At 43.0% G+C, this 121,896-nt stretch overlaps 3 protein-coding genes across 9 annotated transcripts; all 3 read right to left on the bottom strand.

The window, feature by feature from the left end:
* Window positions 1-5,788: 5,788 nt before the first annotated feature.
* Window positions 5,789-49,486, bottom strand: LOC139410184 (ring finger protein 11b). 2 transcript variants are annotated; one of them, XR_011634461.1, is made up of 4 exons: window positions 48,981-49,479; window positions 10,920-11,089; window positions 7,765-8,799; window positions 5,789-7,559 (listed from the first exon to the last, which is right to left on the bottom strand). XR_011634461.1 is itself a non-coding variant. In XM_071155640.1 (3 exons), the coding sequence occupies exons 1-3, from the start codon at window positions 49,101-49,103 to the stop codon at window positions 8,628-8,630; spliced, it is 465 nt and encodes a 154-aa protein (XP_071011741.1). In that variant the 5' UTR covers window positions 49,104-49,486; the 3' UTR covers window positions 6,967-8,627. The 2 variants fall into 2 exon arrangements, 1 of the variants encoding a protein (XP_071011741.1); XM_071155640.1 differs by having other exon boundaries at window positions 6,967-8,799; window positions 48,981-49,486.
* A 584-nt stretch (window positions 49,487-50,070) lies between these two features.
* On the bottom strand, window positions 50,071-87,311 carry LOC139409269 (tetratricopeptide repeat protein 39A-like). The gene is made up of 18 exons (XM_071154166.1): window positions 86,965-87,311; window positions 80,472-80,576; window positions 68,497-68,628; window positions 67,166-67,209; window positions 66,749-66,816; window positions 66,537-66,601; window positions 66,344-66,443; window positions 66,081-66,146; window positions 65,851-65,959; window positions 65,582-65,649; window positions 58,979-59,038; window positions 58,494-58,655; window positions 58,178-58,269; window positions 53,445-53,565; window positions 52,402-52,513; window positions 52,183-52,297; window positions 51,913-52,029; window positions 50,071-51,746 (listed from the first exon to the last, which is right to left on the bottom strand). The coding sequence occupies exons 1-18, from the start codon at window positions 87,000-87,002 to the stop codon at window positions 51,629-51,631; spliced, it is 1,692 nt and encodes a 563-aa protein (XP_071010267.1). The 5' UTR covers window positions 87,003-87,311; the 3' UTR covers window positions 50,071-51,628.
* Window positions 87,312-97,174: 9,863 nt separating this feature from the next.
* Window positions 97,175-121,361, bottom strand: LOC139409270 (epidermal growth factor receptor pathway substrate 15). 6 transcript variants are annotated; one of them, XM_071154171.1, is made up of 25 exons: window positions 121,256-121,361; window positions 118,641-118,682; window positions 118,061-118,150; window positions 117,891-117,938; window positions 117,689-117,784; window positions 117,480-117,542; window positions 117,097-117,222; window positions 116,807-116,866; window positions 116,375-116,587; window positions 116,141-116,286; window positions 115,692-115,854; window positions 114,869-114,951; window positions 111,286-111,358; window positions 105,531-105,692; window positions 105,178-105,366; window positions 104,624-104,956; window positions 104,454-104,516; window positions 104,138-104,321; window positions 103,972-104,016; window positions 103,488-103,861; window positions 103,104-103,176; window positions 102,917-102,987; window positions 102,484-102,631; window positions 102,083-102,270; window positions 97,175-99,172 (listed from the first exon to the last, which is right to left on the bottom strand). In XM_071154171.1, the coding sequence occupies exons 1-25, from the start codon at window positions 121,280-121,282 to the stop codon at window positions 99,026-99,028; spliced, it is 3,207 nt and encodes a 1,068-aa protein (XP_071010272.1). In that variant the 5' UTR covers window positions 121,283-121,361; the 3' UTR covers window positions 97,175-99,025. The 6 variants fall into 6 exon arrangements, with proteins under 6 accessions (XP_071010272.1, XP_071010271.1, XP_071010269.1 ...); XM_071154172.1 differs by having other exon boundaries at window positions 97,183-99,172; window positions 103,104-103,173; XM_071154170.1 differs by lacking the exon at window positions 121,256-121,361 and having other exon boundaries at window positions 97,175-99,169; window positions 103,104-103,173; window positions 118,641-118,776.
* Between the last annotated feature and the right edge of the window lie 535 nt (window positions 121,362-121,896).

The following is a 121,896-nucleotide window of genomic DNA, read 5'->3' on the forward strand; positions in this document are numbered from 1 at the left end:
CATATGCAAATGTATACTTTACAAAGAAAATTCTCACAGGCACCCATACAAACACACATACTGTACAAAAACTCCTTACATACAGTACCAGTCAAAAGTTTGGACACACCTAGTCATTCATTAGGCTCCTGAGTGGCACAGAGTGGCACAGTGGTCTAAGGACCTACATCTCAGTAAAATAGGTGTCACTAGAGTCCCTGGTTCGAATCCAGGCTATCACATCCGGCTGTGATTGTGAGTCCCATAGGGGGGCACACAATTGGCCCAGCGTTGTCTGGGGTAGGATGTTTTAGTAAAAAATAAATTGTTCTTAACTGATTTGCCTAGTTAAATAAAGGTTAACTAAAAACATCAATGTTTTTTTTATTTGTACTATTTTCTATATTGTAGAATAATAGTGAAGACATCAAAACCATGAAATAACACATGGAATCATGTAATCATGTACAGTGCCTTGCGAAAGTATTCGGCCCCCTTGAACTTTGCGACCGTTTGCCACATTTCAGGCTTCAAACATAAAGATATAAAACTGTATTTTTTTGTGAAGAATCAACAACAAGTGGGACACAATCATGAAGTGGAACAACATTTATTGGATATTTCAAACTTTTTTAACAAATCAAAAACTGAAAAATTGGGCGTGCAAAATTATTCAGCCCCTTTACTTTCAGTGCAGCAAACTCTCTCCAGAAGTTCAGTGAGGATCTCTGAATGATCCAATGTTGACCTAAATGACTAATGATGATAAATACAATCCACCTGTGTGTAATCAAGTCTCCGTATAAATGCACTTGCACTGTGATAGTCTCAGAGGTCCGTTAAAAGCGCAGAGAGCATCATGAAGAACAAGGAACACACCAGGCAGGTCCGAGATACTGTTGTGAAGAAGTTTAAAGCCGGATTTGGATACAAAAAGATTTCCCAAGCTTTAAACATCCCAAGGAGCACTGTGCAAGCGATAATATTGAAATGGAAGGAGTATCAGACCACTGCAAATCTACCAAGACCTGGCCATCCCTCTAAACTTTCAGCTCATACAAGGAGAAGACTGATCAGAGATGCAGCCAAGAGGCCCATGATCACTCTGGATGAACTGCAGAGATCTACAGCTGAGGTGGGAGACTCTGTCCATAGGACAACAATCAGTCGTATATTGCACAAATCTGGCCTTTATGGAAGAGTGGCAAGAAGAAAGCCATTTCTTAAAGATATCCATAAAAAGTGTTGTTTAAAGTTTGCCACAAGCCACCTGGGAGACACACCAAACATGTGGAAGAAGGTGCTCTAGTCAGATGAAACCAAAATTGAACTTTTTGGCAACAATGCAAAACGTTATGTTTGGCGTAAAAGCAACACAGCTGAACACACCATCCCCACTGTCAAACATGGTGGTGGCAGCATCATGGTTTGGGCCTGCTTTTCTTCAGCAGGGACAGGGGAGATGGTTAAATAGATGGATGGAGCCAAATACAGGACCATTCTGGAAGAAAACCTGATGGAGTCTGCAAAAGACCTGAGACTGGGACGGAGATTTGTCTTCCAACAAGACAATGATCCAAAACATAAAGCAAAATCTACAATGGAATGGTTCAAAAATAAACATATCCAGGTGTTAGAATGGCCAAGTCAAAGTCCAGACCTGAATCCAATCGAGAATCTGTGGAAAGAACTGAAAACTGCTGTTCACAAATGCTCTCCATCCAACCTCACTGAGCTCGAGCTGTTTTGCAAGGAGGAATGGGAAAAAAATTCAGTCTCTCGATGTGCAAAACTGATAGAGACATACCCCAAGCGACTTACAGCTGTAATCACAGCAAAAGGTGGCGCTACAAAGTATTACCTTAAGGGGGCTGAATAATTTTGCACGCCCAATTTTTCAGTTTTTGATTTGTTAAAAAAGTTTGAAATATCCAAGAAATGTCGTTCCACTTCATGATTGTGTCCCACAAAAAATACAGTTTTATATCTTTATGTTTGAAGCCTGAAATGTGGCAAAAGGTCGCAAAGTTCAAGGGGGCCGAATACTTTCGCAAGGCACTGTAGTAACCAAAAAAGTTTAAACAAATCAAATTATATTTTATATTTGAGATTCTTCAAAGTATCTTGGTTTGGTTTCTCAAATGACTGCCTCGCCTGGTTCGCCAACTACTTCTCCAACAGAGTTCAGTGTGTCAAATCTGAGGGCCTGTTGTCCGGGCCTCTGGCAGTCTCTATCGGGGTGCCACAGGGTTCTATTCTTGGGCCGACTCTCTTCTCTGTATACATCAATGATGTCGCTCTTGCTGCTGGTGAGTCACTGATCCACCTCTACGCAGACGACACCATTCTGTATACTTCTGGCCCTTCTTTGGACACTGTGTTAACAACCCTACAGACGAGCTTCAATGCCATACAACTCTCCTTCCGTGGCCTCCAACTGCTCTTAAATACAAGTAAAACTAAATCTATGCTCTTCGACCGATCGCTGCCTGCACCTGCCCGCTCGTCCAGCATCATTACTCTGGATGGTTCTGACTTAGAACATGTGGACAACTACAAATACCTAGGTGTCTGGTTAGACTGTAAACTCTCCTTCCAGACTCATATAAAACATCTCCAATACAAAGTTAAATCTAGAATTGGCTTCCTATTTCGCAACAAGGCATCCTTCACTCATGCTGCCAAACATACCCTCTTAAACTGACCATCTTACCGATCCTTGACTTCGGCGATGTCATTTACAAAATAGCCTCCAACACCCTACTCAACAAATTGGATGCAGTCTATCACAGTGCCACCCATTTTGACTCCAAAGCCCCATATACTACCCACCACTGTGACCTGTACGCTCTCGTTGGCTGGCCCTCGCTTCATACTCGTCGCCAAACCCACTGGCTCCAGGTCATCTACAAGACCCTGCTAGGTAAAGTCCCGCCTTATCTCTGCTCGCTGGTCACAATAGCAGCACCCACCCGTAGCACACGTACCAGCAGGTATATCTCACTTGTCACCCCCAAAGCCAATTCCTCCTTTGGCCGCCTCTCCTTCCAGTTCTCTGCTAACAATGACTGGAACGAACTACAAAATCTCTGAAACTGGAAACACTTATCTCCCTCACTAGCTTTAAGCACCAGCTGTCAGAGCAGCTCACAGATCACTGAACCTGTACATAGCCCATCTATAAATAGCCCAAACAACTACCTCTTCCCCATACTGTATTTATTTATTTATTTATTTTACACCTTTGCACCCCAGTATTTCTACTTTGCACACTCATCTACTGTCAAATCTACCATTCCAGTGTTTTAATTGCTATATTGTATTTACTTCGCCACCCTGGCCTATTTATTGTCTTTACTTCCCTTATCTCACCTCATTTGCTCACATTGTATATAGACTTATTTTTCTACTGTATTATTGACTGTATGTTTGTTTTACTCCATGTGTAACTCTGTGTTGTAATATGTGTCGAACTGCTTTGCTTTATCTTGGCCAGGTCACAGTTATAAATGAGAACTTGATCTCAACTTGCCTACCTGGTTAAATAAAGTTTAAATAAAATAAATAAATCAAATCTACACACTCCTAACACTGTTGGTGCAACTCCTGGTCTCTTTTACACCCAGGGGAGAATGGGACTAAAATGACAGCTTTACACACACTTGGCATTCTCTTAACCAGCTTCACCTGGAATGCTTTTCCAACAGTCTTGAAGGATTTCCCACATATGCTGAGCACTTGTTGGCTGATTTCCCTTCACTCTGCGGTCCAACTCATCCCAATCCATCTCAATTGGGTTGAGGTTGGGTGATTGCGGAGGCCAGGTCATCTGATGCAGCACTCCATCACTCTCCTTCTTGGTCAAATAGCCCTTACACAGCCTGGAGGTGTGTTGGGTCATTGTCCTGTTTGAAAAACAAATGATAATCCAACTAATTGCAAGCCAGATGGGATGGCGTATTGCTGCAGAATGCTGTGGTAGCCATGCTGGTTAAGTGTGCCTTGAATTATAAATAAATCACAGACAGTGTCACCAGCTAAGCAACCCCACACCATCACACCATCTCCTTAATGCTTCACGGTGGGAACCACAAGTGAGATCCTCCGTTCACCTACTCTGCGCCTTTCAAAGACACAGCGGTTGGAACCAAAAATCAAAAATGTGGACTCATCAGACCAAAGGACAGATTTACACTGGTCTAATGGCCATTGCTCATGTTTCTTGGCCCAAGCAAGTCTTCTTACTGGTATAGTTTAGTAGTGGTTTCTTTGCAGCAATTTGACCATGAAGGCCTGATTCACGCAGTCTCCTCTGAACAGTTGATAATGAGATCCGTGTTACTTGAACACTGTGAAGCATTTTTTTATCGGCAGACTCAACAGCCTTGGTTTCTCAAATGACTGCCTCGCCTGGTTCACCAACTACTTCTCAGACAGAGTTCAGTGTGTCAAATCGGAGGGCCTGTTGTCCTGACCTCTGGCAGTCTCTATGTGGGTGCCACAGGGTTCAATTCTCGGGTCGACTCTTTTCTCTGTACACATCAATGATGTTGCTCTTGCTGCTGGTGATTCCCTGATCCACCTCTATGCAGACAACACCATTTTGTATACTTCTGGCCCGTCTTTGGACACTGTGTTAACTAACCTCCAGACGAGCTTCAATGCCATACACCTCTCCTTCCGTTGCCTCCAACCGTTCTTAAATGCAAATAAAACTAAATGCATGCTCTTCACCCGATCGCTACCTGCACCTGCACGCCCGTCCAGCATCACTACTCTGGATGGTTCTGACTTAGAATATGTGGACAACTACAAATACCTAGGTGTCTGGTTAGACTGTAAACTCTCCTTCCAGACTCACATAAAACATCTCCAATCCAAAGTTAAATCTAGAATTGGCTTCCTATTTCGCAACAAGGCATCCTTCACTCATGCTGCCAAACATACCCTCGTAAACTGACCATCTTACCGATCTTTGACTTGCGCCATGCCATTTACAAAATAGCCTCGAACACCCTACTCAACAAATTGGATGCAGTCTATCACAGTGCCATCCGTTTTGTCACTAAAGCCCCATATACTACCCACCACTGCGACCTGTATGCTCTCGTTGGCTGGCCCTCACTTCATGTTCATCGCCAAACCCACTGGCTCCAGGTCATCTATAAGTCTTTGCCCCGCCTTATCTCAGCTCACTGGTCACCATAGCAGCACCCACCCGTAGCACGCGCTCCAGCAAGTATATTTCACTGGTCACCCCCAAAGCCTTTTCCTCCTTTGGCTGCCTTTCCTTCCAGTTCTCTGCCGCCAATGACTGGAACGAATTGCAAAAATCACTGAAGCTGGAGACTCAAATCTCCCTCACTAACTTTAAGCATCAGCTGTCAGAGCAGCTCACAGATCACTGCACCTGTACATAGCACATCTGTAAATAGCCCATCCAACTACCTCATCCCCATATTGTTATTTATTTATTATTGCTCCTTTGCACCCCAGTATCTCTACTTGCACATTCATCTTCTGCACATCTATCACTCCAGGGTTTATTTGCTAAATTGTAATTACTTCGCCACTACAGCCTATTTACTGCCTTACCTCCCTAATCTTAATCTTATCTTTTGCTTTATCTTGGCCAGGTCGCAGTTGTAAATGTGAACTTGTTCTCAACTGGCCTACCTGGTTAAATAAAGGTGAAATAAAAAATAAAAATATTTTGGCTGGAATTTCTGAGGCTGATAACTCTAATGAACTTATCCTCTGCAGCAGAGGTAACTCTGGGTCTTCCTTTCCATGGCGGTCCTCATGAGAGCCAGTTTCAGTATAGCGTTTGATGGTTTTTGCAACTACACTTGAATAAACGTTCAAAGTTCTTGAAATTTTCCAGATTGACTGACCTTCATGTCTTAAAGTAATGATGGACTGTCGTTTCTCTTTGCTTATTTGAACTGTTCTTGCCATAATATGGACTTGGTCTTTTACCAAATAGGGCTATCTTCTGTATACCACCCCTACCTTGTCACAACACAACTGGTTGGCCCAAACGCATTGAGAAGGAAAGAAATTCCACAAATTAATTTTTAACAAGGCACACCTGTTAATTGAAATGCATTCCAGGTGATTACCTCATGAATCTGGTTGAGAGAATGCCAAGTGTGCAAAGCTGTCATCAAGGCAAAGGGTGGCTACTTTGAAGAATCTCAAATCTCAAATATATTTTGATTTGTTAAACACTTTTTTGGTTACTACATGATTCCATATGTGTTATTTCATAGTTTTCATCTCTTCACTATTATTCTACAATGTAGAAAATAGTATTAAAAATCCTAGATTGAGTTGGTGTTCTAAAACTTTTGACTGGTATTGTATATCTTCTAGTCTTGCAGTGCTTTCCTGTAATTTATGCTGTTGGGGGCTGTGGATAATTTGAAGTACACAATCTCATTGTTGCTTCATCTTTCAGTATTCCCACCATCTCTAGTGTCCATAAAACTTATCGGCAACGACCAGGCCATTCCTAAGCCATGTCTGGGATCCATGTTCACTCCCCTCATCTCTTTGAGATAATGTGGGTCCCATGCCAGACTGGGAGCTAATCAACCTCCATCTCACGACCTAAGGGAATGGAACTCCACATTGAATGGAGATCAAAATAACACTAAAAGATTTAAGGAAAAATCCATACAAACACTATCTTCTGGTGACTTCTGGTGAAGTCCAATATCTTGAAAACCTTTTGGGACTGTATCACCAGTGGACTAATGATCACTCAAGGCATGTTTTCTACCTCCACTGAGAAAATCAAAGATCTGTAAATTATTACGAATGTGACGAGCACTCTGAATGCCAAAGAGAGCTGGCGGTGGTGAATTCAATGTCTGGGATGAGGAGAAAACAGTGATAACAAGTTACTACATGACTTCCTTTGTAAAATAGATAATATACCGCTCTTCACATCCAAAAACTTCGAACTAACAAAATGGATCAACATTTTATGCTTTCATAGTCATTTATGGAACATTTGCATATTTTTCCCAACTCTGAGAGAACAGGTTTTCAATTAACAAAATACATCTAAAATACTTTTATTAAATGACGCAAAATGATCACTTAACATGAAAGATACCTTGCCCCCATTTAAAATAAACATTTGCATTTAATTCGAGCCAGTCAAAATACAGCAACATAACATGACCAAAACCACACCCATTATTTATTAACTATTGGTTACAGCGAACTGTGCTGATTGAATAGTTGTTAAAAGGTTCCAGCATGTTATACATTCGAGATTTTTTCTATGTTTAAGTATGAAAATCATGAAAGTCTTGGAAAAACAACATTATTTACAAGTAGGATGAGGAAACACGTGCTCAGACAGATGCAGACGAACACAAAAATCTAAAGGTTTGGGGTGGTTAGCACACTCATTTCCAAACCCCTTGCACAACAACCTGATGATTCATATGTTGAACTAATAAATAAACACTAGGGCATGTAACTTAATTCATTGAAATTAACTGAATGACTTGTGTGTATGCATTATGAACTAGGGCCCTGTGTTTTGGTTAATCATGTCACATGACCTGGATTTCAACCATTATTTAAAGCTTTTTCATCAAACTTTTTATGTCAGATGCATCAGCTCCATCCTTAGACAATTTGCTTTCATTTTTAATCTAAATTCTGGAAAAGGCTAAAAAGAAAAGGTTAAAATCCAGGTCATGTGACATGATTAACCAAAACACAGGGGCCTAATTGTGATAAATCATATGGTCTTGGTAATATGACTAATCACTTGTTCTGAATGGGGTGAATTGAAGGTTGAATATCTCTGGTATGAAACGTGATGTGCAGTCTAGAAAGACTGTGCTAAACAAGAGTATTTTGATCGAACACACCTTGCGACCAACCCCTAGCAGACCAATATGATCAGTTTTTGACTGATCATTAGTCTAAGAAACTCACCAAATAAGGATAGAGTGTCAACCTCAGGAAAACAAACCTTACCATTGGGTTGAAACAATCATGTTGCGGTTACTGAATATGAGAAAATTAAGTGTTTCTATTCAAATATTTTGTAAGCATATGCTGAACTCTTCCACTGGGGCTAGAAAATAAGTGGAAGTTCTTCTGATTTGTGTACATGTGCATTAATAGTTTGCTCCTCTGTATTAGTAAAACTAATCCAATGAGCCCTTAAGAGGACTGGTAGAACAGAGCTTCCGACTTGAACACAATGTTAAGGAGAGGAAAGCCAGTGAATCACCTCCTTGCAAGAGATCTTTGCATATATCTGTATTTCTAGAGAGTTTTAACGTGTTAAAAATGTTGGCTGTGGACAGAGGGTGATATATGACAGTAAGAGACAGTCTTGGTCACCAGTATCCACAGTCCTCCCCCAGCCTGTGCTTTCCTGTCCAGCAGGCCAGGCCAGAAGGTAGAGGCCCCCTCTCTGTGTTAGCCATCCATCGCCTCCACAGCACCCTTCAACACCACCACACAGCCCTCAACTGCTCCCAGAGGCTGTGACCCTCCCCCATGTTGGAGGTGCTGTCTGTGGGTCATGGGGATGCTGGAGGGGGCCGCATAGGTGGAATGCGGGAGTAAGTCAAAACAGTGTGCAGGGGTGGTAGCGGTGGTGCTGTTGTGTCTCAGTTGGTCTCGTAGGAGGAGAGCAGCGCAGCATCCACTGGCTCCATGCAGGAGGGGCAGGTGAAGGAGCGCATCAGCCAGTCATCTATACAGTCCATGTGGTAGATGTGCATGCAGGGCAGGAACCGGATGGGGTCTCCATACACAAAGTCCATCATGCAAATCACACACCTGCACAGATGGGGAGACAACGTTTGTATCATATGGGATTTAGAAAGAGGTTGTATCTACCTACTTATCCTATGCAGTATTTTCATTTATTACAAATTGACATTCAGCACCAGTAGTGTATCGGGGCAATTCCACCGTAACAGAATTACATGACCAGTTTTTTCACTTTAAAATGTATGACAAACAAACAAAAAATATTTCAAAGTTTAACAAACCATACAACTACTTTGATCAATTTCCGTAGAATATTTTACAAAAACACATTTTGTGGAAGAAATGTACAGGTGCCAACTTTGGTAACAGAATTACGGTAAAATCTCCCTCAGGTTTTTAAGTGACCATGTTTTTACAAAAACTCTTAAATATATGCCCGAATTAAGATTCAAATATGTCTGCAGAAAGAATGGGGTGTCAGCTATGACATGACACCTTGAGTTAGAAAAAATATATTTTGGGCTTTCAACTACATTAAGTGAAGTGGATTAACACCCGATAACATATTTACGGTAACGTAATTATATCATGGGTCCCGTATCTGTATTACACAGCAATGCATAATTATGGATATGAATGTCATTCTCCTCATGTTTCACATGTTTGGACATCACAGTGCAGCACAGGTGAATAGACTGCAGTACAGTACAGCACAACACAGCAGAATAAAGTAGAGTAGGGTAGAGTTCAGTACGGCAGAGTTCCGTATATTACAGTAAAGTACAGTATAGTTCAGTGTACATAGTGTACACTATAGTAGTGTGCTCTACTGTACAGTATTGTACTGCACTTTACTCTACTGTAGTGCACTATCTTGTACTCTACTGTGCTCTACTCACTGTAGTGTACTGTACTGTGCTCTACTCACTGTAGTGTACTGTACTGTACTCTACTCACTGTAGTGTACTGTACTGTACTCTACTCACTGTAGTGTACTGTACTGTGCTCTACTCACTGTAGTGTACTGTACTGTACTCTACTCACTGTAGTGTACTGTACTGTGCTCTACTCACTGTAGTGTACTGTACTGTGCTCTACTCACTGTAGTGTACTGTACTGTGCTCTACTCACTGTAGTGTACTGTACTGTGCTCTACTCACTGTAGTATACTGTACTGTGCTCTCCAAACTTGTGAAACATACACCTATGGTAGGTTCAGATTGGGTCCAGTCTAGTCTGTCTGTGGACGTTGAAATCAAGGCCAGGGTGGACTGACCAAATTGCAACTACTTTTTAACATCCATGGGCATCCGGTGACGGTCACTGCTCAGTGTGAGGATGCTGGTTACGTTCGATGGAAAGAGAGGGAGATCATGGGTAAGTGTCAGTAAGAGCTAGGAAAGGTGACAAATGGAGAGTGAGAGAGAGAAGCAGAGAGAGAGCGAGAGGGAGGGATGAGTTGTCTAGACTCAGACCGTTATAACACTCTTGGTTTGAGCACCAGATGACAGAAAGAGAAAGAAAAAACAGATATGAGCTGAACATGGAAGGGAAGAAAGTAGCAGGGGACCCACCTGTGATTTGTGACTATTATGATTTCCCATTGAAGCCGATTCAGTTGCAGTAATTACATTACAGATTTGTTTGTAATTCTGTTACCGATTTGGTAACAAAATTATGAATTTTAATCATTAAAGGGATACTTAGAAATTTTGGCAACGAGGCCCTTTATCTAATTCCCCAGAGTCAGATGAACTTGTGGATGCCATCTTTATGTCTCGGTGTCCAGTATGAAGGAGGTTCGAGGTAGTTGCCAACGGTCTTTACATCAACATTGTGTTTTGATGTATTTCTAATTCCTTATTTGACTTTTTCTGGAAGATGTTTATCCAGAAATTACTTTTGCCAAATATTTAAGATGGAAAATGGTTGAAAAATGTATCTATGGCTTCATTTCCCCAAAATATAAACTCTTAGCTTTCATTTGATAGGCTCCCATGAACTTCACGTGTTGGTTCTCATGGGGTCTTTTACATGGAAATACCCGATGTGCATGTGCATGCAGAGGTAATGCAGATTCTCATTTCCATTCAGTACGAGGCACATTAATGCAACACAATTACAACATAAGTGTTTTAATGCTTGGAGATGTGTTGCGTTTGAGTGCTGTTGCCGGTGGTACTCACTCTCTGATTTTCTTCTCGGAGCCGTCCCTGCTAGCGTCGTACACTCCCTTGGGGAGGTGGTGTATGAGGCCAATGCGTTGGGCAATGCGGACCTGCTCCTCCTCTGTTAGCTGGCTGGCCAGGCGGGCCTGACTGGGCGTGGGGTGGTACACTGGCACATAGGGCTGCTCCTGCATGGGCACAACAACACATAGGAACTTGCACTTAGAGGCCTGAGAATAGGCCTAGGTAACACAGAGGGGATTAGTGAAAACACCCACGTTGAAAAACCCTTGTTTATTGTGAATATAACGTACAAGGCCATTACACTGTTTTACATTCAAACGACCAAGTTATGTGTTGACTGGAGTAAAGAGCATCACTGTAGTGCAACTAGAACGAGAATATTAGAGGTGGTTTGAAATTATAGAGCCAGCAGGTGGCAATCTTTCCCAAGTCAGAGAACTTTCACTCTAAAAAGGGGAACATGGGCGGTTCAGTTCAAATGACTGTAATTGAGAAAATGCAAGACAAAGTGTCCTATTTAAATTTGTTACCAATGAAAGGAGTGATTGGCAAGGGCAGCGTAAACTATTAAGCCGTGTTCACGTTGGACCGTTTGAAGTGACTCAAATCCTATTATTTTTGCACATCCGATTCCAGTTTGTTATTCTTCCTGCAGTCTGAACAGCCAAAAAGCACATAGAATCAGATATTTCAAGCCACATTTCAAACCACCTTCGTAAGTGGTTTATAAGTCATACACAAATCTGATTCCTGGCCATGCGACTTGTCAAATCTAATTTATTTGCCCTCAAGTGGTTTTTAGACTGTTATTTGGAATATCTTGTTGCTTGTTAGCTACTCTGTTGACAGTTTGATAGGAACATGTGGTTGCTAAATAGCTTCTTAATTGTTTACAAGCAAATAAGTGAATTTGCTAGAAAGCTAAACAGCTACAGCTATCTAGTTGACTGCTGTGGACAGCCAAAAAGGACTCGTTTGAAAGTTATCCTTTGAGGATTTAAAAGTGTTCTTACACTATGATTTTGAACATTCAAAGAAACTGGGAAACATCCATGGCAGGCATTGTTGTCACCTTAGCTTGCTACATAACTGAGTGAGCACCACCACCAAATCAGCTTACACCCCTGCGCACACACCCGTCGTTACTATGACAACTAAATGTAGCCATGTCAGCAAATGACTGCTGTCGGAACACACACAAATCTGATTTGGCCACTTGTAGCTTGCTGTTTGGACAGTCAGTATTCCAAAACAGATTTGAAAAACAAAACTGATTTGAGCATTAAGGCCTGCAGTGTGAACAAGGATTTAGTTTAGAGCATGTAGTCAATGTCTGAAGCCCATGTGAGGGTTACAACCTCTAACAGAGTCAATCACTCGTACATACACATCAGCGGTCAAATATAGTCCCATATCTGGCCTCCTGAGTGGCGCAGCGGTCTAAGGCACTGCATTGCAGTGCTGAGGCACCACTATAGCCTCGGGTTCGATCCCTGGCTGTGTCACAGCCGGCCATGACCAGGAGACCCATGGGGCAGCACAGGATTTGGCAGGACGGGATTTCCTTGTCTCATCGTGCTCTCCTCTCCTTGTGGTGCTGACTTCGGTCGTCATCTGGACATTGTTTCCTCCGACACATTGGTTGGCTGGCTTCTGGATTAAACGAGCAGTACGGCTTGGCAGGGCCGTGTTTCGGGGGACGCATGGCTCTCGACCTTCACCTCGCCACAGTCCGTAGGGTAGTTGCAGCGATGAGACAAGATTGTAACTACCAATTGGCTATCACGAAATTAGGAAGAAAAAGGGTTCAAAGTAAAAAATAGTCCCATATCTAACACATATAGTTCAGATGACAAAAATCATTTAGTCAGATACTCCACTGTGTCAGACCAAAAAAGCCTGCATGATCTATACAGAATAGAAGCAATTCAGACCGCATATCTTGTTGGCTGGTTGGCTGATGGTTGAGAAGCGAAGACGTACTCGTCACATGAAGTCTAAATTATGTCTGAAGTAACACCCAATACTAATCCTCATTATGAAGATATAAATGTCAAACATTTTTCTCTGTTTGAACAGAGAACATTTTTCTCTGGTGCTGATATTAAAAAGTTGTCATGCATGACTAAAACAGCTCCACTGAGCTAAGAGTGTTTACGTTTAATTATACATTAGATTGCAGACTATTTTTGGCAATTTTGTCCTTTTTATACTTACCAGCTAGAATGCTAGTGTTGCTGTAGACTTCCAGTCATTGAATGCTAGCTAGCAACGGCTCCAGAAACGACCTTCAACCTTCTTTCAAACTGCACACAGACCTAATAAATCATACCCATGAGTTCATCTGACTCTGGGTAAGCAAGAAAAAAGGGCTTAATTGCCAAAATGTCGCACTATCCCTTTAAGGTTCATTACACTATTTACAGGGACTTCTGAAAGTATTTACACGCTATGACTTTCCACATTTCGCTGTCTTACAGCCTGAATTTAAAATGTATTCAATTGAGATGTGTCACTGATCTACACACAATACCCCATAATGTCAAAGCGGATTTATTTTTATGTTTACAAATTAGTAAAAAATGAGTATTCAACCCTTTTGTTATAGCAAGTCTAAATAAGTTCAGGAGTAAATATTTTTATGATGACTACCTCATCTCTGAACCCCACAAATACTGCACAATTATCTGTAAGGTCCCTCAGTCGAGCAGTGAATTTCAAACACAGATTCAACCACAAAGACCAGGAAGGTTTTCCAATGGTTCGCAAAGAAGGGCACCTATTGGTAGTTGGGTAAAAATAAATAAATTAAAAGCAGACATTGGATATCCCTTTGAGCATGGTGCAGTTATTAATTACACTTTGGATGGTGTATCAATACACTCAGTCAATACAAAGATACAGCCGCCCTTCCTAACTCAGTTGCCGGAGAGGAAGGACACCGCTCAGGGATTGCACCATGAGGCCAATGGTGACTTTAAAACAGTTGCAGTTTAATGGCTGTGATAGGAGATAAATGAGGATGGATCAACAACATTGTAGTTACTCCACAATACTAGCATAAATGACAGACTATAAAAAAGGACACCCCTATACAGAATAACATTTTTCCAAAACATGCATCCTGTTTGCAATAAGGCACTAAAGTAATATTTAAAACAAATGTTGCAAAGAAATTAACTTATTGTCCTGAATAACAAAGTGTTATGTCAGTGGCAAATCCAGCAACACATGACATGGCTGTATCATGTTATGGGTATGCATGTCATTGGCAAGGACAAGGGAATTTAGGATAAAAAGAAACACGAGCAAAATTCTATAGGAAAACTGCTGCTTTCCAACAGACACTGGGAGACAAATTCTCCTTTCAGCAGGACAATTAGCTAAGACAAAAGAACAAATATACACTGAAGTTGCTTACCAAGACGACATTGAATGTTCCTTAGCGCCCTAGTTACAGTTTAGACTTAAACATCGGCTTAAAATCTATGGCAAGACTTGAAAATGGTTGTCTAGCAATGATCAACAACCAACTTGACAGAGCTTGACTTTTAAAAATAAGAATAAGGGGCTAATATTGTACAATCCACCTGGTGTGCAAAGCCCTTAGAGACTTACCCAGAAAAACACATTAATCGCTGCCAAAGGTGATTCTAACATGCATTTATAAAAAAAGTTTTATTTAACTAGGCAAGTCAGTTAAGAACAGATTCTTATTTATAATGACGGCCTACCAGGGAACAGTGGGTTATCTGCCTTGTTCAGGGGCAGTACGACAGATTTTTACCATGTCAGCTCGGGGATTCCAACCAGCAACCTTTCTGTTACTGGCCCAACGCTCCAACCACGAGGCTACCTCGACTCAGGGGGTTTAATAATTATCTAAATCAAGATATATTTGTGTTTAATTTTCCATTAATTAAAAAAAAGTTAGCTTTTTTCTTCTACTTTGACAGAGTATTTTGTGTGGTTTGTTGACAAAAAATGTACAAAACCCCTTCTGTAACATACCAAAATGTGGAAAAAGTCAAAGGGTGTGAATACGCTCTGAAGGCACTGTAGATATCCAAATCCTGCCAGAAGCTTTGTCTACGTTTTCCTAATCAGCCATAACTTGATCAGGTCCCATCATACGTAGCTTCTAATGTTACAAACATAGTACTTACACTGATTATGAAATCGCCTTTTCTGCTAAGCCATTAGAAATCCTGACTGATCTTTTTATTTGCACACACTGTGTAACACCAGCAATTTTCATAGAGGCATGGCGTGCATGGCAAAGACCTCAATTTCATGCATTTGCAGATTAATATAGCAAGTACTTTAACCCTTAAATGATGTAAATGAATCTCTGCAGTCAGGCCAGGGACAATAAACCTGATGGAAGAATGTTAAATGTTCTTCAATGTGACAATATCTCTACGGATAAGCAGCATAGTGTCACGCCCTGACCTTAGTATTCTTTGTTTTCTTTATTATTTTGGTTAGGTCAGGGTGTGACATGAGTGATATGTGTGTTTTGTCTCATCTAGGGTGTTTGCACTGTCTAGGGTTTTTTGTAGATTTATGGGGTTGTTTCCATCTAGATGTTTATGTAGGTCTATGGTTGCCTAGATTGGTTCTCAATTAGAGGCAGGTTTTTACCGTTGTCTCTGATTGGGAACCATATTTAGGCAGCCATCTTCTTTGGGTATTTTGTGGGTTATTGTCTATGTTATGTTGCACGTTAGCACATTGTTTATATAGCGGTCACGGTCGTCTTATTCGTTTTGTTTTAGTGTTCTTCATTAATAAAGAAGAATGTATTCTAACCACGCTGCGCTTTGGTCTACTCCATACGACGATCGTGACACATAGTTTAGGCCTAATAAACAAAAAATAATCCTATTCCCAATCGCATATTATATCAATTACCAAATACCATTCAATTGGTTTCTTGAACAAAAATATAAATGCAGTGTGGCCTCATGATTTCATGATCTGAAATAAAAGAAACGTTCCATACGAACAAAAAGCATATTTCTATCAAAGCTTGTGCACAAATGTGTTATATCAAGCATATCAAGAAGCTGATTAAACAGCATGTGGTGCGGACAATAAAAGGCCACTCTAAAATGTGCAGTTTTGTCACACAACACAATGCCACAGATGTCTTAAGTTTTGAGGGAGCGTACAATAGGCATGCTAACTATAGGAATGTCGACCAGAGCTGTTGCCAGAGAATAAACATGAATTTCTCTATCATAAGCCGCCTCTCCAAAGTTGTTTTGGAGTATTTGGCATTAAGTCCAACCGGCCACACAACCGCAGACCACGTACAACTATGCCAGCCCAGAACCTCCACATCCGGCTTCTTCACCTGCGGGATTCAGCTGATGAAACAGGAGTATTTCTGTCTGTAAAGCCTTTTGTGCAGAAAAACTCATTCTGATTAGCTGGGCCTTGCTCCCCAGTTGGTGGGCCAGTCTCCCAAGTGGGTGGGAGTGGGACTATCCCCTCTCAGGCCCACCCATGGTGGCGCCCCTGCCCAGTCAAGTGAAATCTATAGATTAAGGCCTAATTCATTTATTTCAATTGACTGATTCCCCCTATGAACTGTAACTCAGTAAAATCGTTGAAATTGTTGCACGTTGAGTAGATTTTTGTTCAGTATAGTTTGTTTCGCTAATTGAACATAAGTGGGGCATTTAAGGAAAGTACTATGTAATAGGAATAACCACAACGGAATCTCCTTGATTCAGGGTTTCGATGGTGTCCATTTATCAGAAGTTCACAACAACCCGTCTAAGCTATAGTCTCGGCCTACTTAGTGTGTGATCTGTGAATCTTCTCAATGGGATTGGCTATGATGTACATCATGTGATATGTGGTCTGCCAGAAAGTGATCTGTCTGTGGTGTGTCTGCATGAACAGAGCACATGGACTTCCCAATCTGTCGTTCTGTCCTCTCTGGGGTTATTTCTGTCAAGAGTCTGGCTGTGAGACCGGAGTTCAGACCAGTTCACTGTCTCAGAGCCCAGTTCAGTCAGATGTTTAGCTCGGCTGCTCGGCCAATTTACAGGAAGCTACAACCAGGTCACAGATTAACTTCACTCTCAAAACCAACAGAGCCTCAATGGTAGTGAGGCAATGATGTAGTGAGGGTATGCATAGTACTGTGTATGTAACCTAAAAGATGGGAGGGAGTCTCAACTCTGAGGGATTAAAGCAAGAACTGTATGACAGAAAATAAGCAAGAAATGAGTGCAGGGTGAAAGCTGGACTTAAAACAACAAAACAGGTTAATTCCTCAAAATGCAACTCTTTTGGAAAATGCTTAAGTCCTCTTTATTTATTTAACCTTTATTTAACTAGGCACGTCAGTTAAGAACAAATTCTTATTTACAATGACGGCTTACCCCGGCCAAACCCGTAGGTCGCCCTTTCACCAGGTGACCTCAGTGCAAATCCAATGGGTTTTGAGAAAGAGGCGAGGAGAGAGGATGCAAAGAATCAAGAAAATTGCAATTAATATTCTCCCATGGAAACCTCACTCAAAGTGGTCATCCAATCTCACCTCAACATGGATCACACACTCAGTATAATGAAAAACAGGGTAAAAGTGCTTTTTCTTTGTACACACATTTACTAATGTTCGAATGTGCATATATATAAAAGTCAGAGTCATAGAGAGTTGGAGGATGCAACATTGTATCTGTACCATTATGGCGTCTGTAAGAGCATGGGCAGCTCCATTGAGGCCATCTCCATTTTGAAGCTTCCCTTAAAGTAAATTGAATTAAATTGACAAAATTGTATAACCTAATAAGCCTAGTCCTTTCTATACAGAAATAAATAAAATCATTCAAAACAGATTACCAAGAAAGCATGATTTGGCCACAGAGGATCTTTAGCTTCTTTAAAAATTGCAGTGTCTATAGTCGGAAGGGCCTGCAATTTTGGTAGCTTGCGCAGCAAATATCAAATAGATGATTGTTGAGTTGCAACTGTCAGTAAAAAGTAGAAAGGCCCAGCTAGGCATATTGCAATATTTTAAAATTCCATTATGGGAAAAAATTGAAGACTAATCTGTGTTTTAGTTCAAAATGATCAACTTAACTGAGAGAACAGTAATAGCCTATCTTATTGGCACCAACGGAGAGCATCGGCCATGTCCCCAGTGAGTGCACATATTCACTCTTTATCATTGCTGGGTCAGTGCCACTTGACAGTTTGTTTTTGGACAATCATTTCCTCCAAGTTATTGTATTGTATTTGTGTCTCTCCTTCTCGTAGACCTATTATATGGATCAGACAACGTTGTTTTTATTAATCTGTCTTCCCTGCAATTTTTTTACTATTAAAAAAGATTCTGCTAATGTCTCCAGTCATATAAAGTGTAGTAGAATTGCATGAAATGTGTTTATAAAAAAAGGACAATTTTTCCTGTGTAAAGGAGAAGAAATGCATTTGATAAAGCCTAGGCCTACTCTACGCCACGTCGCGCTCAGCCATGCATTGACGTTTTTTTTGCCGAACAGTGATTGAGTTATATTATTAACCTAAATAATGACTATCCAATCTACTCATCACATTAGGAATAGAAGGCTATCTTCCGCAAGTCTGCAAATGCAATGATGCATGGTATGCTTTATTATAAAGGTTAATTTTTATGGTGAAAATTAACTTCCCCAAATTTGAACCGCCACCTATGTTTTAAGTTGATAAACTGAAAGGGTGCATACTGCCACCTGGAGTGTGTTGTTTGAACAGATATAAAGCTAAGATGTTTGCTCAAGAGTATAATTCATTGGCTGATCTCTCCTGATGACCTGAATGGAATTATGTGATCCTTCCTTAATAACCCATAGGAGGTCCCACCCAGTTGACTACTTCAAAATGGTGAAAGTCGTCAATGGTGCTGCCCATGCTAAAACAGCCTTTTGGGTACTAGAGTCCTCTTACCTCTTATTGTCAGAGCCCGTCAGACTGAGATGACATCACATTAGACCAATGCGCTCCAGGCACAAATGCTGTCTCATGGGGAGAAGCTCAAAAACTTTTCCTTGATTCCTCATGTCCTCACCACCCAAAACCTATTGGATGAGGTCATAGAGAAGGGACCTCTGACCTTCTCATCCAATGGATTTTGAGAAAGAGGCGAGGAGAGAGGATGCAAAGAATCAAGAAAATTGCAATTAATATTCTCCCATGGAAACCTCACTCAAAGTGGTCATCCAATCTCACCTCAACATGGATCACACACTCAGTATAATGAAAAACAGGGTAAAAGTGCTTTTTCTTTGTACACACATTTACTAATGTCAGAATCATAACATCTCTCAAGCATGCAAACGGTTCAACTTGAAACTTAGTTTTAATAGGTGTAAAGGCCAAACTATTCATATCCGTTAGGCTTTTTGCACTGGGCACTGTATTGTGTAAAGCAAAAGTGAAGCATGAGTGATGAAGTTCCTGTGGGATTTCAGTCACAGTCCCTCAATCCCTTATACAGTCACTCAGTGTTTTTTGAAAAACTGTGACTCAGCATTTAACTAACAAAATAGCCAGGACATCATTTTCAGCCCTGAATTATATTCTCCCTGTCCACTTGTGTGTTAAAAACAGACAGACTGAGAATAAAAGTGTCAGAATAACTTTTCCAGACGAGGTCTGGTGGGAGGCTGTGTGATTAGCTGGGGGTGTGGCGGTGGGGCCAGGGGACGTAGTGTAGCAGTCAGCAGTCTATTTGTACCGGGGGCATTAGCTGGGATGTGACGGCTCAGCTCGGCCTCTCATTTTGGCAGGAAACCCACAGGATGACGAGGAGGACAGGAACATGACTGTCCTTCTCCCTGCTCTCCCATTTAACTCAAAAAGTCACCCTAGAACAGACACCCTTCAATTACCTAAAGGACAGTTTGAAAAATACTGGGGGACTGGTCTATCTCGAGACCAGCCCCCCCCCCCACCCCCTACAGTAAATTGTGAGTTAAATGTCTAATTCCACATCATGGTTTGCCATCCGGGCCGTTCTGCCACCCTAGACGACGAGACCAAAAAAATTGCCACCCCCGAAAAACTACAATAGTCCCAGTAAGCAAAATTCCATTGAAGTTAGGTTCAATTTAAATTCTGAATGAAAGGTGAAAATGTGTATTTTTCGGATGTTGAAATCAGGATAATTAAGTGAAAGTTGAAAAGACTTCATTTATAGACGTCTATGTTCGGGCAAAATCAAGGCTGGTCCAGACCGGATCAAATCTGAACGTCTGATTGGTTTAGATTTGGTCCAGAACAAAAACCAACATCTGTGGACATGGAAATCAAGGCCGGTTCACACGGCACCAAAAAAATATGTCCAAATCCTACATTGTCGCCTGAAATAGAATTTTAGAAATGCCCATTTATGTGGTAGGCCCACCATTTGTAAAACAGGCAGTTGCATTGGCTTTATTAGTCCTGATTCCTGTGACTAATCAATTTGGCTATTTAAGCTCTGAATATCAGCTACCCAACTTTATAAGAAGGAGTTATCCTGAGCCTATTTGCAATATGCTCACACAGCGGGAAATGCAGAAGTATTTTATTTAATTTCATTATGATCAACTCATAAAAACATTTACGGATACAAACTTACAGCCAGACATCAGACATACAGCCAGACATCATGCAGGCTTCTCCAATTTAACTAGCTAAACATAAATGGCAGACAATCGAATGAAAATTCACTGGCATGTTAACAAACAACATATCCTTAAAACAGGTCAAAATGAACAGTATGGAATGGACAATCAGGCTACTCACAGCTGCTGCCCGGGAGTTTCATTGGGTTAAATTGTCACGATTGGTCTGCGTGATGTAAAAAGTTTCCGTCTCATTTACATTGTCATACATTTTAACTTCAGTCTGTAGGCTAAAGAAAAGTCCACATACTCTTTCTACCATTATGCTATATCTGCTACATGATTTTATAGATACATTTTTTGACGGAACGTTGGTGGAGCGCTGCAGAGATGATGCGGCTCTCCAACAGCACCCTGGAGAGGCACGCAGGGACCAAACAAGATATTTGGGTTTTGGTTCCCTGCCTTTGACAAAGTGGGAACTGCTTATCACAGGGCGGCATCAGTACTCACCTAAAAAGTCCATATGCCACTGGTTGAAAGAAATTGACATTGTTTTGGGGCAGAATTATGTGAGGTTTTATGTGTTGTTGGAGGTGCGTCTTGGCCAGTTTAGCTCAGAAAATGTCGCCATCGTCAATCTGGCGCCATAGGCAGCGTCTAATTCTGCCTAATGGGCGGGCCGGCCCTGTGTGCAGGTAGCCTACAGGAGACGGTTGAAGTAGCCTAATCAGATTAAAACACTGGACCTGGTTGTGTTTATGCCACGCAAAAGATAATCAATTTTAAAAGTTGATACAAATATTTAGGCTATATGCTATTGAAGAGTTATGAGTTCTAGGTGGGCAAGGAATAGAGGCTCGAATCGGAGGAGGCAGAGATGGCATTAAGCTTTACTGAATAACTGGGCCTGCTGGGAGCATATGTGGCAACATTATAGGATGACTTGGGAGAATGATGATCCGCAACAGACAGCGCATCTCAGTATCAGAACTAAAAATACAGCCAGACTGGCATGCTAATGTGTCTTTCTGTACCTTATAAACTGTCGAGAATAGACCCACAATTGATCCAATTGGAATGAAATATTTTGCGCCATTATTCAAAATGATATTTTCACCGCAGTTTACAGCCTAGAGTAGAATTTTGTACTTACTTAAAAACAATAATGCAATTACTCATTGTAATGTGGTATTGTAGACTAGTCTAGGGAGGATAATTGTAGTGTACCTAAACTAGATCAATAGGGGAGCGTTGAGCTGAGCGTCTCATGTCTTCACTGTTCTTTTATGCGCAATGACACACCATGGCCTCTCTCCACTTATATTGAAAATTGGTGCAGCTTTGAATGATTTTGTGTGTGGTATGATTACTAGTTAGCATATTGCTGATCTGGACCTACTTACCACTATTGTCACTATGAATGATGTATAGGGTGCAAGATAGACAGACAAGAAATGCACGATATATCGGTGAACATATCGGAATCGGCTGATATTAGCTAAAAATGCGAACATCGGTATCGGCCCGATGTCTAGTTTAACGGCGATGTTAAAAAACATTGTCAAAGCTACCGTGCATAGCTATAAAACGTAGGAACATTACATAATAACGCCACATGAATATTTGCACTACACGTGCAACACAGCATTCCTAACCTAGCCCACAATGTCTGCTGTGTGGATAGAGCAGTCAACAAGTCAAGCAGTCATTTGAAAGAGTAAGAACATTTCAGCGACACAACTCAAAGGCGAAAACCATTAAAGCCAAGATAATGGAATTCATTGCCCTTGACAATCAACCGTTCTCTGTCATGGGTGATGTTGGCTTTTGCCAACTGGTTGAGTACCGGTACACACTACCAAGTGCTCTATTTTTCAGAAGTTGCCCTACCGGAGTTACACAGCAGTAGCGTCACTGCTATTAGCTTCACGACATAGACTAGGCAAAAAAAGTATTTAGTCAGCCACCAATTGTGCAAGTTCTCCCACTTAAAAAGATGAGAGAGGCCTGTAATTTTCATCATAGGTACACTTCAACTATGACAGACAAAATGAGAAAAAAAAATCCAGAAAATCACATAGTAGGATTTTTTTGGAATTTATTTGCAAATTATGGTGGAAAATAAGTCAATAACAAAAGTTTATCTCAATACTTTGTTATATACCCTTTGTTGGCAATGACAGAGGTCAAACGTTTTCTGTAAGTCTTCACAAGGTTTTCACACACTGTTGCTGGTATTTTGGCCCATTCCTCCATGCAGATCTCCTCTAGAGCAGTGATGTTTTGGGGCTGTTGCTGGGCAACACGGACTTTCAACTCCCTCCAAAGATTTTCTATGGGGTTGAGATCTGGAGACTGGCTAGGCCACTCCAGGACCTTGAAATGCTTCTTACGAAGCCACTCCTTCGTTGCCCGGGCGGTGTGTTTGGGATCATTGTCATGCTGAAAGACCCATCCACGTTTCATCTTCAATGCCCTTGCTGATGGAAGGAGGTTTTCACTCAAAATCTCACGATACATGGCCCCATTCATTCTTTCCTTTACACGGATCAGTCGTCCTGGTCCCTTTGCAGAAAAACAGCCCCAAAGCATGATGTTTCCACCCCCATGCTTCACAGTAGGTATGGTGTTCTTTGGATGCAACTCAGCATTCTTTGTCCTCCAAACACGACGAGTTGAGTTTACCAAAAAGTTATATTTCGGTTTCATCTGACCATATGACATTCTCCCAATCTTCTTCTGGATCTTCCAAATGCTCTCTAGCAAACTTCAGACGGGCCTGAACATGTACTGGCTTAAGCAGGGGGACACGTCTGGCACTGCAGGACTTGAGTCCCTGGCGGCGTAGTGTGTTACTGATGGTAGGCTTTGTTACTTTGGTCCCAGCTCTCTGCAGGTCATTCACTAGGTCCCCCCGTGTGGTTCTGGGATTTTTGCTCACCGTTCTTGTGATCATTTTGACCCCACAGCGTGAGATCTTGCGTGGAGCCCCAGATCGAGGGAGATTATCAGTGGTCTTGTATGTCTTCCATTTCCTAATAATTGCTCCCACAGTTGATTTCTTCAAACCAAGCTGCTTACCTTTTGCAGATTCAGTCTTCCCAGCCTGGTGCAGATCTACAATTTTTTTTCTGGTGTCCTTTGACAGCTCTTTGGTCTTGGCCATAGTGGAGTTTGGAGTGTGACTGTTTGAGGTTGTGGACAGGTGTCTTTTATACTGATAACAAGTTCAAACAGGTGCCATTAATACAGGTAACGAGTGGAGGACAGAGGAGCCTCTTAAAGAAGAAGTTACAGGTCCGTGAGAGCCAGAAATCTTGCTTGTTTGTAGGTGACCAAATACTTATTTTCCACCATAAATTGCAAATAACTTAATTAAAAATCCTACAATGTGATTTTCTGGATTTTTTTCCCCTCATTTTGTCTGTCATAATTAAAGTGTACCTATGATGAAAATTACAGGCCTCTCTCATCTTTTTAAGTGGGAGAACTTGCACAATTGGTGGCTGACTAAATACTTTTTTGCCCCACTGTACATAAACTGCGATAAAAGAAACGTCCCTTTATCAAGGCCCTGTCTTTCAAAAATCATTTGTAAAAATCCAAATAACTTCACAGATCTTCATTGTAAAGGGTTTAAACACTGTTTCCCATGCTTGAATGAACCATAAACAATTAATGAACATGCACCTGCAGAATGGTCGTTAAGACACTAACAGCTTAGAGATGGTAGGCAATTAAGATCACAGTTATGAAAACTTAGGACACTAAAGAGGCCTTTCTACTGACTCTGAAAAACACCAAAAGAAAGATGCCCAGGGTCCCTGCCCATCTGTGTGAACAGGCATGTTGCAAGGAGGCATGAGGACTGCAGATGTGGCCAGGGCAATAAATTGCAATGTCCGTACAGTGAGACGCCTAAGACAGCGCTACAGAGAGACAGGACGGACAGTTGATCGTCCTCGCAGTGGCAGACCACGTGTAACAACACCTGCACAGGATTGGTACATCTGAACATCACACCTGCGGGACATGTACAGGATGGCAACAACAACTGCCCGAGTTACACCAGGAATGCACAATCCCTACATCAGTGCTCAGACTGTCCGCAATAGGCTGAGAGAGGCTGGACTGAGGGCTTGTAGGCCTGTTCTCACCAGACATCCCAGGCAACAATGTTGCCTATGGGCACAAACCCACCGTCGCTGGACCAGACAGGACTGGCAAAAAGTGCTCTTCACTGACGAGTCGCGGTTTTGTCTCACCAGGGGTGATGGTCGGATTCGCGTTTATCGACGAAGGAATGAGCGTTACACTGAGGCCTGTACTCTGGAGCGGGATTGATTTGGAGGTGGAGGGTCCGTAATGGTCTGGGGCGGTGTGTCACAGCATCATCAGACTGAGCTTGTTGTCAATGCAGGCAATCTCAACGCTGTGCATTACAGGGAAGACATCCTCCTCCCTCATGTGGTACCCTTCCAGCAGGCTCATCCTGACATGACCCTCCAGCTGCCAATGTCCCCAGCCATACTGCTCGTTCTGTAAGTGATTTCCTGCAAGACAGGAATGTCAGTGTTCTGCCATGGCCAGCGAAGAGCTCGGATCTCAATCCCATTGAGCACGTCTGGGACCTGTTGGATCGGAGGGTGAGGGCTTGGGCCATTCCCCCCAGAAATATCCGGGAACTAGCAGGTGCCTTGGTGGAAGAGTGGGGTAACATCTCACAGCAATAACTGGCAAATCTGGTGTTGTCCATGAGGAGGAGATGCACTGCAGTACTTAATGCAGCTGGTTGCCACACCAGATACTGACTGTTACTTTTGATTTTGACCCATCCTTTGTTCAGGAACACATTATTCCATTTCTGTTAGTCACATGTCTGTGAAACTTGTTCATTTTATGTCCCAGTTGTTGAATCTTATGTTCATACAAATATTTACACATGTTAAGTTTGCTAAAAAATAAACGCAGTTGACAGTGAGAGGACATTTCTTTTTTCCCCTAAGTTTACTACGGAACGCTGTTTGGGTCTTTGCGTGTCAAAAAAGATACACTAGCACTGTCAAAGCTGTACAAAAACGTCGGCAAACAAGCAAACACCGGCCACAAACAATGTGTTTTTAGAATACTGCGTTGGTAATAAAGCATCATTTGTTCGACCGCAACTTCTGGGGTAGCTAGCTTTAGCTTGGTACCTAGCTAGCACCAATACAACCAGCCTGAAAACAATGACCAGTAGATTCTGCAGTCATTTTCATTATTCTTAGCAATGATTTAGGAATCCTTTTGAGTAAGTATTAGCTAGGTTGCCAATAGAAATTGAACTTCAGTTTATGAAAATAAATAGCTAGCAAGCTACTTAACCCTGTTGCCCAAAGCTAACGTTATAAGCAGCCAGCAAGCTTCATCTGGCTAGTGAGGCTCTACCGGACCGGGTTATGAAGCTAGCCACAATAAGGACTAGGCACAATAGTGGAATTGGCGGTTTTCCTTCCAAATAAAGTATGTCATTGACAGTGATGCAAATCAATACAAATAGTAGAAATATGCCAAACTGTTATTTTGAAAGCTAATTGCAAAGTCCACTATTGTGGCTAATCCTTATTTTGGCAAGCTTCAAATAGATGGGTACAACCACCATTAATCAAATAAGAACTGTCTCATAAATTAGGGTTATTTTAGGTGAGGACACCTATGTCATGTATTGTCATATTATGTCTTGTTCCTGTTCTTTCTCTTCACTTCGTCTCCCTCTGCTGGTCGTATTAGGTTACCTTCTCTTCCTCTCCTCCCAGCTGTTCCTCATCTTCTCTAAACTACCTCGTTCACCCTTTTCCCACCTGTTCCTTTTTTCCCTCTGATTAGGTCTCTATTTCTCTCTCTGTTCCTGCTTCTGTCTTTGTCAGATTCTTGTTTGAGTTTCTCATGCCAGAACCAAACTATCGTCTCGTTTTTTTTTGTTAAGAAGAAGGACGGGTCCCTGCGCCCCTGCATAGATTATCGAGGGCTGAATGACATAACAGTGAAGAATCGTTATCCGCTCCCTCTTATGTCTTCAGCCTTCGAGATCCTGCAGGGAGCCAGGTTTTTCACTAAGTTGGACCTTCGTAACGCTTACCATCTCGTGCGCATCAGGGAGGGGGACGAGTGGAAAACGGCGTTTAACACTCCGTTAGGGCACTTTGAATACCGGGTTCTTCCTTTCGGCCTCGCTAACGCTCCAGCTGTCTTTCAGGCATTAGTCAATGACGTCCTGAGAGACATGCTGAACATCTTTGTTTTCGTTTACCTTGACGATATCCTGATTTTTTCACCGTCACTCCAGATTCATGTTCAGCACGTTCGACGTGTCCTCCAGCGCCTTTTAGAGAATTGTCTTTTTGTGAAGGCTGAGAAGTGCACTTTTCATGCCTCCTCCGTCACATTTCTCGGTTCTGTTATTTCCGCTGAAGGCATTAAGATGGATCCCGCTAAGGTCCAAGCTGTCATTGATTGGCCCGTTCCTAAGTCACGCGTCGAGCTGCAGCGCTTTCTCGGCTTCGCGAATTTCTATCGTCGTTTCATCCGTAATTTCGGTCAGGTGGCAGCTCCTCTCACAGCCCTTACTTCTGTCAAGACGTGCTTTAAGTGGTCCGTTTCCGCCCAGGGAGCTTTTGATCTCCTCAAGAATCGTTTTACATCCGCTCCTATCCTTGTTACACCTGACGTCTCTAGACAGTTCGTTGTCGAGGTTGACGCGTCAGAGGTGGGCGTGGGAGCCATTCTTTCTCAGCGCTCCCTCTCTGACGACAAGGTCCACCCTTGCGCGTATTTTTCTCATCGCCTGTCGCCGTCGAAACGTAACTATGATGTGGGAAACCGCGAACTGCTCGCCATCCGCTTAGCCCTAGGTGAATGGCGACAGTGGTTGGAGGGGGCGACCGTTCCTTTTGTCGTTTGGACTGACCATAGGAACCTTGAGTACATCCGTTCTGCCAAACGACTTAATGCGCGTCAGGCTCGTTGGGCGCTGTTTTTCGCTCGTTTCGAGTTCGTAATTTCTTATCGTCCGGGCTCTAAGAACACCAAGCCTGATGCTTTATCTCGTCTCTTCAGTTCTTCAGTAGCCTCCACTGACCCCGAGGGGATTCTCCCTGAGGGGCGTGTTGTCGGGTTGACTGTCTGGGGAATTGAGAGGCAGGTAAAGCAAGCAATCACTCACACTCCGTCGCCGCGCGCTTGTCCTAGGAACCTTCTTTTCGTTCCCGTTCCTACTCGTCTGGCCGTTCTTCAGTGGGCTCACTCTGCCAAGTTAGCCGGCCACCCCGGCGTTCGAGGTACGCTTGCTTCCATTCGCCAGCGTTTTTGGTGGCCCACTCGGGAGCATGACACGCGTCGTTTCGTGGCTGCTTGTTCGGTCTGCGCGCAGACTAAGTCCGGTAACTCCCCTCCTGCCGGCCGTCTCAGACCGCTTCCCATTCCCTCTCGACCGTGGTCTCACATCGCCTTAGATTTTATCACCGGACTGCTTTCGTCAGCGGGGAAGACTGTTATTCTTACGGTTGTCGATAGGTTCTCTAAGGCGGCTCATTTTATTCCCCTCGCTAAGCTCCCTTCTGCTAAAGAGACGGCACAAATCATCATCGAGAATGTTTTCAGAATTCATGGCCTTCCGTCAGACGTCGTTTCGGACAGGGGTCCGCAATTCACGTCTCAATTTTGGAGGGAGTTTTGCCGTTTGATTGGGGCTTCCGTCAGTCTCTCTTCCGGCTTTCACCCCCAGTCTAACGGTCAAGCAGAACGGGCCAATCAGACTATTGGTCGCATCTTACGCAGTCTTTCTTTTCGTAACCCTGCGTCTTGGTCAGAACAGCTCCCCTGGGCAGAATACGCCCACAACTCGCTTCCTTCGTCTGCGACCGGGCTATCTCCTTTTTTAGAGTAGCCTCGGGTACCAGCCTCCGCTGTTCTCGTCTCAGTTCGCCGAGTCCAGCGTCCCCTCCGCTCAGGCTTTTGTCCAACGTTGCGAGCGCACCTGGAAGAGGGTCAGGTCTGCACTTTGCCGTTATAGGGCGCAGACTGTGAGAGCCGCTAATAAGCGTAGAACTAAGAGTCCTAGATATTGTCGCGGTCAGAGAGTTTGGCTCTCCACTCAGAACCTTCCCCTTAAGACAGCTTCTCGCAAGTTGACCCCGCGGTTCATTGGTCCGTTCCGTATTTCTCAGATCATTAATTTTGTCGCAGTGCGACTTCTTCTTCCGCGATATCTTTGTCGCGTCCACCCGGTCTTCCATGTCTCCTGTGTTAAGCCCGTTCTTCGCGCCCCCGCTCGTCTCCCCCCCCCCATCCTTGTCGAGGGCGCACCTATCTACAGGGTCCGTAAGATTTTGGACATGCGTCCTCGGGGCCGTGGTCATCAGTACCTAGTGGATTAGGAGGGGTACGGTCCTGAGGAAAGGAGTTGGGTTCCCTCTTGGGACGTGCTGGACCGTTCGCTGATTGATGATTTCCTCCGTTGCCGCCAGGTTTCCTCCTCGAGTGCGCCAGGAGGCGCTCGGTGAGTGGGGGGGTACTGTCATGTATTGTCATATTATGTCTTGTTCCTGTTCTTTCTCTTCACTTCGTCTCCCTCTGCTGGTCGTATTAGGTTACCTTCTCTTCCTCTCCTTCTCCCAGCTGTTCCTCATCTTCTCTAAACTACCTCGTTCACCCTTTTCCCACCTGTTCCTTTTTTCCCTCTGATTAGGTCTCTATTTCTCTCTCTGTTCCTGCTTCTGTCTTTGTCAGATTCTTGTTTGAGTTTCTCATGCCAGAACCAAACTATCGTCTCGTTTGCTTCACCCTTGTCCCGTCCTGTCGGAATCTGCCTGTTCATCTGATGCTACGTGTGATCAGGTACCTCTGTCCTCTACGACCCGCGCCTACCCAGAGAGACCAGCAGTCTGTCGCCGCTAACCCAGCTATTCTCCTCTGCTGCTAAGAAGGGGACTCTAACCCAGCTATTCTCCTCTGCTGCTAGAAGGGGGACTCTTCTGTAAATGTCAGAAGGACTTTATGATTCATTTATCGCCCTCTCTGCGGGTTGTCTATTTTGCCATTATATACATCTGAAGAGGATCTATGTCTTCCCTGTGTTTTGACATTAAAGGACTCTGTTTTTGTTAAACCGCTTTTGGGTCCTCACTCACGTGCATAACAACCTAGTTATATACTTAGCTAGCTAATTATAGCTACTGAAACAGATTGTCGTTTTGCTATGTTTTTGTGGAAGAACATTGTTTGCATCCATGAGCTAGCTAGCTTTTTTTATGACCAGCACTGTAGGTGCACAATATAACTTTACCAGCATCATAGCATACGTATCAATGAATCGGTGTGACATATGAAATACGAGTGATAGGGTAATCTATGTGTAAGAACTACATAAAAAATGTATGAACGTGTTCAATTATTATGTGACATGCAGTCATATTCAGGTCCTGATTGGTCAAATAGTGTTATTTGAGATGTATCTTTTATGACACGCAAAGACCCAAACTGGTTTCATAGAAATCCTGATTGAGAATGAAACGACTGAACAAATTAACAACGAAACAGCACAGCAAGTAAGTGAAAGAAATAGGTTTTTCATTATGTTTTACTGGTAATGGGGATATGTAAATGCCAACAAAATAACTTTTTGGTCAGTGTGGTGTGTGTGTAACCTTTATTTAACTAGGCAAGTCAGTTAAGAACAAATTCCTATTTACAATGATGGCCTGGACAACGCTGGGCCAATTGGGCGCCGCCCTATGGGACTCCCAATCACAGTCGGATGTGATACAGCCTGGATTAGAACCAGGGACTGTAGCGACACCTCTTGCACTGAGATGCAGTGCCTTAGACCGCTGCGTCCATGTGTGTTAACTATTTAACTGTACTAGAATGCTTAAAAGGCCACAAAAAAAAATCTTATATCGGTTATCGGTATTGGGTTTTTTTGGGGCAAGGAAAATATTGGATATCGGTATCGGCTAAAAATGTCATATCGGTGCATCACTAAACCAGACTGTAGACCATATTGACCTGTGGTATAGTTAGCGCACGTTAAAGCGTAATGCATAAGGCAAGTACCAAAACACCTTGATATAGTGGAGGTGCATGCTAGGAGATTAGGAAATTTAGCTAGGATGGAAGAAAATATATAGTCAAACCAGCAAAAGGGCAAATGTAAACCTGGGAGAAAACGCATCACCCTCCCCTGTGCCCAATAATGGCAATGTTTTAAAGCAAATTTCCTGCAATTCTACACATTTTGCCTTGGCTTATGCAGTGTAGAATTAAAGATGGCGCTGATAGACATGGCCACCCTGTTGTAATGTATATATTTTTGGTAATTTCTGCTAATTTTTAGCCCCGAACGTTTTTTGCGTTATTACATACAGCCGGAAATAACTTTTGGAAATCAGAGCGTTGGTAACTAACCAGCATTTTGATTAGAAATATGACTTTCCTGAATTGGATCCTTTGTTACTACCCTCCAAGGTGATTTAACTTGTCCCAGAGGCTGCTCCAAGATGCCGCCGGCAGAGAAGTAGTATTCGGAGTGGACTTTTAGTCTGACTCAGGAGGCGTGCACACCATCCACCACTTCACTAATGTTCAGTGAAAGGCCTGATTACCAATAATGATGAGCCTACAGGGAGGAGGTGAGGGCCATGGCAGAGTGGTGCCAGGAAAATAAACACATCACTGGGTGCACACTGCCTGACCTCCAGGACATCTACAGCACCTGGTGTCACAGGAAGGCCAAGAAAATCATCATGGACCTCAGCCACCCGAGCCACAGCCTGTTCACCCCGCTATCTTCCAGAAGGCGAGGTCAGTACAGGTACATCAAAGCTGGGACCGAGAGACTGAAAAAGAGCTTCAATCTTCAAGGCCATCAGACTGCCGGCCTCCACTCAGTACCCTGCCCTGAACTTAGTCACTGTCACCAGCTGGGGTACCACCAGGTTACTCAACCCTGCACCTTAGAGGCTGCTGCCCTATGTACATAGAATCACTGGTCACTTTAATAATGGAACACTGGTCACTTTAATAATGTTTACATACTGTTTTACACATTTCATATGTATATACTGTATTCTATTCAAGGCCATCCTATTTAACTATTGCTGCACATATACTATTCTATCCTACATATTCCTCAGATATACTACATATTATATCCACATACTGTCCATAATGTCTATACATCCCATACACATACACACACGCACACACACCTCGTCCTAATATTTCTATATTTCTTAATTCCATTATTTTACTTTTAGATGTGTGTATTGTTAGATATTACTGCACTGTTGGAGCTAGGAACATAAGCATTTCGCTACACCCGCAATAACATCTGCTAAATACAGTATGTGTACGCGACCAATAAAATGTTATTTTATTTTGTTCTTATGCTATCTGAGTGACTTAAACATAACAAAATTAATGGGGGCCCATGCCATGACATTTGGGGAATTTAAGATTCTCTTCATCAAAGTATCTTGTATATCTTGTGTCCCTGACTATTTTTATTTTGGTGATTGTTCGTTCTCAAAGACTATAATTACATAGATACATTATCCTTTCTGCATACATTATATTTGGTTTTAGTAATTTGTTTACACAGAAAACGTTTTACCATCCTGAATTTTTAAGCAGCCCTCCGCTGCTAAATGAATATAGGCTGAACACTGTTAACTCTAAGGATAACACATGTGAAGAAGGGAGCAGATAGACCGACAGGGAGCCCATAGAGAGAGGGAGAGTGAAAGCTAGAGCAGAGTCACAGAGCAGCCCTATGTGCACTGCCAAGCCCTGGGCAGCCAGAGACTCAGCAGACAATACTGGCTGCCAGCCTTCCCCCACAGACTCACTGAAGATACGGAGATACAGATACAGAGAGAGCAAGAGAGCGAGCGAGAGAGACAGAGAACAAGAGAGAGAGAGAGCGAGACAGAGCGAGAGAGACAGAGAGCGAGACAGAGAGAGCGAGACAGAGAGAGACAGAGAGAGCGAGACAGAGAGAGACAGAGAGAGAGAGAGACAGAGAGAGCGAGAGCACGAAAGAGAGACAGAGAGAGCGAGACAGAGAGAGCGAGACAGAGAGAGCGAGACAGAGAGAGCGAGACAGAGAGAGCGAGAGAGAAACTCCCATATCTACTGGGTGAAATACCAGTGTAACATCACAGCAGCAAGATGTGTGACCTGTTTCCACAAGAAAAGTGAAACCAGTGAAGAACAAACACCATTGTAAATACAACCCATATTTATGTTTATTTATTTTAACCATTTGCACACGATGTGCGAGACCGAGAGAGCGAGCGAGACAGAGAGAGTGAGCGAGACAGAGAGAGTGAGCGAGTGAGTGAGACAGAGAGGGCGTGGGTCTGTTCCTCTTCTACCATCCACTCCCCCACCCTTCAACTCAGACAAACAGGCATACAGATGCGCCCTCTCAGCCTGCAGTAGGAGTTCCAGGCCCTGTAATCTCCACACAGACAGACACAGGCCAGTAGCAACTGCCACTACCTCAGTGGCTTCCTTCAGGGGACAAACAATGGAAGGCTCTGCTGGCTGCCTGAACTCCGTCTGAGAGCCTGGCACTGAAGCACAGCCCTGGAGATGCACAGCAGCACACACACACACACACACACACACACACACACACACACACACACACACACACACACACACACACACACACACACACACACACACACACACACACACACACACACACACTTCCCTGAAGGAAGCCACTGAGGGAGTGGCTGTGTCCCTGTGGCCACTGGCCTGCGTCTGTGTGGAGACTACAGACACGTCCAAGTCTCGGTTGATATGGGAAGCAGTGAAAGAGAATGTCTGATGACACAGATTTCTCTTCAGCCTGTTTTCAAACAGCAATGTCATCAGTGATGCAAAGAGTTAGATGCTGCTTTCACAACTAAAATCTTCAGCGGTTTCCTGAGGAATAAACAAAACAAGGCCTTCTACAATAGGCAGCATGACTTTGCATTATTCCCTCTGAAAACAACAGAAGAAACTGTAGCCCTCACTGTGAAATCTTAGCCGTCAGTCTGGCGCTCCTCAGAGCAACCAAGTCATTTGTTTAACCTGCAAACACTATAGTGTACACCCTTGTAGTGTATAACGACACAACAGGGGAGAAAAACCTGAACATCAATGGATATTGTCTTACATTTTCTCACAGGAAAGCCTGTAACTGTCAGATTAGTCATATCACATTAGGGTTGTTCCATGTCATTTCAGCAAGCCATGACATCCACCATCTCAGATTGTTCTGAAATCCTTTCTGTAGTTAAAAACAGATAAGCATTCCTGCAACATTATTTTGTTGAAATGTAATTTGAACCGAGAAATTAAGCTAATTGATTGCACCAAATGTAACATTGTATTCATACAGCATATAACATCTGAGTTGGATCCCAAAACATTCTAACACTAGTTAGGTATCCATCCAATTGGCAACATATTTCAATGAAAATATATATATTTTTAATAAATTAAAAAAACACGAAGAAAATATGCACATTTTCCCACCAGTGGTGTGTTTCCACCAAATGGACTTGTCGTGGATAAATATCACTGTGATGACGTAGTGCAAACAAAATGCACTTTTCTTTTTGCTTAAGTTTTTATGTACAGGATAAAAATCTAAAGTTCAATGTGTTTCCATCGCATTTTCAACTCTATCTGCCGTTAAATAGCAAATGTGCTTACTGGTCTTGCCACGAGTGGTCTAGCAAACAGCTCGCAGATACAGTTCGGGTAGGCTAGTCTACATGATGAGATTATTATGGATAAGAGCCAAAACATTTTTACTTGTCAAAATGCAGTCAAGCATCAATCATGTCACTAGAATAATACCCTAGATATTTATTGGAAAGGAGCATCAAGATCACTGTGGACTTTCACCGCCCTGTAAAGTTCATCATAACTTACAGTGGCTTACGAAAGTATTCACCCCCCTTGGCATTTTTCCTATTTTGTTGCCTTACAACCTGGAATTAAAATAGATTTTTTGGGGGTTTGTATCATTTGATTTACACAACAATGCCTACCACTTTAAAGATGCAAAATATTTTTTATAAATAAGTCAATATAACAGAAAACTTGAGCGTGCATATTTATTCACCTCGCCAAAGTCAATACTTTGTAGAGCCACCTTTTGTGGCAATTCCAGCTGCAAGTCTCTTGGGGTATGTCTCTATAAGCTTGGCACATCTAGCCACTGGGATTTTTGCCCATTCTTCAAGGCAAAACTACTCCAGCTCCTTCAAGTTGGATGGGTTCTCCTGGTGTACAGCAATCTTTAAGTCATACCACATATTCTCAATTGGATTGAGGTCTGGGCTTTGACTGGGCTAGGCCATTCCAAGACATTTAAATGTTTCCCCTTAAACCACTCGGGTGTTGCTTTAGTAGTATGCTTATGGCCATTGTCCTGCTGGAAGGTGAACCTCCATCCCAGTCTCAAATCTCTGGAAGACTGAAACAGGTTTCCCTCTAGAATTTCTCTGTATTTAACGCCATCCATCAGTCCTTCAATTCTGACCAGATTCCCAGTCCCTGCCGATGAAAAACATCCCCACAGCATGATGCTGCCACCACCATGCTGTGGGGATAGTGTTCTCGGGGTGATGAAAGGTGTTGGGTTTGCTCCAGACATAGCGTTTTCCTTGATGGCCAGAAAGCTCCATTTTAGTCTCATCTGACCAGAGTACCTTCTTCCATATGTTTGGGGAGTCTCCCACATGACGTTTGGCGAACACCAAACGTGTTTGCTTATTTTTTTCTTTAAGCAATGGCTTTTTTTCTGGACACTCTTCCGTAAAGCCCAGCTCTGTGGAGTGTACAGCTTAAAGTGGTCCAATTAACAGCTACTCCAATCTCCGCTGTGGAGCTTTGCAGCTCCTTCAGGGTTATCTTTGGTCTCTTTGTTGCCGCTCCGATTAATGCCCTCCTTGCCTGGTCCATGAGTTTTGGTGGGCGGACCTCTCTTGGCAGGTGTGTTGTGGTGCCATATTCTTTCCATTTTGTAATAATGGATTTAAATGGTGCTCTGTAGGATGTTCAAAGTTTCTGATATTTTTTTATAACCCAAACCTGATCTGTACTTCTCCACAACTTTGTCCCTGACCTGTTTGGAGAGCTTCTTGGTCTTCATGGTGCCGCTTGCTTGGTGGTGCCCCTTGCTTAGTGGTGTTGCAGACTCTGGGGCCTTTCAGAACAGGTGTATGTATATATATACTGAGATCATGTGAACTTAAATAAAGTCCACCTGTGTGCAATCTAATAAATGATGTGACTTCTGAAGGTAATTGGTTGCACCAGATCTTTTTTAGGGGCTTCATAGCAAAGGGGGTGAATACATATGTATGCAACCATTTTCTGGGGGGTTTTGTATAATTTTTTTAAACAAGTAATTTTTTTAAAATTTCACTTCACCAATTTGGACTATTTTGTGTATGTCCATTACATGAAATAAAAATAAAAATAAATGTAAAATTACAGGTTGTAATGCAAAAAAAATAGGAAAAATGCCAAGAGGGATGAATACTTTTGCAAGGCACTGTATTTTCTCTGTAGCCTAATAAACTGTACGGTTTCCCGATTCGCAGAGGGAGGACCTCACACAATATCATGTGACTCCAAATTGACTTTGATATGATGGATATTATATCAATATATGCGCATAAAGGCTTTTCCACTGCTATTTCTCGCATAATTAATTTTACCGACACAAAAAGATCCCACCATGTCGAACGAACAAATGACATTTTAACAATTGTACCGAAACTCCTTGTTCAATCACAGCTGTCTTGATTTTTTTTTATCCATAGATTGCTTACAAGGTAAGGAAACCAATGTCATTTTGTAATTTGGATGAAAAATATCACATTGGGTGGGGGCGAGACTTAAAATAAAATAATCTAATAGCAGAAACAGCATCTAGTGGTCAGAACCTGGTAATATCAGGATGTAGGATGGGACATAAATCTTCAACAACTAATTTCGCTGAACAGGGGGAAAAAATCCAATCACCAAATTCACTGAGAATACGTTTCATAGGATGAAGAAATAATACTCTGAGCCGCAGCTCCATACTACTTGTCATACACACTGAAACAGAAACTGTACAATCGTTGTCGATTAGGGATTGGCGTCTTTGTTATTCAAATTTTTCTGGGTCCAAATTGGATGTCATGTACTATATTTATTGAATATTATATGAATCCTATAATTTTAAAATACCCAATTTGCAATCAATTAGCTTAATTTCTCAGAGTTCAAATGATATTTCAACAAAATAATGTTGCAGGAATGCTAATCTAACATGTTTCTAATTACATTAACAATTTCAGAACAATCTGAGATGGTGGGTCGGTCCTCTTTCTTGTGCTTTTTAAGGTAGACATTACCCATTATTCTATCAGTACAGCTAAACGCCACATCATAAACCGAATATGAACAAATATTGCCACTGAAACATTTGTTTACATAGGCCCCCCTCCAAGTCACCCCCACTCAAGCCCCCCAACATGTCGCCTCAGTCACTAGCACTTACGGGAGCTAGAGGTATGAAGGGGGAAACAGATTATCTCAATGGGGAAGGTTAAACAAACAAGTGTATATCTAACAGCCAATCAGAGCCTGAGACAGTCAGAGTAGTAACAGGCTGAACCAGTGCAGAGTTGTTCTACATACAGCAGTACAGTAAGGAGACCTGGGGATCTCTCAAACAGGAACAGTAAACACACTCTACTGGCTGACCGACTGGCCCCATGTTGGTCAAGGCTGGCCTGGCTGACAAAGGCCTGTTTGTTTGTCCTTTGTCAGTTAGTTCTGACGTAACATTTAAATATATAATTTGGGAACGCCACAATGTTGTAATGCCTCCAGATTACAGTCAGTCTTCCTCACGTCTTTTCGAAGGAACATGTCCTTCATTGTGTTCATACTTGAAGAATGTACAATACAGGCATGATAACCTATAACCCCTATTACTAGCCTGTTCAACCTCTCTTTCGTATCGTCTGAGATTCCCAAAGATTGGAAAGCTGCCGCGGTCATCCCCCTCTTCAAAGGGGGTGACACTCTAGACCCAAACTGCTACAGACCTATATCTATCCTACCTATTCTTTCTAAGGTCTTCGAAAGCCAAGTTTACAAACAGATTACTGACCATTTCGAAACCCACCATACCTTCTCCGCTATGCAATCTGGTTCCAGAGCTGGTCATGGGTGCACCTCAGCCACGCTCAAGGTTCTAAACAACATCATAACCGCCATCGATAAGAGACATTACTGTGCAGCCGTATTCATCGACCTGGCCAAGGCTTTCGACTCTGTCAATCACAACATTCTTATTGGCAGACTCGACAGCCTTGGTTTCTCAAATGATTGCCTCGCCTGGTTTACCAACTACTTCTCTGATAGAGTTCAGTGCGTCAAATCGGAGGGCCTGTTGTCTGGACCTCTGACAGTCTCTATGGGTGTGCCACAGGGTTCAATTCTCGGGCCGACTCTCTTTTCTGTATACATCAATGATGTTGCTCTTGCTGCTGGTGATTCTCTGATCCACCTCTATGCAGACGACACCATTCTGTATACTTCTGGCCCCTCCTTGGACACTGTTTTAACTAACCTCCAGACGAGCTTCAATGCCATACAACTCTCCTTCCGTGGCCTCCAACTGCTCTTAAACGCAAGTAAAACTAAATGTATGCTTTTCAATCGATCGCTGCCCGCACCTGCTCGCCTGTCCAGCATCACTACTCTGGACGGCTCTGACTTAGAATACGTGGACAACTACAAATACCTGGGTGTCTGGTTAGACTGTAAACTCTCCTTCCAGACTCACATTAGGCATCTCCAATCCAAAATTAAATCTAGAATCGGCTTCCTATATCGCAACAAAGCATCCTTCACTCATGCTGCCAAACATACCCTCGTAAAACTGACCATCCTACCGATCCTCGACTTCGGTGATGTCATCTATAAAATAGCCTCCAACACTCTACTCAACAAACTGGATGCAGTCTATCACAGTGCCATCCGTTTTGTCACCAAAGCCCCATACACTACCCACCATTGCGACTTGTACGCTCTCGTTGGTTGGCCCTCGCTTCATACTCGTCGCCAAACCCACTGGCTACAGGTTATCTACAAGTCTCTGCTAGGTAAAGCCCCGCCTTATCTCAGCTCACTGGTCACCATAGCAGCACCCACTCGTAGCACGCGCTCCAGCAGGTATATCTCACTGGTCACCCCCAAAGCCAATTCCTACTTTGGTTGTCTTTCCTTCCAGTTCTCTGCTGCCCATGACTGGAACGAATTGCAAAAATCTCTGAAGCTGGAGACTCACATCTCCCTCACTAGCTTTAAGCACCAGCTGTCAGAGCATTTTACAGATCACTGCACCTGTACTTAGCCTATCTGTAAACAGCCCATCTATCTACCTACCTCATCCCCATACTGGTATTTATTTATTTATTTTGCTCCTTTGCACCCCAGTATCTCTACCTGCACATTCATCTTCTGCCAATCTACCATTCCAGTGTTTAATTGCTATATTGTAATTACTTCGCCACCATGGCCTATTTATTTCCTTAACTTACCTCATTTGCACTCACTGTATATAGACTTTTTGTTTTATTTTGTTCTACTGTATTATTGACTGTATGTTTTGTTTATTCCATGTGTAACTCTGTGTTGTTGTATGTGTCGAATTGGTACGCTTTATCTTGGCCAGGTCGCAGTTGCAAATGAGAACTTGTTCTCAACTAGCCTACCTGGTTAAATAAAGGTGAAATAAAATAAAAATAAGTATATTTTGTCTTTGTACTGGATCATTTGAGGAGGGTCGTTTCTCTTGAAGCATACCATAAAATGTGATTTCCACTAGAAGAAAACTAGTCCCAGTTGGCAGAGCCTGGGATAAACATTTATCATTATACACAATAAGATACTTTATTGCAAATCAACAATGTTAGACAGGACACACTGTGCAAGATGGTGCAGTACAACAGGGAAACAAGAGTACAGTAATACTGATCTCTTTTTGCATCTCCTATCCTCAAGCATTTCTATGGAAGCACAGCCAGGCAAGTGAGGCTAGACAGCTGGTTCACTGTAGGAGTGGGAGACCAAGGATCTGCAGGTGAACCAGGTACCAGAGCAGCTCCACACAAAAACGGTCGGTCACATCTGAGGAATTCACTGGTGAGGAATTATTATTTTAAATGATCCCCATATTTTCCTTTCACTATTGGTACAGCGGTGTGAATGTGAGTGTCTTAAACATTGTGAAGTCAGCATCTATTCCAATCGAAGCTTTGTTTTCATTGCTTTCTTGCCCTCTGCCTTCACTAGCTCACCTTTCTCTCCCGCCAGCAGTAGGTCTGACAGCTCATTAGACCGCCCCTCCAAAGCAAAATCTTTCCCTCTTCACAGCCCGAACTGAGCTTGCTGGCTCAAAGCAAAACGTTGACCAGACTTCCATTCACCAGAGCAGTGACTGTGATACAGGTTCTCTCCTCCTTTTGCCTCCAATTCTTTCCTCCAGGCCTCATGACACCTCTGAGGGGAGATTTAGTGTTAGTTCTCAGTCCAGGGCAGCACACGCTGCTGGTAAGTCTTAGATCATGCTCTCCCCTCCAGCCCTGGCTGTGACAGGAAGGCAGCCTTTTCAATGTCAGCAAGGTTTCCAATCCAATGAGGTCAAACCATAAAACACACTGACAACAGGATAATTGCCAATGTGCTGGACTGAATATAATCAATAAAATATGATAATGGCCTTTGTGCTAGACTGAATATGATCAATAAAAGAGGGCCTCTGCTCTGTCATTGGGTGAGGAGGTAAATAGACCTCGGATTAGTCATGTCAGGAAACTTGATGACAGTAGCTAGAGTGATGGGACCTAGATATTCTTTACCACTCGGCCATCAGATTTGTCACCAATGCTCCTTATAGGACACATCACTGCACTCTATATCAAATCAAATCATCAAATCAAATCAAATTTTATTTGTCACATACACATGGTTAGCAGATGTTAATGCGAGTGTAGCGAAATGCTTGTGCTTCTAGTTCCGACAATGCAGTAATAACCAACAAGTAATCTAACTAACAATTCCAAAACTACTGTCTTGTACACAGTGTGAGGGGATAAAGAATATGTACATAAGGATATATGAATGAGTGATGGTACAGAGCAGCATAGGCAAGATACAGTAGATGGTATCGAGTACAGTATATACATATGAGATGAGTATGTAAACAAAGTGGCATAGTTAAAGTGGCTAGTGATACATGTATTACATAAGGATACAGTCGATGATATAGAGTACAGTATATACGTATGCATATGAGATGAATAATGTAGGGTAAGTAACATTATATAAGGTAGCATTGTTTAAAGTGGCTAGTGATATATTTACATCATTTCCCATCAATTCCCATTATTAAAGTGGCTGGAGTTGAGTCAGTGTGTTGGCAGCAGCCACTCAATGTTAGTGGTGGCTGTTTAACAGTCTGATGGCCTTGAGATAGAAGCTGTTTTTCAGTCTCTCGGTCCCAGCTTTGATGCACCTGTACTGACCTCGCCTTCTGGATGATAGCGGGGTGAACAGGCAGTGGCTCGGGTGGTTGATGTCCTTGATGATCTTTATGGCCTTCCTGTGACATCGGGTGGTGTAGGTGTCCTGGAGGGCAGGTAGTTTGCCCCCGGTGATGCATTGTGCAGACCTCACTACCCTCTGGAGAGCCTTACGGTTGAGGGCGGAGCAGTTGCCGTACCAGGTGGTGATACAGCCCGCCAGGATGCTCTCGATTGTGCATCTGTAGAAGTTTGTGAGTGCTTTTGGTGACAAGCCAAATTTCTTCAGCCTCCTGAGGTTGAAGAGGCGCTGCTGCGCCTTCTTCACAATGCTGTCTGTGTGAGTGGACCAATTCAGCTTGTCTGTGATGTGTATGCCGAGGAACTTAAAACTTACTGAAAACTACTGTTCCATCGATGTGGATAGGGGGGTGTTCCCTCTGCTGTTTCCTGAAGTCCACAATCATCTCCTTAGTTTTGTTGACGTTGAGTGTGAGGTTATTTTCCTGACACCACACTCCGAGGGCCCTCACCTCCTCCCTGTAGGCCGTCTCGTCGTTGTTGGTAATCAAGCCTACCACTGTTGTGTCGTCCGCAAACTTGATGATTGAGTTGGAGGCGTGCGTGGCCATGCAGTCGTGGGTGAACAGGGAGTACAGGAGAGGGCTCAGAACGCACCCTTGTGGGGCCCCAGTGTTGAGGATCAGCGGGGAGGAGATGTTGTTGCCTACCCTCACCACCTGGGGGCGGCCCGACAGGAAGTCCAGTACCCAGTTGCACAGGGCGGGGTCGAGACCCAGGGTCTCGAGCTTGATGACGAGCTTGGAGGGTACTATGGTGTTGAATGCCGAGCTGTAGTCAATGAACAGCATTCTCACATAGGTATTCCTCTTGTCCAGATGGGTTAGGGCAGTGTGGTTGAGATTGCATCGTCTGTGGACCTATTTGGGCGGTAAGCAAATTGGAGTGGGTCTAGGGTGTCAGGTAGGGTGGAGGTGATATGGTCCTTGACTAGTCTCTCAAAGCACTTCATGATGACGGAAGTGAGTGCTACGGGGCGGTAGTCGTTTAGCTCAGTTACCTTAGCTTTCTTGGGAACAGGAACAATGGTGGCCCTCTTGAAGCATGTGGGAACAGCAGACTGGTATAGGGATTGATTGAATATGTCCGTAAACACACCGGCCAGCTGGTCTGCGCATGCTCTGAGGGCGCGGCTGGGGATGCCGTCTGGGCCTGCAGCCTTGCGAGGGTTAACACGTTTAAATGTCTTACTCACCTCGGCTGCAGTGAAGGAGAGACCGCAAGTTTTCGTTGCAGGCCGTGTCAGTGGCACTGTATTGTCCTCAAAGCGGGCAAAAAAGTTATTTAGTCTGCCTGGGAGCAGGACATCCTGGTCCATGACTGGGCTGGATTTCGTCCTGTAGTCCGTGATTGACTGTAGACCCTGCCACATGCCACTTGTGTCTGAGCCGTTGAATTGAGATTCTACTTTGTCTCTGTACTGACGCTTAGCTTGTTTGATAGCCTTGCGGAGGGAATAGCTGCACTGTTTGTATTCGGTCATGTTACCAGACACCTTGCCCTGATTAAAAGCAGTGGTTCGCGCTTTCAGTTTCACGCGAATGCTGCCATCAATCCACGGTTTCTGGTTAGGGAATGTTTTAATCGTTGCTATGGGAACGACATCTTCAACGCACGTTCTAATGAACTCGCACACCGAATCAGCGTATTCGTCAATGTTGTTGTCTGACGCAATACGAAACATGTCCCAGTCCACGTGATGGAAGCAGTCTTGGAGTGTGGAGTCAGCTTGGTCGGACCAGCGTTGGACAGACCTCAGCGTGGGAGCCTCTTGTTTTAGTTTCTGTCTGTAGGCAGGGATCAACAAAATGGAGTCGTGGTCAGCTTTTCCGAAAGGGGGCCGGGGCAGGGCCTTATATGCGTCGCGGAAGTTAGAGTAACAATGATCCAAGGTCTTTCCACCCCTGGTTGCGCAATCGATATGCTGATAAAATTTAGGGAGTCTTGTTTTCAGATTAGCCTTGTTAAAATCCCCAGCTACAATGAATGCAGCCTCCGGATAAATGGTTTCCAGTTTGCAAAGAGTCAAATAAAGTTAATTCAGAGCCAACGATGTGTCTGCTTGGGGGGGGATATATACGGCTGTGATTATAATCGAAGAGAATTCTCTTGGTAGATAATGCGGTCTACATTTGATTGTGAGGAATTCTAAATCAGGTGAACAGAAGGATTTGAGTTCCTGTATGTTTCTTTCATCACACCATGTCACGTTAGTCATAAGGCATACGCCCCCGCCCCTCTTCTTACCAGAAAGATGTTTGTTTCTGTCTGCGCGATGCGTGGAGAAACCTGTTGGCTGCACCGCCTCGGATAGCGTCTCTCCAGTAAGCCACGTTTCCGTGAAGCAAAGAACGTTACAGTCTCTGATGTCCCTCTGGAATGCTACCCTTGCTCGGATTTCATCAACCTTGTTGTCAAGAGACTGGACATTGGCAAGAAGAATGCTAGGGAATGGTGCACGGTGTGCCCGTCTCCGGAGTCTGACCAGAAGACCGCCTCGTTTCCCTCTTTTTCGGAGGCGTTTTTTTGGGTCACTGCATGGGATCCCCTCCGTTGTCCTGTTTGTAAGGCAGAACACAGGATCCGCGTCGCGAAAAACATATTCTTGGTCGTACTGATGGTGAGTTGACGCTGATCTTATATTCAGTAGTTCTTCTCGACTGTATGTAATGAAACCTAAGATGACCTGGGGTACTAATGTAAGAAATAACACGTAAAAAAACAAAAAACTGCATAGTTTCCTAGGAACGTGAAGCGAGGCGGCCATCTCTGTCGGCGCCGGAAGTACCCTACTGCCTCACTTTATTGGATACTCTTCTGTAAACTGTTCATCTCTGTATACTCGTTGCAAGACCCACTGGTTGATGCTCATTTATAAAATCCTCTTAGGCCTCACTCCCCTCTATCTGAGATATCTACTGCAGCCCTCATTCTCCACATACAACACCCATTCTGCCAGTCACATTCTGTTAAAGGTCTCCAAAGCACACACATCCCTGGGTCGCTCCTCTTTTCAGTTCGCTGCAGCTAGCGACTGGAACGAGCTGCAACAAACACTCAAACTGGACAGTTTTATCTCAATCTCTTCATTCAAACACTCAACCATGGACACTCTTACTGACAGTTGTGGCTGCTTTGTATGATGTATTGTTGTCTTTACCTTCTTGACCTTTGTGCTGTTGACTTTGCCCAATGTTGTGTTGCTACCATGTTGTTGTTATGTTGTGTTGCTACCATGTTGTTGTCATGTTGTGTTGCTACCATGCTGTGTTGTCATGTTTTGCTGTTATGTTGTTGTCTTAGGTCTCTCTTTATGTAGTGTTGTGTCTCTCTTGTTGTGATGTGTGTTTTGTCCTATATTTATATTGTATTTATTTATTATTTAAATCCCAGGCTCCCGTCCCCAAAGGAGGCCTTTTGCCTTTTGGTACACCGTCATTGTAAATAAGTATTTGTTCTTAACTGGCTTGCCTAGTTAAATAAAGGTTAAATAAATAAAAATTAATAATACATATACAGTGCCTTGCGAAAGTATTCGGCCCCCTTGAACTTTGCGACCTTTTGCCACTTTCAGGCTTCAAACATAAAGATATAAGACTGTATTTTTTTGTGAAGAATCAACAACAAATGGGACACAATCATGATGTGGAACGACATTTATTGGATATTTCAAACTTTTTTAACAAATCAAAAACTGAAAAATTGGCCGTGCAAAATTATTCAGCCTCTTTACTTTCAGTGCAGCAAACTCTCTCCAGAAGTTCAGTGAGGATCTCTGAATGATCCAATGTTGACCTAAATGACTAATGATGATAAATACAATCCACCTGTGTGTAATCAAGTCTCCGTATAAATGCACCTGCACTGTGATAGTCTCAGAGGTCCGTTAAAAGCGCAGAGAGCATCATGAAGAACAAGGAACACACCAGGCAGGTCCGAGATACTGTTGTGAAGAAGTTTAAAGCCGGATTTGGATACAAAAAGATTTCCCAAGCTTTAAACATCCCAAGGAGCACTGTGCAAGCGATAATATTGAAATGGAAGGAGTATCAGACCACTGCAAATCTACCAAGACCTGGCCGTCCCTCTAAACTTTCAGCTCATACAAGGAGAAGACTGATCAGAGATGCAGCCAAGAGGCCCATGATCACTCTGGATGAACTGCAGAGATCTACAGCTGAGGTGGGAGACTCTGTCCATAGGACAACAATCAGTCGTATATTGCACAAATCTGGCCTTTATGGAAGAGTGGCAAGAAGAAAGCCATTTCTTAAAGATATCCATAAAAAGTGTAGTTTAAAGTTTGCCACAAGCCACCTGGGAGACACACCAAACATGTGGAAGAAGGTGCTCTGGTCAGATGAAACCAGAATTGAACTTTTTGGCAACAATGCAAAACGTTATGTTTGGCGTAAAAGCAACACAGCTGAACACACCATCCCCACTGTCAAACATGGTGGTGGCAGCATCATGGTTTGGGCCTGCTTTTCTTCAGCAGGGACAGGGAAGATGGTTAAAATTGATGGGAAGATGGATGGAGCCAAATACAGGACCTTTCTGGAAGAAAACCTGATGGAGTCTGCAAAAGACCTGAGACTGGGACGGAGATTTGTCTTCCAACAAGACAATGATCCAAAACATAAAGCAAAATCTACAATGGAATGGTTCAGAAATAAACATATCCAGGTGTTAGAATGGCCAAGTCAAAGTCCAGACCTGAATCCAATCGAGAATCTGTGGAAAGAACTGAAAACTGCTGTTCACAAATGCTCTCCATCCAACCTCACTGAGCTCGAGCTGTTTTGCAAGGAGGAATGGGAAAAAATGTCAGTCTCTCGATGTGCAAAACTGATAGAGACATACCCCAAGCGACTTACAGCTGTAATCGCAGCAAAAGGTGGCGCTACAAAGTATTAACTTAAGGGGGCTGAATAATTTTGCACGCCCAATTTTTCAGTTTTTGATTTGTTAAAAAAGTTTGAAATATCCAATAAATGTCGTTCCACTTCATGATTGTGTCCCACTTGTTGTTGATTCTTCACAAAAAAATACAGTTTTATATCTTTATGTTTGAAGCCTGAAATGTGGCAAAAGGTCGCAAAGTTCAAGGGGGCCGAATACTTTCGCAAGGCACTGTATATATAGCACACCCCGCCCCCTTCACTCACACAGACGGGCAGTTATCTCCTCTGGCCCAGTCAGTCAGCACTCTCGCCAGCTGCTATCCAAATTACCACTAGCTCTGTACACCCCTTCCTCTCACAACAGACTGCAAAGTAACACAGTAAATAATAGGGGAGCCTTCTTCCTCAGATCACCACGCAGTGGAGGGTGATGACAGTAACACAATCCCCCAATAAACATCTCGTTTGAGGTGATAATCAAGGAGGAGGTGTCAGTCTTGTTTATTAAGAAATTATTTACCAGAAAAAAAAGAAAAAAAAAAGAAAATCAACATTATTGGTGTTTACAGCCCCACTGCTGGGCTGAGAACTGTAAAGGAATCAAATGGTATTTATTCCCACAACAACAAAACAAAAAAATCCTAGTCTAATATCAAGTGATTTCTTACATTACTTGCTTATTATTATATGCTACATTTTTGTCTAACCATAGCCTAGGTTAATTTGTAAATGTTACCAGTTTTCTACTCTGAAGGTTTGATGATTATAGACCTTTTCAATCAAAACTTAGTGCAACTGTGCAGCTGTTTAATGAAAATGGGCAAGAGAAGTGCAGCTCCAAGGCTCTCCAAACATACCATGCATTGGCAGGTCTCTGTTTAAAAGAAGAAAGTGCAATCGAAAATGCTTGGCGAGTGCCCAAGGCAAGTGTCTAAATTGGAAATGATGTGGGTCCTAAAGTAGATATCGGGCCTTCCTTTGCTCAAGCTATGATTCAAACAAGACAGTTAGTGTTGAAAAATCCAACAAGAGCCTCAGCTGTTTAACCAGGATATTGCACAATGCGTCCTGCCATCCAGTCTGTTACTGGAAAATCAGCTCCAGACTGTTGAATTCCAGCCCTTCTTATTAATTCCTGATCCTGGACCCAAGGGACTCAAGTAAACACTGAAATTCGGAGAAAATGAGAGACGAGTGGTTTTCAACAGAAAAACACAGTATCCGGGGTGTGTGAATCTGCATTTCTGTGCAAATTATAGTAAAATGTTTTTGTTTGTTTTCTTTGTATTATGGGGTATAATCTGGACAGATGCCACTTAAGAGAGGCTGTTTTCCCTTGGCTTTTAAATGGCCTCATGGGTATTAGAGGTCTTTGCATTTTGGTAAAATAAAAATGACTTATTCTGTTCTGTACTCCCTTATAATGTTGACATATGCAGTCAACTTCAGTTCTACCGGTTGGTAAATTGTTTGTAATGTCATTTTTTTTAAGAACAAAGACATATTCTAAATGTAGATTAGTAGAAAATCTAAACAGATTTAAGGAAAAAATTACTTTTCGAAATGAGTTAGGTATAAGTCATCATGCAAGCTATGTGTATGATCAGACTTCATGTTCTCTTGAACACGTCTTACAGTCTTGTACTACTCTGGTAAGTAGGCTCAAACTAATTAATGGATAATTCTGGTGTCACATGAGACCCGGAGACTATGGTGAAAGACTACCTCCTCGGCCAAAGCTCTGGGAGTTGTGGAAGCTGACACCCGTGTCAGCCATGGCCATTGAAGACCTTTATTGGAAGGGTTCCGGCAGGGGGACTCCAGCTATCAAGATCTGTGTATAACATGCTTATCTTCACATTTGAGATAGGGAATTAACCTGGTGACACTCTTTCCTTCCTGGCTAAAGTCTTTCGTAACATGACCGACTTACAGAAAAGGAATCCATATTTGGATTATTATAATGACAATGACCTGCAACAACCTGGTCCCCAAAAAATTAGGGAGCACAAAGACTGCTGTTTTCTCATCAGCATAAGAGTTCAATCTGTGTTCTCCAATGTAGGCTTTTGCCATTGCCTGTATCAGGGAGCTTACAGGTTCTGAAGATCATTCTACTTTTGAAGTTATCATCTTTCTTTGTTGAGCTAAAAGCAAAGGTGGGTGCTTCTGTAGTCTTTGGTCTAGGCCTATTTCAAGTATATTTTTGGATTCTAGCTTGAGCTTAAAAAAACAGCCAGCTTTTGCCTCATCTCTCCCTCAACACTTCAGACCATACACTTCATTCCAGGAGTATGATGAGCATCTCCAGGCTCTTTTTGCTGTAGTGTGTCTGTTCTCATAAAATGCATTGCTAGATAGTTTGCATCTCATGAGTCCCTTGGGTCAGTGTTCTGTGATGATGGATGATATGTAATGAAGGAAGACATGATGGTCTGATAAAACTAAAGACTGCAGCAATAGTAAACTTGTCATTACACCCCTAAATCCTTGTAGAAATAGAACAAGATGATAATGTAAAAGGACAGCTAGTTGATGGTTGTGTGCAGCATTGATAAACAATGTAAGGCTGTGTGTGTATGTATACCTGCCATATCTCCCAGAGTCAGCTGGTTATTACTGTTTACATGAACATCTGAAAATCATAACTGGCTGGCAAGCTAGAGTGCAGTGTTTTTTTTTTTTTTACTTCGGTTAGCCAGCTGCCAGCGCCACATAAAGGCAGCACCAAATTGTAAAGTTCCTTCGCATGTCAAACCTTGAATTTATTTAAATACTGTATAGCTGGCCAGCAAGCTAACCAGTAGCTATTAGCTAATAACCTACCTGGTATGGTGGCGGTGGTTCCTGATCTGGATCTGCCCCATCACCATAACTAGCTCTATCCGATTGTGATTCATGAAGCAAGGAAATATCATCCGAGGTTGGAGATTTTAGACAATTCCCCATCTCCTCGACGTCAAACTCCTTATATATTTGTCGCTTTGCAACGTCCACAGGCTACTTTTTCTAACCTTTCAGTAAAAATTCGCACCGTATGCTATCAATATTATGGGCTTCAACACATTGCAAATGATCTAACAAGCTACTAGAGCTGTGATCAACAAAAACAAAACATCCCTACACAAAGAGCCTGGCTGGCCACCTAGCCAATGTACACCCTCAAACTGAAGTGATTTAGCGGTTGTTTGCTAGCTAGAACTCTCACAACGCCTGTGTGCAGGTTGAACGTAATAATGCTAAACACCTAATAGTTATTAATGCTCTAAAAACGGATTCTCATCTTCAGACTGAAGACCATTTGAAAGGGACTTTCCAGCCCCGTCTAACGCGGGGAAGGTAACGAATTTAGCAACATGAAACACCGCCCCTTGATGCACGGACCAATCAACTGCCATTTGTATTAAGGAAGCTCTCCACCATCTCACCAATCAGACCGTTGTTAAAAACATGATACATCATTATATTTGGTAATATTTAACATGAATTACAATGTAACCAGCAAGTATGTAGCTAAGTACAGATAGATAGTTGTTCGTTGGCAGTTTTCTACATAACTGCGTCTGCATGTACACTAGTAGTAGTGCGTAATCACAAGGAAACGTTCTTTCAGTAGCAGTTACTGTGGTATAAAATGCCTATACCTATTATGTTAAATGTGCAATATATTTGTAATTTCTGTGTTTTATTGAAGGAGGGGATACAATTTAGTTGAATGTACCTTACAGCACGTCGTAGTTGGTTCCTGGCTGCCTAATATGGCAGTTTTGACTGTTCCTAGTCACTTTATACTGTTATATGAAATAAGTACACAAACAATACCAATTTGAAAACCAGACAGAAGCTTGGTGTTCAGAGTGCAGTTCATCCAAAAGCAAATGGCTCATACAAGAGTAAAAAAAATAACCAGACTCAATTTCAGTTACATATCATTTAATCTTAAATTAATAAACAAACATTCAGTATGTACAGGCCCAGGAATGTCAATCTGTTTAGTAGCCAGTTCCCATATAATATGCTGACCTCAACATCACAGTGCTAATAAGATTGTTTGTACTAATATCAGTTAATTCAAAGAAAACCATGGAACAAAACAAGTAATGTCTAACATAATAATTTGAACATCCCAAACTACAATCATCTCTATATTTAAAATAAATCAATGTCTACATTTCCTCTGCCCGTTAGAAAAGTCTAAATGAATGACTGGTCAATTGCTTTCACCCAAAACCATATTCTAAGTATGAATAAATCAGTTCTGATTACATTTAAACTTGAGACACCAAGTTTCAAGGACACCAAGTTGCTTGGGGTTGGACACTCATCTTGTTGTACATAAAGTTTCAATAATCATAGAACATGAAAAAGGAGAAAAAAAAATCTAATTACAAATAACATTGGTCATACACAGTCTATTAGCTCATTTATTACACAGGAAAGGAACTATTTAATATATAATCGTTTCCTATAAGTCATTATTGTATAGGTTGATGTTGGAGGTGTATATTTATATATATGGAAGGCTCTAGAGGTTGTCAACGCTTCACTTACTACAGATGGAACTGTTTGTTTGAGCTCAAGTACTGCTGGATTGTGTCCACATTAAGATAACAAGGAAGGAGTCTGCCTTTCTAAAAGACACATTCATCTGTCCACTTAAAACGAGACAATTTAGTAAAAGGTGCCATTACAGTTAATAAATAAATACAGACAAAATAACCCCTTAACCATCACACGTGTATTCCTGCAATGTGAGTTTGCACGGTTGGATGAACTTTGTGCAGTCAGTGGGCACTATTTTCGCAAAAATTCAGTTGGACTGGTCACGCATGCCTTCACAGAAAGTGTTTCAGTTGATCCAATGTGCCAAAACTTCCATTGAGCTGTTCAGAGTGGGGAAAGGAGGGTGAAAATGAAGAAATAAGAATAAATCCAGTAGAATAATCACAGAGATAAAAGCATTAGGGAAGGATGTTATCTGCCATAGAACATTGTCAACCCAAGACAGACCTTGTCCAAGATTGGACACAGTGATTTTAGTCATTAGCTCCGAGCAGAGGGAAGGAGAATACCGTTAACCACTCGAATACTGTATGTTGCAAAAACCCTTGTGACAGGTGTGAAAATACATGTTTGTCAGTGAATGTATGTATTTATACTAGAGGGAGAATATTCAGGCATTGGTAACAAATAGGTTTTTGCAATGACGGATGAGACCCTGTAAATTTCCATCTATTAGTGAGGTATTTTCTATATATTGCGTAGATTTTCTTTGTCTGAGTAAATACTAGTGTCTGTATGCTTTTGACTGTTTAGTGTAATAGTGTAGTGTTATGTGTCTTTTTGAAAGCTTGATGGCTGGCAAGTCAAGCACTTGTTGCTGGTAGTGGGTGGTTTGGTACTCTGCCTCATCCCTGCTGCATTGGGCTGTGCACTTTGGGATGGCTGGACTTTGGGCCTGCCATGCCCTCCAGCTATGGGCTGGAGGGCATGGTGTGAATTCCATTCTCGCCTGTGGCCTTGGCCTTGTGCAAAGCAGCCTGGATTCTGAAATGTGTCCGCGATTCCATGGAGTAGTTTTTGTAACTTTGCCTTTAAATATTGGGGAAAGAGCAGATCAATGAAACAGCTTGACCAGATGATTTAACTATCTGTTCTAATATAATTATTGTAAACAAGTCATGTTTAAGAATTCCAATGAACTACTGTAACGGGATGGGTAGAGATAATAATGTTGTGTAAGAACCAAGACACTCACTTGGCTGTCTCCAGTAGTTTGATTCCCTCCTCCTTCCTCCCTTGTTCCAGACATAGCAGCCCGTGCTCCAGCAGTGCATTGGGAACCAAGTAGTGATCAAACTTGATCTGTGTTTCACTGACAAGAGTAAAAATACAGCAGAGATCAGGATTTAAACAAGAAAGGAAGTATTTGCTAAACTTGTAAGGAATTGTAAACGAGTAGGTCTCTTCTACTGTCATGTTGTGAAAATTTGAGTATGTGCTCAATATTAGTGTGTTTTGAGCTCACTTGCAGAGGACAAGGGTGAAGTAGTGCTCAGCCTCCTCCTGGTGTCCCAGGTGCTTCAGACAGAGACCTCTAAGCAGGCTCAGCAAACACTGGTCGTCTATGGAGAACTCGGTCCCTGAGGAACACAACATACGACACTCAGGCCCATCACTCTCTCACAATAGACTGTGTAGAGGCAATATCAAGTCTCTAAGGGGGACATGAGTTTGTGTTACTTACTTGGGCTACTTTCGAGTTTCGCCTGTGCCTCGTCCAGTGTTTTCAGCATGCCCTCTGTCAGGTCTTTGTGTTTCCCGATGACTGTGTAGCCGTTCCAGATATACATCATCTCCTGCAGAGGACAGACAAGACCACAGGGTGTCACAGTTACACTGTAATAGTGAACATGCGGTCAGATCACGCAGTACTGACCTAGTCTTGAAAACCAGACCCTAGCCAATAGTAACTAGGGTCTGGTTTCAATGACAGACTTATTTTTTTATTTTTTATTTGACCCCCTTTTCTCCCCAATTTCGTGGTATCCAATTGTTAGTAGTTACTATTTTGTCTCATCGCTACAACTCCTGTATGGGCTTGGGAGACACTAAGGTCGAAAGCCATTAGTCCTCCGAAACACAACCCAACCAAGCCGCACTGCTTCTTAACACAGCGCGCATCCAACCAGGAAGCCAGCCGCACCAATGTGTCGGCGAAAACACCATGCACCTGGCGACCTGGTTAGCGCGCACTGCGCCCGGCCCGCCACATGAGTCGCTAGTGCGCGATGAGACAAGGAAATCCCTACCGGCCAAACCCTCCCTAACCCGGACGACGCTAGGCCAATTGTGCGTCGCCCCACGGACCTCCCGGTCGTGCCCGGCTGCTACAGAGCCTGGGTGCGAACCCAGAGTCTCTGGTGGCACAGCCCAAGACCACTGCGCCACCCGGGAGGCAATGACGGACTCTTTTGGCAACTTCGATAATGGAAAGAAATTTGTTCTGTGGTGGGTCTTCTTCAGACAGACAACTCTCTCAACAAATCACAAGGGAGACATGCCAGAACATTGCGATTTTAAACCAAAGTTTGCAGGCAAAACCGTTCCAGTGGTTTTAGTGAAGGTAGTCGATGCACTTCCCACTTGCGAAATTCACTCATTAAAAATAACCTTGCTAGCTACATTTTCAATTTTATTTAAGCGAATAAGGTAGTGACGTAGGCAGCGACTCAATTCTTCAATGCCAAAAAAGTCACCTAGGGTCGGGTTTCGGAGACTTGTACTGACCAGAGGAGGTGCTGGTAGTGTAACTGGGTTCTCAGTCAGGTAGCGACGGGCTTTTCGGATGGCAAACTTCTCAGTTGGCAAAGACTTTCCAGCAATTTTCTGCTTAAGCCCATGTACCTGCCTGGAATGGATAGACAATAGATAAATATAAGATATAGATTAATTTGGTTAGAATGACTTCTTTTTGTTTTTATTTATTAGGATCCCCATTAACCGGCGCCAATGGTGACAGCTAGTCTTACTGGGGTCCGACACATAACGAAGAAGACATTACAGAATTCTTTTTTTTTTTTTTTACAATTTACATACATTTAAAAACATTAACATGTAGTGTGTGTGTGTGTGCGCATCTATCAGTTACACATACATGTCAGTACATACACACAACAAGTAGGTCACATGGGTGAGAGGTGTTGTGCCATGAGGTGTTGCTTTATTTATTTATTTTTATTTGTATTTTTTTGCTGTTCACTTACGCTATATAAGATGGAAGGGAGTTCCATGCACTCATGGCTCTGTATAACACTGTACGTTTCCTTGAATTTGCTCTGGACCTAGGGACTGTGAAAAGACCTCTGGTGGCATGTCTGGTGGGGTAAGTGTGTGTGTCAGTGCTGTGTCGGAAAGTATTCAGAACCCTTGACTTTTTCCACATTTTGTTTTACGTTACATCCTTATTCATCTATCACTCCAGTGTTTAATTGGTATATTGTAATTACTTTGCCACTATGGCCTATTTATTGCCTTACCTCCCTTATCTTACCTCATTTGCACACACTGTATATAGACTTTTTCTACTGTATTATTGACTTTATGTTTGTTTATTCCGTGTGTAACTCTGTGTTGTTGTATGTGTCGAACTGCTTTGCTTTATCTTGACCAGGTTGCAGTTGTAAATGAGAACTTGTTCTCAACTAGCCTACCTGGTTAAATAAAGGTGAATTAAATCAATCAAATAAATGTAAAAATTGATTACATTTGTCATGGCGTGGCCCTCTTTGGGTATAGCGAGTACCACCCCCCCTCTCTCTCTCACTCTCCCACCTACACCCAGGTTCTGTTATCTTAGGTTGTAAATTCCTGGAGGAGACTCTCTCCTCATGGCCAGGCAGTATAGAGAGAGGGTTTCACAGTAGAACAAAGGAACTTCTTCTACATCACAGAACTTCAGAACTGAACAATATCCATGTTTTGGAGAATGTGTAAATGGTCGGTGGAGTAGCCAGCTATGACCTGTCCGTTTTGTTTCATGTTGTGACCTCATGAAAGACAATACAGCCACATGACCATAACTCTGTTTATACAGGAGCCTCCGTTATGAGGTGTGCGTCTAATTATTGTATAAAATAAATGAGTAAAGATTAAACTATTTGTGAAATTATGTAATGTGATGTTGAACCGTTAATGTGAGAGAATTGTATTTCCGTCAAAGTTTAAGTCATTGGCCCGCCCCCGTCAGCACAAACAGTCCGTACGGGAGTTGCAGCGATGAGACAAGACTGTAACTACTACCAATTGGATGCCACGAAATTGGAGAGAAAAAAGGGGTAAAATATATATTTTTTAAATACTTCTTGGAAGCAGATGGAGAGACGAGCATATTAACTTTCCAACAGAGATCACGACGACACACTGAGTGTAAATATATATATTGATTTCAATTATTCCTGAATGAGTGAGCCTTCAAAGGTGCAAAAGATTAGCATTTCAATTCATATAATTATCAACTGTGTAGTGACGCTTTTGTCTTTCGCGCCCTTCTCAGTCCACACCCACTTCCCTTTGTCCACCAAGCCGTCATATCGGCTTAGCCCACTAGGGAACCTCCCCTATCATTTCCGTGTAACCATATCTACTGTTTGTTTGTTTATGCATGTCTGTGATTATTTAGTTAGTTAGTAAATAAATGATTAAGACAATTGATGTTTGGATGATTCATATAACCAACATAACCAACAATTTACGACGTTTGGAATGAGACTAACGTGAGGTAAAGAATAATTCATTAATTAGAAGACTAATTAAGAGTTATATTAGGAAAATTATAACTTTGTAATCTGAAGATTTTCCTTGGTGCCCCAACTTCCTAGTTAATTACATTTACATGATTAGTTTAATCACGTAATAATAATAACAGAGAATTGATTTGATAAAATAACAGTCTTCAATATAATGATGCCAAAGAAACGACAAATAGTTTTTTTCCATCATAAATCCCCACATACTATCCCATAATGACAAAGCAAAAACAAGTTGATTTCTTTGCAAAACAACCTACCAAAACCCCCCTGAAATATCACATTTACATTCAGACCCTTTACTCAGTACTTTGTTGAAGTACCTGTGGCAGCGATTACAGCCTCAAATCTTCTTGGCTATGAAGCTACAAACTTGGCACACATGTATTTGGAGAGATTCTCCAATTCTTCTCTGCAGATCCTCTCAAGCTCTGTCAGGTTCGATGAGGAACGCTGCACAGGTATTTTCAGGTCTCTCCAGAGATGTTAGATCGGGTTCAAGTCCGGGCTCTGGCTGGGCCGCCATTCAACGACATTCAGAGACTTGTCCCGAAGCCAATCCTGCGCTGTCTTGGCTGTGTACTTAGGGTCATTGTCCTGTATGAAGGTGAACCTTTAACCCAGTCTGAGGTACTGAGTGCTCTGGAGCAGGTTTTCATGAAGGATCTCTGTACATTGCTCTGTTCATCTTTGCCTCGATCCTGACTAGTCTCTGCCACTGAAAAACATCCCCAAGAGCATGATGCTGCCAACACCATGATACATCATAGGGATGGTGCCAGGTTTCCTCCAGACGTGACGCTTGACATTCAGGCCAAAGAATTCAATCTTGGTTTCATCAGACCAGATAATCTGGGTTTCTCATGGTCTGTGAGTCCTTTCAGTGTCTTTTGGCAAACTTCAAGAGGGCTGTCATGTGCCTTTTACTGAGGAATGGCTTCCATCTGGTCATTCTACCATAAAGGCCTGATTGGTGGAGTGCTGCAGAGATGGTTGTCCTTCTGGAAGGTTATCCCATCTCCACAGAGGAACTATGGAGCTTTGTCAGAGTGACCATCAGATTCTTGGTGACCTCTCTGACCAAGGCCCCTCTCCCCCGATTGCACAGTTTGGCCGGGTGGCCAGCTCCAGGAAGAGTCTTGGTGGTTCCAAACTTCTTCCATTTCAGAATGATGGAGGCCACTGTGTTCTTAGGGACATTCAATGCTGCAGAAATGTTTTGGTACTCTTCCCCATTTCTGCTGCAGTAGTTTATGTGTCGGGGGGCTAGGGTCAGTCTGTTATATCTGGAGTATTTCTCCTGTCTTATCCGGTGTCCTGTGTGAATTTAAGTATGCTCTCTCTAATTCTCACTCACTCTTTCTCTCTCTTTCTTTCTCTCGGAGGACTTTAGGCCTAAGACCATGCCTCAGGACTACCTGGCCTGATGACTCCTTGCTGTCCCCAGTCCACCTGGCCATGCTGCTGCTCCGGTTTCAATTGTTCTGCTTGCGGCTATAGAACCCTGACCTGTTCACCGGACGTGCTACCTGTCCCAGACATGCTGTTTTCAACTCTCTAGATACAGCAGGAGTGGTAGAGATACTCTGAATGATTGGCTATGAAAAGCCAACTGACATTTACACCTCAGGTACTTGACCTGTTGCACCCTTGACAACCACTGTGATTATTATTATTTGACCCTGTTGGTCATCTGTGAACACTTGAACATCTTGGCCATGTTCTGTTATAATCTCCACCCGGCACAGCCAGAAGAGGACTCCCCTCATAGCCTGGTTCCTCTCTAGGTTTCTTCCTAGGTTCTGGCCTTTCAAGGGAGTTTTTCCTAGCCACCGCGCTTCTACACCTGCATTGCTTGTTTGGGGGTTTTAGGCAGGGTTTCTGTACAGTACTTTGTGACATCAGCTGATGTAAGAAGGGCTTTATAAATAAATCTGATTGATTGATTCTTTGCCTCGACACAATCCTGTCTCGGAGCTCAGCGCACAATTCCTTCGAACCCAAAGGCTTGGTTTTTGCTCTGACATGCACTGTCAACTGTGGGACCTTATATAGACAGGTGTGTGCCTTTCCAGATCATGTCCAATCAATTGAATTTACTACAGGTGGACTCCAATGAAGTTGTAGAAACATCTCAAGGATAATCAATGGAAACAGGATTTACCTGAGCTCAATTTTGAGTGTCATAGTCTGAGTACTTATGTAAATAAGGTATCTGTTTTTTTTGTGAACATTTATTAAAACCTGTTTTTGCTTTGTTATCATAGGGTATCAATTGTAGAATAAGGCTGTAACATAACAAAATGTGGAAAAAGTCAAGGGGTCTGAATACTTTCCGAATGCCTTCTACATTGGTAAAAATAGAAGAGTAGAGGGCCTTGAAAGCTGACCTGCAGCACACCACCCTTTACATATTTGACATTAGATAAGCTCCCATTAAAGAAAACCCTTTGAGTTATATTAGATAGCTCTGAATCTACGATTTGGCAGAGATTGAAAAGCCATAACACATACGTTTTTTTCAACAAAAGGTTATGGTCAATAATATCAGACTGCACTGAAATCTAACAGTACAGCTCCCACAATCTTCTTATTATCAATTTCTTTCAACCAATCATCAGTCATTTGTTGAGCGCCCTTCTCTATAAGCATGCTGAAAGTCTGTTGTTCATTTGTTTACAGAGAAATAGCATTGTCTTTGTTGCAGTGACCTACCTGAATAGCGCTACCTCGCTCTCCCTGAATGGTTGGCATTCCTCCCTGGTCAGCATGCTGAGGTAGGCACCTTTCATATACGCATATGTTGCCTGGAGGGAAATGTGCATGTTTTACTACCGCAACTCTGTAAGCATCAACATAGATGTGTCCCTCTAAAGGCTAAGCGGAATACATTAAAAGCTGTTAAACAAACAAATCTATATCGCATTTACCAGCGAAATAATGCAACCATTACTGTACTGAAACAGATGTCCTTCATACTGCACTATATTGAACTGATATGCACAAATACAATTACTCCAGAATGTCCCACCTTGGACCATGCATTCTCTTTGCTGAGCAGATCAGCATAGAAGTAGGCCATCTTCCAATGTCTCTTGTATGTGAAACACCACATCAGTTCCCAGTAGCACATGTGATGGAACTGATTCCACTGCTGCTGAGCTTCACAGCACTCCTCAAAGCGCACTATAGCCTGTTACACACACACACACACACACACACACACACACACAAACACACACACACACACACACACACACACACACACACACAAACACACACACACACACACACACACACACACACACACACACACACACACACACACACACACACACACACACACACACACACACACACACACACACACACACACACAACACACACACACACACACACACACACACACACACACACACACACACACACACACACACACACACGTGACAGCTGGCCAGATTTGGAGTCTAAATACAAAATCATTTTGGTAGTAGTCAGAATCATTGATCCACTCACAGCATCCAGGTTTCCTTTGATAACCTCAATTCGACCAGCGAAGAACAAGAAGATGGATCCCTAAAAACAACACACTATGAACTGTTTTGATGGGACAGAGTGTGTGTACAGGCCTATGCACTAAATAATTCAGAGTAGTTTCACAAAATCAATACAACTGGAATATATTTTAACTGTACACTGAGTATACCAAACATTAGGAACATTGTTGATACAAACTGTTGAGCGTGAAAAACCGAGCAGTGTTGCAGTTCCTGACACAAAAAGTGTACCTGGCACATACCACCATACCCCATTCAAAGGGACTTACATATTTTGTCTTGCCCATTCACCCTCTGAATGGCACAATCCATGTCTCAAGGCTTAAAAATCCTTCTTTAACCTGCCTCCTCCCCTTCACCTACACTAATTGAAGTGGATTTAACAAGTGACATCAATAAGGGATCATAGCTTTTACCCGGATTCACCTGGTCAGTCTATATCAAATCAAATCAAATCAAATTTTATTTGTCACATACACATGGTTAGCAGATGTTAATGCGAGTGTAGCGAAATGCTTGTGCTTCTAGTTCCGACAATGCAGTAATAACCAACAAGTAATCTAACTAACAATTCCAAAACTACTGTCTTGTACACCGTGTAAGGGGATAAAGAATATGTACCTAAGGATATATGAATGAGTGATGGTACAGAGCAGCATAGGCAAGATACAGTAGATGGTATCGAGTACAGTATATACATATGAGATGAGTATGTAAACAAAGTGGCATAGTTAAAGTGGCTAGTGATACATGTATTACATAAGGATACAGTCAATGATATAGAGTACAGTATATACGTATGCATATGAGATGAATAATGTAGGGTAAGTAACATTATATAAGGTAGCATTGTTTAAAGTGGCTAGTGATATATTTACATCATTTCCCATCAATTCCCATTATTAAAGTGGCTGGAGTTGAGTCAGTGTCAGTGTGTTGGCAGCAGCCACTCAATGTTAGTGGTGGCTGTTTAACAGTCTGATGGCCTTGAGATAGAAGCTGTTTTTCAGTCTCTCGGTCCCAGCTTTGATGCACCTGTACTGACCTCGCCTTCTGGATGATAACGGGGTGAACAGGCAGTGGCTCGGGTGGTTGATGTCCTTGATGATCTTTATGGCCTTCCTGTGACATCGGGTGGTGTAGGTGTCCTGGAGGGCAGGTAGTTTGCCCCCGGTGATGCGTTGTGCAGACCTCACTACCCTCTGGAGAGCCTTACGGTTGAGGGCGGAGCAGTTGCCGTACCAGGCTGTGATACAGCCCGCCAGGATGCTCTCGATTGTGCATCTGTAGAAGTTTGTGAGTGCTTTTGGTGACAAGCCGAATTTCTTCAGCCTCCTGAGGTTGAAGAGGCGCTGCTGCGCCTTCTTCACAATGCTGTCTGTGTGAGTGGACCAATTCAGTTTGTCTGTGATGTGTATGCCGAGGAACTTAAAACTTGCTACCCTCTCCACTACTGTTCCATCAATGTGGATAGGAGGGTGTTCCCTCTGCTGTTTCCTGAAGTCCACAATCATCTCCTTAGTTTTGTTGACGTTGAGTGTGAGGTTATTTTCCTGACACCACACTCCGAGGGCCCTCACCTCCTCCCTGTAGGCCGTCTCGTCGTTGTTGGTAATCAAGCCTACCACTGTTGTGTCGTCCGCAAACTTGATGATTGAGTTGGAGGCGTGCGTGGCCACGCAGTCGTGGGTGAACAGGGAGTACAGGAGAGGGCTCAGAACGCACCCTTGTGGGGCCCCAGTGTTGAGGATCAGCGGGGAGGAGATGTTGTTGCCTACCCTCACCACCTGGGGGCGGCCCGTCAGGAAGTCCAGTACCCAGTTGCACAGGGCGGGGTCGAGACCCAGGGTCTCGAGCTTGATGACGAGCTTGGAGGGTACTATGGTGTTGAATGCCGAGCTGTAGTCAATGAACAGCATTCTCACATAGGTATTCCTCTTGTCCAGATGGGTTAGGGCGGTGTGCAGTGTGGTTGAGATTGCATCGTCTGTGGACCTATTTGGGCGGTAAGCAAATTGGAGTGGGTCTAGGGCACATATGTCAGAGTCAAGGCCCGCGGGCCACATCCGGCCCGCAAGAAGGTTTTTTACGGCCCCTGGGATGATCTTGATTTATTATTAGAACCGGCCCGCAGCAAGCCGGCAGCCCGCAGATCTTTTACACGCACCAATACTACATTTCCCACAATGCAAAGGTGACGCACCGAGCAGTAGGCTGCTTCATTTCAATATTTATTGGCACAGCAGTCGTCAGCATCACAGTAAAATTAACTTTCAGATACCCATCAAAAATGGCAAAACGGAAGGTGGATACTGAGAACCGGGGGTTTCAAACAAGGTGGGAGTCGGAGTATATGTTCACGAAGGTAGCTGGAAAACCTGTGTGTCTTCTGTGTGGAGAAAGTGTGGCGGTACTGAAAGAGTATAATCTGAGACGACATTATGAAACGAAACACGCGGACACACGCGGACGCAACTGTCAAGGCCAGTTTTATTTTGGCAGAAGAGATCGCTAAATCAGCCCGGCCATTTACGGAGGGGGATTTCATCAAAAACTGCATGATTAAAGTTTGTGACGAAGTTTGCCCAGAAAAAAGGCAACTCTTTTTAAATGTGAGTCTGAGCAGAAACACCATTGCCGAGAGAGTAGACCAGTTGTCCATCAATCTAAAAGAGCAGCTTGTGAAAAAGGGAAAAGATTTTATTGCATATTCCTTGGCTGTGGATGAGAGCACCGACATTTCTGACATTGCCCAGTTGTCAATTTTCATCCGCGGAGTGGACTCCAACCTAAGCGTGACAGAGGAGTTTTTGGCTTTACGTCCTATGCATGGCACAACTACGGGGCATGATTTGTATGAAGAGGTGTCAAGATGTGTAAATGAGATGGAGCTGCCTTGGGAAAAACTCGTGGGTTTGACAACCGACGGAGCACCTGCGATGTGTGGACACAGGAGCGGACTGGTGGCGAAGATACGGGAAAAGATGCAAGAGGAAAACGCGACAGGTGAGCTGACAGCTTATCATTGTATCATACACCAGGAAGCGTTGTGCGGTAAAGCCTTGAAAATGGAGCATGTAATGAGCATCATCACGCGCACAGTTAACTTTATCAGAGCCAAAGGTTTGAATCACCGCCAGTTCAAGGCATTTCTGACGGAGTTAGAAACGGAGCATGGTGATTTGCCTTATCACACAGAGGTGCGATGGCTAAGCCAGGGAAAGGTGCTTCAAAGATGTTTCGAGCTTCGTGAGGAGATTTGTCTGTTCTTGGACAGCAAAGGGAAAGACACAACACAACTCCGAGACGAAATGTTTCTGTGTGAAATGGCTTTTCTGTGTGACATTACAAGTCATCTGAATGCAATAAACTTGCTGCAATAAACAGCTGCAGGGTCGGGATCGTGTCATCTCTGATATGTACAGTACAGTGAAGGCATTTAAAACCAAACTGACTCTGTGGGAGACGCAGATGCGGAAAGAAAATTTGAGCCACTTTCCCAGCTGCCAGACCATGAAAGAGAAGCTCTCTACCAGTGCGTTCCCGAGCACACAGTTGGCTGATAAAATAGGTATGCTTGCCGCTGACTTTCGACGCCGATTTGCTGACTTTGAAGCACAAAAAAGCAGGTTGGAACTGCTCGGTAACCCATTTGCTGTTGACGTGGAAAGCTCACCACCAAACCTCCAAATGGAGTTGATTGACCTCCAATGCAATGATGCACTGAGGGCAAAATATGCGGCAGTGGGTGCTGCGGAGTTCGCCCGTTTCCTCCCCGGCACAATGCCCCAGCTGCGCATCCAGGCTGCTCAAACGTTGTCTATGTTTGGCAGCACATACCTGTGTGAACAACTGTTTTCTTTGATGAACCTGAACAAAACATCACACAGAAGTCGACTTACTGCTGAACACCTCCACTCAATTCTGAGGATTTCTTCAGCTCAGAGCCTTACCCCGAACATTGATGAACTTGTGGAAAAGATGGGACACCACCAAGTATCACCCTCAACCTCAAACAAGTGAACATTACTGTGCAATCACATATTTAGAGTTTTTACTCAGTTCAAGTTTAAAAGTTAAAATTTAATATTTGTTTTCACTGCATGTTACTTCTCCTTAAACAAAGTGTTGTTTTTGATTAATAGATTTTTGCACTTTATTTTTTTGTATTTCAATCCAATTATATTTTAAAAATATTTCAGTTGAGTGGATGATAGAAAATTGCTATTATTGTTTTTTCTTTGAAGTAAATTTAGCCCACTTTTGCTAAAATAGAAAATATAGTCTACTGATGGTGCCTTGAATACCGGTTTCTTTCATTTAATGTTCATGTTATGGGGATATTTATATAAAGGAAATTTGTCTTTTGTGTCTGTTGAAAATTAAAGATTACTGACAGAGCCATAAGAAAATATTGCTTTATTTATCTGATCATATTGTAATATATTTGTTAGGTTTTCAGTAGGTTCAATTAGGTTCACTAGACTATATGCGTCATTTAAAAAATTTTCAATGAACATTCGAACAGTCCGGCCCTCGTCTTGTAGCTGATTTTTTTATTTGGCCCTCCGTCCATTTGACTTTGACACCCCTGGTCTAGGGTGTCAGGTAGGGTGGAGGTGATATGGTCCTTGACTAGTCTCTCAAAGCACTTCATGATGACGGAAGTGAGTGCTACGGGGCGGTAGTCGTTTAGCTCAGTTACCTTAGCTTTCTTGGGAACAGGAACAATGGTGGCCCTCTTGAAGCATGTGGGAACAGCAGACTGGTAAAGGGATTGATTGAATATGTCCGTAAACACACCGGCCAGCTGGTCTGCGCATGCTCTGAGGGCGCGGCTGGGGATGTCGTCTGGGCCTGCAGCCTTGCGAGGGTTAACACGTTTAAATGTCTTACTCACCTCAGCTGCAGTGAAGGAGAGACCGCATGTTTTCGTTGCAGGCCGTGTCAGTGGCACTGTATTGTCCTCAAAGCGGGCAAAAAAGTTATTTAGTCTGCCTGGGAGCAGGACATCCTGGTCCGTGACTGGGCTGGATTTCTTCCTGTAGTCCGTGATTGACTGTAGACCCTGCCACATGCCTCTTGTGTCTGAGCCGTTGAATTGAGATTCTACTTTGTCTCTGTACTGACGCTTAGCTTGTTTGATAGCCTTGCGGAGGGAATAGCTGCACTGTTTGTATTCGGTCATGTTACCAGACACCTTGCCCTGATTAAAAGCAGTGGTTCGCGCTTTCAGTTTCACGTGAATGCTGCCATCAATCCACGGTTTCTGGTTAGGGAATGTTTTAATCGTTGCTATGGGAACGACATCTTCAACGCACGTTCTAATGAACTCGCACACCGAATCAGCGTATTCGTCAATGTTGTTGTCTGACGCAATACGAAACATGTCCCAGTCCACGTGGTGGAAGCAGTCTTGGAGTGTGGAGTCAGCTTGGTCGGACCAGCGTTGGACAGACCTCAGCGTGGGAGCCTCTTGTTTTAGTTTCTGTCTGTAGGCAGGGATCAACAAAATGGAGTCGTGGTCAGCTTTTCCGAAAGGGGGCCGGGGCAGGGCCTTATATGCGTCGCGGAAGTTAGAGTAACAATGATCCAAGGTCTTTCCACCCCTGGTTGCGCAATCGATATGCTGATAAAATTTAGGGAGTCTTGTTTTCAGATTAGCCTTGTTAAAATCCCCAGCTACAATGAATGCAGCCTCCGGATAAATGGTTTCCAGTTTGCAAAGAGTCAAATAAAGTTCATTCAGAGCCATCGATGTGTCTGCTTGGGGGGGATATATACGGCTGTGATTATAATCGAAGAGAATTCTCTTGGTAGATAATGCGGTCTACATTTGATTGTGAGGAATTCTAAATCAGGTGAACAGAAGGATTTGAGTTCCTGTATGTTTCTTTCATCACACCATGTCACGTTAGTCATAAGGCATACGCCCCCGCCCCTCTTCTTACCAGAAAGATGTTTGTTTCTGTCTGCGCGATGCGTGGAGAAACCCGTTGGCTGCACCGCCTCGGATAGCGTCTCTCCAGTGAGCCACGTTTCTGTGAAGCAAAGAACGTTACAGTCTCTGATGTCCCTCTGGAATGCTACCCTTGCTCGGATTTCATCAACCTTGTTGTCAAGAGACTGGACATTGGCAAGAAGAATGCTAGGGAGTGGTGCACGGTGTGCCCGTCTCCGGAGTCTGACCAGAAGGCCGCCTCGTTTCCCTCTTTTTCGGAGTTGTTTTTTTGGGTCGCTGCATGGAATCCACTCCGTTGTCCTGTTTGTAAGGCAGAACACAGGATCCGCGTCGCGAAAAACATATTCTTGGTTGTACTGATGGTGAGTTGATGCTGATCTTATATTCAGTAGTTCTTCTCGACTGTATGTAATGAAACCTAAGATGACCTGGGGTACTAATGTAAGAAATAACACGTAAAAAAACAAAAAACTGCATAGTTTCCTAGGAACGCGAAGCGAGGCGGCCATCTCTGTCGGCGCCGGAAGTTATATCATGGAAAGAGCAGGTGTTCTTAATGTTTTGTATACTCAGTGTACATGCTACAATGTTCTCACTGACCTTAGGATACCGTTTGAGATATGGCTGAAGGAGTTTCTCTGCATCCTCCACATCCGCTTCCCCAGTGCCTGCAAGCCACGAGGAGAAAAATACTATGTTATTTCATGTTAGTTTAAGACATTTCTGCAAGATATGACCAGGGTTTTCCTTTCCTGTAGAGGTGACCACCAACCAGAATGTGGCTAGGCTACAGTATAGAGCTTGTTTTGGCAGTTGAAAAGGTCAGTGTGGTAACATTTGATGTGTGGCAACATCAGTCTTTCTCTCACCCAGGATGAAGCTCATGAAGGTGTGGTAGCAGAGCAGCAGCATATTACACAGGAAGGACCTGAACGTCTGCCCTGCTGCGCCTTCCGTCAGCTGCTGCAAGCCAAACTCCTGCAGACACACACAACACAGGACACAGGGGGCTTAGCTTAAACCTGCCCAGTCCAGCCCAGTCTAGTCCAGCATCTCACACGTCATCTCAGGGCCACCTGCCTAACAGTAAGAGATCTACCTTATTTCCAGAGAAACCCACAAATTCCAGCAACCTTAGGGTCCGAGTGGGCAGCATGGAGATCATCTGTACAAAACCCAAGAACACAGGAGTGGAAGAGTGAGAAGATGAGCCAGACACAATTACATATTGTACCAATCTGGACCATGCTTTGAGTTACACAGAGTAGCTATAGCCATAACACCCCAAAAGGTCCTTCTATACAGTCTACTAGCCCAGCAAACTGGACCACAAACGTTGTTGACATGAAGCATTTCCCTCACCAGGTTGAAGGATCCCACTCCAAGCTTGACCCCGCCTTCAAAATGCCCATGATTGTCACCATGGACGTAGCTTGAGGACTGGAGGACCGTATGAAGCTCTCTGAAATACAGATATACATTCTTTACTATAGTATGAGTTGAGACATAAGGGGAATGCACTATAAGGGCCATGCACTACATCAAGAGTACTTACTTATATGTCTGGTAGCTATTCCTCACTTTAATTCCTCCCTTGATGAAACTGACCATGTTTTCATCCTACAAAAACAGGGGGAAAGAAAACGTTTAAGGATACAAAGAACAATATCATAAATGCACAATCAACTTTTAAATCTGTATCAGTGCTTCAGCGAGATAAAGAGTGTGTGGGTGTGTGTTACTGATGTTGTGGTAGCAGTGGGTTACCTGAAGGAAGGTGAGTGCTGCCCTCTGCAGGAGACATTCGGCATAGCAGACTTCAGCGTGGAGTTCCTCTGAGGTGAAAATGACAGCACAATTATCTTCTGACATACTGAAACCACTACATCAGCAGGAGGCTGAACAATAAACCCACAGACAAGAAACACATTTTAAACTGTATTCTCAACTACTGAACAACTAGTGAACAACCACCATGGCTTGAAGCAATGGAGTAATACATTAAAATCACTCAAAAAGAGTATCTCCAGTATCACAGCAGCTGTGTTTTATTTACTTAGGAATACACAGCTATAAAATTTACACTCGCAAAATGAGTGATAAGATAAGAGGCCTGTGATAAAATAATATGTCTACGTCTAAGTGGAATGTACTGAAGTATAAGTATGTTTTAACTATACTAACCTTCTGTGGAGTTTCTGTTGCTAAATGTTGTCTTCTTGCGGAACCTGGGAGAGAATACACTTCATTACACACCAAATCCAACATGCCACATTACAGTGTTTGATGAGACAGATATAGCAGTGTTTGGTTCACAACTCAAAAAAAAAAAAAAACAATTGACAGACAGTATTTCTAACTAAAATCAGGTTTCAGAATTAGACGAATAACATGGATTAAGGGAGATACACAAGTATAATGAGTGGTTTACTGTGATCCATGGGAAAACATTAAAGCTCCTGTAAAAGTTGTATTTGCATAGATATCTACATTTCATGCAAATCAGTGTGGCCCAGCCACATTCCATGGCTTATGTTGGTAAGATGTAGAGCGTCTCTCAGGTTAACACAGGGTCCTGGGCCTTGTAGCCAGGCAGATGTCTGTGTCATGGGGTCCCCCCCCAGGGTCTCAGAAGGTGTGGCAGGCCCAGTCCGGGAGTTTGTGTGTGTGTTCCAGCCTTTGGAAAGGCGCGTCCGTACAGGACATTTCACACACTGACTCCAGAGCTCACTGTTACAGGCCACTCAAACTCCCCCAGCCAGCAAGATCTGATAGAACCTGGGTGATATCTACTCTGTGATTATCTCACAGAACATGGAGCTCACCAGCCACCACACACCAGGATGGACATCTCCCAAAATAGCCAGAGGCCCTCACCAGTGGAATGGCCAGGTTTATCAAGAGCCAAATGGATTTCCTCTGTATATTGTTGTTGTTCATAATTAAATGAGTTAAATGAGACTTACTTGGTTAAAAACACGTGTTACACAATTCACAAAGTGATTTCACTTGATCGGATCATTTAGTTCCTCTCTTCACGATTGAATGGATCTGATAAGGGAGCCTTACCACCAAGTCAAAACTTTTGTTTATGAATTTATTAAATAAAAATAACTTTGAAAATCGATATATTTTACGTGGACCCATTTTTTAATGCCTCTTTTCGGCTGTATTGCTCTCTTTTTGCAAGTATGGGTTCCTTATACGAACACCAAATGTTTTATTTGTACATGGATTTTGCTCTAGTAGAAATACGTGTAGAATATTTTATAGTATTTGTACTGTATTTCTGATATTATGACATCTAGTGGTACTTTAGATTACCACAGGTGTCTGTAATTACCACTGTCTCACTGTGTGGCCTCATCTGTCCCACTATTGTTTGTGGAGACATGCTCTGATGAAGGTAGACTGACGTAAGCTCATCCACAATTAAAGAAATGTGCATCTAACTGGAAGGGTGCGGAGACATTTTCCTGCTCTTTGAATGTGGATCCTTTACAAATGAGCCTTACCGCTGACACACTGCCTGAGCCTCCTTCATGGTGTTACCAGCTGCCAGGATGTTCTCCGGGTCAAAGGTCATCATGGCCTGCATCTCCAGTATGGTGGCGTATGTGAGTGCATGGTACATGCTGTCTTTGGTTCTAGGAAGGGGGAAAAAAGACAGCACAGAAATATTCAGCTCTATTTTTAGCAGCTATTGTTGCATCCTCAAAATGCAATCAGATGAATAAACAAAAAATATTCCTTTGCACGTCTTGAAAAGAGGAGGAGCACAAGTATAGTGCCTTCAGAAAGTATTCACACCCCTTGACTTTTTCCACATTTTGTTGTGTTACAGCCTGATTTTATCACTGGCATACACACAATACCCCATATTGTAAAAGTATAATTTTGTTTGTTGAAATTTTTACAAATTAATGAAAAATTAAAAGCTGAAAAAGTATTCAACCCCTTTGATATGGGAAGCCTAAATAAGTTCAGAAATAAAAATGTGCTTAACAAGTTACACCTTTTTGAGTCTTTCAGTTTTTTTTGTTACCTGTTACCTGTTATTGTAACCTCTTATTTGTTGTGTAGTAAATTAATTGAATTACCACAGAAGCATCTCAAGAATGATCAATGTAGCCACAATGTTTTTGGTTAGGCCCAGTGGCGACCCGTCATTCAGGGCAGGTGGAGCAGAGCCTGTTATTACAAGTGCCCTTCCAACAAGGCTAAAGATGCCTCCCGGGTGGCGCAGTGGTTAAGGGCGCTGTACTGCAGCGCCAGCTGTGCCATCAGAGTCCCTGGGTTCGCGCCCAGGCTCTGTCGTAACCGGCCGCGACCGGGAGGTCCGTGGGGCGACGCACAATTGGCCTAGCGTCGTCCGGGTTAGGGAGGGATTGGTCGGTAGGGATCTCCTTGTCTCATCGCGCACCAGCGACTCCTGTGGCAGGCCGGGCGCAGTGCGCGCTAGCCAAGGTTGCCAGGTGCACAGTGTTTCCTCCGACACATTGGTGCGGCTGGCTTCCGGGTTGGATGAGCGCTGTGTTAAGAAGCAGTATGGCTGGTTGGTTGTGTATCGGAGGACGCATGACTTTCAACCTTCGTCTCTCCCGAGCCCGTACGGGAGTTGTAGCGATGAGACAAGATAGTAGCTACTACAACAATTGGATACTACGAAATTGGGGAGAAAAAGGGGTAAAAAAAATAAATTAATTAATTAAAAAAAAAAAAAAACAAGGCCACAGATAAAATCACGTCAAATCACGTTATATTGGACTGATCATGTCCAGCAGTCAACATCTTACTTTCAAAGTCTTAGCTAGCAGTCATCATCATGAATCAAGGCGACAATCTACTGGCAAATCATTTTTAAGCCTTGTCATATGAAGTGAAATAATGAAGAGAAATTATAGATAAAACATATCGGTGCTCATCGGACATTAAGATTACACAAGTTGGAAATCGCAAATTCAACAATGAGTGGTTTGTAAGGAATCAGTGGCTAACTGCAAGCATTGCAAAGCAACCACTAGCCTGCTATTCAGTGGAGTGGCTGTGTGGTCCCACTATAAATCCAGAGAATGCCAGACTTTGATGACAAAATATGTCCACAAAGGACCGCTACACCACCTTCACAAGGTGAGTCCAAAAATGTATTGTATGCTACTGCATAATTGATGTAATATGCAAGGTAGATATGTATACTGTAGCTAAGAAAGTTATACTAAGTGTATGTTGTGTAGTAAGCTGTTAAAAGCCCATGTGCCTCACCCTAATAATTTGGTCTATTCACCAACGCGGTATTGTAAAAACATTGTTCGTGGCCGGTGGCCGGTGTGTGCTTGTTTGCAAACTTTTTTGTACAACTTTGACAGTGCTACTGATAGGAGTGACGGTGCTTGGTTTGCACGTTCAAATTCAGCACACACAGCATTCTATAATAGAATTTGACATGTCAAATTAAAAGCTTATTTAATGCGTCAAAGAGAGCCAAACGGCATTCATTGTGTCTCACCCTAATAATTTGGTCTATTTTCACCTCTTAATTTCGCCTACTTTTCTGACTTGGTGGTGCACATGTAGCCAAACACCTGTTTTAGAGAAATGTAATCATCGAATATTGTGAGAGCTTTCATTGTCTTTTCATATGACCCATTTATTTATCCTACGGTTCTGACTTGTTATACAGGGAGTACACTGTAAGAACGGCCCATGTTCTGAATTCTGTCACTGTACAAAAGTGCTGAACAAATAGTTACGTCCGTCGTCAATTAATGTCTTAATCGAAATTACGGATTGCCTCTTATCCTCTTGTTGTCCCCTCATGCTATAGTTTGCACATCTCAATTGTCAGTAGAAACCACATTTATTTAATTGTTTAAGCAAGTCAGCCATATCAGCTATGTTTTTTTTAAAGGCAGTAAATGAGGCTGAATGAACTGTTTCGCTACCAGACAAGGCTCAGCTGATATCCAGGTGTAGCAGTGATAAGGTGTTAGGACTCTGCTGTTGGGATAGCTTTATGTAGGCCCTACCTACCCTACCAGTTTGTGTGCAGCATTTGTCACCGTTATAGTGCAATTCATGTATTGTTTAGCGTTGTGGCTTTGCTGTTCCCACAAAAAAATGTTTTTGCCTGACCAAGATTTATATGCTCAAATTGCCACTGGTTGGCGATTGTTGTCAAGGATGCATAGAAATTGAAAAACGTGTGCAGTTTTTAGTTAAGATTATTTCTTTACACAAGCTGTTTCTTTGATTGTAGGGTTCGAATAGAATGAGAAGACAACAACATAGGGTTCAAAATCTATTCTAGCTCTTAAAGGGGAAGTAGCCTACATTGGGTGTAAAATGTTCAATTACAGTATTATTTAATCCGCAGTTATTCTTCAGCTATTTATTCTGTTACCAATAATATTTACATGGTAATTGTATCTTCTGATAACAATTATTATGTCTCATCTTTTAACTAAATGCAATCTATTAGCTTCAAAAATATACAGTGGGGAGAACAAGTATTTGACACACTGTCGATTTTGCAGGTTTTCCTACTTACAAAGCATGTAGAGGTCTGTAATTTCTATCATAGGTGCATATCAACTCAGAGATGGAATCTAAAACAAAAATCCAGAAAATCACATTGTATGATTTTTAAGTAGTTCATTTGCATTTTATTGCATGACATAAGTATTTGATACATCAGAAAAGCAGAACTTAATATTTGGTACAGAAACCTTTGTTTGCAATTACAGAGATCATACGTTTCCTGTAGTTCTTGACCAGGTTTGCACACACTGCAGCAGGGATTTTGGTCCACTCCTCCATACAGACCTTCTCCAGATCCTTCAGGTTTCGGGGCTGTCGCTGGGCAATACGGACTTTCAGCTCCCTCCAAAGATGTTTTATTGGGTTCAGGTCTGGAGGCTGGCTAGGCCACTCCAGGACCTTGAGATGCTTCTTACGGAGCCACACCTTAGTTGCCCGGGCTGTGTGTTTCGAGTCGTTGTCATGCTGGAAGACCCAGCCACGACCCATCTTCAATGCTCTCACTGAGGGAAGGAGGTTGTTGGCCAAGATCTCGCAATACATGGCCCCATCCATTCTCCCCTCAATATGGTGCAGTCGTCCTGTCCCCTTTGCAGAAAAGCATCCCCAAAGAATGATGTTTCCACCTCCATGCTTCACGGTTGGGATGGTGTTCTTGGGGTTGTACTCATTCTTCTTCTTCCTCGAAACACAGCGAGTGGAGTTTAGACCAAAAAGCTCTATTTTTGTCTCATCAGACCACATGACCTTCTCCCATTCCTCCTCTGGATCATCCAGATGGTCATTGGCAAACTTCAGACGGGCCTGGACATGCTCTGGCTTGAGCAGGGGGACCTTGCGTGCGCTGCAGGATTTTAATCCATGACGGCGTAGTGTGTTACTAATGGTTTTCCTTGAGACTGTGGTCCCAGCTCTCTTCAGGTCATTGACCAGGTCCTGCCGTGTAGTTCTGGGCTGATCCCTCACCTTCCTCATGATCATTGATGCCCCACGAGGTGAGATCTTGCATGGAGCCCCAGACCGGGGGTGATTGACCGTCATCTTGAACTTCTTCCATTTTCTAATAATTTCGCCAACAGTTGTTGCCTGCTCGCCAAGCTGCTTGCCTATTGTCCTGTAGCCCATCCCAGCCTTGTGCAGGTCTTCAATTTTATCCCGTACACAATTTTATCCCTTACACAGCTCTCTGGTCTTGGCCATTGTGGAGAGGTTGGAGTCTGTTTGATTGAGTGTGTGGACAGGTGTCTTTTATACAGGTAACGAGTTCAAACAGGTGCAGTTAATACAGGTAATGAGTGGAGAACAGGAGGGCTTCTTAAAGAAAAATGAACAGGTCTGTGAGAGCCGGAATTCTTACTGGTTGGTAGGTGATCAAATACTTATGTCATGCAATAAAATGCAAATTAATTATTTAAAAATCATACAATGTGATTTTCTGGATTTTTGTTTTAGATTCCGTCTCTCACAGTTGAAGTACCTAAAATAAAAATTACAGACCTCTACATGCTTTGTAAGTAGGAAAACCTGTAAAATCGGCAGTGTATCAAATACTTGTTCTCCCCACTGTAAGTACGTATATCTATCTGTCGAATAACACATTCTGATGGAATAGCTTGTCCTGCATTTGTAAAAACCCAGAGTGCATTGAGAGAATGTAGGAAAAAGTTATTGGTTCCAATTCTAAACATAGCAATGTGAATGCAAAGAGGACAGACCACAAAATAGGTGAAGTGAACAGGCAAAAGAGTTGAGTCCTCATACAAAGCCAAGGGCAGTGTGAATACAAAGAGAACAGAGTTATTTTGCCATTTTTTTTACCCGAGAGTTCACTTTAAAGAGGACTGAGATTGGTTGTTTTAAAGAGAACTATATGTGAAAATACCCTAAGTTATAACATTTTCCCTTGGAAACAGGCCCAAGTTAAGTCCCTGAATGTGACACTGCAGATCTGACAATGCACACCCAAGAGTGCTGGTCTGACTGGTTCCCAGAAAGTTCCACCATAGTCAAAGTAGCTATGAGACAATGCAGGTGCGACAGAAGTCTCTTAACTGGAATGTTGCATGTCTGCATGCCTGACATTTGACTGCCATTGACCACAAAACAACTCATGGGACTACCGAGAGGACTTTTGTACAAAAAGAAGCAGCATTTACAAAATCATTAGTCTATTAGCCACAAGATGAGTAGTGTCTTCCTGGGTACCTTACCTATCGAAAATAAAGTTTTGCTTTTTGTGTGACTCACTTTCACTATGTGTAAATATACACTTTATCATCAAATGTATGTCACATCAAGAACCATACACATATTATTTAAAAGGAAGACATAAATCAAGAGATATTTAGTCATGAGAAAGTGCAGAATGGTAAAAACAGGCCATGAATTGGGATGTTTGTGCCTGCTGCCTGGCTTCTGTTGTTGACTGTTGTGGAGATAGACAAGTGAAGCATGGAGGAGGAGGTGCGATGGTGCTTTGCTGGTGACACTGTCAGTGATTTATTTAGAATTCAAGACACACTTAACCAGCATGGTTACCACAGCATTCTACAGTGATACGCCATCCCATCTGGTTTGCGCTTAGTTCCTATCATTTGTTTTTCAACAGGACAATGACACAACACACGTCCAGGCAGTGTAAGGTCTATTTGACCAAAAAGGAGAGTGATGGAATGCTGCATCAGATGATCTGGCCTCCATAATCACCCGACCTCAACCCAATTGAGATGATTTGTGATTAGTTGGACTGCAGAGTGAAGGAAAAGCAGCCAACAAGTGCCTATCATATGTGGGAACTCCTTCAAGGCTGTTGGAAAAGCATTCCAGGTGAAGCTGGTTGAGAGAATGCCAAGACTGTGCAAAGCTGTCATCAAGGCAAAGGGTGGCTACTTTGAAAAATCTCAAATATAAAATATATATTTTATATGTAGTAACCAAAACACTTTTTTGGGTTACTACATGATTCCATGTGTTATTTCATAGTTTATGTATTCACTATTATTCTACAATGTAGAAAATAGTACAAATAAAGAAAAAGCCTTGAATGAGCAGGTGTGTCCAAACTTTTGACTGGTACGGTTTATGAATAAACATTTTGAAAGTTGTTCCAAGGTACAGTGGGGCAAAAAAGTATTTAGTCATCCACCAATTGTGCACGTTCTCCCACTTAAAAAGATGAGAGAGGCCTGTAATTTTCATCATAGGTACACTTCAACTATGGCAGACAAAACATTGTAGGATTTGTAATACATGTATTTGCAAATGATGGTGGAAAATAAGTATTTGGTCAATAACAAAAGTTTATCTCAATACTCAATACCCTTTGTTGGCAATGACAGAGGTCAAACGTTTTCTGTAAGTCTTCACAAGGTTTTCACACACTGTTGCTGGTATTTTGGCCCATTCCTCCATGCAGATCTCCTCTAGAGCAGTGATGTTTTGGGGCTGTTGCTGGGCAACACAGACTTTCAACTCCCTCCAAAGATTTTCTATGGGGTTGAGATCTGGAGACTGGCTAGGCCACTCCAGGACCTTGAAATGCTTCTTACGAAGCCACTCCTTCGTTGCCCGGGCGGTGTGTTTGGAATCATTGTCATGCTGAAAGACCCAGCCACGTTTCATCTTCAATGCCCTTGCTGATGGAAGGAGGTTTTCACTCAAAATCTCACGATACATGGCCCCATTCATTCTTTCATTTACACGGATTAGTCGTCCTGGTCCATTTGCAGAAAAACAGCCCCAAAGCATGATGTTTCCACCCCCATGCTTCACAGTAGGTATGGTGTTCTTTGGATGCAACTCAGCATTCTTTGTCCTCCAAACACGACGAGTTGAGTTTTTACCAAAAAGGTATATTTTGGTTTCATCTGACCATATGACATTCTCCCAATCTTCTTCTGGATCATCCAAATGCTCTCTAGAAAACTTCAGAGGGGCCTGGACATATACTGGCTTAAGCAGGGGGACACGTCTGGCACTGCAGGATTTGAGTCCCTGGCGGCGTAGTGTGTTACTGATGGTAGGCTTTGTTACTTTGGTCCCAGCTCTCTGCAGGTCATTCACTAGGTCCCCCGTGTGGTTCTGGGATTTTTGCTCACCGTTCTTGTGATCATTTTGACCCCATGGGGTGAGATCTTGCGTGGAGCCCCAGATCGAGGGAGATTATCAGTGGTCTTGTATGTCTTCCATTTCCTAATAACTGCTCCCACAGTTGATTTCTTCAAACCAAGCTGCTTACTTATTGCAGATTCAGTCTTCCCAGCCTGGTGCAGGTCTACAATTTGGTTTCTGGTGTCCTTTGACAGCTCTTTGGTCTTGGCCATAGTGGAGTTTGGAGTGTGACTGTTTGAGGTTGTGGACAGGTGTCTTTTATACCGATAACAAGTTCAAACAGGTGCCATTAATACAGGTAACGAGTGGAGGACAGAGGAGCCTCTTAAAGAAGAAGTTACAGGTCTGTGAGAGCCAGACATCTTGCTTGTTTGTAGGTGACCAAATACTTATTTTCCACGATCATTTGCAAATAAATTCATAAAAAATCCTACAATGTGATTTTCTGGATGTTTTTTCCTCATTTTGTCTGTCATAGTTGAAGTGTACCTATGATGAAAATTACAGGCCTCTCTCATCTTTTTAAGTGGGAGAACTTGCACAATTGGTGGCTGACTACATACTTTTTTGCCCCACTGTAAATTAAGAAAGTTACCATAGATTGCCATATATTACCTGTTATTTACCAAAATTACAGAAGATTGTTGGACAGCCAATGAGACGGAGTCTGGCTAGGCGATTACGCTACACCCTTTCAATGAACATGTGTGTTCCATCTCTACATATTTCTCAGTATAGATGAACAGCCCCTCCCTCACCTTTCACGACGTATACACTACCAACAGTTCCATGCCTAGTGTACAACACTCACATATAGTGTGGTGGTTAATTTCTTTACTATCAAATGAGGAGAGACAAACGTATCACACAAGTCAGAGTTATACTTCAACTAAATCTTTATTCACTTATTAATAAGGGAGCAGGTCAATACAACACACATATATAAAGTGAATCGATTGAGTGCTTTACGATAATGATGGCTGGTCGATGAATCACCCTCAGATGATTCCTTGAGAGCCCCAAGACAAAGGTACAAAGGTATTTTATAGCCAACATACACCCCCTTCAGTCTACATGACAAACAATAGATGTATGGAATGGGTCACAATGTTAATATTTGGTTGAAAGATACTTATAATTCAGAGCCGACAGTATCTAATGTAAAAACTTCTCATTGTGTACAAACCAGGGTCTGGCCCCGAGTCATCTCTTCCTGGTAACTTCCAGTCAGGCACACATACACTAATCATGCAAGGGAATGCGGTCTTGTTAGGTTTATCTCCAATCCCTTGTAAATCCACTGTCAGTGTTAAATCTCCCAGAGGCCCACTTTCAGTTCACACAGACAGAATATAGTTATATGAACCCTCTATTCTGTTGCATAAAACAACAACTTGATGCAATAACAGTATTATAACAATCTTGAAATTTCTCTCACAATAGTTGTCAGGAATGAGGTGGGACTGGCAAGTCCTTGATTGGGATAGGACAACTATGCAAGGCCTGCTGCTGTTCCTTGCCCAGTCTGCATGTTTGTACAGGTAAATAGTAGCTTCAGAGAGCAGAAAGCAATGCATAATTTTACTCTCTAATCAGAAAAGCTAAAGCTGTGAAATTAAAAGTATGAGGCTGGCTGTTTTGATGTCATTGCAGTGCCTTTTTCCACTTTCAAGCCTTTGTCAGCTTCAATTAACAGGTGTGCCTTCTTAAAAGTTAATTTAATCAGTTGTTGTGACAAGGTAGGGGTGGTATACAGAAGATGGCCCTATTTGGTAAAAGACCAAGTCCATATTATGGCAAGAACAGCTCAAATAAGCAAAGAGAAATGACAGTCCATCATTACTTTAAGACATGAAGGTCAGTCAGTCCAGAAAATGTCAAGAACTTTGAACGTTTCTTCAAGTGCAGTCCCCCAACAAATAAGTAGGTGTGTCCAATCTTTTGACTGGTACTGTATAGTTAATCAAATAATCAAATTTTATTGGTCACATACACATGGTTAGCAGATGTTATTGCGAGTGTAGCGAAATGCTTGTGCTTCTAGTTCCGACAGTGCAGTAATATCTAACAAGTAATCTAACGATTTCACCACAACTACCTAATACACACAAATCTAAGTAAAGGGATAGAATAAATATATGGATGAGCGATGACCAAGCAGCAGTCTGATGGCCTTGAGATGGAAGCTGTTGTTCAGTCTTTTAGTCCCAGATTTGATGCACCTGTACTGACCTCGCCTTCTGGATGGTAGCGGGGTGAACAGACAGTGGCTTGGATGGTTGTTGTCCTTGATGATCTTTTTGGCCATCCTGTGACATCGTGTGCTGTAGGTGTCCCAGAGGGCTGGTAGTTTGCCCCCGGTGATGCATTGGGCAGACCGCACCACCCTCTGGAGAGCCTTGCGGTTGTGGGCGGTGCAGTTGCCATTGAGACCATGGGCTCAACGGCAAGCTTAATGATGAGCTTGGATGGTACTATGGTGTTGAATGCTGAGCTGTAGTCAATGAACAGCATTCTTTAATAAATATGCCTCTTGTCCAGATAGGATAGGGCAGTGTGGACCTATTGGGGTGGTATGCAAATTGAAGTAGGACTAGGATGGCAGGTAAAGTGAAGGTGATATGATCCTTGACTAGTCTCTCAAAGCACTTCCTGATCACAGAAATGAGTGCTATGGGGCGATAGTAATTTAGTTCTGTTACCTTTGCCTTCTTGGGTACAGGAACAAAGGTGGCCATCTTGAAGCATGTGGGGACAGCAGACTGGGATAGGGAGAGATTGAATATGTCCGTAAACACACCAGCCAGTTGGTCTGCACATGCTCTGAGGACGTGGCTAGGGATGCCAGCCTTGCGAGGGTTAACACAATTAAATGTCTTACTCACATCGGCCACAGAGGAGGAGAGCCCACAGTCCTTGGTAGCGGGCCGCGTCGGTGGCACTGTATTATCCTCAAAGCGGGCAAAGAAGATATTTAGTTTGTCTGGAAGCAAGACGTTGGTGTCCGTGATGTGGCTAGTTTTATTTTTGTAGTCCGTGATTGTCTGTAGATCCTGCCACATACGTCTCGTGTATGAGCCATTGAATTGCGACTCCACTTTGTCCCTAAACCGTCATTTTGCTTGTTTGATTGGCTTGTGGAGGGAATAACTACACTGTTTGTATTCGGCCATATTCCCAATCATCTTTCCATGGTGTAATGCGGTGGTTTGCGCTTTCAATTTAGCGCGAATGCCGCCATCTATACACGGTTTCTGGTTAGGGTAGGTTTAAATAATTACAGTGGGTACAACATATCCAATGCACTCATTCAACAAATCAGTGTATAAATCGATATTATTCTCGATATTAGGCTGCCCGGAACATTTCCCAGTCTGCGTCATCAAAACAATCTTGAAGCGTGGATTCCGATTAGTCAGACCAGCGTTGAATAGTTCTATTCACGGGTACATCCTGTTTGAGTTTCTGCCTATAGGACGGGAGGAGAAAAATTGAGTCATGGTCAGATTTGCCGTAGGGAGGAAGGGAGAGGGCCTTGTATGCATCGCGGAAGTTAGAGAAGCAGTGATCCAGTGTATTGCCCGCACGAGTGCTACAATCAATATGCTGATAGAATTTAGGTAGCCTTGTTCTCAAATTTACTTTGTTAAAATCCCCAGCTACAATAAATAAATGCAGTCTCGGGATATATGGTTTCAGTGAAGTTCCTTGAGAGGCCGTCGTGGGATCGGCTTGAGGGGGGATATTCACGTCTGTGACAAAACCGAAGAGAATTCTCTTGGGAGATAATATGGTCAGCATTTGATTGTGAGGAATTCTAGGTCAGGTGAACAAAAAGGACTTGAGTTCCTGTATGTTGTTACGATTACACCATGAGTCGTTAAAACATACATTATATTGCTGTGTTCATCATTCTGTGACATGGAAGGGCAGACCCCACAGTATAAACATACTCTGCATTATTACAAGAGTTTAGTATATGGGAGAAAGCCTGCCACTTTGTGTGCTCACTGCTCTGCAGAGGTAGTGGAATATACCTGGCCCAATTTACTGCCTCAGTACAATACATCAGCCTCAGGGGAAGGAGGGAGAGAGGGAAGAAGAGATGGAGAGAGAGAGACATTGCTATTTCAGCACCACAGGCTTTCTCTACAGGTTTTTTTCCTTCCATAGATTTTCTCTTATCATTATTCTACCACACAATGCTGTGTAAACCTATGCTCAACAAACATTAGGTGATATTACACACTAGGATTCTGATGACGTGGAGGCTTTCTTGAGGCTTTTCTCACAAAGGGTTTCTTGGAATAGCAAACAAAGGAAGCCATAGGGGAGTTTAAGTGCCTACACCTTTGCTCTGCATACACAACTCAGTCTACCATCACTCCCCTTGTCTCGCCCCAGGGTGACAGCTGACAGAATATGCCAAGACTTGGAGAGAATAATTGTATACATAGACTAGGCTACCATGTATTCAGAACTAAGACAGGATATCAACATTGGGAACTGAAAGGGATTAAGTACATCTATTGAGTTGTGAAACAGTGAAAAGATGGCAAATGGAAGACACAGTAGGGAGAGCTGGAGAGAAACTGGGACTTGGGAGTGGCCAAAGAAGAGAAAAGATTGAATGTTAGGAAGGCCATGATAATGGAGGAGAAAATTCACAGAGGAAATTTAAGAAACCTGATGATGATGTGTTTGAACACAATGCTGAATGGGTGTCAAACAGGAGAGGTGGTTATGAAACTAGCTCAGAGTGTACACTGTAGCACCAGTCACATTGTGTATTACCACCAGCCACCTGTGTGGACACTACATTACCAGGGTACAGGTCTCTTACCTGCAGCGAAGCCTGGACAGGGCCTCATCAAAGTCATTCCTCAGGAACAGGTCCATTGCTGCCATGCAGTCCTCCAGGGCCAAAGACAGGTCCGACTTCTGGGACCTGAGACACAGAAAAGGGGTAAAGGGGACAGAGAGATGAAGCATAGGTCAATTAAGTACCTACCCATTGCTTCTCAGTGCAGGACCAAAATGTTAGAATAACACATTATATTCTTGACATTGTTGAATGAAAGAAGCTGATTACTGCCAACTTCCCAGTGGACCTAAATATATTCTATTATTTTATGAATGAAACCCAGGACAAAACCTGTGTTTGTTCATGTCAACTAGGTGACATGTCTGAGTTCTATGTAGAGTAGCAGCCTGTAGAGTAGGATGACACAGCTTTAATGACAAAGGAGCACTTCACTGGCTCCATCTACAGTAACGGATATCTTTAAAAAGAGCCACGTCACTTGTTTTCTCTCCCAGGCAGCTCTGCTGCAGTGCCCCTGTTCTGTTGTTAGTGGGGGTGTGGGGGGGGGGGCAAGGGGAACACGGACAACCTCCAAACATTCTGTGAGGAGTGTAGGTCATGATATTGTCTCACTTACCCACCCAATCTGAGCAGGCTTTTACACTGAACAAAAATATAAACGCAACAAGTAAAGTGTTGGTCCCATGATTCATGAGCTGAAATAAAAGATCCCAGAAATGTTCCATATGCACAAAAAGCTTTTTTCTCTCAAATGTTGTGCACATATTTGTTTACATCCCTGTTAGTGACCATTTGTCCTTTGTCAAGATAATCCATCCACCTGTCAGGTGTGGTATATCAAGAAACTGATTAAACAGCATGATTATTACACAGGTACACCTTGTGCTGGGGACAATAAAAGGCTATTCTAAAATGTTCCATTTTGTCACACAACGCAATGCCACAGATGTCTCAAGTTGCAGGAGCATGCAATTGGCATGCTAACTGCAGGAATGTCCACCAGAGCTGTTGCCAGATAATTGAATGTTCATTTCTCTACCATAAGCCGCATCCAACGTTGTTGTAGAGATTTAGGCAGTACATCCAACCGGCCTCACAACCACAGACCACGTGTAACCACTCCAGCTGGACAGCTGATGAAATTGTGGGTTTGCACAACAAAACCAACCAAACTGTGGGTTTGCACCACACAACCAACCAAACTCATCTGTGTGGTCGTCCTCTTCACCAGGGTCTTGACATGATTGCAGTTTGGCGTCGTAACCGACTTCAGTGGGAAAATGCTCACCTTTGATGGCCACTGTCATGCTGGAGATGTGTGCTCTTGGGCAGATGATATGACGTTGTGTAGGCGAGCGGTTTGCAGATGTCACCATTGTGAAGAAGAATGCCCCATGGTGGTGGTGGGGTTATGGTATAAGCTACACACAACGAACACAATGGCATTTTATCGATGGCAATTTGCATGCACAGAGATACCGTGACGAGATCCTGAGGCCCATTGAGGTGCCATTCATCTGCCGCCATCACCTCATGTTTCAGCATGATAATGCACAGCCCCATGTCGGAAGGATCTGTAAACAATTCCTGGAAGCTGAAAATGTCCCGGTTCTTCCATGGCCTGCATTCTCACCAGACATTTCACCAATGGTGAAATACCAATGGGATACTCTGGATTGAAGTGTACCACGGCGTGTTCCAGTTCCCGTCAATATCCAGCAACTTCACACAGCCATTGAAGAGGAGTGGAACAACATTCCACAATCAACAGCCTGATCAACTACAGTGCCTTGCGAAACTATTCGGCCCCCTTGAACTTTGCGACCTTTTGCCACATTTCAGGCTTCAAACATAAAGATATAAAACTGTATTTTTTTGTGAAGAATCAACAACAAGTGGGACACAATCATGAAGTGGAACGACATTTATTGGATATTTCAAACTTTTTTAACAAATCAAAAACTGAAAAATTGGGCGTGCAAAATTATTCAGCCCCTTTACTTTCAGTGCAGAAAACTCTCTCCAAAAGTTCAGTGAGGATCTCTGAATGATCCAATGTTGACCTAAATGACTAATGATGATAAATACAATCCACCTGTGTGTAATCAAGTCTCCGTATAAATGCACCTGCACTGTGATAGTCTCAGAGGTCCGTTAAAAGCGCAGAGAGCATCATGAAGAACAAGGAACACACCAGGCAGATCCGAGATACTGTTGTGAAGAAGTTTAAAGCCGGATTTGGATACAAAAAGATTTCCCAAGCTTTAAACATCCCAAGGAGCACTGTGCAAGCGATAATATTGAAATGGAAGGAGTATCAGACCACTGCAAATCTACAAAGACCTGGCCGTCCCTCTAAACTTTCAGCTCATACAAGGAGAAGACTGATCAGAGATGCAGCCAAGAGGCCCATGATCACTCTGGATGAACTGCAGAGATCTACAGCTGAGGTGGGAGACTCTGTCCATAGGACAACAATCAGTCGTATATTGCACAAATCTGGCCTTTATGGAAGAGTGGCAAGAAGAAAGCCATTTCTTAAAGATATCCATAAAAAGTGTCGTTTAAAGTTTGCCACAAGCCACCTGGGAGACACACCAAACATGTGGAAGAAGGTGCTCTGGTCAGATGAAACCAAAATTGAACTTTTTGGCAACAATGCAAAACGTTATGTTTGGCGTAAAAGCAACACAGCTCATCACACTGAACACACCATCCCCACTGTCTAACATGGTGGTGGCAGCATCATGGTTTGGGCCTGCTTTTCTTCAGCAGGGACAGGGAAGATGGTTAAAATTGATGGGAAGATGGATGGAGCCAAATACAGGACCATTCTGGAAGAAAACCTGATGGAGTCTGCAAAAGACCTGAGACTGGGACGGAGATTTGTCTTCCAACAAGACAATGATCCAAAACATAAAGCAAAATCTACAATGGAATGGTTCAAAAATAAACATATCCAGGTGTTAGAATGGCCAAGTCAAAGTCCAGACCTGAATCCAATCGAGAATCTGTGGAAAGAACTGAAAACTGCTGTTCACAAATGCTCTCCATCCAACCTCACTGAGCTCGAGCTGTTTTGCAAGGAAGAATGGGGAAAAATTTCAGTCTCTCGATGTGCAAAACTGATAGAGACATACCCCAAGCGACTTACAGCTGTAATCACAGCAAAAGGTGGCGCTACAAAGTATTAACTTAAGGGGGCTGAATAATTTTGCACGCCCAATTTTTCAGTTTTTGATTTGTTAAAAAAGTTTGAAATATCCAATAAATGTCGTTCCACTTCATGATTGTGTCCCACTTGTTGTTGATTCTTCACAAAAAAATACAGTTTTATATCTTTATGTTTGAAGCCTGAAATGTGGCAAAAGGTCGCAAAGTTCAAGGGGGCCGAATACTTTCGCAAGACACTGTAGGACTAGTTTTACTGTGGATATAGATACTTTTGTACCTGTTTCCTCCAGCATCTTCACAAGGTCCTTTGCTGCTGTTCTGGGATTGTTTTGCACTTTTCGCACCAAAGTACGTTCATCTTTAGGAGACAGAACTTGTCTCCTTCCTGAGCGGTATGACGGCTGTGTGGTCCCATGGTGTTTATACTTGCGTACTATTGTTTGTACAGATGAATGTGGTACCTTCAGGCGTTTGGAAATTGCTCTCAAGGATGAACAAGACTTGTGGAGGTCTACAATTTGTTTTTGAGGTCTTGGCTGATATCTTGCGATTTTCCCATGATGTCAAGCAAAGAGGCATTGAGTTTGAAGGTAGGCCTTGAAATACATCCACAGGTACACCTCCAATTGATTCAAATTATGTCAATTAGCCTAACAAAAGCTTCTAAAGCCATGACATAATTTTCCAGATTTTTCCAAACTGTTTAAAGGCACAGTCAACTTAGTGTATGTAAACTTCTGACCCACTGGAATTGTGATACAGTGAACTTATAAGTAAAATAATCTCTCTGTAAACAACTGTTGAAAAAATGGCTTGTGTCATGCACAAAGTCGATGTCCTAACCGACTTGCCAAAACTATAGTTTGTCAACAAGAAATTTGTGGAGTGGTTGAAAAACGAGTTAATGACTCCAACCTAAGTGTATGTAAACTTCCAACTTCAACTGTACTTTCATTGATTAACATGTTTTATGTTTGTTTACAACAGATATTTTAGAAAGGATCTGTACCTTTGAAGCCACGGTGTGACCACAATAACATTTCATAAAAAGGTTCCAAGAAAGCTGTCCAGAGTTATACCTAGAAAGACACAGCAACAATTTGGCTGAGGCCTCTGAAGTTCACAACAAAGTGGGGGTTCGTCACACTATTTGCCAAACTGTACCATACCTAAACCACCCCAAGCTTAACAGTCCCAAAGTCGACATAATGTCTTCTCAGCAAATTGGGCTCATGGACACAATGTATTGAACCAAACAATGGAGTCTGGCTGACACAACTGAGGAGAATCTCTACAATGAAGACTGCTAACTGACATCCCTTTACATTCCTGCAGATCAGTGTTACATAGGACTTCTTTATGCAACACCAGGGCAACATTGATGGGGTGGGAACCACAAAAAATCTAAATTCATCATTAGGGGCAGAAGTGTCTCGTGGGTCTGTTCAACGACATCCATACCAACACATGCAGTCAGAGCCGGCCTTAACCCTTTGGGTGCCCAAATGGGGCCCCACCTTGTAAACCAAACATTGTAGCGGCCCTGCTCTTGACAGCGGAGATTTAAAATAAAAAAATTACAGCAAGTTTGCTGTAGTTCTACACATTTTGCCATGGGCGGAGAAAAGATTTAGCAATTTTATAATTCATTTCATGCAATTCTACTAATTTTGTCATGAGACGAAGAGACAAATTAGCAGTTTTACAGCTAATTTACTGCAATTGTACACCTTCTGCCATAGGGTGGAGAGAAATGTTTACAGGTTTTAGTATGATATCTGAGTGAGAATGACTAACAAAATCAATGGGAGCCCCACGCTCTGTGATTCGACCATGACAACTACAAGTTTAGATAGCTGGCTAGACTAACTTAACAATCTAAAAAACAAATCCTGAAATGGGCTAATTGAGTGACTGTCCGTGACTGACATAAGAGGAAAAACTGCTGATGCGCAAACAAATTTTGAAATTGCACCTTAAGTACTATTCTAACTCAACAGTAAGTTGAGACCGCAATTGAGTTCTCGCAACTGAGTTTCTATGTTTCCTAAATGAATCCACGGGCCTACAAAAGGGTGTACTGCCAGTTGCCCATCCCTGTGCTAGACCATGGTTGAAATCTCTCAAACTATGAGTCCACTAGGGATCATATGGAACAACAAGCCTGTATTTCCACTCATTCACAGGCTAATGACATGGGGATGACCATACCATCCATCCAACCTATGACCAGCACCAGCCTGTAACTTCCTGCTCACTAACACACAGTGATGAATGTCAGCGCAACACAGACAGTCTAGGGCCTAATAGTATCACACACAGTCATGAACATATTCAATTCACTTAGTTATAATGAAATGTATAAGCAATACCTGAAAAGTAATGCAGTATAAAGATACAGAAAGATGGATGCATTCCAGTAGCTTCTGTATTTCCATCTAAAAAGGTCCATAAAGCCCAGTTTCAAATCAGTTGCTACAATCAGTACACCACCTTTAATAAAATGTGATATTTCTTATTGAATAAAGAAAACCTGCTGACGCACATCAAAAATGTCAAGTGACTTGGCTGTTATGTTGGAAAGCAAGTTAAGTTGTTTATCAGACCAAAGATAGCAAACTTGTCCAGCAGAGAGTACAGATGTAAATCAGACAACTCAAGAAGACTTGTTCAAGAGACAGTGCTAAAGCAGGACAATGTAGTTTAACATTGGCCTATTGGCTACCTTGGCCATTTGAATGAACATAGCACACTTATAAAGACGGTTAACCATCAACTCAACAGGGGAATAATGTAGGTGGGTCTGAGAAATGGCATGATAATGTACACATAATGGAGGCCATTGTTTCCTGAAAGGTTGTACATAGTATACATCCAGATAATTAATGAATTGAAGTCAGCAACTCTCTGATGCTGATTTATTTGGAGGGAAACTTGAACACAAAACACACACACAAAGATAGAGTGACAAAACATAGCTTTTACCTGACTTCCTCCTGAATTCTTTCACCACTGTTATTTTCCATTGAATTAAAGTACTGGAGGCTGAGTAACAGAAAGGCAAACAAAGCACTACAGCAGTAAAACAAACTGCTCCAAAACACAACGAAGTCATGAGACAAAAGAGATAAGGTGGATCTTTAAAAAACCTGTCCAGTTTTACTGGATACAGCTCAATTACAAATCCTCTCTTATTTCAATCAGTCAAAATCGGAAATGATTCATAGTGATAGTATATCGCATTCAAAGACACACACAAAACCACAAACTCAGCATCTCTCTGTTTACTTCAACACATTATCACTTCACCACGCAGCAGTATCTACATAACTCTTACCCGTTTGATAGAGTTTCTGCTTCTCCTGACATTTTCATCTGGCAGACAGAGTACTAGAGGGAAGTAAAGACAGCAAACGCAGAAGATAATTGATTATCTCTGGCTCCGGCCTTTCCAGCAGCGCAGCCCGACACACTGTCTCCTTCTGGCAACAGCAGCAGCAGCAGGCAGTAGAGGGGAGGAAGATCGCAGCTCTTAATAAGATTGGGATGACTATCACACGTAGGGAAACTAAACATCTTCCACCCCCCAACTCTCTGCATCCAAACACACATGCATTCACACTCTATCGCTCTCACACACACAGTCCCTAAACTCTCTTCCTATCCCACCTCTTCCCATCATCACACTCACGCTACACACTGCAGTCGCCTCACTGATTGGCTGAGGCAGTGGCAGGGCTGGCCTAGCCGCACAGGACTCCAGTCAAATGATAAACAACAAAAATCATACACAAAAAAATGAACTATGCAGCACAGATAAGAGGTACCCTGGCTATTACATCAACCGAAGAGGACAGGCAACTGTACTCAGACTATCAAAAATAAAAAAAATATTCAGGTACTAATTCAGATCTCTGAATATATTGAATAGACGATTTCAAAATCCCTCAGTAAGATTCCGTACAGAGATGTAAAGTGACTTCATGCCAGTGAGAGGAAGAGTCCTGTAAAGAAGGAAGCCTTTACTGCAGTGACTCAGGCTAACTACTGCCGCAGCACAGACACACTGCCCACTATAACATAGCCAGTAGGACAGAGCCAGTAGGACAGAGCCAGTAGGACAGAGCCAGTAGGACAGAGCCAATAGGACAGAGCCAATAGGACAGAGCCAGTAGGACAGAGCCAGAGAACACTGTGTAGCGTTTAGGAGCTTAGGAGAGATTGAGAAATGAGTACCATTGAGACCCAGTAATTACACCACAGCCAATCGCTCTGAAAGTGAATGACCCATGAAAGGAGCCAGCCACTTGTCAGAATGAGCTCTCAGACAGCTGTCTACATTTAGGTCATAGAGGAGAAGTGATCTGAAACATGGTAAATCTGTAAATCTCAAGACACAGGAAAGAGGTCAGATCATGCACACACACTTACAGTGTTCTATTAGCTTTCTCTCTGACATCTGTTAAGCTGAATCAGTTGAAGTTTTTAAATCTATGAGCACTAGGACAGCATCCAGAGGTTCAATTTAGTCCAAAAACATTTTTGGGCTCCTGCTCTTTTTGCGTCAGTGGAATTGCTTTGTGTTATACATGATCATGGGAAAGCAATTTATTTCAGGGACAGCTCCACCTTCAATCATGTGATGTCAATAAAACTGTGTGGTCACAACAACAGCCTTCTTCCCACATGTGAGAAGCATTGGTGAGAGGTGAGAGGCATTGAAATGTAATGATATCTCTATGGATGAAAAGGTAGGCTCCTCTTACTCTTGGTCAATCCCTGCCTGGACCGGAGCTGAGATTTGTCATGTACTGTCATGTTGTGTCTTGTCTCTGTCCTTTCCCTTCACCCTGTCTCCCTCTGCTGGTCGTTGTTAGGTTACCTTTCCACCCCCTCTTTCCCCCAGCTGTGCCTTGTCTCCTCCTAACCACCTCGTCACCCCTTTTCCCACCTGTTCCCTTTTTCCCTCTGATTAGTCCCCTATATCTCTCTCTGTTTTTGTTCCTGTCCTTGTCGGATTCTTGTTTGTTGTGTTTCATGCCTGAACCAGACTGTCGTCATGTTTGCTGTAACCTTGTCTTGTCCTGTCGGAATCTGCCGGTCCGTCTGAGCCTACCTATGTTTGGTAATTAAAGAAGCTCTGTTTAAGTTAATTCGCTTTTGGGTCCTCATTCACGCACCGTAACAGAAGAATCCGACCAAGAATGGACCCAGCGACTTCGGATCCTCTCCACTCAGCCGTCGGGATCCAGGGAGCGATGCTAGGCAGACACGAGCAGGAAGTGTCTGCTGCTCGACATGCCGTTGAGACCCTGGCCACCCAAGTCTCCAACCTCACAGAACAGGTTCACCATCTCCGCCTCGATCCACCGGCCACTTCCAGGGCTTTCGAATCTCCGGAGCCCAGAATCAATAACCCGCCGTGTTACTCTGGGGAGCCCACTGAATGCCGCTCGTTCCTCACCCAGTGTGATATTGTGTTTTCTCTCCAGCCCAACACTTACTCCAGGAGCACTGCTCGTGTCGCCTACGTCATATCTCTCCTTATTGGACGGGCTCGTGAGTGGGGCACGGCAATCTGGGAGGCAAGGGCTGAGTGTACTAACCAGTATCAGGACTTTAAGGAGGAGATGATACGGGTTTTTGATCGATCTGTTTTTGGGGAGGAGGCTTCCAGGGCCCTGTCTTCCCTATGTCAAGGCAATCGATCCATAACAGACTACTCTATTGAGTTTCGCACTCTTGCTGTCTCCAGTGGCTGGAACGAGCCGGCCTTGCTCGCTCGTCTTCTGGAGGGTCTCCGCGCAGAGGTAAAGGATGAGATTCTCTCCCGGGAGGTTCCTTCCAGCGTGGATTCCTTGATTGAACTCGCTATTCGCATTGAGCGACGGGTTGATCTTCGTCACCGAGCTCGTGGAAAGGAGCTCGCGCTCTCCGTCGCCCCCCTCTCCGCATCACTACCATCTTCCTCTGCCGGCTCGGGTGCTGAGCCCATGCAGCTGGGAGGTATCCGCATCTCGACTAAGGAGAGGGAACGGAGAATCACCAACCGCCTCTGTCTCTATTGCGGTTCCGCTGGTCATTTTGTCACTTCATGTCCAGTAAAAGGCCAGAGCTCGTCAGTAAGCGGAGGGCTACTGGTGAGCGCTACTACTCCTGTCTCTCCTTCAAGATCCTGCACTACCTTGTCGGTCCATCTACGCTGGACCGGTTCGTCAGCTTCCTGCAGTGCCTTAATAGACTCTGGGGCGGAGGGCTGTTTTATGGACGAGACCTGGGCTCGGGAACATGACATTCCTCTCAGACAGTTAAAGGAGCCCACGGCCTTGTTCGCCCTGGATGGTAGTCCTCTCCCCAGGATTCAGCGTGAGACGCTACCTTTAACCCTCACTGTTTCTGGTAATCATAGTGAAACCATTTCTTTTTTAATTTTTCGTTCACCTTTTACACCTGTTGTTTTGGGCCATCCCTGGCTAGTTTGTCATAATCCTTCCATTAATTGGTCTAGTAATTCTATCCTCTCCTGGAACGTCTCTTGTCATGTGAAATGTTTAATGTCTGCTATCCCTCCTGTTTCCTCTGTCTCTTCTTCACAGGAGGAGCCTGGTGATTTGACAGGGGTGCCGGAGGAATATCACGATCTGCGCACGGTGTTCAGTCGGTCCAGGGCCACCTCTCTTCCTCCACACCGGTCGTATGATTGTAGTATTGATCTCCTTCCGGGAACCACCCCCCCCCGGGGTAGACTATACTCTCTGTCGGCTCCCGAACGTAAGGCTCTCGAAGATTATTTGTCTGTAGCTCTTGACGCCGGTACCATAGTCCCCTCCTCCTCTCCCGCCGGAGCGGGGTTTTTTTTTGTCAAGAAGAAGGACGGGTCTCTGCGCCCCTGCATAGATTATCGAGGGCTGAATGACATAACAGTGAAGAATCGTTATCCGCTTCCTCTTATGTCTTCAGCCTTCGAGATCCTGCAGGGAGCCAGGTTTTTCACTAAGTTGGACCTTCGTAACGCTTACCATCTCGTGCGCATCAGGGAGGGGGACGAGTGGAAGACGGCGTTTAACACTCCGTTAGGGCACTTTGAATACCGGGTTCTTCCTTTCGGCCTCGCTAACGCTCCAGCTGTCTTTCAGGCATTAGTCAATGATGTCCTGAGAGACATGCTGAACATCTTTGTTTTCGTTTACCTTGACGATATCCTGATTTTTTTCACCGTCACTCCAGATTCATGTTCAGCACGTTCGACGTGTCCTCCAGCGCCTTTTAGAGAATTGTCTTTTTGTGAAGGCTGAGAAGTGCACTTTTCATGCCTCCTCCGTCACATTTCTCGGTTCTGTTATTTCCGCTGAAGGCATTAAGATGGATCCCGCTAAGGTCCAAGCTGTCATTGATTGGCCCGTCCCTAAGTCACGCGTCGAGCTGCAGCGCTTTCTCGGCTTTGCGAACTTCTATCGTCGTTTCATCCGTAATTTCGGTCAGGTGGCAGCTCCTCTCACAGCCCTTACTTCTGTCAAGACGTGCTTTAAGTGGTCCGTTTCCGCCCAGGGAGCTTTTGATCTCCTCAAGAATCGTTTTACATCCGCTCCTATCCTTGTTACACCTGACGTCTCTAGACAGTTCGTTGTCGAGGTTGACGCGTCAGAGGTGGGCGTGGGAGCCATTCTTTCTCAGCGCTCCCTCTCTGACGACAAGGTCCACCCATGCGCGTATTTTTCTCATCGCCTGTCGCCGTCGGAACGTAACTATGATGTGGGTAACCGCGAACTGCTCGCCATCCGGTTAGCCCTAGGCGAATGGCGACAGTGGTTGGAGGGGGCGACCGTCCCTTTTGTCGTTTGGACTGACCATAGGAACCTTGAGTACATCCGTTCTGCCAAACGACTTAATGCGCGTCAGGCGCTGTTTTTCGCTCGTTTCGAGTTCGTGATTTCTTATCGTCCGGGCTCTAAGAACACCAAGCCTGATGCTTTATCTCGTCTCTTCAGTTCTTCAGTAGCCTCCACTGACCCCGAGGGGATTCTCCCTGAGGGGCGTGTTGTCGGGTTGACTGTCTGGGGAATTGAGAGGCAGGTAAAGCAAGCGCTCACTCACACTCCGTCGCCGCGCGCTTGTCCTAGGAACCTTCTTTTCGTTCCCGTTCCTACTCGTCTGGCCGTTCTTCAGTGGGCTCACTCTGCCAAGTTAGCCGGCCACCCTGGCGTTCGGGGTACGCTTGCTTCCATTCGCCAGCGTTTTTGGTGGCCCACCCGGGAGCATGACACGCGTCGTTTCGTGGCTGCTTGTTCGGTCTGCGCGCAGACTAAGTCCGGTAACTCTCCTCCTGCCGGCCGTCTCAGGCCGCTTCCTATTCCCTCTCGACCGTGGTCTCACATCGCCTTAGATTTTGTCACCGGACTGCCTTCGTCAGCGGGGAAGACTGTTATTCTTACGGTTGTCGATAGGTTCTCTAAGGCGGCTCATTTCATTCCCCTTGCTAAGCTTCCTTCTGCTAAAGAGACGGCACAAATCATCATCGAGAATGTTTTCAGAATTCATGGCCTTCCGTCAGACGTCGTTTCGGACAGAGGTCCGCAATTCACGTCTCAATTTTGGAGGGAGTTTTGCCGTTTGATTGGGGCTTCCGTCAGTCTCTCTTCCGGCTTTCACCCCCAGTCTAACGGTCAAGCAGAACGGGCCAATCAGACTATTGGTCGCATCTTACGCAGTCTTTCTTTTCGTAACCCTGCGTCTTGGTCAGAACAGCTCCCCTGGGCAGAATACGCCCACAACTCGCTTCCTTCGTCTGCGACCGGGCTATCTCCTTTTCAGAGTAGCCTCGGGTACCAGCCTCCGCTGTTCTCATCTCAGTTCGCCGAGTCCAGCGTCCCCTCCGCTCAGGCTTTTGTCCAACGTTGCGAGCGCACCTGGAAGAGGGTCAGGTCTGCACTTTGCCGTTATAGGACGCAGACTGTGAGGGCTGCTAATAAGCGTAGAACTAAGAGTCCTAGATATTGTCGCGGTCAGAGAGTTTGGCTCTCCACTCAGAACCTTCCCCTTAAGACGGCTTCTCGCAAGTTGACCCCGCGGTTCATTGGTCCGTTCCGTATTTCTCGGGTCATTAATCCTGTCGCAGTTCGACTTCTTCTTCCGCGATACCTTCGTCGCGTCCACCCGGTCTTCCATGTCTCCTGCATCAAGCCCGTCCTTCGCGCCCCCGCTCGTCTCCCCCCCCCCCCCCCCCCCCCCCCCCATCCTTGTCGAGGGCGCACCCATCTACAGGGTCCGTAGAATTTTGGACATGCGTCCTCGGGGCCGTGGTCACCAGTACCTCGTAGATTGGGAGGGGTACGGTCCTGAGGAGAGGAGTTGGGTTCCCTCTCGGGACGTGCTGGACCGTGCGCTGATCGAGGATTTCCTCCGTTGCCGCCAGGTTTCCTCCTCGAGTGCGCCAGGAGGCGCTCGGTGAGTGGGGGGGTACTGTCATGTACTGTCATGTTGTGTCTTGTCTCTGTCCTTTCCCTTCACCCTGTCTCCCTCTGCTGGTCGTTGTTAGGTTACCTTTCCACCCCCTCTTTCCCCCAGCTGTGCCTTGTCTCCTCCTAACCACCTCGTCACCCCTTTTCCCACCTGTTCCCTTTTTCCCTCTGATTAGTCCCCTATATCTCTCTCTGTTTTTGTTCCTGTCCTTGTCGGATTCTTGTTTGTTGTGTTTCATGCCTGAACCAGACTGTCGTCATGTTTGCTGTAACCTTGTCTTGTCCTGTCGGAATCTGCCGGTCCGTCTGAGCCTACCTATGTTTGGTAATTAAAGAAGCTCTGTTTAAGTTAATTCGCTTTTGGGTCCTCATTCACGCACCGTAACAAGATTGCCAGCTTTAATGGCATCCTTATCTGAATGATTGATAAATTGAACAGCAGGAAGGAGCGATGTCACTTACTTGAAATCTGTGACTTTGGGGTCAAGTTCTGGACTGTTTATGACAGACAACCTAGAAGCAAACCATGCTGTTATAAAATGTTTCTATTAATCAAATCCCATTCAATGCCTTGGCACAATGAGGATAAATATAGTTTTCACAGAAACTGTTCCATGTTTTTCATGTAAACTTACAGTGTTGGGCAGCCATTGGGGTCGGCTGAGATTTCGTTCACCTGCAGGGCGTCCCTAGGGTCACAGTACAACAGACAGAACAGTAAGTACTAGGGATGTGTCTCATTTACCAATGCTGAGATCACCAATGGTAATACAAGGCCTCTACTGTAGATGCTATTCTTTGGAGACATTTACCATTGTAGTTTATGTTTATATTTCAGTGAATTGGTTTCCCTAAGTAGCTTTATATTCAGCACAGTGTATTTTTCTTTATCAAAGCAAGTCACCTGAGAGGGGTTGGTAGCTGTTGCTTTCTTTTACATAGGCCTTACTCCAGAACAACTATCAGTTGAACAATTTGTGTAAATACTTTGTAACAAGCTAGTTACTAATTAGCCTGTTACTGTGCAGTTTAGTTCTTTACTTTTTGTATTTTTGAAGAAAAGAGTTGTATGAATTCCTTAACTGCCAATAAATATTTGTTAACATGATATTACAAAGGTTTTCCTTAACAGTAAACGTAATTTTACTTAACTGAACTTCCTTGACTGTACATTTATCTCCAGATGTAACCACTGGTGATGGCATGTAATGTTAAAGATCCACATGGTGGTCTTGTGATTAAAAATGTGCTTTACCTAGATTAGACTTTATAGAAATGTATCTTAGATTATACTTTAGAGAAGTTATTCCTATGTTTTTGAGTCTGAAAATCAACTGATTTGATGTGTAGAAAAAGTAATCTAAAGTGGCTTAATTTTCTTATTTACTTTGCAGAATTTAAATATATTACATTTCCTACTACATGCTGTCTCCATCTCAATGCTAATATAACAGCTGGCAATAACATTCCAATTTCTGTCAAATAAAAAAAGTATCATAATCAGAATGCGTACATAATCACTCAATATTTATCAAATCCGTCTGCCACGTCTTCAATAACCTGATAGGTAATCTAAAATCATCACACAAATCAATCATTAAACACTAGGCAGGTTTCCATTGACCTAGATTTATTCGACAAAAAGAAATGTCGCAAAAGAAATCCTTGCTAAATATGTATTGGAAACGGCAGATATAGAAGACATTTTCTAAAGATAACGTTTTTATCCGTTCGACAAATGATGGAAACTGTATTTTTCGAATAAATTATGCAGAATAAAGGTCTAATAATGTTTCTTAGCAGGACAACGATTGTCTTAATTTTGGTGAATCCCAAAATTGCTTCGCCATGCTTTTCTGGTTTGTTGGCGAATTTCACGATATAATTATTTCAGATCTACAGGAATGCAGGTTTCACCATGGCACTGATCGTGGCTATACATTGGCATGATAATTATTAGAGTATGGCATATCAGTAAAATGCTGGCTTTCGTGGGCTACCTGAGACATGAAACAGATTGGTTGGAGGACATACTGGCTGTCGCCAATATATTAATGCGCAATTTGCCTAAATGGGTAATGGAAACAGTTCAACCAATATATTTTTATTCGACACTGTAGGTTTGGGTGTCACGTCATTACGTCCAGACGTTTTTAATCGACAGAAGATAATTAAATCAAAACGCACCTTAGCAGGTAATTGTTGCATCGGTTTTCTATGCAAACTTTCTAAATGTCGACAAACATAACTGGACAAGTTCATGGAAACATAGCTACTGTTCTGACCACAAATACAACATGCTTAGACTACTGTAGACTGTAAATACAAATATTGCTGGGTTTATTCGTAAAAAACGTTGTCAAGGCTACTACAACTAGCCTACTGTATAGTTCCGTGGATTTTGCGACTCACCCTTTGCTGCCATTTTTCTTCACGCTGCGTCTCCAACTAGTGATAACACTCATTCCACTGCACTGAAATACTGTAAACTTGCAGAATATCCAGAAAAAGTGCGGCGCCTGATTATCCTTAAAATGACACACGGTTTTTACCTGTGCGCAGGTGATAATGTATCTGGCGAGTGTTTGAGAAAGTATGAGGAAGAGGTTGTGTCTTCTTGATAACTATATTCCTCTTTCCTGAGCTAGTTTTTTTTAAGTGGATGTACTCATCACTATTATAACCAGATCCCGTTTAAAGTGTAATGGAATGTGGGTCAGTAGTACTGCTACAAGGTCTTAGAGCGCTCCAATACAGCCCCACAGTGGTGGTGTCATGATACCCGTAAAACCTAGCGGTCAAATAGGGAAATGGTTCCAATCGTTTTTCCACCATTCATTTTTTCCCATAGGGGATATTAGAAACACTTAAAATAAGGGCTGTGTTTTGTGTAGGCTTACCCTGGCGTGACGTTTTGATAACCATGCAAATCTCTCTCGTACAAGTGGACTTTTATCAATATATTCGGGTCTATTTACTCTCAGATTCTGAAATGCTAATTAGCGTAAAAGTAGACATCAGGCAAAACAACAAATCACTACAAGCTCCTGAATGTCATCTGTAGCTGACACTTTTGCTAACGGGTATTGTGTAAAAGTAAAACTTGCACAAGATAGTTCACAGAATTGTCCATTTAAAGAAATGTAGCCAATTTTATTCCTTACTGCATTTAGCTAACAGATAGTTAATCCAGAGATATTTACCATTGCCTCGATTCGGCAGTCTCGTCCAGATCATCATGTCATTTGTAGTTCTTTATGATAGCCACATTAGCATTACATTGTTGGGGGTTAAATACAGGTGACTATATTGATAAATCAACTTGCCCTAGAGAGATTTACACAGTTATCAAACCTACATGAAACACAGGTTTTATTTGACGTGTTTCTAAAATACCCTACGTGAAAATTGAATGGTGGGGAAACGATTGGAACCATTTCCCTGTTTGACTGTTAGGTTAAGTGTGTTATGACTCCTACTGTGGTATTCTAGAGAGCAATAATGTATTTTTGGAGGCACTACCTCCGCTATAGTTCGTTGGACAAAGCCTATGGGGAAATAAGGTCTGTGGTAAACACCGGTTTAGGAGATCTTATATATATTCTGCTCTATGATAATCTTAATCAGCTAGTCACTTTTTGTGAATTTTGAAGCATTTCTGAAATACATTTAAAGAGCTACTGTCCTGTAGGTTGTTGCTCCAACCCTAATCTAGCCCCCCTGATTCTAATAATTAGCTGGTTGATAAACTGAATCAGGTTAGTTACAACTGGAGTTGGAGCAAAAACCTACAGGAGGGTAGCCCTCCAGGATCAGGTTTGGAGAAACCCAAGTCAGATGGGTGGCCTCCAAACAATGTAGACCTACCAATGTTCCAGCGTGTTGCAGCCCTAGGTCTTGGATTTCCAAGACTACTGCTAGTCGACAAAAACTCATTGGAAGTCAACTATGAAGTTGCTTGGCATTTAGCCATTATAAAATACATGAAGGCTTTCACATCTATTATTAAAAACAGTATATTGGTAATACGCTTTTCAGTTTTGATTGACACCATCCATCCTCACACAAAAAAAGAATTTAACAGTCCGGTGTTGTTCGAGACATATATATTTATTATTCTGTTTTCAATTAAAATGTTGCATATTCTGACCATAACTCCCAATACTGACATGTTTACATTTTTAACTAAAATAGGCCTACAATTAGCCCGTTTTTAAAAGCCTATACGTAGACGGCCTAGAAAGAAAAGTGGTTTGTAATTTGAAAATAGAAGTCTATACAAATGATCAATAGTATTTGATAGCCTTTAAATACTAGATGAGGGTATAAAAGAAACCGCTGTCTCAGGAGAATCGACAACTCCATTGTATTTACAAACAGAACCATGTACTGAATGAAAAACACTAGAAAGTCATAACTGACCACAAAGCTCATTTACAGAATGCTCTCTACTGATGAACTCAAAACAACCTGGATGAAAAGCAGGAGAAGTTGTGCATTGGTTAGAAAAACAGTCAGCCCATATCACTCCAGCGCCTTGCCTTTCCCTTGTCAACAGTGTACGTTCACAGTATAGCCCTCTTGATTAGTGACAGTCTCATTTCATCTGAAAACAAATAACCAAACAAAAAAAACATTTTTAATGGTATGCTTTGAGATGTTAACATGCCTTCATTTAATTTCACCCCCAATTCGGCCTCTCCTTGCCAACACAACAGGGCTTTGTAAGTGTGAGTCTTGTTCACTGCCTGGTGTTTGGCACATAAATATTAATAAAGGGTACTTTGAAGAGAGATGAGCAAAGGTTAACAACTAGTAGTAAGTAGTGTCATTAGAACTATATGCACAAATTCAATCACGTTAACTGTAGTCGAAGTAGTCTGACCATCCCAATTGCCTAATGCATGGAGTCATTCACACATTAGTGTTTATATGAAGACAGATGTCCTCTTAGCCATTTCAACCCTCTGGATCATTTGACTTCTGCTACTCTACTCATAAAACACTAATTCATTTAGTTTGGTAGACCTTGACGTAAGGACATACGTCAGGTCATCTAAGAACATTGTTTTTTTTACACAAGCAAGATCTCACCCCAGCCATGAAATCCAATTCACTCTGTACTGTAGATGTCTGGTGTATAGCCAGATGAATGTCAGAGATTGACATTAAGGTCTGAAAAGGCACCCATTGGGCAAGTCAGGAGTATTTTCTGGTTTGCACAAAGATTATGATCAAAATGTAAAGTAGCCTTTTTCACCTACACACGTGAGGAACCAGAAAGACCAGACTACTGGAATTCTTTGCATTGGGGTTGTCATCAATGGGGCAACCACAGAGCAGCCAACCTGCACAACTACTCAGGTCACTTGCCCCAGGCAACGCTTGATCACATATGGATTCCAATTTGACATTGGTTTTCACCCAGATGAATTAGATGATTAGAATTTTCTTATCTTGTTAGAGTTAATCATATAAAGTCTATATTTTTTAAAGAGCTCAATACCCTCTGGTCTGGAGCAGGCAAGAGACATGCAGATGGGGACTGAACTTTTGCAGTTGGTTATTAGCAATATGGTCTGTGTAGTTGAAATGAGGGGACATTACAGCTACACATACAGTATAGACATGGAGATTGTATCAGGAGGACTACTGAAGTCTAACAGCCAATCATCTCTATACCTACTACTCAGCCAAACACCAAAAATAACAAACATGAGGATTTGTTATTACATAGACAAACTCTGAAAATGCCAATTGTGAGTGAAACAAAAGACAGTTGGTGGAATTGTGGGGGTTGGTGGGTGGGTAGGAGCGAGGAGCAAATACTCAAATATCTTAATTGGGACCGAATAGTAGGCCCTTTAGTTCAGTTTTCCCCATCCCTCACTCCTTCCTTCCTTTGGTGCGTGCTGGGTCACAAGGGATGACTAGAGTCTTTCAGGAGAACTCCGACTTGCTCAGGGCAATGGCCAGCTCCAGATCCTCTTGTTCCTGTTGTGCCTGTCTGGCCAAGCGCACCTTCTCCTCCCGCTCACTCTCCCTCGTCGCCCACTCAATCATGTCCTCCTCGGTAGGGTACTGCTGCTTCACACCACATAGAAACACAAAAACACACGCATAGACACAGCACAGCCCCATCAGAACACCTCAGAGATCCAGAAAATACATACTACTACCCCCCCCAAAGACATCCACTGAATTTAACATCCCATATTGGTCACAAATTTCCCCAAGACACAGCATGTCTGTAATTCTCTGTATTAAAAACAGCCATGTCTCTCCGAAGCAACAGCATACTGATCGCCTTGGTTATGGTAAGCTGTTCCATTCTACAGATTACAATATAGCTTTTTGTTTGTTCCAATAGCAAAGTTGCAATTTCTCACAATGTTTAAAATCAAAATGAAAAATGTATTACCCCCCACCCCGGAGTCATGTGACAGAATTTACAAGTCTGTTTCAAACAGCAACAGACATCATGCACATAAGACAGTGGGATGGCAAAACCTGGTTAGTGTTTAGTGAGTACATACAGAATATAATAAGAAGCATGCGTGTCTCTGCAGTGTCCCATCTATATCAATGTGAATGCAAATTAATACAGTATTGTACTGCAATATGCTGACTATTGGCTCAGATTGCGACAAGTCCTAAAGTGCATGTGAATGATACCAAAAGGAGAGATGTGGTAGATCGACAAAGAGAAAGCATAAGTTCTATATAGAGTTCTGCACATTGGCAAGGAGGTGACAAAGGTTAACAGTCAAGACCTGGGAGACATTATACTGTTTTTACAAGATTATTACTTCCCTATTGATAATGAGCATGTGAGTCTTGTTCACTGCCTGGTGTTTGGCACAAATATTAATAAAGGGTACTTTGAAGAGAGATGAGCACAAAGGTTAACAACTAGTAGTAAGTAGTGTCATTAGAACTATATGCACAAATTCAATCACGTTAACTGTAGTCGAAGTAGTCTGACCACAATTGCCTAATGCACGGAGTCATTCACACATTAGTGTTCATCTGAAGACAGAGGTCCTTTTTGCCCTTTCAACCCTCTGGACCATTTGACTTCTGCTACTCTACTCATAAAATGGCTACTCAATTTAACAAACATCCATACATGCTTATAAAGAGGCTAGTAAAACTAGGTTAGTGAATTCAGAGCAAACCGATTGTTATTTTTTTACAGCTCAAGTCATAATTGAATCCAGGATTTGATTACACCAGAATTGACGCATCATATTAGAACATAAAAAAGGACCCAATGTTACAGACATCACGCTGCTTTCTTAGCTAGTACCACTCCCCCCCCCCCCCTCCCGGCTCATAAACTGGCTCCAACTCGGGACCTCTGCTTTGCCAACACATGTGACTGCTCTCCTTGACAATGTTCCAACGGGTTGAGCCACCCAAAAAAGGTACCAATTGGATGGCTCAATCCACAACATTTTGAGTTAGCTGTGGAGCGCGCTTATGGTACGTTCTTAACTCCCGTTACACAAACAGCAGCAATCTGTGGGAAATCAACCTGGTGAATATATGGATACACATGGAGCCCAGAGATGGAACCCTTCAGACCTTTTATTGAGCTTATTCGACTGAGGAACAGAAGAGTAAAAACTCAAGAGCAGAAGTATCCTCCACAGTGCAGTCAGTGCTAATGGGTGGTATTAGTGGTAATAGCAGGACAAATGGTGCAGGATGAGGAATGATTCCAGTCAGAGTGAGAGGGTGATGAGGAGCTGTGGAGGGTCATTGGGAACCAGCCAATCAGACACAAGGACACAGTGTGTGCAGGGCGCAGGAGGTCATGCAGGGTGGAGGCAGTCAGAGGGAGAAGGAGCACGAGCAAGCCTTTCATCCTTTCTGGGGTTGTGCTAAATAAATAAAATCACAGGAGTCAAAGCAAGCAGCCTTTCCATCCACAGCCAACCAGGGGCTCATGAGTGATATGCAGAATACGTGTGTGCTTTTAGTCCAGTTAGTGGTGACTAATGTCACTCAGTGAATTTTAAATATATTAGAATGTTTATTAATATACACAGTGGACAAAATATTAGGAATACTGAGTTGCACCCCCTTTGCCCTCAGAACAGCCTCAATTTGTCGGGGCATGGACTCTACAAGGTGTCAAAAGAGTTCCACAGGGATGCTGGCCCATGTTGATTCCAATGCTTCCCACAGTTGTGTCAAGTTGGCTGGATGTCCTTTGGGTGGTGGACCATTCTTGATACACACAGGAAACTGTTGAGCATGAAAACCAGCAGCGTTGCAATTCTTGACACACTCAAACCGGTGCGCCTGGCACCTACTACCATACTACGTTCAAAGGCACTACAACATTTTGTCTAGTCCATGTCTCAAGACTTAAAAATCCCTCATTAATCTGTCTCCTCCCCTTCATCTACACTAATTGAAGTGGATTTAACAAGATCCATTGATAAGGGATCATAGCTTTCACCTGGATTCACATGGTCAGTCTACGTCATGGAAATAGCAGGTTTTCCTAATGTTTTGTACACTCAGTGTATATCTATATTTACACTATTAAATGAGTAAAGATAGGCAGTGCAAGTTAATCAAGGGAACATCTTCAATTATTACAAGGCTAAACTCCAGTTCAACTTAGAAATAAACAGAAATGTAACTACAGATATAAATAAAACTTTACATAAAGAAACATAACATTGCTAATAAAATAACTATGGAATACACAAGGCAGAAGGAATATAGAGAAATTAACAAAATTATAGAGATGACCTCTTTAGCAAAACAAAGGAATGCATTTAAAATAATCAAAAGTCTATATACACACACAGAGTTCCTTAAGGCCTTAACATGCTCCTCAGATAGTTAAGGTTGAGAGTCTGGCTATGGATGGAGGAGATGCTGAGTGCTGTTTGCTGGATGTGCCTTGTGAGCGAGGAAACAGAGGAGGGCGACCTAGTCGCTGTCAGGAAGGTGAGAGGGGGCAGGGGAGGTGCTCACTTTGTCAAAGCTGGCAAATCGGTCAAGGTCCCGTGCGGGCTGGCGGGGTGAGGATGGGGCGAAGGGGTCCTGGGCAGTGTCCTTGGCAGGTTGGGAGAAAGGGGAATCTCCTGAGCCCTGGGGCAGAAATGGTCCCCGTCTGTGGAAAGACTCCGACGACTCTGATCTGGAGATGGAGGATCTCTTACCTGCATTCACACACACCTCAGTAAGGAATGAAGCGCCCAGGGAAGAACTCCTAACAAGTGTAACAAGGACTATAAAAACACTAGGTACTAAATATCCATGTTTTAAATACAAATGCCATTCTGCTTCTTGTAATTGGCAGTAGAAAAGCACTGACAACAAACACCATGAAGGAAAATAAGCTTTCCAGAGTTAGGAGCAGCAGGAGAACTGACCTGGGGGTGGAGGGGGAGGTCTGGTGGGCGTTCCCGTCTTGGGGGGCAAAGCTGGCGGAACATCTGGGCTGCTGGGCTGGCTGTCCTCCTTAAACAGGTTCTTGTTGTTGGACGGGTACGATGAGGTGAAGGGGTCACAACTGTTCGACTGGCAAACAACCAGAGGTCCAGAAGAGCATGACTGACTACTCTCTTATGTTTACATCAACACCACCAACACCTTCCTCCTTGACAGCATGAATAATTGAGGGGGATGTGTTAACAGGCAGTTCTCTCCAGACATGCTCACACCCACAGATATCAAACTACTCCTTATCTAAAAAAAGGACACAGAGGTTAAACGGAAGTCCCTGTTAATAGCTAGTGCTCCCTAGTCCTCCTCACGATGATGATACACAACAGGGACAACTAGAGAACCCAATCAGGATTTTACCTTGGCCAGTACGCTGAAGTCTGCAAATCCAAGTCCAAATGACTCATTGCCAAAGACGGCAGCAAATGGATCTGAAGGACACACAAAGTGTAGATATTACTCAGCACACACAGTTTAGCCAAACAGGGTGCTACCATCTGCCCTACCACCCACTGCCCAGAGGGAAGCTCCATCCCTGGAATCTTACCTGGGTCAGAGCCAGTATTTACTGCAGTGCCTCCAGGTGCAAAAGGGTCATTAGTTGCTGCAGTGAGATCCTTCTGGGAGAAAAACACATACAATGTCAGTTTTATGACTCAAATCCTTACAAAAAACAGTGCCAACCTAGCTAGAATAATTAAGGACAGGAGTAAGTGCACAGTCTTCAAAACTTCAAAACCATGCACAGAGTCTTTCTGGGAGCATAATTAACACAAAGTGTTGGTGAAGGGGGAGGGATTGGGGTAAACTGGGTAGCTGCCTGAGTGAGTGTTCCTAAGGCATATGGACAGTTGAGCACTGTGGCACCCATAGAATTAGGAATGAGAATACTATGTTAATTTAATAGGATCTCTATGGTGGCACCACTCACGGTGGGGAGCTCAGAGCCTGGCTGGGAGCAGCTGAAGGGATCTGGGCCTGCTGTGCCCTGCGAGCCAAACGGATCTGGCTCTGCCAGGGAGTCGATTTTGGATCCAAACTGATCCGCATCCACATTGTTGACCTTGGCACTGAATGGGTCCCTGGCTGCCTTGTTTTGGGGTTTGGAGCTGAAGGGGTCCTTTCCGGCAGCATTGTTGAGCGGAGCGGCAAACAGATTGGGCTCTGCTAGGCTGGCACTGCCACTGAAGGGGTCGGCGAGGGTGAAGGAGTCAGCAGAAGGGAAGGGGGCAGCCAAAGACTGCTTGAAGAAGGAGTCAGCAGCAAAGGGGTCTGTGCCCTTAAACGGGTCTCCACCAAACGGATCTGTTGATGAAGAACAGCTATGTTATAGGTTAACATTCAAAATATAGGCTAATATGAAAATATCTGATATGGTGATAATACGATTTGGTGAGTTAATAAGACTCACTCACAGGAAACATCTGCCTTTCCAAACGGATCATCTTTAAATGGATCATCTGCACAGAGAGACGGCAGGAAATACAATAATCAGTTGGGATGTCATTAAATACATAGGTTTTTCAAGTTCGAAATGGCTCCTGTTAATTGTACCATTTGTGAGGTGGAGGGGGAACTCACGGTCAATGAAGGGGTCTGACTGGAAGAAGTCCATGCCAGGGAGCGGAGGGGGGCTGGTCGTTGGGGACATGGTAGGCTGGGCAGGGAGTGGAGGGGGAGTGGTCTGTGGGGGCAGGGCAGGCGGGGCAGCCTGCGGAGGCTCAGTTGACTCTGGTCTCCCCTCTGGCTCTGGGGATTCCACCTGCTGAGAAGATACAGGTTATCAGTACAGTGGTCAGGCATGAGCCCAGGGAAGAATCCAATGGCTAAAGATTATGAGACCATATTGTTCATTGGGAGTGCTAGCTTAAAATGACTCCTCTTCCTGTTCTTCTACCTCAACTTCAGAAGTAGGACTTCTCTGCTCCTGGAGAGTGAAAGCAACAGGACTAATGTGCTCCTAAGGAAAGAGAAGGGAAAACACATTTCAGACATCATGATGGCATGACAGAATACAGACTTATGAACAAAATTGTAAATGACATATTTCAGAGTATGATATATTGCCTTCACAGGGTTGTCCTGTAGTACTGGCCAGGTAGTGGAAGACAGGCTGTTATAGAGGTCTTCAAAGGCATCAGACTTAGGCACCGGTTCCTCTGGGGTCTTAGACCTGTCCTCCTTCACTACTTCTATCTGTTCTTCTCTCGGTTCAACAGGCCCCATCTGTGGCTGGATGGCTGGAGGCTCCACTCTCAGCTCCTCTGCCTGGTCCTCCTGATGCTGCTCATCCACTGAACCATTCACCAGCACTGGATCCGCCTCTAGGGCCTTCTTCCAGCTGAGCTGGGATGTGACTGTCCTCTCTTCCAACTGTAGATCACTCAGCTTTTGCTCCACCTGCCCCCAGTGCAGACAGAGGTAAAGGGCAGAGGGATAGAAGGGAGAGAGAGAGCAATCCACTAACTCACCCGTTACCTGATATTCTCTTGTATATTTTCCTATGTCAGGAATAGACATTAGTGAAATCTGAATTTACACCAATCACTATAAAATCGTTGATTTTGCTCTGTCTCACCACCATTAAATCTTTGCACCATGCCACCACTGCGTAGACTCACCTGAGAGACGGAGTCTCGGACAGACTCCTGCAAGGGGGTGAGCTGCTCCCGCGCTGCCTGCACCTTCTCCTCCAAATGATGCGTCTCCTCCTGCAGCCGAAGCAGCTCCTCTCTGGCCTGCACCAGCTGCTCCTCGTACTCCTCTATCCTCTGCTCCTGCTCCGCGTGCTCCACCTCTAGTGATGAGATCTACACACACACACACACACACGCGATGAGAAAAAAAAGAAGAGTTAAAACAAAATAGAGGACAAGCGGACCAACAAATACACATGCTATTGACTGGTTCCTCTCTGAAGGTGTTCCAGGTGCTGTGTGAGGTTATGGTTGGTTGATAGGTCATGTAGTCTCACCAGCTGGTTCTCATGGCTGCACTGCTGGCGGATGTGACCAAGCTGCTCCTCTAGAGTGGTCTTCTGCTGGTCCAGCTCTTCCAGAGCATCCTGGACCTCCTGGCGCTGAGACTGCAGCCGCTGCAGCACCCCGCTCTCCGTCTGCACCTCATTCTGCAACTCCTGAGGGGGGGGAAGTCATAACAGAGTCACATAACAGCCAGAGAAAGAGAAAAATAAGTGATAGAGGAGCAGAGGAGGATAGGAATAGAGACTAACTGAGCAGTCTGCAGAGAGGATGTGTCAGAGTCTAACCATTATGACTGCCAGCCTTGACGAGGTGCTTGGAGGTGCTCCAACCAAATCAATGCGAGTTTACCCAAGTGGCATCACACTTTGACTTAGTGTTAATGCCTACATAAGGTTTCTTGGGGAAGTGTATGTGGAAGGGTGTGGTTGGTGGTATAAAACTAATCAGCCACTCCTCAGCCCAGGCTCAGAAGGATGAAAGTCTTTGTCCGTTTCCTCTAGGGAGCTTCTGCACTCTAAGCTATGTCTGTTTAAAGTAGCCAGGGAGTCGCAGCTCAAAATAGAAACCATTTATCAAACCAACGTCAGCACAGCGGCAAAGCACTCCTGCCCACATCTCCTAATCATTTTGAAGGGACTGCTACACGTGCCAAGGATTCATGGCTAGTCTACTAACATGCAAATAGTTTATTGATCCCTCTTTGTTCAGAATAATTAATTAGTCAGAAAGTACAATATGACTTAATAAACATGTATTGTAGAGAGAATAATCCATGATCACTGAGGAAATGTTTTTTGGGCCTTACATTTTACTGTACAATCCAATCTTAGTTACTCATACAGCTCTTGAAAAATCAGCTAGTTTCCCCCACCATGAATATATGGATGTTGGCTAATTGGCAGTGACTGGTCATTGCGGAGCAGAACCCTGGGGTGAGAAAACAGTGCTGTCTGTCTAATGGCAGCCTTTCACACCACTGGCTAACACCTACAGTACCAAAGAAAAAGCAGTCTTTCACAAATACACAGCAGACAATTCATCTTGAATGGAAGTTAATATAGCCTATAGAGTTCTACGTTTGATCACTTGGGATGAACGTGTGGTAATGTACACCTTTTTCTAGGTGTTTAAAAATGTTAATGAAGTCAGGACCAGAGAGGAGATAATAAACCTGACATTCATACATCCAGTAAGATCAAATAGAGACAAGGTGATAGTCACACACAGGCTTATGGTTTACAGGTGATACACCTCTGCTATGGCACTGGCTTATTCAAGAACACTTAATGTTTTCCTAAAAATGCATTTGTTTGCATAAAATAAGATTGCCAACCCCTGATGACAGAATATGAAAGTATAATAACATACTTCCTCTAAATAGGTTATATCAATAAATCAATTAATATCCTTGATAATAACATGGAGGTAATTGTAAAAAAATATATGTAATTTTTTAAATATCGCTAGCTAGGTTTCCAGCCAATTGGCGGCAGATTTTCATGCAATTATTCTCAAATCCACATAAAGAAAATATGCAAATTCTCTCAGCAGTGGTCGTGTTTCCCACAAACGGACTCGCTGTGGATAAAAATCAGTGCGTGATGACGTAGCGCACACTTTTCTCCTACATTTTTAACGTACCCAATAAAAATCTGAAGTTAAATAGCAAATGTGCCGACTCCGGTTTTAGCACATGCCAACATCTCGCAGATACAGTGCGGGTTGGCTAGTCTAAATGAGATTATGGTTGAGAGCGAGAATATTTTTTATTTGTCCGACGGCAGTAAAGCGTCAATCATGTCACCAGAATTAGACATTCAATAGTTATTGTGAAGGTGCATCAAGATCGTACACTTTCACCACCCTGTGAAGTTCATCATTAAATAATTTATCTGTATCCTAATAAACTACATGGTTTCCTGAGTCGTGACTCCAAGTTCACTTCGATATGATGGTTATCAATATTTGCGCATTAAGGCGGTTAAAACCTTTTTGGGCTAGGGGGCAGAATTTTTACGTCCGAATGAAAAGCGGGCCCAAAGTAAACAGCCTGCTACTCAGGCCCAGAAGCTAGGATATGCATATTATTCATAGATTTGGATAGAAAACACTCCGAAGTTCCTAAAACTGTTTGAATAATGTCTGTGAGTATAACAGAACTGATTTGGCAGGTGAAAACCCGAGCACAATCCAACCAGGGAAAAAATGTTGAGGTCAATGTGTTTTCCACTAGTTCTATGGGAAGCCCTTTTTAATAGGAATCTGGTTGCAGTTCCTATGGCTTCCACTAGATGTCAACAGTCTTTAGAAATTGGTTGATGTTTTTCTTTTGAGAAATTAAGTTGTCCTATTCTTTCCATGTGTCACTCAGATGGATTCAAGTGTTTTGGTGCACGTGACCTGGAACGCGCTACACATTGTTTTTATCCGGTATTAGAAACAGTTAATTCCGTCTTAAATGTTATAAAATATTTACGTTTTAGGGTACCTAAGGTGTGGATTAGGAACGTTGTTTGAAATGTTTGGACCAAGTTTACAGGTAACTTATTAGATACTTTGTAGGCATGTTGGGCGAGTTGAAACCGATGTATTTCTGAATCAAACACACCAAATAAATGGACATTTTTGGGACAAAAATGACATTATCGAACAAAAAGGACCATTTGTGATGTTTGTGGGACATTTTGGAGTGCTAACAGAAGATCTTCTGCCTGGTTGAAATCTGATTTTCATGTGTTTGTATGAGAGGTGCTGTCCTCAGATAATCGCATGGTCTGCTTTCGCCGTAAAGCATTTTTGAAATCTGACACAGCGGCTGGATTAACAAGAAGTTAAGCATTATTTTGATGTATAACACTTGTATGTTTAATGCATTGTTTTAATGAGTATTTCTGGATTTGAATTTGGCGCGCTGCAATTTCGCTGGATGTTGTCAAATCAATCCCGTTAACGGGATTAGAGCGGGAGAGGGGTATAAGGGATCCCTAAAATAAAACAAAAAGGGATCCCACTGTCTAGCGTATTTAGTTTTGTCATCATTTGGAACGTTTTACCGACATTTTATTTTTACATCAGGCCCATTTTTTTTATCCAACATGTACTTTACTCAAGTATAAATTGTTGGATGGAAACCTGGTTACTGAAGCAGGAACTATACAGCTTGAGGCTACATCACATCAGTTCAGTTTGTGCCATCAATCTCAACATCAATACGGTGCACTATACAGTGTACAAAACATTAAGAACACCTTCCTGGCCTCCCGGGTGCCACCAGAGACTCTGGGTTCGCGCCCAGGCTGTGTCGTAACCGGCCGCGACCGGGAGGTCCGTGGGGCGACGCACAATTGGCATTGCATCGTCCAGGTTAGGGAGGGCTATCCTGTCTCATCGCGCACCTGTGGTGGGCCGGGCGCAGTGCACGCTAACCAAGGTTGCCAGGTGCACTGTGTTTCCTCCGACACGTTGGTGCGGCTGGCTTCCGGGTTGGATGCGCGCTGTGTTAAGAAGCAGTGCGGCTTGGTTGGGTATTGGAGGACGCATGACTTTCAACCTTCGTCTCTCCCGAGCCCGTAAGGGAGTTGTAGCGATGAGACAAGATAGTAGCTACTAACAATTGGATACCACGAAAAAAGGGGTAAAATTAATTAAAATGAATTTAATTCAAATTAATTATTTTGCAATCAAAACAGACTCAATTCATTGGGCCATGGACTCTACAAGGTATTGAAAGCATTCCACAGGGATGCTGGCCCATGTTGACTCAAACGCTTCCCACAATTGTGTCAAATTGGCTGGATGTCCTTTGGATGGTGGTACATTCTTGATATACACGGGAAACTGTTAAAGAGTGAAAAACCCAGCAGCGTTGCAGTTCTTGACACACTCAAACCGGTGCGCCTGGCACCTACTACCATACTCCGTTCAAAGGCACTTCAATATTTTGTCTAGCCCATTCACCCTCAATGGCACACATACACAATCCACATCTCAATTAGAGGTTGACCGATTAATCGGAATGGCCGATTAATTAGTGCCGATTTCAAGTTTTCATAACAATCGTAAAAAGAAACATTTTACACAATGATTTAAGCTTTATTTAACTAGGCAAGTCAATTAAGAACACATTCTTATTTTCAATGATGGCCTAGGAACGGTGGGTTAACTGCCTCGTTCAGGGGCAGAACGACAGATTTTCACCTTGTCGGCTCGGGGGAACCAATCTTGCAACCTTACAGTTAACTAGTCCAACGCAATAACGACCTGCCTCTCTCTCGTTGCACTCCACAAGGAGACTGCCTGTTACGCGAATGCAGTAAGCCAAGGTAAGTTGCTAGCTAGCATTAAACGTATCTTATAAAAAACAATCAATCATAATCACTAGTTAATTACACATGGTTGATGATATTACTAGATATTATGTAGCGTGTCCTGCGTTGCGTATAATCTGACTGAGCATACAAGTATCTAAGTATCTGACTGAGCGGTGGTAGGCAGAAGCAGGCGCGTAAACATTCATTCAAACAGCACTTTTGTGCGTTTTGCCAGCAGTTCTTCGTTGTGCGTCAAGCATTGCGCTGTTTATGACTTCAAGCCTATCAACTCCCGAGATGAGGCTGGTGTAACCGAAGTGAAATGGCTGGCTAGTTAGCGCGCGCTAATAGCGTTTCAAACGTCACTCGCTCTGAGCCTTGGGGTGGTTGTTTACCTTGCTCTGCATGGGTAACGCTGCTTCGAGTGTGGCTTTTGTCGTTGTGTTCCTGGTTCGAGCCCAGGGAGGAGCGAGGAGAGGGACGGAAGCTATACTGTTACACTGACAATACTAATGTGCCTATAAGAACATCCAATAGTCAAAGGTTAATGAAATACAAATGGCAGAGGGAAATAGTCCTATAATAACTACAACCTAAATCTTCTTACCTGGGAATATTGAAGACTCATGTTAAAAGGAACCACCAGCTTTCATACGTTCTCATGTTCTGAGCAAGGAACTTAAATGTTTGTTTTCTTACATTGCACATTTTGCACTTTTACTTTCTTCTCCAACACTTTGTTTTTGCATTATTTAAACCAAATTGAACATGTTTCATTATTTATTTGAGGCTAAATTGATTTTATTGATGTATTATAATAAGTTAAAATAAGTGTTCATTGAGTATTGTTTTAATTGTCATTATTACAAATACATTTTAAAAAAAAACGGCTGATTAATCGGCATTGGCTTTTTTGGTCCTCCAATAATCTGTATCGGTGTTGAAAAACCATAATCGGTCGACCTCTAATCTCAATTGTCTCAAGGCTTACAAGCCATTCTTTAACCCGTCTCCTCCCCGTTCATCTATACTGACTGAAGTAGATTTAACAAGTGACATCAATAAGGGATCATAGTGTTCACCTGAATTCACCTGGTCAGCCAGTCATAGAAAGAGCAGGTGTTCCTAATGTTTTGTACACTGTGTAGACATGTGCATCATAGAACTACTGGAGACGGCTCTGACTCATACTCAGACGCACAGACAGAGGGGAGTATGTTCTCTTCTGCTCAGCCACAGCCTAATAGAACCAAGCAGACTACCGCTAACACATTCAACAAGAGCAGCTAAAACAGTAGAATATTACAGCATTGTAACATCTTACAACAACAAAAAACGAATTCAGACAATACAGTCAGTCATCAACTGCATGAAAATAAACAATCTAAGGGTAGTGAGAGAGCTGAAGGGCATGCAGGCAGCAAGTTTACTGTACCTGGACTTCACTGGTCCTTTCTCTGACACGCTCCTCCTTTTCATTAATGTCCTGTTCTACAGAGCTCTTCTCCCTGTAAGACCAGCACAGAAGACATGAGTTTTTAATCACCGTGGAGACTGAGGGCACCCCCAGCCAGGCTACCACCCCACCACCAGATGACAGCTCCTCTCCCTGCACCACCATCCTGATCCTCTGTAGCAGACCACACTGACCGACCAATGCCTGCAGCAACAGCCTTGAGCGAGAGAGGGTATTGTGTGTGTGTGTGTGTTCTGGCAGATGGGAGAGCAGGAGGAGGAGAGAGGGGCAGGGCTGTGTGTAGATGGCTGCCTAGAGGAAGTCTCAGTGATTCAGCAGAGAGGGAGGGATGAATATCTTTCCTTTCCCTGTCAGTTCATCCTCCCACCTACCCCTCCCATCCCTGCATGGTCAGATGACAAGGTAAAAAGGAAGGAGCAGAGGATGTGATGAGGGGGCGGCAGGGTAGCCTAGTGGTTAGAGCATTGGACTAGTAACCAAAAGGTTGCAAGTTCAAATCCCCGAGCTGATAAGGTCTGTCGTTCTGCCCCTGAACAGGCAGTTAACCCACTAGGGTGAAAATAAGAATTAGCTCTTAACCTCTCTGCACACCGACCCGTTAGCGGGATTAAATTCGACAATATACGGTGATCGCTACATAAATAGTCATATTAAACATGAAAATACAAATGTCTCACATGGGTCGAAAGTCTAGAATCTTGCTAATCCAACTGCGTTGTCAGATTTAAAAAAGGATTTATGATGCGATTATCTGAGAACAAAGCCCCATAAAAAACGTAACATCACAAATAGCAATTAAATAAATTGTTTACGATATTCCTAGGTTTGCAATCGAAATGCTCATTGTTGATAAAAATCCATTTTTTATAGCCTAACACGAAACATTTTGTGAACCGCTTGTGTCGTGAATTCCGTCTCATTCAATTTTCGACGACACATTCGATGTAAATACACACACTAAACGTGACTTTTCCAGTCAACTGGTTTGTTTGTAACACAACCAAATGTGATGGGTCATTTCGCGGGACGTATTGACTGAAAGAAAGCGATTTGAAGACAACAAGTAATGACATCATTGTGCACCAATGATATGACCGCTGTTTCGTTGATTGACTGTATTTTAACCCAATGACCACTGATTGTCTTGAAATCTAGCTGGGTAGATAGCCAATGACCTGAGCTAAACTGCAATATGTAATGGTTATGTGTTGAAAGACCAACCCATGTAGTAAACTCCGGCGTAAAGAGGGTTATTCGCCATTGAAGATTCATACCGGAAGGAGCCACGCATGTTACGCACAGCATTGTTTTGGGAAAGCGCATCTTCAGCTGTTTATATATCAATCCGTATGGCGACTAAGTAGGAGAAAGCTAAATCTAAGTCTAGATATACAGATGTACACACAATTTTAGAAGAAATTGATCAGGAACGTGAGACAGAGATTGTTGGAGGACGATTCATTTAGCGATTCCCAAATGGAGGAATATTTTTTGAACGGAGAGGACATAATATAAAATATGTGATTTAAAAAAAAAATTAGTAGCAATATATAAAAATGTAATGAAATGTGTAAAGTACACGTTGGCTATACATTGTGGGTGGGGGTATGTTTGTGTGTGTATATATACACACATATTGTGGATTAGCGGGAGCATGGCCGAGATGCGTGTCTGCCGCTCCACCCCACCCCCACATGAAATAGCCTATTTTAGGCTGTTGAGGGGAGGACAGGCCCACAACAATGGCCAAAGTGAAATGGAGACAGTAGATACAGCTGGTCTGTAGTAATATAAGAGACAGTAGATCTAGCAGGTCTATAATAATATATTCAACCTTATGTTCCCTGTACTCTATATACAGTGGGACAAAAAAGTACTTAGTCAGCCACCAATTGTGCAAGTTCTCCCACTTAAAAAGATTAGGCCTGTAATTTTCATCATAGGTATAATTCAACTATGACAGACAAAATGAGAACAAAAATTCCATCATTCTGAAATTTTGCACAAGTACTGTTGCCCTCTTATGTTTTTCACTGAAATTGTCCCCATCATCCTATCTGAATGTTTGTTTTGTCTTGTTCATTTTAAAAGATACAATAAAAATACAATGAAAAAAACATATGTTTTATCTAAACCAGATCTATTGTGTTATATTCTCCTACATTCAATTCACATTTACACAACAGTGTTTTCTTTCAAATGAAACTAAGAATATGCATATCCTTGGTTCTGTGCCTGAGCTACAGGCAGTTAGATTTGGGTACGTCTTCAGGTGGAAATTGAAAAAAGTAGGGGGGTAGCTTAACTGACTTGCTTAACTGACTTGCCTAGTTAAATAAAGATTTAAAAGATATTTTAAAATGTGTGAAAATATGCAGAATAGGCAGGACCTCTTCGGTTATCTGCTCTACCTACCAAGTCCAAATCCTTAAATCTACTGACAATAACACAACCATTAATTTAGCAAGGTAGAACACTAAAATGCCAAAAGGCATATGCAACAGAATATATATTACTACAGATTATATTAATCAAATCAATAATAGAAATGTTTTGCTCAACATGAAGACTGTTGAAACAAAAAGGCAGCCAGATACAAACAGCCCCACATGTTGAGAGAGAGTGTAGAGCCAGTTGAGAGAATCTGAAGTGAGGTAGGCGACGTACGAGTCAGGAGTACTAACTTAACTGACTGTATATTGCAATGCCCTGGCTGGCAATCATCCAGAAACAACATGTGTAGACAACATCCCATGCACCTCTTCCAATGTCAGCCAAAAATAAGAAAATGCTTGTTTCAGACAATCATTCTAAATCTATGACACCCTCACCCAGTAATGCTCTCAGGCTCAGCTAAAAAACACAGCTTCATCCAATGCCCCTCCATAGGGTAGAGTACACCGCATGAATACCTTTCCTCAAGGACAGCAGCACCTTCGAGGACACTCACAGCAATCTTGAAAACATGAATCATCTTTGCAGTTTATGGTCCACTATGCTAAAATCCAAATTTTCCTCATCTTTCCTAAAATTGAGACTTACAGCTGATATTCATAAACTGATGCACACTACTACTATCCTCAATCTTTGTTTACCAGAAAAGGGAAGTAACAACTACAAACTATAAAGAGGTCCATTTTAAGAGACCCCCCCCCCCCTCCCCGCACCTTCCCCTTCAGCAGGTGTTTCTCCCTCATCACACATACACACACAAAGAGTGAGACAGAGAACCCCTGGAGACCCTGCTTGAAGGCTCCCTTCCGCACTTATGAGTCCCTGGACAGCTGGTCAGTCTACCAGCTCCCCTCCATCTGCTCTTTCTGCAGACAACAAACATACCTTGTCTCTTTTCTCAAGATTCCCCTTAAAACATGCAACTATACCATGTATTCCCTGAAATATTCCAATGTGAGACGGAGCAAGGCCCAGTTCCTTGGCTGTCATAGCAACCTTAATAGGAGAAGTTACAAGCTCCAACAAACTCCTGTCAAAACAAAGCTGGAGCTAACCCATCCCTCGAACACAACTGCTTGCCACTCACTTTTGTAGATCTACAATCTCATTGCTGAGCGAGTCCAGTTCCTTGATGGCAGAAAAGTCTGCTGCCAGATTTGCTGCATTGCTCTGGTGGGGAGAGATCATTGAGAGCAGAAAACAATGTTTACATTCACATCAGTGTAGCTTTACTGACCAGACATACACTACAACATATACACAATGTCTAAACATTAACTCAATGGAATGGCAAACACGATGTGGAATAATATGAGCCTCCAGCTAAAGTGGCAACTAATCAATCTCACCAGTTAAATCAAACCCATTTTGCTAAAGAAATCACAAAATGACCCATACAAGATAAACTGAATGGGGGACAACACCGAAAGCACATCTACATGCAAACAAATGGTAGAGGGCTCTAAAATGACTAACAGTTGAACTAGGAGGAAAGCCAAGGAAATATGAGGTAGGTACATGGGCGGGTGACACTGCCAGGGGCTAACCGGAGACACCGTGAAGCCAACACTCAGGAGAGTCCCCAGTTAGAGGGAGATCCCACCTTGTGTACAATGCATGAGTCATGAGGAAGAACGCAAAGAGACAGCATACACAGACAGGGTCAGAGACACAGCAGCAAGCTAGAACACAAAAACCCACACCACAGGAGAAGGGAAGGAAAGGTTTAGTAAAACATCAGGAAATAGACGTTACCAAATCCGCATCACAATTAAGTAGCCTATTCATCAAAATAGTCCGACATTCTTCATAGAGAAATACACTGGATAAAAATAAGATATTCACAGTTTATGATTATTGGCTGTCTAAGACTGGGTTGCAACGTTCAGGACAATAGAGAGGAGTCTTACCTGCTTGGCTGCAACGCTTAGTCTGTCTGAGGGAGGGATCATCTCAGGACAGAGGTTCTGGGGTGGGTCCACACCCTTGGTCAGTTTTTGGTTAATTAGATGCAGCGCTAGTGCAAACTGTTCCCTGGTAAGCTTCCCTATGTCCCCAATGTCACAGAGCTCCCTGTGGAACACAGATGACCACATTACACAATAGAAAGATCAATTTACCCCTCCAGGAATGGGCATAATATTGTCAAACTATAGGCAGGTCACAGACCCATATTAAGCCTAGTTCTGCTCAATAGAAAATCTTAATTGAAATAGCTTTTTAGTCCAATAATTTACTCTAGGTCCAGAAATCAGCCCTGTATGACCAATGTCCAGATTGAATTAGTAAATGCAAGTGCAGGCACTGCATATTATCTAAGTCGCCTGAATTATACTAAACATGTCCTGATATGTCTTACCAGATGCGTGCTAGTGTGGCGGAGGGCAAGCCAGTCTTTAGGAAGATATCTCGGACTTCAGGCCCAGACACCAGACCATCCATGTCAAGATCAGTCTTTGCAAAAACCTCATCATACTTGGCTTTGTCTGGAGGAGATACAGCCCACTGAAAAGAGACAGAGGGGACAGGATTGTTAGAGATGGGGGTAAGTCTTTCAGCCCCACTTTCATACTAGGATGAATAGGATACTCACTGTGACTGGGGTCGCTGCTGGTTTGGAGGGCAGGGTTTTGGGCCCGGAATGGGAGGAGCGTCTCTCTTTGATGGAGGGGGGCGAGGGTAAAAGGGGCATCACAGGGGGTACAGAAACAGGGAGCTTTTTCCTCTTGGAGGGTGGCACAAGGGTAGCAGGCAGAGACATGGGTATGGGCTCTCCCTCCAGAGCTCTGTAGACCAGGTACATGACCTAATGAAGGAGAACATATACGCATAAATATACGATTTACATACATAAATCTGCCTTTCATGTCTGTTTCAATGTAAGATCAGGGAAGTCCAATGTTGACAAACTAATTATTCTATTTGAGAAGCACAACCCCACACTAAATCTGACAAAATAGTCCACATTTCATCTTACAACATACTAAATGTTTATATTACACTTTAATGATTCAACATTTCTTACCACAGCAAACTCATCTCGGTCGAGCATACCATCTCTGTCTAGGTCACTCAGTTCCCATACCTGCAACATTATTTATGGGGGAGTTCACTACACCCAGCAATACGTTAACAAAATTCATCAAATCAATAAAATAGACCAGTCGTAAAATAGACCATCCAAGTCAAGTTTGGAAAAGCAACAGAAATGTTTAACACAAGACCACCCCCCAGTGGGCACACATGCATTTACTCTGTGGTGGTCACCAAAACTCATTCATTAGGAGCCCTGAAGATACTGTATGTTAGGCTTACCCTTCCCAGTACATCCACTGGAAGTTTGGAATTGAGCAACACTGGTTTGACCTTCTCCCCAGAGAGCATTCCACCAACGGGGGAGAGGCTTTCGAATATGGCATCAAATTTCAGCTTCTCTTCCGTCTGAAAAGTCACACAGGGACATGGTACAGGTGGGTGATTCAAGCATAATTTCCACTTTAGTTAAAAGTAATTGATTGATTTTGCAAGGTTCGGAACCCCCCTGAAATGGCTTTGAAAAACTGATTTGAATAAGAGGTAAATGTTAAAAAAAAGAAATGTGTCATCCACATGTGGTTTGTTACTGCTTTCATTATTAGAGACCAGGACAAAATTACATGATTACATTTTTTAAGAAATATTGATAGGTTTCCCCTCACCTTGACCACCCATGGGCTGTCAATGGACACTCCCCCAGGTAGAAGTGGGCTGCTTGTGTCATGCTGAGACAAAAAAATAAAAATAATAATAAAGTTAGCATCATTAACAAAGGTGCTGTTTTTTTTGCAGTAGTAAAGCTCACATGCGATTAAATCAAACGTCTGTTTCTTGAATAGAGACTGTGGGTTTCAGTGATGATTGTACTCACAAACTTTGGGGGAGGAACTGCCAAATTGAGACTCTTGAGTGCCACCTCCAGTCCATTTTGAGCACAGGCCACCAACCGGAGAGCAATGAAGAATTGCTGATGGGTGCAGAGACAAGAAGTGTATTCTGGTTGTCTTACTACAAGGAATCTTTGAATATGTCCAACACGACATTGTAAATCTACTAAGTAACAGCTGGTCTACCTGATCGTTAAGGCACCCCTTGCGTTCTGAATCTGCCAAATCCCAGATCTAAGAAGACATTTTAAATCACTTAAATTACATCAGTCATATAGGAATTCCCGTAAACAACCATACTGGGTAAGTTCCATAGCTTGGTTTCTGGCCATCAGCTGTGTCATCTAGTATCTTACCTTGCCCAGGATGAGGTCTGCCAGGCCTGATCTCTTCAGGAACAAGGCTGCATCAGCAGCTGCCACCCGTCCACTACCAGACGGGTCAACCTACACAACAGACAAAACAAGTCAACACTAGAAAGAAGAATTAGCCAGTAAAAGCACCAGATCTCTAGCTAATTTGTGCTGACTTTGCAATACAAAATGTTATTGAGTATTTAAAAACAGGTATGCTTAAGTATAGGCTAATACTTTGATGGGAGTCCTTAATACATCACATTTTCCCATTGCAGTGTCTAACAATTTCACTTAGTCCTCTTTGAGCCTCCGCAATGACAGGGTTAGCAAAGAGTTATCATTAATTCATAAAGAAGCCTCATCTTGCACAGAGTAGATCACAGAGTGGAGAAAAGCCTGGAGACATGTTCAGTGCAGTTCTGCAGTTGCTGGCTAATGCGACACAGCATTTCCCATTCTATCTGGTGCTCTCTCATCTGAACAGCCCTCATCCAAATGAGAGATTCTCTGTTACTCAGTTTATAAACCAAGGTACTACATCCTGGTAATTCGCCCATGGACTCACAAAAAGACACCTTACCTGTCGATAGTATTTGTCATAGAGAGGATTTCCACTTGAGAGCTGTGGAGATAGACATAAAATGCTCCTTGAGACACATTTTATGATCGTAAAAAGGGCCAGACAACACCCTTCAAGCAAGCCATTCATAAGATTACATGTCAATCAATAATTTGTCCAACATCAACCAAGATGCAAAAGCAAAGCAGCATAGGACTTCTGAGTAGAAAAATATAATCCATTATATAAAGCTAGGCCTACATATCAACGTGCAAGCACTAGCTAGTTAAATAACCAGTACACCGTCTAGAACACAGTACACTCACAGTAGACCCATTAGCTGAGATCCACAAGTGGTTGTTTGACTTCTTGCCAAGCCTGTATTACATTGCCCTGGCAGCTGCCAAAAAGCAAGGCTAATAAATTACAAATAGAAATAGGCCTATTTCTACAGGAAATCAATGTTACCTCTGAGCATTATGCATCATGTTCATCTTAATAGTTAATCAGTGTGCCTCAAGTTCCTCTACCAAGACAGGGTTTCAATTACATTTAGGCCAATACATTCATAGGCTGGCAATGTGTACTTCAGTACTGTGTGTGTGCAGCGCTTGAAATCAAGTGGTTAGGAAAGTGGAATGCCTAGTCCAAGCAACAGGCTAAACTAAGTTATTATCCAGGTAGTCTCACGGAGATAAAATCTACTTTTCAAGAGACCTAGTCCAACCAAGACAGCAGCAGCAGGGGAACAATGTTTCCAGACGTAACAACTTTGACGTCAACATCATAAACAAATTATAGACGTAAACACACATACAAACATTATAGATAATCAATCGTACTGATAATCACATTCCTCAGTAACATGAGTCAACCAACCTTCTGAACTCCTCCAAAGAAACGAATAGCCTGCACTACCACATTTTACACAATGAATAAGGTCTAGCCTAAGTATGAAATCATCAATAACAAGCACTATCCCACCTTGTTTAAAGTTAACATACAAATGGCGCCTCTCAAGTAATGTAATAAAGGAATGGGTATTTTCTGATTTCCGAAGAAGAAAACCATGATGGACTTCCTGACATTCACTTCCTGTGGCTCCTTATGGTGCATTCACAATGGGAGTGTTTGACCAGTAAGAGCTTTCTCTGTGAACAGACTAAATATTAGATGTGCTCTTCTCCTTTGCACTTTTACAAAAATATTTATATTCAAAGAACAGCTAACTAATAAATGTAACATTTTAACAACTGCAACCTTACAGTACTATAGACGAGTCAGACGATTCCAAAAAGGCTATATAAGACATATAGATCTAGCTTACTCGTTGAAAAGTGTATGACATTGCATGTTACTTCAATAATACATTCATAATCTGATCATTATATCTTTCCCAGACCCCCACACCATTTTATATTGGAAACAATTGTGTGCCTGGCACTGTTGGCTGCCTAAACACAGAGTCTTTGTGTGACTAATTGCATAGCAGTGAATACTCTTCACAAAACTGCAGATGATACTAGCTATACTGTGCTGTTTGCAGTATTTTCTTGTCCAATCCTTATTCCCCCCGCACAGCACAGCCCTGCTGCCAAGAAATTGCACCAACTGTAGTTACCAACCCCAGTCTTTTGCCTTGGTATAGCTCAGCCTAGGTAAAGAACATGTCACTCCATTGAAGAATGGTAATATCCCATAACATAAGACAAAGATATAAATCAGTGCATACTAACTTCGCTAGCTAGTTAATGACATATAGTTAACGCAATCATTATGCAGTCAAAATATGTAGTAGCTATGAGATTAACAATATCACCATGTCAGCTAAACTAACTAGCTAGTTTAGCCAGTAGAATACTGCTGGCAAATAACGTCCACTATCAACTTAAATTAATCAGAAAACCAATGCTAATATCAATGTGATTAATAAAACAGCGGTCGTCTGCAACATAGTTGGCCATTGGCAGTGTCATATGGGACAACATGCGGCTACTTCCTCTTCTCTGACTAGCTGATGATAGCAAGCTACCTAGTTAGTTAGTATTGGCAGTTTAATAAATGATTAAAACTGTCAAATCGGACAGCTGATTTGATATCCTCTACCTAATACGTTACAATAAACGTTAGTTTACAAAGGGAGGAAAGTGGATTGAAGCTAGTTAACGTTACCGTGCTAGCTTTTCTATGCGGCTCACACTGCATGAATGCAAACTGGTAGTTAGCTAGCTAACATTACGCTTCCAAATAAATGTTGACAGTCGAACAAATAGGAACTTTGCATATTGAAATAAAGGAGCTCTCAAAGTTAGCTAGGTAATGTAGTGACCAGTGAATACAATCAAAAGAAACAAAACTAGGCAAAAGTTCTAGCTAGCTACTGTAGCTATCCGACCATTCCAAAATTGACACAACAGGCAGCTAATGTTAGCCTAACTAGCAACGCCCTTACGCAGTCGCTAAAGGCGTTAGGCAGAAACTTTACCCAGTCATATCTTGGGTTGAGGAAAACTTCAAAAGAGTTCAAGACCGCGAGGCACAGCAGTTCAAAACCACTTAGTCCTTAAATCCATTTGCCCAATAAGTACAAGGCACCTACATACTAATCACCATTCGTTTTGAAATAAAATACTTACCTGAGTCAGGGAAAGACTGGCAGCCATAATGTTTCTGTTCCCACTACTTCATTCTGCGTAACGATAGATAAGAGGCAGCTTTAAAAACGAGGCACTGGAATTTGTGTACTGGAATGGGGGTCATTCAATCAGCTACGTCAGATGGCGCTGCTCCCGCGACTGTCTGCAGCAGTGCGCTGGTGTAAATGTGAACGAGTTTAATGCCAGTGTAATAATGAATGGCTGTTTGCAACGCTGCAAATTTATCCACGGGAAGGTGGAGTTACCCTCAAATTACGCGACACACACGGTGAGCGTTATAGAATATATAAGAATGAGACAAAACCAAAAATTGAGTCACTTCCTTTATGTTGCATTATTGGAGAGTAATCTGTATAAGAACTTCTTCCTTCAACAATAAAATGAAAACAGCCTCCCCATACATAGTCTAAAATGTTTCACAACAGGGTCAACTTCCAATCAGCATATGGACAAGTCTTTAGGGTAGAGCAGTGCAGAAACATTGACATTAAAAACCAGAGGGGGAAAAATTCCAGTTTAAAAAAATAAAATAAAATAAAAATCCCCCAAGATTAACATATCAATGGTCAGGCATCAGACCCTCCTGCTTTAGAATATCTTAACAGCTGTATGTATGCAGT

Source organism: Oncorhynchus clarkii, chromosome 5 (genome assembly GCF_045791955.1).
Source record: "Oncorhynchus clarkii lewisi isolate Uvic-CL-2024 chromosome 5, UVic_Ocla_1.0, whole genome shotgun sequence".
Lineage (NCBI taxonomy): Eukaryota > Metazoa > Chordata > Actinopteri > Salmoniformes > Salmonidae > Oncorhynchus > Oncorhynchus clarkii.

Bases quoted from the DNA above. Each gene is read 5' to 3' on its own strand.
- LOC139409270 (XM_071154167.1), bottom strand. From the start codon at position 118,769: ATGAATGGCTTGCTTGAAGGGTGTTGTCTGGCCCTTTTTACGATCATA. The intron at 115,855-116,140 runs GTAAGACATATC...TGTGTTCCACAG, and splicing joins GCCACACTAGCACGCATCTG to GGAGCTCTGTGACATTGGGG. The intron at 103,862-103,971 runs GTGAGTGAGTCT...CTTCATCAACAG, and splicing joins TGGAAAGGCAGATGTTTCCT to ATCCGTTTGGTGGAGACCCG.
- LOC139410184 (XM_071155640.1), bottom strand. From the start codon at position 49,103: ATGGGGAATTGTCTAAAATCTCCAACCTCGGATGATATTTCCTTGCTT. The intron at 11,090-48,980 runs GTAGGTTATTAG...GTGCCCATGCAG, and splicing joins AACCACCGCCACCATACCAG to GAGCAGCCCTATGTGCCAGT. The intron at 8,800-10,919 runs GTGAGTACCACC...CCATCTGTGCAG, and splicing joins TCCGAGAAGAAAATCAGAGA to GTGTGTGATTTGCATGATGG.
- LOC139409269 (XM_071154166.1), bottom strand. From the start codon at position 87,002: ATGAAAATGTCAGGAGAAGCAGAAACTCTATCAAACGG. The intron at 66,444-66,536 runs GTAAGTACTCTT...TCTGTATTTCAG, and splicing joins AATAGCTACCAGACATATAA to AGAGCTTCATACGGTCCTCC. The intron at 52,514-53,444 runs GTCAGTACAAGT...TGTCCTCTGCAG, and splicing joins CACTACCAGCACCTCCTCTG to GAGATGATGTATATCTGGAA.